The sequence below is a fragment of the Meriones unguiculatus genome, chromosome 1 (assembly GCF_030254825.1).
Source record: "Meriones unguiculatus strain TT.TT164.6M chromosome 1, Bangor_MerUng_6.1, whole genome shotgun sequence".
Classification (NCBI taxonomy): Eukaryota; Metazoa; Chordata; class Mammalia; order Rodentia; family Muridae; genus Meriones; species Meriones unguiculatus.
The window spans coordinates 6,113,940-6,253,215 of record NC_083349.1 but is presented as its reverse complement, the minus strand read 5'-3'; the positions used below and the strand labels follow the sequence as shown (position 1 = coordinate 6,253,215).

The 139,276-nt window shown below is 46.6% G+C and overlaps 2 protein-coding genes and 1 long non-coding RNA gene across 11 annotated transcripts; all 3 read left to right on the top strand.

Annotated features, from left to right (window-relative positions):
- The first annotated feature begins 26,416 nt into the window (after positions 1-26,416).
- Tial1 (TIA1 cytotoxic granule associated RNA binding protein like 1) lies at positions 26,417-44,665 on the top strand. 7 transcript variants are annotated; one of them, XM_021657898.2, is made up of 13 exons: positions 26,424-26,939; positions 29,332-29,394; positions 33,051-33,147; positions 37,859-38,008; positions 38,241-38,295; positions 38,430-38,517; positions 40,356-40,431; positions 41,303-41,411; positions 42,159-42,254; positions 42,368-42,452; positions 42,663-42,786; positions 43,122-43,261; positions 44,286-44,665. In XM_021657898.2, exons 3-13 carry the CDS (start codon positions 33,136-33,138, stop codon positions 44,410-44,412), a joined length of 1,062 nt encoding a protein of 353 aa, XP_021513573.1. In that variant the 5' UTR covers positions 26,424-26,939; positions 29,332-29,394; positions 33,051-33,135; the 3' UTR covers positions 44,413-44,665. The 7 variants fall into 7 exon arrangements, with proteins under 7 accessions (XP_021513576.1, XP_021513575.1, XP_021513571.1 ...); XM_021657899.2 differs by having other exon boundaries at positions 26,425-26,939; positions 37,910-38,008; XM_021657901.2 differs by lacking the exons at positions 29,332-29,394; positions 44,286-44,665 and adding an exon at positions 42,967-43,025 and having other exon boundaries at positions 26,417-26,939; positions 43,122-43,257.
- A 24,213-nt stretch (positions 44,666-68,878) lies between these two features.
- On the top strand, positions 68,879-107,066 carry Rgs10 (regulator of G protein signaling 10). 3 transcript variants are annotated; one of them, XM_021657889.2, is made up of 5 exons: positions 68,879-69,036; positions 82,151-82,269; positions 83,343-83,429; positions 95,816-95,959; positions 106,629-106,975. In XM_021657889.2, exons 1-5 carry the CDS (start codon positions 68,988-68,990, stop codon positions 106,773-106,775), a joined length of 546 nt encoding a protein of 181 aa, XP_021513564.1. In that variant the 5' UTR covers positions 68,879-68,987; the 3' UTR covers positions 106,776-106,975. The 3 variants fall into 3 exon arrangements, with proteins under 3 accessions (XP_021513564.1, XP_060236741.1, XP_021513565.1); XM_060380758.1 differs by lacking the exon at positions 68,879-69,036 and adding an exon at positions 70,174-70,294 and having other exon boundaries at positions 106,629-107,066; XM_021657890.2 differs by lacking the exon at positions 68,879-69,036 and adding an exon at positions 74,524-74,711.
- Positions 107,067-115,445: 8,379 nt separating this feature from the next.
- Positions 115,446-117,304, top strand: LOC132655766 (uncharacterized). Its single transcript, XR_009593592.1, has 2 exons — positions 115,446-115,591; positions 116,824-117,304. It is a non-coding gene; the product is annotated as an uncharacterized LOC132655766 (long non-coding RNA).
- The last annotated feature ends 21,972 nt before the right edge of the window (positions 117,305-139,276 follow it).

Sequence of the window (139,276 nt, the reverse complement as noted above, 5' to 3'; positions counted from 1 at the left end):
CACAAACCTATCCACTCCTGGTAAGGATTACGGAACCACGAGTGGCAATACCCTGGCTCGCTTTAAAAGGAGCCTGTGGGCTCCTCTTGTGGGCACCAGTTTGTAAAGTGGCTGACCCCCGGGTGCAGGATTCTTGCCAATTGCATATGTGAGTCGTGGTCTCCACGAGGTGATTACTGTGGAGATCAAACAGGTGCACAGGAGAAGCACGAGGTGTGAGCCTGACAGAAAACAAGCACCTGACATATTATGTCAATTGCTATGGCAGACACTCTGCCTCCAAAGAAGACTTTGAGTCTCTTTGCAGAAATGTTCTGTGCTCACAAGAAAATATATGCACATGTCTGTGATCTCAGCAACTGGGAGGTGGAGGCAGGAAGTAGGAGAAATTCAAGGTAACATTGTGAATCCAAGGCCAGCACGGGATATTCGACAAACAAACAACAAACAAACAAACAGCTGGGTGAGGAGGTGCATGCCTGCAATTCCAGTTTGAGGCCAGCCTGGTCTACAATCAAGTCCAGGACAGCCAATGCTACACAGAGAAACCCTGTCTAGGAAAACAAAACAAAACAAAACAAAAACAAAACCCAAAAAACAAACAAAACCAAAAATGAGCTTGGCAACATGTTCCTTGAATCCCAACACTTGGGACTGGCAGAGTTAGGCAGATCTCTGTGAATGTTAGGCCAGCCTGGCCTGTGTAGCAAGTTCCATGTAGGGAGACCTTGTCTCAGAAAGAGAAGGGGACGAGGAAGGAAGGAAATGTCGTGCACACATGCACAGAAGGGTTATCTTTTTTTTTTTAAGATTTATTATATATTCAATGTTCAGTCTTCATGTACACCTGCAGCCTAGAATAGGACACCAGATCTCATTGAAAATGGTTGTGAGCCATCACGAGGTTGCTGTGAATTGAACTCAGGACCTCTGAGCCATCTCTCCAGCCCCAGAGGGGTTATCTTTAATGCAATATCTTGAGTATGTTTCTATATGAATGAGTACTGATTTTCTTTTTTCATGGACAGCATTTCACTGAATGGGTGTACCATAATTTGTATGACCAAAGAGGAGATTTAATATACATAATGACTCAGAGATTTTCCTTTTGAAAAATGCATGCAGACCACCATTTGAATAATTTAAACACAGTTTTGACATCCGCAAATCCAATAAGGAACACAGCTGAGAGACAAACTGGGACCTCAGATAGAGAGCCAGAACAGACACCTCATGGGACAGGTTAAAAACAGCCCAAGTTACTATATTTATTCCAGATTAATTTGGAACAGAATGGAGCGTTATCAGAGGTGGTAATAGTTGTTTGTTCAAGCTTTTGACTACAATGTAAAAGGACTAGTGGTTTTTCTATTATATTTTCCATTTGGCTTCCCAGCACCTCAAATTCAATCAGTGTCCTGCTGTTCAGAGGTATTTTGAAATGTGCCAAATCTTAATTGAAGTGGAAATGCCTGGAACCAGAGTTAATCCTAGGAGCAACAGGGAATCCAATTTATGGAGGTGTGCTGTTGCTGGCTTTGCATTTCAACTCTTCTCGGCTCCTGGGGCCTGTTTACATTTTGACTGTAGCCTGGATGGCTGGGTGCTGGGCTGGGCAGGGTCAGACTTGCAGCTCTGGTGGTTCTGCTGGGCTTTGGCTCCCTTGGAAAGTTACAATGTGAGACAGCGTGTGTTACAAGATCGGTGGTCTAAGTCACTAAGATATAGCATGCCTTCCACCAAAGTGGAGTGTCCCCTGCTCCAGGCACTGAGCTGGGACAATAGGATGAGACTTGGTTTTCACTTTCACTTGGTTTTGACTCTATTTAGGGGTATCCATACAAAAAAGTAAATAAACAAGTAGACCTTTAAAAATCCTTGTTTTATTAAAAAATGTGTGTGTGTGTGTGTGTGTGTGTGTGAGACAGAGAGAGAGAGAGAGAGAGAGAGAGAGAGAGAGAGAGTTTGTGCCATGTATGCATGCATAGGTACATATACAGGCCAGAAGAGGGCATCAGATCTCCTGGAGCTGAAGTTCTAGGTGGTTATGAGCTGACTAACCAACCTGAGTGCTGGAGACTGATCCTGGGTCCTCCAGAAGAACAGCAAGCTCTCTTAACCTTTGAACCATCCCTCCAGCCCTAGACTTTAATTGCCTGATGAGAATCAGATCCCTTACAGGAGATGACAAAGTAACAGGCAAACCCTCACTACCAACATTAGAGGCCAGAAGAGAGAAAGCGGCAAGTTTAAACTACTGAAAGAAACTAAAGCACGAAGCAAAATTTTAAAGTGTTTTGTAACTGTCTTGTGGTCATTAACTGAAAACAAAAAAATATTTCTTTAAATCAAATACTAGGGAGGCAGGAGGTTTAGTGTGTGTGTGTGGGGGGTGGGTAACCAGTATAGTAATCACTGGTTTAGGGAAGAATCATTAATGGATTCTAAAACAATCAGCAAAATAGCATGGGAAAGAAGACATTGGAATGGACTCAAGTAATTCATTACCTCATAGATGACTTATGGATTTCAAAAGGTAAAAGATATTTGGTCAAGAGGGGAAACTGGTGGACAGCCATTTAAGTGACTGAACTTACATTAATAGTTCAACCTAACACTAGGTCGCTACCAATGTGATATACTAAGGAAATAACAGTCCCTTTGCCACGTTTGAATTACAAGTACACAAAAAGACAAAACCAAATCAAAGGCCCGAACCTTACAAAATTGCCCATGTAAAGGGATAAATACGATTGTAATAAAATTGGTATTTCGTTTAAAATTTTTTGTATGTATGGGTGCTTTGCCTGCTCCACCTGTGTGTCTGGGGCCCTTGGAGGTCAAAAGAGGGAATCCGATCCCCTGGAACTGGAGTTACAGATACTTGCGAGCCATCCTGTGGATGCTGAGAACTTAATCTGTGTCGTCTGTGCAAGAGCAGCAAGTGCTTTTAACTGCTGAGCCATCTCTCCAGCCCCAGTATTTCATAATTAGTTTTAGGACAACATGACCAATGATCATTAGATGTCCAAATATCCAAAAATTAGATTTCTGAAACCTATTCACATGGATTATGTATGAGGAGCATTTGAACTGCGGAATGTGTGTTATACATGATGGCAGTCCCTTAACATTGGCATTCTCTCTCTCACTCTCTCTGATACACATGTGTGCACATTTGTGTGTATGAGGGCAGGTACGGAAGCCGGAGTTTGACACTGGCGTGTCTTCGCTTCTCCACTCTGTTTTTTGAGATAAGGTCTCCTACTCCATGCAAAGCTTGCTTTTTTGGACTAGACTGGCTGGCCAGTGAGTGCCTAGGATCTGCTTGTCTCTGCCTGACAGCACAGGGGTTACAGACATGTGGGTGCTGGGATGGCCAAACTCAGGTCCTCATGCTTGCATAGCAAGAAATTTACCCACTGAGCCATCTCTCCAGTCAGTCCACGATTTGAATCCTAAATAAGAAACCTGTGAGTTCAGCTTTATGAAAGTTGCCTCATCTGTGAATTCACCCTAATGGAAGTGACCTTTTTCACCACTGTGATCAACACTTGACAGAAACAAGAAAGGAAGAATTTATTTTGGCTCAAAGTTCCAGAGGTCCCAAGAGGCCCATCCTGGTGGATACACTACAGCACAGCACAGCCATGATGGTCAGGAAGCAGAGAAGAAGGACAATACAAAAAGGGGCATTCCCCTACTTCCTCCAACTAGACTCTATCACTTTCCAAAAACACCATCATATTGCGGACCTCTCCATTATATACTCATGGCTCAGAACACTTATGGTGTAAGTGCCTCTGGAAACACCATCACAGAGAACACTAGAGATGTGTTCCGCTGGTCCAGGATTTCTCAGTCCTATCAACTTGATGAGGTCCACCATCGAACCTCTGGTTAAAGTACAAGCAAGAGAAGAAAGCATAGAGTGACAGAAATTAAGTGTGTATGATGTGCATGTAATTGGAGAGTTGACAAATATTTTTGTTTTGTTTTTGTTTTTCGGGACAGGGTTTCTCTGTGTAGTTTTGGCTGTCCTGGCCTGGACTCACTTTGTAGACCAGGCTGGCCTCGAACTCACAGAGAGCTGCCTGCCTCTGCCTCCTGAGTGCTGGGATTACAGTTGGGCACCAGCACTGCCTGGCTCACTTCATTATTGCTGACAATACCTATATAGTCTTTTTTCTTTTCTTTTTTTTTTTTTTTTTAAATCTTTCTTATGTAGGCAAAGGCTGGATTTCAGAGTCACACCATCTGGTTCTATGTGCTGCTGGGGATCAAATCTAGGATTTCATGGGCATGAGGTGTACTGGATACTTTTCTGTTGTTGTGAGAAGACATCCTAACCAAGGAAATTTATTATTTCATTTAATTTTTTTATTGATCCTTTGTGAATTTCACATTTCACACCCTGATCCCATTCATCTCTCTGTCCCTTCTTACACCCCCTCCACCCTTGGACTCTCCCCCACAAAAGAAAAAAAAGTAAAAAAATCTCATCATGGAAGCTGCAGTGTGTCACAGTTTGTGCCTTTTGCCCACACTTTTGTTACTTGCCAATGTTCATTGCAATGAGTTGTTGACCTGGTTTGAGGCCTCTGGCTTCTACTACACCATCAATTCTGGATCCTCACCCGGACTTCTCTGATATCCCATTGTAGCCCTGTGTCATGAAGATCCTGCAGCTTTGGATTTGCACGAATGGCCTCTTCATATGCTCCAGCAGTTCATAGATGGTATAGATGTTGGGGTGGGCCAGCTCAAAACCCTGGATCTGGGCCTCAATGGTAGCTGAGCTGGTCAGCCTGCTAGCTCTCCCATACCACCCAGAGCACACCCATACCACCAGAGTGAGCTCTCCAACACTGCCCTGGCTACCTCACCCAATGCTGTAGCTGGCAAGGGGCAGAGCCAGCTCTCCTGCTCTTATGCTCTTTGGGCGGGTTCACCCATACCCACACCAGCAGGGCGAGCTCTATAGTGCTGTCCACGTGAGGTACAGGACCTGCTCTCCCTTGCTGTAGCTGGTGAGGGCCAGGACAGCTCTCCTGCTCTCATGCCTTTGGGGCTGGCTTACCCAGAACCCCTGCAACTGGAGACAGCTTTACTGTTCTCTCCAGGTGAGGGGCTGGGACAGCTCTCCTGCTTTCATGATTCCAGGGCCAGCTTTTCCACCAATGCAGGTAGTGAGGGCTGGGGTCAGCTTTTCACAGCCCTCAAACATCAACATGGCCCCAGACTGCAGCCCAGATCTGGCATTTGGTGTTAACAGATGCCCTGCTGTTGTAGGGCTACAGACCTAGACATGGCCCTCAGTGGCAGCATGGGCCAGGACCTTACCATGGCTTTAGGTGGCATTACTGGCTACTCATATCAGGCTGTTCCTCACTACCCTTGAGTCTCCAGTTCTGCCTCTCTTCATTGTGATTACAGCCCTCTCCTTCTCCTTCTCTTCCATCTCTTCACCACTTACTCGCTCATCTTTGTGGTACCCAGGGCCACTGTGTGTCTGGGGTTGTCTCAGGAATGCAATGCCCTGCTTGTTCTGTGTGGCACCAGCAGAGGTCTACTGGGGTGTGGTCTGTCTGCATGAGCCATGTGGTGCCCGACTGGGGATTTCTTGGGTGTTGTCTGCCCCTCCAGGCCCTGTGGCACTGATCTGGGTGTAGTCTCAAGCTTGCTCCCTGCTGGGGCTTTACTGAACTGCAAAGCAACTTATTTTTTTTTAAAAAAAAAATATTTCTTTGGAGCTTACATTTCCAGAGGGTTAAAGTGAATGATGGCGGAACAGTGAAGGTGTGATGGCAAGAACAGCTGAGAACTCACCTGCTGGACAGGAAGCAAGGAGAGCACTGGGATGGCAAGGCCTCCAAGCACACCTCCGTGACACACCTCCTCCAGCAAGGCCACACCTCTTAATCTTTCCCAAACAGTTCAATCAACTGGAGACCAAGTGCTTAAATGTATGAGCCTACCGTTCTCATTCAAAGCACCACCTTCTACTCTCTGGTTCTCCCAGAGGCTTGTAGCCACATCATAATGCAAAAAGGTGTTTAACGCAACTTCAACAGTCCCTACAGTCTTCCAGTCTCAACTCTGTTAAAATGTCCAAAGTCTCTCCTGAGACTTAAGGCAGTCTCTTAACTGTAACCCCCTGTGTATCAAAATACAAATTACATACTTCTAACGTACATTGTGACAGACCGTATATTACTATTCCAAAAGGGAAGAGTGGAGGCACAGTGAGGAAATGCTGGTTCTAAGAAAGATGGAAATCTAACAGGGCAAACTTCAAATCCTGTAGCTAGCTCTGTGTCTAACAGGATGGTTTAGGGGACTCTGCCTGTTGGGAGTTGGTCTGGTGTTCTGTGTATACAAATGTTGAGTTCTGGGCCCTCAGATCTGGTTGCAAACCAGATGAGGATGAGTGCATTGTCCCATATTCTGAACAATGTTGGGTAAACTTTGCTCCAAATTACCTCTGATTGGTTAATAAAAAAAGCTGGACATGTTGTAGCCGGGCAGAAGAGAGGTAGGCAGAACTTCCATTCCTGGACTTGGGGTCTCAGGTAGCGACCACAAGTGTAGAGAAATAATAGAAAGAAGAAATAATAGAAAGAGAAAACGATAAAGAGAGTATGAGGAATTGGCCCGATGGACCAGAAACAGCCCAGACAGGATATATGGCAAGTAACTTGGGGCATGTGGCCAGGAAGTAGCCAGACTAGCTTAGAGAATTAATATGAAAGAACATCTGACCAGTGATTGAACTTGAAGCTTATTAATAAACATAATGGTCTAAACAATACATATAAATAATGTATTATATACACTAAATATAAAGATAAATAACAGTCTAAATTAATAAACACAATAGTTTCTGTGTCATTTATTTGGGAGCTAGAGTGGGTGATCAGAAAATATATAAATTACCTACTAAATTATAAATATATTACCTACTACATCTGCCTTCCCAGCTTTGCTGGCTGCAGAATAATTCTACCTCTTGGGCTTGTTCTGTTGTGCCCGAATCACGAGACCCCAAAAGACCATCACCAGGAGTCGAGTCCATTGCAAAACATACGAGGATTTTTTAATTACAAGCTACAGCTTGGGCTTACACACCCTCACCGCCGAAGCAGTGAGAGCTGAGAGCCTCATGCTCAGGTTAGTTGGGTGATTTAAAGATTCCAATCCCTCCCAGCGCGCCCAAAGCAGGGGGATTACAGCCTAGCAAGCATCTATTGATCGAAACACAAAAGGGGATGCTGCGTTTTGAATTGATTGGCTATAGGAAGGCCCCAGACCATTAATGGTCTGCCTTTCCCTTCCTAGGGGTAATAGGCTGGTTTCCTAGCAACTGTATCTCTAGTGGGCAGAAAAGAATGTGGTAAGGCTAGTTCTTCCCCTAGGGCATTAAGGCTAGTTCTTCCCTGAGGGTGGCTGGACATATGTCCACTTGACTGGCCTTAGTTCAGGCTTGTGCTTTAAACTTTAAAATAATAGCCACTGATTTTTAATCCTTTGGTCTCTCAGTTCCTCCTCCCTATGGCAGATTCTCCATGCCACTGGTGCCTCTAACCCCTTGGAGTTCCCCAATATAACCCTAATCCAGGCTTCACTTTCACAGTTTGACACAGGGCCTCTCAGGCCTCTTGCCCCTTCATGGCAGGGACTTCTCTGACATCAGTGACTTTCCTTAACCATGTAGGAAGAGTCCACGACATGTTTTACTGCTGTATCCCTCCTGACTCTAAAGCCAGTGCGACAGGAATGACACTGCCAAGTTTGACCGCCAACTTTGTGGTGCACCCTAGATCCCTTGAATCACATTTTCAGCAACTTTGATTTGTTCCTTTTTAGGAGCAGGAAGTCCCTTAGGCTTTTTGCTTTGCCTGGTTGGAGGCTAAGCGGGGTGGGTCCTGCCCTGAGGGCACCACTTCCTTTATTTGACTGAGCAAGGAGCACCAGGCCTAGCCTTCATCGCCTTATCCTTTCAACACAAGCCTTGGCTCCAACATTAAATTTCCTGGTGCTCTTTTCTCTTCACACTATATACTTCGTATTTCTTTTTGCCCCACTTGCTTTTTCACTGTAGACCTCCATAACAGCAATTACTAATCACCACAGGGAGTCAATATTAAGCTGTCTTGAAATATCTGCCACAGAAATTAGTTCATGGCTGTTAAATGCAGCCTCAGGAAAGTTTTTAGGAAGAAGGCAAAAAGCAGACACTTTCTTTGCCAAAATATTCCAAGAGAGGTTCTTAATCTAGTGGCTAATATCCTTCCCCCTTAAAACTGCTTGAGCTGGGTCACTGCTGTCCACATAGGTCTTAGCATGACTGTCTTCCAAGTTTCTGGTAGGATGGCTCATTAAGTTCTGCTTACAGCATCCAATGGCTTTTCTCATCCAAATTTCCAAAGTCTTCTACATTCCTGCAAAAAATTACCACATCATCAGGTTCTCGAGGAACCTGACTGACTCCATTTTGAAGGCAGGAACCATTATGCTGTAGCGTTAAAAATAACTTTCCAATTACTGTAAGAGCTGAGTTTCTGTTTTTAAGTCTCCCTGCCCCACCCCATGACTTTGATTTGTTTTTGAGAACACCCAAACTGTCCCTAGTCAGGGAAAATGTGTTGATGGCTGTTAGTTTTTTTTTTTTTTGTTAGTTTTGAGATTTTTCTGTACTTTCTTACTGCTCTATTGTCTCTGCTTTGCAAACTACTCATGATTTTGCTCCTTAAAAGGGCCCTAAGAAATGGGCTCTAAACTAGTAGAGAGAGAGAAGCCCTGGCCAGCTCTCAGGTACACCCCAATAAAAATCAAGCTTGCTTCAAATTTGGCTAGAAAAAAATGTGGTATAGTCTTATTCTGTCTGATGAGATTAACAGTTTAACACAGTAATAGCTCAGTTCCTGGTAACAACTTCTATATTAGTAATTTTTCTATTGCTGTGCTACGATATAATGACCAATGCAACTTACCGAAAAAGCAGTGACTTGGCTTTAAGTTCAGAGGGTTAGAGTCCATGATGATGAAGTGAAGGCATGGCATCAGAGCAGATGAGGTCTCACACCTTCAATAGGACACTAGAGGTGTTGGGAAGCTTTTGAGGCCTCAGAGCCCACTTCCTTGACATACCTCCTCCAACAAGACCAAGATTTCTAATCCTTCCCAAACAGTTCCACTAATTGGAGACCAAGTATTCAAACACAGGTGCCTTTGGAGGCACGCTCATTCGAATCACCATGCTCGGCAAGCACTCTACTGAGTTCCCTCCCAAGGTCTCTCTACATAGCCCAGACTGGTCTTGAACTCATGATCCTCCTGCCCCAGCTTGCCAAGAAGTGCAGTTATACTGGCCTTTGCTATCATACCCAACTTGTTAAATATACTGTCTAGGTTACTTTTTTATTGCTGTGAATAAAACACTAGGACCAAGACAATTTATAGAGGGGAGGATTTATCTCAGCTTAGATTCTAAAGAGATAAGAGTCCATGACCATCGTGGTAGGGAGCGTGGCGCAGGCAGGCAGCACGGTGCTGGAGCAACAGTGGAAGGCTCACATCTCAACCCACAAATAGGAAACAGGGAAACCTAACTTGAAACTTCAAAGCCCTACTCCCAGTGACATATTTCCTCCAGCATGGCCACACTTCCTAAGCCTTTCCAAACAGCCACCAACAGGAGTTCAAGTATTTAAACTGTGGGGGCCATTCTCATTCAAATCACCACACTCTTTAAAGGAGTGACAATTACACCTGTGTTTGTTTTGAGACATGCTCTCGTGCTATAGACCAGGCTGGCTTTGAAATCATTATATATCCCAGACTTGAATTCATGTTCTTTTAAACCTCAGCTTCCAACTGCTGTGATGTCAGGTCTCCCCCACAGCCAGTTAAGTTTGTTTTAGTGGAATTTTGCTGGGGTATCAGGAATGTCCACATGCTACCTTCGACCGGTTAGTTTTCCCTAGAGCTAGCTCTAAAACAGATAATCAGTATAAGGTGGTCAGAGAAGACAAAAGAAGTTTCAAAGGGTTGTTCATTGTTCTTTCCAAACAGGGAAAAGTGGGTGCCATGGGCTACACTGGCAGAAACCCGGATAAACACCAAGGACTATTGTTTATCTTCCATGTTGACTTGGGTCTCTGATTTCACCTTGAAGATAGGGAAGGGAAGTCCCTTTTTCCTCACTGTCAGCATCAGGGAGAATGTTGGCAAAGGGCAAGAACAAGGCAGCCCCTAGAGCCAAGTGTAGGGCCAGGTCTAGAGAGGAAAGGATGCAGGGAGAGACAAGGTGGTCCAGGGAGGGCACCGGCCTGCTCTCCAGTGTTCCCGCCAGGGGATGGAGATCTAAGGAAGACAACCATGTCGCTATCCCAAGTTCCTTTCACTTGGGAACCTCTGCTGTCCACTCCAGACAAACTGCCCTTTACCCGGCAGTGGGGATCAGATGCAACACGGTAATTCAGAGAAGGCCCCTGGGTTCTCTAAGGCAGCTCCAGGCTCTCGTATTAAAAATCAGCACTGTTCACCGGTCAATGCTTTTTTCTTTTTCCTTTCCTTCAAGTAGTCTGCTATCTCCCAGGATGACCCGCCTTTCCACCGGGACACCGCGCTGGCTTACCCCCTGGGTAGTGGAAAGTGGCTCCTCAGAAGCAGAGCTCCCCCTGCTGGTCCGTAAGAGGGAGCTTTCTGAACGATGTCATTCTTCCAGTGACATCAGACGCAAATAATTGCCATTGCTGGAGTTGATTAATAGTGTTGAAGGCTCATGCGTTAGTTGGAACCCTTATGCAGTTGGGACCTTTGGTGTACTTCTTAAGCTCTTTGTTTTCTTACCTTTACAGCGAGGAGACAGAAATTACAGGCCAACAGAGAACACGGGGAAATTTCTAAACATACGTTGGAGACATAGAAAAGTTGCATGGGCCTTTGACAGTAACAGAGAATAACTGTAGGAAGCACCTTCCATCTTTCTAGTAGAGAAGAGTGGATTATCAGAACTGCTGCCGTCATCAACTGCTGCATAACAACCATCCCCCAATCTTTTTCCTCTTTCTTTCTTTATTCTTTTCTTTTTTGTCTTTTTTCCTTTCTTTCTCTTTTGTCTTTCTTTGGTTTGTTCTTCTTTCTTTCTTTCTTTCTTTCTTTCTTTCTTTCTTTCTTTTTCTTTCTTTTTCTTTCTCTCTCTCTCTCTCTCTCTCTCTCTCTCTCTTCCTTCCTTCCTTCCTTCCTTTCCTTCCTTCCTTCCTTCTTTCTTTCTTTCTTTTTTTTTTTTCTTTCTTTCTTTATTGGGCAGAATTTCACTCTAGGTATAGCCCTTGCTGGCTTGGAACTCTCTGTGTAGACCAGGCTGACCTTGAATTTACAGAGATTGCCCTGCCTTTGTCTCCCAAGTGCTAGGATTAACCCCTGGCCTATTTTTCATTATCTTTAATTTTATATATATTTGTGTGTGTGTGTGTGTGTGTGTGTGTGTGTGTGTGTGTGGGCATGAGGGCAAGGTCCATGAAGGGCAGAGAGGCAGATCCCTTGGAGCTGGAGTTACAGGTAGTTGTGACCCACCTGACATGGGTGCTAGAAACCAAACTTGGGTCCTCTGTAAGATTACTATGTGCGCAGGGCACGCCCAGCATGGAAGGCAGAGGCAGGTGTATCTCTGTGAGTTTGAGGCCAGGCTGGTCTACAAAAAGAGATCCAGGACAGTCAGCGCTGTTACACAGAGTAAACCCTGTCTTGAAAAAAAAAAAACAAACTAAGCACCAAGGGGGGTGGGGGAAGAGCAGTATGTGCTTCTACCTATTGAACTGTCTCTCAAGGCCCCAGTTTCTTCACCTTCTTAAGATCTATTTTATGTGTGTGTGCATTTTGCCTGTGTGTATATGTGTGCACTCTGTGAATGCTTGACGCCCTCCCAGGCCAGAAGAAGGCTTCAGGTTTCTTTTTTTTTGGGGGGGGGTAGATAAGTATCTTTTATATTAATTACAGTTTATTCACTTTGTATCCCAGCTGCAGCCCCCTACCTCATTCCCTCCCCATCCCACCCTCCTTCCCTCATCTCCTCCCATGCCCCTCTCCAAGTCCACTGATAGCGGAGGTCCTCTTCCCCTACCATCTGACCCTAGCCTATGAGGTTTCATTAGGACTGGCTGCATTGTCTTCCTCTGTGGCCTGGCAAGGCTGCTCCCCCAGATTTCTTGAAACAGGAGTTACAACTATGAAATGCCATGTGGGTGTTGGGAACTAAATCCAGTCCTCCCTCTGTAAGGGTAGCAAGTACTCTTAATCCCTAAGCTATCTCTTCAGGCCCACCTAATTCTTTAAAATAACCACTTATTTAGTTTATTTTTTATTTTTAAAATTTTATTTATCATATCATCATCATCATCATTATTTGAGACAGGGTTTCTCTGTGTAGTCCTGGCTCTCCTGGGACTCCCCCTGTAGACCAGGCTGGCCTCTAATTCACAGAGATCCACCTGCCTCTGCCTCTCAAGCGCTGGGATCAAAGGCGTGCGCCAGCACTGGCAGCATTTATTTGGTGTTTGGAAACAGGTTCTCACTGTGTAGCCCCGCGCTGACAAAGGACTATGCAGACCATGCTACCCTGGAACGTCATCGAGCTCCTCCTGCCTCTGTCTCCGGAGTTTGGGGATTAAAGGCACAAACAACCATATCTGCCCTCCCCCCATTTATTTTTAAAGCAAATGAAACATAGATTTATTAAGGGAAAGTGAGGGAAACTTCCGATTACTGAAAGGGTTCTTAGGGAGAAATACCTGAATGTGTGCTTACTTTTTGTAGTTCTCTGAATACCCTAGGTATTTAATTTTTCTTTTATGTGTAAAATGTTTTGCCTAAATGTATTGCTTGAGCACCTGGTGCTCACAGAGGCCAGAAGAGGGCATTGAACCCCCTAGAACTGGAGTTACAGACAGTTGCCAGCTGCCATGTGGGTGCTAGGAATTGAACCCAGGCCCTCTGGAAGAGCAGCCAATCTGGCTCTATCTTCTTAATCCTCTCTGTGATATGTATTTGGCAAGAAAGTGTTTTCAGTCTCTATCAGGGTATCCAACATGCTGCCTGCAAGGTTGTTAGCACAGACATTTATTTTTAGTGACATTAAGTTGTCATCTGCGCAAAGTCCATGCGCTAGAATTGCGCAACCAAATAAATGAATAAAATCACACACACACACACACACACACATCATATAATGGCGACATACAGTGTCCACAGGTATAATAATGGCAAGACTATTCTGGGAGTAAACAATCATTTTCTGATTGCTTTGAGGCCTTCTCCATAGGAGGGAATACGCGGCTGGTACTATAAGCCTGGTTAAAAGCCCATGGCTGGCAGATCATAGCCCTAGAGGGGACCCTACTATTGTTGTGTTAAATAGACACGTTGTCATACTGCCTTGTAAATATTTTTGCTTATAAACACAGATTAGTGCTGCTCTCAGCCTTGATCAGAGATGCTTCTCCCACCAAATAGGGAGTAAGCAATTGGAGAACTCAAAGGTCCAAGTGCCGAGAATAAGTGACTTTTGAATGCTCGGCCTTTAACGGTACATCTATATTAATTCCCATAAGGCTCAAGGAAGAAACATTAGGAAGAGCGGGCAGAAAGAAGATCTGGAGGATGGAAGGAGCACTGTGAAATGCTGTCTTGTGAACATGACCTGTTCATTGTGTTCATGAACTCACAGGAGCCATGGTTACTTGCACAAGATCAAGCCATTCAATGATTCTAGCATGAATGGGGGAATACTCATGAGTTTCCACCTTAGCTGAGGAGACATTGGCAATTGATGGCTGCTGGGGGAGACAGAGTCACAGTCACTTACCTTGGATGGTGGTGACCACTTGTGGGTGGCCCTTGCATATTCAGGCAGCACTAATTAGACTTAGCAGGTTATAAAAGAGGAGGAGGAAGAGATGGAAGTGGGGGAGGACACATTTAGGGAGCCTGGGGGGAAGTGGAAAAACACAGGTGAGGGTGGAGCATACAATCAAAATACATTGTGTATGCGTGAGAGAAATTGTCAGAGAATAAATGCAAAATTAAAAAAATAATCTTATGCAGAAAATGTTCAATGTTTTAAGTAAGTTTATACTTTAGTGTTGGGCTCAAAGTTGCCATTAGATGCATACAGCCCCCAGGACACCCTGATAGGCTGTCTGTTCACTCTGCTGATTATTCCTTTGCTGTACAGCTCTATAATTTCATGTCATCCCATTTGTCGATTTTGGGAATTACATATTGTATGCTGGAGTAATTTTCTTAATTTATGTATTTCTGCATATGTTGTTATGGGTTCAAGAATAGCTGCATACTGACCAGACACCAGACTCAGACTGATGGAAATTTATTGAATGCTGAACCATTACCTAGACTGGAGAGCCAGACTATGATGCTGGTCTGTTTCTAAGGCAGTTTGTTTATATGAAAAACTGTAACAAGGTAGCCAGGTATAAAAAACAAAGGGGGGCAGCATTACATAATTTTGACTAGCTAAATATAATTTTGTTCCTAGTGTATTGTATTGTATCTAGGTAGCTAGAAAAAGCACTTTAAGCTGACTGTCTGGGATTTAGGGTAGGGGAGCTCTTGGGGGCTTTCCAGCTTTCTGGAAATATAAGGAATATAGCAGGATGTCGTAATCTTTAACTCAAGCAGAACATGCATTTATCATCTATTGTTTTAGTCTAAGCAGCAAGTGTTGAACTATTGGATTATATCCTGGTCTCAGGCATGTAGGCCTGAGAACTTGAACTTAATTTCACTTTATGATCAAAATGGAGAGTTGAAGGCAAAATGGCTTCTGATATGCTAAAGGCTACAGCAGGTGTTAACAGAGAAGCTATAGTTATGCTTAGAACTAAAGTAGGTCTCAACAGAGGGACTATAGAATTTAAGCAGGTTACAACAATGTATATATACTATGTGTATATCCTTGGAGGTCAGAAAAGATGATATAGATACCTTTCATGGAGGTGCCAAGAACTGAACCTGGGTCCTCTGCAAGGGCAGTAATCACTCCCAAGCACTAAACCATCTCTCCAGCCCCTACTGGAATCATCTTCAAAATGTCTTAGTTTATGGCTGTTGAACCCACCAGCAGAGTCTAATAGTACCTGAGTGCGGAGTGAGAATTGAAATAAAGTAGGTCACATGGAATCAGCTGGAGAGGACTGTAAGTAAGAACTGCAGCCGTGAGTTTATTCCACAATTCCTTTTTACAGGCAAAGCAAAACAAGTCACATCAATACAAAAAAGTTGTTCATGGAACTGCCAAACTTGTTTTCTTAAACCACTTTCCTGTAGCAGATACTGTTCAAAGTCACACAAACAAGTTTAAGGAACTTGGTGAAACATCCTGCTTATCTCTGTCTCAAAGTGAAGGCCAGGGTAAAAACATGTTTTTTGTTGAATATTCAATAACAAAGCAGCTTGAGAAGCAAGCAGCTCTCCACAGCCTATTTCTTAAAGTGTTCTGCTCCAGCAGTTTCAGAGTTTTAAGCCTTAGAGTAGGATCTTTGATCCATTTTGAACTGATTTGGTGTGTGCATGCGTGTGTGCAGGTTGAGAGATATGGATACAATTTTATTCTACATAGAGAATCCAGTTTTCTTGGCACTGTTAGGCCCAGCAGGGAGCCTAAGTACTGAGAAGCCTTGAAGGAGACTCCAAGGCTGGAATCGATGCAATGAAAAAGAGGTTTATTTACACCAGCACGCTGGGGCTAACTCTGCATTCAGACTAGAGTCAGCTGCGACTTACAGAAGTCTCGGGTTTTTAAAGGGGTAGACGAGGGGGTTACAGGTCTGACAGCATGCGAACTGATATAGGGTCTATTTGGGGCACCAGGTCCAGTCAGCTTTGTCCCAGATATCCGATCTCTTTTGATACTAGGCCATTGTTAAAGGTAGGAAAAGCAATTTGCTCATCCTGTGGTCTCTCTGAGAAGTGGGGCTACTGTACCTTTAGTCAAAAGTCAGGAGCTATTTGGGAGGGGAATTAGGACCATCTGGATCCGCTGCTAGACAATGTTATTTTCTTCTGCAACCAAGTGGAGGTCTTTGCTTATTTCCTTATCTCCATCTGTGCAGATGGCTAGGGTCAGGAGGGGCTGTTATGTTCTCCTGTTCTCTGGAAAAGTACTGGGAGACTTTAGTTTGACATGGGCCTATAATTTAAAAATATAGGTTATAAGGCTAGTCTGATTCTTTCAGCACCATTTGTTAAATAGGCTTTCTTTCCTTCTTGTTTTTAAAAAAACTTTGTCAAAATTAGGTGGCAGTAACAGTGCACGTTTCTGGGTCCTATATTCCACTAGTCTATGTGTCTGTTCTTGAGCTAGTACTGTCTTTTTTGTTTTGAGATCTCTGCATAGCTCTGGCTGTCCTGGAACTCACTATGTAGACCAGGGTTGGTGCTGCTTTTTATACTATTTTATTTTGGTTTCTTATTGCCTCTTTCTCCCTTCTCTACCCCAATCCCTTCCTGCAGGAGCCCACCAGTAGAGTCAAATGGTTCTTGAGTTGGGAGTGAGGATTGAAATTAATAAACCAACATACAACACATGGGACTTTTCTGAGAGGTTCTAGTGGAAGCTAGATGCCTTGCTTTATTCCAGACTCCTTTTAAGTCAGAGCAAAAGCACCTCAGCACAATGAATGAATTCACAAGGAAGTCAAGGAAAAGGTGTGACTTCGACAAGACCTGCTATCTCAAACAAAAGGAGACAGACTTGGTGACTTATCACTGACTCCAGTGAAGGCCAGGGTGAAAGCAGTCTTTCCACTGAGATCAAAGCAGCCTGGCAGACCAGTGGCTCCTAACACCTTCCAACACCCAGTACTGGGCAGGAGAGAAAGGTTAATGGGGATATGGCATAGTTCTCTTTGGCTACTTCCTGCTGGTTAGAGTTTCCTTAGGGCAAATCCAACCTTCAGTTCAGGATAGCTCTGGCTTTTTCTTGTCAAACTGCACCAACAGCAACCAGAAGCAGCAGGAAGGAAGCACTAGAAGCCTTCTTTCTCAGAGCTCTTCAACACCAGCATTTATTCTCTCTCCACAGTCCTTAGGCTTTAAACTATCTGCAGCTGGCAAAGAACTGCTCCCAGAGCCTTCGGGAGGCAAGGAGTTTGCTGCTGTGGACAATCTGAATTAATCTTATATCCTACACCTGGGATCAAAACAAAACCATCTTTACATCCACAATAGACCAGGTTGGCCTTGAACTCCGAGATCCTCCTGTTTCTGCCTGATGCCCCGCTTCTTCTGGGATTAACCCTGTGAGCCAACCACACCCAGCTGATTTTTTTATAACTATGGCTCTGTAGTATAATTTGAGATTGGATATTGTGGCACCCTGAGGACTATTCTTTGTGTCATGGATTGCTTTGACTATTTGGGGGTCTTTTGTGAGTCTATATGAATTTCAGGATTTTTTTTTTCCTAGTTCTGTCAAGAATGTCATTGGAATTTGGGTAGTTTTCACTGAATTTGTAGGATGCTCTCAGTTATATGAGCATTTCACAATATTAATTCTGCCAATCCAGGTGCATGGGACATACTTCCATTATTTAGTGTTTTGTTTCCTTTGTTTTTTCCTTCAGGGTCTTAATGTTTTTTCTTTTTCTTTCTTCTTCTTCTTTTTTTTTTTTTTGTTAAGGTCTTTTACTTTTTCGGTGAGGTTTAGTCTAAATATCTTTTTTTTTTTTTCTTAGCAAGTTTGTTAGTGGATATAGAAAAGACACCAGTTTTTGTATTCTGCCACTTTGTGGAAAGTGTTTATCAGACCCAGGAGTCTTCTGGCTTTCATTGTGTTTTTATTTCTAACATTTTAATTTTTTTTATGTCAATGTCTTTGCTAATATTTTCTTTTTTTCATTCATACTGCTCATTTTCTCACTTTCTTTTTCTCTCTTGGTTCTGGATTGAATCAATCCCCTCATCTTTATTCTCTTTCAGGTCATTGATCATACTTACCAGAACTCTCTAAAAATCTGTTTCTGAGTTGGGTATGGTGGTGCATGTCTTTAATCCCAGCACTCAGGGAGGCAGAGGCAGGTGGATTGATGTGAGTTTGAGGCCAACCTGGTCTACAAAGTCCAGGACAGCCAAGGCTACACAGAGAAACCCTATCTCAAAAAAACAACAAAAGTCTGTATCTGACATTTTATGTATTTCAGTATGTTTGATTTCAGTAGTTGAGGAGGCATGATCATTTGAAGAAGCCATGTCGCTTTGCTTTTTCATGTTTCTGACATGTCTGTGCTATCTGTATGTCTTTTGGTTTGGGTGGCTCCTTTTTTGTTGGTGGGTCTTATTATAAAGTAGTTTACCAGCCTGGAGGTGGTGGCACATGCTTTTAATCCCTGCACTTGAGAGGCAGAGGTGGGTGGATCTCTGTGAGTTTGAGGACAGCCTGGTTTACATAGCTTATTCCAGGACAACCAAGGCTACACAGAGACACCCTGTCTCAAAACAAAACAACAATAAAGCAGCTTATTCTTGAAGGCTCAACTCTCAAACCATCAGTGTGAGGAGAAAACAAACTTCTATAGCAGCAGCAACATGAAACCATATCAGATGGTTAGCTTTTTGCAGCTATTGTTGAAGCAGCAGACAAAATAAACCATGAAAGAGATTTTGATGCACTTTTCCATATTCAGAGGAAGATTATGTCTTTCTTTCTACAGAGCTGAAACAGAAGCACAATGCTCCATTTATGCCCATCCAAAAGGATGATAAAGTTCAACTTGTGCACTACAAAGGTCAGCAGTTTGGCAAAGTAGTCTGTCTTTACAGAAAGAAATACGTCATCTACACCGAACAAGCACAGTTAAAGAAGGCTAATGCACAACTGTCTATGGGATATTCATCCCAGCAATCCACTAGGCTAAAACTGGACAAAGCCTGTAAAAAGGTCCTGGAACAGAAAGTCAAATCTTACCAAATGTGGTTTGAGTAAGAACAGTGCTCATAGAGTTGTTTGAATACTTGCTCACCAGTTTGTGGAACTGTTTGGGGAGGATTAGGAGGTGTGGTCTTGTTGAAGGAGGTATGTCACTGGCCGTAGGCTTTGATTTTTCAAAGTCTATAGCATTCCCAGTTAGCTCTCTCTGCCTCATGCTTGTGGATCAAGGTTAAGTGTCCAGCTACTGTTCTAGCATGATGCCTGCATGCCTGTGGTCATGAACTCACCCACCCTTTGCAATGTAACCACAAAATAAACTCTTTCTTCTGGGCCTTGGTCATTGTGGAAGTAGAAAAGTAATTAAACTGGGTGTCATGGTGCATGCTTATAATCCCAGCACTCAGGGAGGCAGAGCCAGGCCGGCCTGGTCTACAAAGTGAGTCCAGAACAGCCAAGGCTACACAGAGAAACCATGTCTCAAAAAACAAAAGCAAAAACAAACAAACAAACAAAACAAGACCACTGTGGTGGTTTGAATAGTTATGGGCCCCATAGACTCATGTGTTTGAGTGCTTGACCCATGGGGAGTGGCACTATTAGGTGTGGCCTTGTTGGAGGAAATGTGTCATTGTGGGGCCAGACTTTGAGGTCTCCTATGCTCAAGCTCTGCCCAGTGTGGAATACAGTCTCTTCCTTGCTGCCTGCAGATGAAGATGTAGAATTCTTGGATATTTCTTCAGCACCATGTCTGCCTAGACACTGCCATGTTCCTTGCCATGATGACAATGGACTAAACTTCTGAGATTGTTCGCCAGACCCAATTAAATGTTTTCTTTTATAAGAGTTGCCATGCTCATGGTGTCTCTTCACAGCAATGGAAAACCTAACCAAGACAGACACCAAGTAGAGAAAAATGAACATAAGAAACAATTGAGAAGATACTGGAATAGAGTAGTAACCTTATATATGACTTTCATTAAAAACTAACTCTTCAAATGGCCTGGTGGTAGTGGCACACATCTTTAATTTCAGCACTTGGGAGGCAGAAGCAGACTGATCTCTGGGTTTGAGGCCAGCCTGGTCTACAGAGCAAGTTCCAGGACAGCCAGGGCTGTACAGTGAAACCCTGTCTCAAAAAACCAAACCAAACTACACCAAAACAAACCAAAAATTCTTCAGATGAAAACCAAGATATAACTAGACAGTGGTGCTGCATGCCTTTGATCCTAGCACTCTGGGAGGCATGGAAGTGGATTAAAACGGGTCTTTCTTTGGACTACTGGCTACTGAATAATGACACAGAGACTTATCATTAATTATTAAAGTTTGGAGCTTGGCTATCACTTTGGCTTGTCCCCAAATAGCTCTTTATATTAATCCTTATATTAATCTATATTCTGCCACGTGATCTGTTACCTCTCCTTTTCAGTCCTGGCACCTGTTTCTTCCTCATTGTCTGGCTGGTGACTCCATGGGCCTCTTATTCTTTCCCAGAGTTCTCCTCTGTGGGATGTCCTGTCTCCCTTTCCTGCCTTTGCTATAGGCCATTTTGCTCTTTACTAAACCAATCAGAAGATGTTGGAGGGAGTGTTTACAAAATATAGCCATAGGAATAACAATACAAAGTCCAGCCTGTAATCAGCTCTCTGCTGGTACAGAAATCAGCATTTGATTAATACAAAGTCAGTCTTTACACAGTGCATAAAAAGGCCAACCCAACAGTGGATCTTTGTGAGTTCAAGTCCAGTCTGGCCTACAGAACAAATTCTGGGAAAGCCAGGGTTACCCTAAGAAACTCTATCTTGAAAAAAACAAAAACAAAACCAAAACTGAGATATAGAGGTGTGTTTAAAATAAGCTCTATCCTGCTAATACAGCACCAGAGACTGAAAACAGTAAAATGACTATAAAATGAGCTAAGAGGTTACAAAGGATTTAGGGTAGGTATGGAAACAGTGAATGCGGTGATGAATGTTGTCAGCTTGTCAGAACTGGAACCTCATGGGAGACCAGTCTCTGAGCATGTCTGTGAGGGAGTTTCCTGACTGGGTGAATGAGCGTATAAGAACTGCCCTCACTGTAGGTGGTATGATGTTATGGGCTGAATTTCCTGACTGAGAAAAATGGAGAAGACAAGAGGAGCATCAACAAGCACCTCTCTCTGCTTTCTGTGGGCCCTGTGTGACTAGCCACTGTCCCTTCCTTCCTCACCATCGTGAACTGTTCCTCCTCAAACTGCAAGCCAACATCAACCCTTCCTTCCTTCCTTCCTTCCTTCCTTCCTTCCTTCCTTCCTTCCTCCCTCCCTCCCTCCCTTCCTTCCTTCCTTCCTTATGTAGCTGTTGTCAGGTAATTGACCACAGCAATGAGAAAAGAAATTATTTCAGCCAATGAATGAGGTAAAGGAAGGAGACATGGAAAGGAGTGAAATAAAGAAGAAACAAGGTTAAATATATGAAAGGAGAAAAAGTGAGTGGCAAATGTTATAGCCAAAACAAAAAGCAAACCAAAACCAACAAACAAAAAACAAAACCCCCAAAACAAACAAGACTTTAGAAAAAAAGTTTAAAAGGAACATAAAGGAAAAAAAATGAAAAAAATTCAAAGACAAAATTACATAAATGTAAAGGGGAATAAAAAATATAGAGGTATCAAACAAACAAAAAGATACAGCTGGAAGTGGTGGTGCACGGTTATACTCCCAGCACCTCAGCACCTTAGAGAGGCAGGCAGACCTTCATGACCTTGAAGGCAGTCAGGGTAGAGAGACCCTGTCTCAAAAACAAAAACAAATTAACAAATGATATAGTAACATCAAAATACTACCAAATACTGAGGGAGGAAACAGGGGTTCAATAAACACAACAAAAAAGAAACCATGGAGTCAGTCAGAGTTGCTCACATCTGTGAACTCAGCACATGGAATGGGGGTGGCAGGAGGAACAAGACCAGCATGGGCTTTGAGACAAAACAAAGGAAAAGAAAAACAAATTTTCCCCACTGGAGAGATGACTCAGTGGTTAAGAGCTCTTGCTATTCTTGCAGGGACCCAGGTTTCATTTTTAGCACACATAACAGCAGTTTACAGGTGTCTGCGACTCAGGTTCCAGGAGATTCAGCACCTTTTCTGGCCTCTGCAGACACCAGGCATGTACACAATGCACTTATATATATTCAGGTTAAAAAAAATAAAAACAAAACCCTTACAGATCAATTAAAAATAAGTATTTTAAGTGTAAAAATTTCACAAATATAAAAAAATGAATAAACAAAATCAGATGAATATATGAAGAAAATCACCAACATAAATAAAGCAAACAACTTAAGAACCCTGGTAATGTAGAAAAATCACAGAAAAAAAGAGAGGCATTAGGGAGGCTCGAGAGATGGCTCAGTGTTTAAGAGTGCTGTCTGCTCTTCCAAAGGACCCAGGTTCAATTCCCAGCAACCACATGGCAACTCACAACTGTCTGCAATACCAATTCCAAGGGATCTGACAATAATGCACATAAAATACAAAATAAATAATTTTTTTTAAAGAGACACTATAGTGGCCTCTTTCTAGGTCCTCAAAAATTGGAGACCAGGTTAAGTGGTTAAAAAGTACATACTGCTCTCTCAGAGGGCGGAAGTTTCAGTGTTAGCAGCCACGTCATTGGGCAGCTCTCAACTGCCTGTAACTTTAGCTTCAGGGGAGCTTCTGGCCTCCCTAGGAGTGGTGCACACGCACGCACGCATGCACACACTCAAGAGTATGCAGGGTGAGGAGGGGTTGTCAGTTGAACTTCGAGTCTGGTCTTCCGTATGGTTTATGGTGCTGCTAAATCTCTACCCAGACCTGTCTTCACAGTGGCTGTTTTCCTTTTTTTGTGCAACAGGATGTCTGCTGATCAAGTTTTACATTCTGTGCACCAGTTTTCTTGGGCTCCCATGGCTCTCCAAATCACACTGCTGGGATGACTAGGGTTTTAGCTGAGGGGTGTCTCCTAAGTGCGATGTGGGTATGAGAAGCAGCCATAGCACTGAGTGAGATTGGGACAGCTAGAGGCAGTCTTCATACTTTCAAGGCCCCCTGAATACTGATCACCCTGCTGGCCGGAGGGTTACAGCTATGAGTATCACAAACACTCCTTGGAACGTCAGCATTCTCAAGCACTAACAGGTAGGTGACTCTAGAATTTGACCCAACCATGTGTCTCAGACCCCAGTGATAATTTCTCCATTTTTCCAGCCTGAGAACACACTGTCACCTACATCCTTTGGTTTGTCAGTGACTGGCTCTCCTCTCACCACAACTGCATCCCTTCTCTGCATCCCCCTTTATCGGGAGGTTCTGATAGGTTAAACTGAGGCTCTGTGGATGCTTCCTGATCTCAGGCCCCCAGGTAGCTGTTTTTAAAAATAAATTCAGCTTGTTTCTGGCTGCTGCCCTCTGAGTCATACATCGTGACAAAATGAGATTTCTTTCTGCTGTTGAATTTTCCGCTGTGGTAATTACTGTCCCATCAAACCTAGATTTAAGACTTAAAAGGGTTGTGGGCTTGTCATGGGTGTAGGACTGCCTGGCCTTCATCTGCCTTACTTTTTGCTTCTATTTTGCCTCCCCATCCCTGCCAGGAAACTGTATGGCTGAGGCTGAGCTTGGCTTCTCTCTCTCTCTCTCTTTTTTCTTTCTCTCTCTCACACACACAAAGCATTTTTTTCCTTTTCTAATCACTCTTACTCTTATAGATTTCTGACGCTCTTCCTCTTTCTCCCTTTGGGACAGAATTTGTTTCTTATCAGACTCTCTCCTTCATAGGCTCACACAGAGGCAGCCTTCTCCCATTTTACCCATGCATCTCATGTAAGGTGTCAGGATGCAGCTAAGCAGCAGATGTACAAGCTACCCCAGAACTTCCTGTTGGCTGTCACTGACTTTTCTCTCCTCCAGTGAGACCCTGAGGACAGAGACAACATTAAGCAATGGAGGGCATGGGAGAGAGATGATGCACAGTAAGAGCACTTGCTGCTCTTGCACAGGCTTCTGGTTTGGTTCCCAGCACTCATGTGCAGCTCATAACCACTTTTACCTCCAGTTCCTGGGGCTCCCACATCCTTCTCTGACCTCTGGGGCATCAGCCACACGTGGTATACATACATGAAGGCATACATTCAAACACATTAAATAAATCTTTGAAAAAGAAAAGCTATGTGCCTAAATTGGTGGCAGGCTGCTTCTCTTCCACAGAAGACTGATTTGATTTTGTTCTCAGAGACAACGCTGTAGGTTTTGGGTGTGGTATTACCTTTTTTCATTGTTGTTGTTGGGACAAAATACCCACCAGATGCAAGAAGAGGGTATTCTGTCTCATAATTGGAGGATACAGTCCATCATGGCAGACAAAGCATTGTGGTGGGAGTGTGAGGCAGTGGTCACTTGAGTTGACAGTGGGGAAGCAGAGAGAGATGAATCTAAAAGATGATTTAAATATGCATGCACTTTTAAGGAGCATATGTATGTAGAACAAAACAAGAGAGCAAGAAATGGTAAAGACAGAATTTAGGATCATATAACTAAAGTAAAAGTCTGAGATAAATTAATATGTTATTACACTCCTAAAAATCACTAAAGTGTAACTAGAATAACATCAAAGATCCCCAGAACATGTGACCATTTTTAATATAAAGAAGTGGGGGTATTTCACATGTGTTAAAATTCTTGAAGTGGCCAAATTAATCATAAAGGGGAAGTGAAAAGATAGAAGAGTAGTCAGAAAAAGATGAAAGAATGGCCCCCCAAAAGAACGTACTGCCTCTGAAGATGGAGAAAGGTGCAAAGAGACAAATAATGTAGGCTACATACAGAAGTCAGAATAGGGGAAACAAAACAAAACAGTTTAGTAACACCATGATTTTAGCCCAGTTTCTCTTAACCCAACCCCCTTTTTGAGACAGGGTTGGCCTTGAAAACCTGATCTACTTCCTGAGAGCTATATTTGCAGACTCTTATGACTGGCTGAATTTGCCTTTCTGACCTCTAGGACTGTAAGATAATGCATGTTGGTTTCAATTCATGATTTGTTACAACAGCAACAAGAAATATACATTGGGCTAGGCATTGGCAGTAAATTGAATTATGGTTATGATTAATGTAGTTCTATACCCAGGTCTAACACCCCACCCTGGCCAGGGTTTCTCTGAAAGCCTTGGAACACAGTATGTCGACCAGGCTGGCCTTGAACTCACAGAGCTCCCACTGCCTCTGCCTCCCGAGATTCAACGCGTGCACCACCTCACCCAGATCCAATGTTTTTTAAAAAAGGATGAAACCTCGAAACCTCTGAGTGGCTCTTCACTGCCTGTCAGATGAAGTTCTGGCTAAGTCCGGTATATATACATACACACACACAATTTCCTTTTTCAAGACAGGGTTTCTTCGTGTAGCCTTAGCTGTCCTGGAACTCGTTCTGTAGACCAGGCTGGTGGCCTCGAAGTCGCAGATCCACCTGCCTCTGCCTCCTGAGTGCTGGGATTAAAGGCGTGGGCCACTGGCACCATTGACCGGCTTCCAGTAGATTTTTGACAAGATTCGATCTCTTCTCTAGTTCTAGCAACTCAAGATTAGCACTACATGTCCCCCAGTAAAAACCTCGGTCTATGCTTTTTGGCATGAGTCCGGTCTTTGAGCCTCCTCGCTGTTTTCACTGATGATTAGTTTTTGATAATTAGTTCTTGGTATCTTCCAGGCTGGCCTTAAATCCATTATCCTCCTGCTCGGCAGTACTGTGCGCCACCACGCGATTTTTTTCGGTTTTAACTAAGATTTTTTGAAAGAGCGGTCGAGGCACAGATCAGTTGCATGAAGGACTGCTCTTTCGACCCCTTGTCCACTAATCCGGTGAGATAATGGGTAGCGGTCTCTGTGGAACTTGTAAAGCAAATTACAATCGCTATACCTAGTCTAGAAAGCCCTGTCTTGTAGGAAAACACGCTCAAAGGCCAGCCCGATGTCCGCCACATCCCTCCCGGTCCGGTTCAGAGTCGTCTCTCTACTGCCCGTCGCGTGAGGCGGCGGTTGCTGAACACTGACTAGCAGTTCTGAGGGCACAGGCCGGCAAGAGCAGCTGGCTGGAGAACCACGCGGAGCCAGGACACCGCCAGATCCACAGTTGAAGAAACCGCTCTGGGGCTGGACGGAGGCGGAGCAGAAGCTCACACTGGACCAACAGAAGAGCCTTAAGATGCTAGGAGCGATCCTGGGGCGGGCCCCGGCGCGAGGCACTCTGGGATTTGTAGTTTACTTCCCGGACAGCTACTCTCTCATTACGGCCGCCCGCCTTTTTTCCCTCGCTCTCTCCGGGCACTCCGACTACTTTGTCGCGGCACGTCCTAAGTACGACTACATTTCCCAGAAATCTCTTCTTCGCGCTCCGGCAGGCGCCGGGCCTTCCTCAAACTACAGTTCCCAGAAGGCCACCGGAGAAGGGCTTCCCCCACTTTCCCGGGACCACAATTCCCGGAGACTTGACTTCGCGGCTTTTCTCTCTGTGTCGGGACTCTTTTGGAGCTGGCTAGGCCTCGGCCGGCCAGTAGGCCCGCAGCGACGACGTGGTCCGTAGTGTCCAGGCTCAGGGTGTACTCTTCGGCCGGGCTTTCTGTCCCTTCAGCCACTTTTGCCGGACAGGCCGTCGCAGCTTGCCTGAGCAGTGACCTGGCGGGCCGCGCCTGCGCCCTGCCGCGTTTCCTGCCTGGCTGGTGGTGGCGGCCATTTTGTTCATCCTCCTCCTCCTCCTGCTCCTCCCGGTTGGAGCGCAGTGTCCGGAGCGGGCTGGGGGGAGCGAACCTGAGAGCGAGGTTCAGTACCTTTTCCTCTGTCCCCAGCCGGCGCCCGGAGCCCCCCTCCCCTTCCTTCCCGCCCCCTCCCCTCCCCAGCCCTGCCCTCCCCCTTGTCCCGGGATCACTCCGTCGCACCCACCATGATGGAAGACGACGGACAGCCCCGGACTCTGTGAGTACCCGAGACTAGGGGTGCCAGGCACCGAGCGGCCCGGGCACTGCGGGATGCTGAGGGAGGGAGCAGGAGGCCGGGACCCGAAGCCCAGAGCCGGGCGTCGCGGTGGCGCGGCTGCGAAGTGCATTCCTCATCTGTCCCCTTTCCCAGAGAAGGAAGCCCTCCCTCCCCGAACACAGTCACTCTCTAGGGTCTAGGGCTGGTCTCGACCTTTTCCTCCCGATCCCTTCTTTGCACACCCTTCCTAGGCTGGGCTTGTGCACGGCTGAGGCTGTCAGGCTGGGGAGGGCTCCTGTCCCCCTGTGCTCTGGCGGACCCGGGCTGAGCCGGGAGCTGTGGGTCTCCACGGGGGCAGGGCTTGGCGGGGGGTGGGACCGCTGCTGCATCCTTTGGCGTGAACACTCGGGCTCTGTCCACGTCCTCAGCAGTCCACGTCCTCAGCCCCTTGTCGTTCCGAGCGCTTCTCCCCAGCCTGCCACTCTTTAACCAGAGGAGCCCCTTGTCTCTTTCTGCCGCACGTGCCCCGCGCTGTCAGAAACACCCGCCCAGCGCCCGCTGCTTTTGAAGTGCCAAAAAAGATTGCCTTTTGCCGCCGTGCATCACCTCTGTCCCTTGGATAACGAAGTTTACTTTGAGCGCCCACTACGCAAACTGACAACCAGTTAAAACTCCTTTCGCTCAGTTGGTGATGCCGCTTCCTAATCCGTTTGTGCGTCGGGACCATCAGAGTTCGATAAAAAGGATGTCTTCTCCCGCTATTTGATGCGTGTCTTTTGAGTGTTATTTTTCGCGGTCTAACTGTGGGGTTTTTTCACCTGAAGCCCAGTTTAATGAATGAATTGCATCTTCCAACCGCTTAATTGGCGTTTCCTTCCTTTCCCAATGCAGAGTGATGACTCAGCGTCTGTATTCCTTTTCAAATAGTGTGGCACTCTTTTTTTTTTCTTTTTTCTTCGTCTGAGTAATTTCCAATTCATTGTTTAAAGTGAGCACCTTGGGTTTTCCCAGCCTCTCCAGGCCTACTACTCCTGCTTGGAGTAAATACGCAGTCAGCCTGCTGCTTTGTCTCTCTTGCCTCACTCTGCCCGGTATTGATTGATATGGTGATCAGAGTCCACTTGGCTGGGTTAGCTTATGGGGAGGTACTTTTGGGGGAATGGACGACGGTGGATGGACACTCAGGACCTCTGACTAGCTTCTCAGAGCTTGATTCTTAGGACAGAAAATATATGTTCAGGAAGGCCCATATCTATATTCAGTGTTGATACAGATTTTTTTTTTTTTTTGAGCATTGTTTATACTTTCCATTCTTATTTCTCTTAACATCTTGCTTGGGGAATTTGAAAACATCCTAAACATATCATACCCCTGAATGAAAAATTTGGTAGTAAAATTGTGTGTGTGTGTGTGTGATTTTCCATTTCCCTCTTTCCAGAAAAAAAGATAATTGAGACAAAACTTGAAATTTGTTCTTTAACGTTTAAGCCAAGGCTTGATAATTAATAGTTAGCGGCGTGTACTGTGATAGAAGCACCTGGGAAAGCTAGACTTACGGCCCAGCAAGCATATTCAAGGAAGATGACAGTTACATTGTATCTAAAATATGTCATCATTGCATCATAATAGCTACTGGATAATTGGTAAATTCTCATGCCTCATTAACTGCTTCTATTTGTTCTTTAGAAGAGGTTTCCTGGCTTTTGTCTGTTACATAGTATGCCTTTTCTGTTTCTTTTATTCCTGTAATTGTCTTTGCATCCACTATCAGATCCCCTCTAGACCAGAGCTAAATTTTAATATTTCATACATTTACCATCTTGGATCTCTTGTCTTTTTTTCCTGAAACATTTCAGTTGTCTGTGTTTTGTTACCTAAAACTGTGATGTATACCTGTGAGTGAATAAATACCTTAAGCTCTGTTGTTCCTGTATGTCAGTTCATTATGTCTTCCTTTTCCCACTTTTCTCCATGGGAAGTGTTGGTGTTTTTGTTTTGTTTTTTAATATAAGGACTGTACTGCTTCCTAGCTCTTAACCCTTCGTGCACTTAGTTCACTCCTTGGAACATAAGAGGTCCTCAAATATTTTACAATTGTACTTTGTTTTTAAACGTTCTGATTGATTTAAATTATAGGCAGACGTCATACTTACTAAAGTTTGTTGATATATATATATATAAGTATAAACCTAATGTAAAGTCTTGACATTAAAGCAAATGTTTAATAGGATATGATTTTATTTGTGAAGAACCTATATTTTGAATTGTGATTTATGGATTAGGTTTCTCAAGTGGCTACCATGTTTTAAAACAATGTACTCTAAATAAAGTTTATCTTAACTTGTTTACTTTAAAATGCCTGTGTGTTACTAGTAAGGTTTTCTTCCTGCAGACACACACAAGCTAAGACATATGGTTCTATCTTCAGAAAAACAATATGGTGTTTATAGCCTAGGTAGGTCTTTAAATATTCATTATCTAAAGTATTACTAATTTATTTGATGGTATTTAAAGTGGTATAGAATTGCCTTGATGAGTCTAAAATCCTGTTTGTTATATAGTTGCCTTAAAGGTCTGTTTTCTGATGTTCCTCATTGTCAATTACATTTATTTTGGGTTGTTTTGTATTAGTGATCTAAAAAAGAAACCAGTGAGATCACAGTATGTGATACTGGTGTTTGAAGTGGACTAGCCTTGTGGGGACTGGCCTTGGGTCTTTGCAGCGCAGTGATTTGATTTGTGGTATCTGAATCCACAGTGTGACGTTAAATTATAACAGCCAATTGTAGTCTACTGTAGTCATCTATTTGGTGTACTAAAACCCTAGAAATTGTGGATCTAAGATAAAACTATGCTAGTTATTGCCATCCTTTAAGGCTGTTTATTCTTCCTTGGTACTCAGTAAAGAAGGAAGAAATAAGGCGTTGATTTAGACTGTGTTCTGAACCTCTGTGAACAAAGCAGAAGAAAACAATATAAAAGCTGCTCTTAGACCATTGATTTAGCTATATTGTGGCTATAATCAAGCTGGTTCAACTTAGTCATCGTTGTTTCTTTAAAGCGTGTGCAGGTCCATCCTTTAGAGGTCCCTGCTCAGGTTAGTTACCTTATAATATCATGCCTTTCTTCCATTTTGCCTCCTTCCAAAAACCAAGTAGTGACAACTTGGACAGACCTTTAGAAGGTTATTGAAGGGTTATTGTTGAAAAATCTCATTTTCTTTAGGAGCTTGTTAAGAATAATCAAAAAACTGCCCTTATGGAAATTTAGCCCCACTGTATTTTATATAAAGTACTGGTAATTTTGGCCTTGGGGGAGTTACTTTTCAGAGTGAGAGCACATTCAGTGGAAAAGCTGTCATTAGCTTTCTTCAAGGCACAATGTTCTTAATTTTTGCCCAGTTGGACATAGGAAATAGTTTACTGGCAATGTGAACTTCTTTCTGCTGTGAAACTGCCAAGTTTTCTAGTCTCCAGTTGACTCTAAGACCTACTGTTAGGGATAAAGGTATCATTTTCAGTTATTAATGCTTCAGATTCTACAGTTCCTGTTCTTAGAAGACAATAGACTGTAAGGTATGCATTTTCTTTATTTTTTTTCCCTGAGTTAAAAATCATTTTGGAATTTCCTAAATGTTTTCTGTTACTATAAGAATTTTAGCCATTTGTACATATTCCTCTAGTAGAAACTACATATTTAAAAACTTATAACTTTAGAATATACTTACTACTACTTAACTGCAGCAGAAGGTGAAGTATAGAAAATACTGTTTGGAGAGAAATATCAATTCAGTAAGCTACCAAAATCATGCTACTACATTCAGTTTTGAACCTTGTCTAAAATACCTTTGTTAGAATTATCCTGGGATGGATTATTTTTGATAGTGTAAAAGGCACAATATACTATAGTGGTTTTAGAAATATAAATTGTGCCTCTGTTAGATACATAAATTACAGAACCTTGAGTAGAAAAGTCAGTCTAAAATTTAGATAACTATAGGTGAAATTATGTGCTGAATTTTGTCCTTTTCATCTTGACAAATGAAGATGTCCTCTGAGTTATGGAATGCTTTGTATGTTTTTTAATTTTTAGTCTGCTGCTTTAGCAGTTAAATTTTCATGGAAGTATTTGAAAGATACCTTAGCATTGAACTTTTCTATAAATATTTCATGGCATTCTAAACCTAAGTGTTAACAGTTTTGATCTTTGACAGTGCTAGATACAATTTGATCGTTAACAGTACTAGAAGTCAATTCTAGCTATCAGTGTGTCTCCAGAACCTGGGAGTTCCTTGACTGATTAGAAATGGTTGACTTAGAGTGAAAGTCTTATTAAACAAAACCAGCTTTTATCGTGACTTAGCTGTGAAAAGTAACAGGCATTATTTTTCTTAAATGAATGTTTTTAAACAGTAACATAAGCTTATTTTTGTTACTGGCTAGCTTCACATTTAAAAATCACTGCTATTCTCTTGTTATTTTCCAGAAATGAGCAGACTAAACTGGCTAGATGAACAGTGTTAGAAAATCAAGATTTTCTTTACAAAGGTTACTCCATGGTTACAGCTCTGAAAGCCCCTAGAGTGAAAAGGGGCAAGCAGTTGTTTATACCTGGTTCATAATCCTTTAACTGTTTGCTCCTGCTGGGGAAAAAAATCACTGCATAGCCTACCGTGGGTCAGCTCCATGTCATTTATCAGGAAAAGGTGACATGCTAGAACTAAACCAGTTTGTCAGCTAGCTTATTTTTTATTTCAGTAGCACTGGACTTGTATTTCAGCCTTAGAACACGTATCCTGAGGTTATTGGTAACCATTGTGAAGTTCTTCATAAGCTGGGAAGCTGCTGCTCATTTTCTTTCTTTTTTTTTTTTTTATTTTTTTCATTTTTAATATGTGTGTGTGTGTTTGTGTGTGCGTGCCTGGCTGTATTACATGTTTATACATGTGGCCACACAGGTGTGGGAGGAAGCCAGAAGAAGATGTCTGATCTCCTGGAACTGGAGTTGCCCAGACCTGGGTGCTGGGAACTGAACTCTCTCCTCTGCAAGAACAGCAGACATGCTTCATGGCTGGGCCACCTCTCCATTCCCAGCTAAAATCTTTTAGGTTTTACTTAACCATAGCTTTCTGTTGCCCCTTTTCTTTTAGCATGTTATTTAACATGGTAACATGGCGACTGTTGCAAGACTTATTTTGGTCTTAGCACTGTCTCCTGATACTATATTATAGTTAGAAAAGTAAAATGGTTACTTCACAGAAGAAACTATGTCACATTTTATAAGTAATGTTTTGGTTTATGAAGTGGTACATGACAAATGTACATGTAAGGAGTTACTTGTTTGAGAACCAGAAAGACTGTTAGCAATTTATTGAGATAAATTAAACCCATAGTGTAAGATATAAACCCGAGCGTGTAAGACATTAACCAAGGTGGTCATCTCTTGGGGATAAGGTGGTGATTTTTCTTTTTTCTTGTTAAAAATTTTAATCAATTGGTCATTAAGGGAAAAAGCCTCAAACCTTTAAATATCTAGTCAAAAGTATTGTTTTGGGTTTATCTTGATTTTCTCTGAATTTCTAAAGAACTTTTGTTATCTACATAAAGATTGTCTTTTGTTGATCCTGATACTTTTTTCTAACAAGGAGGTTTAAATTATTCAATTCCCTTTTTCTTAAAAAAAGCAATAAAGATGTACCCTCAGTAATAGTCTACTTTAGCCAAGACTGAACCGACCCCAGCTCTCCTGCCCCGCCCACCCTCTGCTTTGCTAGAACAACTTGACTCCCACTCTCTTCTTTGTTCATGTAATTGTTTTGGTTGGCAGTGTTGAGATGAGCCCACTAACAAGTGCTGTCTAGTATTAGTTCATTATCAAGATGTTTCAATAGATCTGTATTTGTCATATTTGTGTTGTAAGTTATTTTGAAATAGAAAATATAGCTATTTTTATAGGGTTAGGCTTAACTGTTAAACATTTATTAAAGATAGGAACTTGAAATAAAAGATGACAAATTAAAAGAACATTAGAATTATAGCTAAAGAAAAATTGCTGATAATTGTTTTTTAATAATTGTTTTTTTGTTTTTCGTTTTGTTTTTTTTTCTCTCAGATATGTAGGTAACCTCTCCAGAGATGTGACAGAAGTTCTTATTCTTCAGTTATTCAGTCAGATCGGACCCTGTAAAAGCTGTAAAATGATAACAGAGGTAAGGTCTTCCTAGCTAGACATGCTGTCCATTAGCCTAATGTTGAACATTTTTAGATGATGCATGAGTTGACTAACACCATTTTAGTTTAAGCCTTAAATTACTCTGTTGGAGAGAGTTGTGCTTGTGGTGTGACTTAATGCATTGGTTTGGCCAATAAGCTAGGTGTAGAGTGGAGTCTAGTATGAGAAGGCAAGGAGCCTGCGCTGACAGTGCATAGTGCTTCATGATGTAGCTACCTTCAGGTGACTTTGCTTGTAAGCAGCCTATCTGAGAAAGAGGGTGCTATTTCATGTACTCTAAGTGCTGACAACTCCGTCTGCATTTCAAGTTCAGGAACTGGTATGTTTTGAAGTCAGCATTCGTTTATTATGTGCACAGTGGAGCGGCATGCATCTGGTGCATCTTTAGATAGTACTAAGGCCTAAACAACTTTCTGTAGATAGGAACTTAAACCATTATAATAGTTTTATTTGGGCTAGAGATGTGGCTCAGTGGTAGATCATGTGCTTGTAATATGGAAGGCCCTGGTTTCAACTCCTAGTACCAAAATAAAATCTAAAAGTTTTGTCTTATTGTCAAAGAAAAAAATTTTACTTTTGTCAGTTAAGACTCTAGTTGTACCCAGTGACCCATGTGTCACTCTTTCCTTCCTTTCTGTTTATCTATCAACCTCTCCCCTCCCCCCCTTTTGACTGTTGTAAACCAGATACTATGGTAAGTGCTAAGAGAGTTTCTATCCCCATGAGATTTACAGGCTGGTAGGAGACTGAAGTCAACACTCAATAGGATATAGTATATAAAAGCTAGGGGCAGCTTAAAGTTCAGTGGGGACATCAGGAGACTATCCATTGTGGTTTTGGGTCATGGGGAGTTTCTACTTTGGAGTCAGCATAGACTGAAACCTAAAGGATATCAGATGGTCTTCTGTAGTGGAGTCTGAGGAAGAAGATTCTATGAAGAGAAGAATGTTGATGGAGCCTGAGGTAAAAAAAAAAAAAAAAAAAAAAAAAAAGTGCTCCTGAAAAAGGAAAACTAGAGACTGGTTTCTGTTAGAACTGTGTTCAGTAGATGCATAGATGGAGTTTGAAGTGAAATTAGTCATGGAGATGCCAGTAGATGATGAGGCAAGAGTGTTTGGAGGGGCACAAACTGGGAAATTGTAAAAAGTCTGTGAAGAGCATTGGCTCTTCAGTCTTTTAATTGATGACAGCTAAGTTCAATTCTAGTGTATATTTTTCCTTCTTTTCATTCCTAACTTTGATGCTACATTTATTCTTTTATTAATGAAAAACATTCTTCCCATGGGCATTATTGAAGGCACTGTGAGCACAGTGGAGAAGCAAATGAAGCTCCAGATGAACAGAGATAGGAACCATGGAGAGAGTGACTGGGTAGAGAATGGTGCAGAGGCCACGTGTAAGGGAAGATGTCACCTCTTAGCCTAGAGTGCCAAGATGTGGGGAAGCAGAATAGCAGCCATGCCAGCCCGGTGAAGAGGGCGACTGGGGTCTAGGGGGTGGTGGCAGGGAAAGAGGATTCAGAATCACATAGGGCAGTGCGGGCCAGTGCAGAGTACGATTATAATGCCCAGTCATTGGAGAGCTTTAGGCAGGGAGAAGACAGTCTGATTTATATTTTTAAATATTGTGCTATGGGGAAAATAATTTGTAGAGGATTGTAGAGTACACGAGCAGGAGAAAAACAAGGTGGGTTTATTCTACTAGTCTATATAAGAGATGATGAATCTCTGGGTGTTAAGAGTGTATGTAAGGTCAGAGTTTTTATTTTGGAGGTAGGAGCAATAGGACTAGAATGTTATAGGAATCAGGGGAGACTTAAGATCCTTGTCAGTGCAATTGTGTGGGTGTTAACATGTTACTTGCTAAAATGGGAATGACTGAGAAAGGCACAGGATAGATGGGGGAGTTGTGGCAATCAAGAATTCTGTTTTGGCAGTATTAAATTTAAGATACACTTTAGCTATACAAATGGAAGTTATATGTAGGCAGTTGGATAAATGAGTTTGGAATTCTGGAGAGACCAGTGCTAAAGGACACAGTGATTTTTTTGAAGCTCTGGGACTATGTAAGATCACCTACAGAGAAAAGATAGAAGAGTGTAAATGGTATGAGGCCTAGAGCTTAGAACAACTCAGCATTCAAGAGTTCTGGTCAGAGTTAAGGAGGAATGACAACCTTCTGAAGCATGTTCCACATGGGGACACCAGCTATCTGGTGGCACCACCAGAAGAGAATATTTATCAGAGGGAGGATGGTTGTCAGCTATTTTGAATTGTGTGGAAGAACAGAAAAGAGATCAGGTTGCAGAGAGGTCACTGGTCAGTTTGTGCAGTTTCAGAGTCTGGGTTGGGTGATGGTAATGGCTTTGAATGACTTCAGGAATGCAGAGGTTGGAGAAAGGAAAGAGAACATTTTTGGGACATGTTTGATAAATATTTTAAAAATCTTGTGTATGCAGACATTTGAAGAGTAAAAACTCTTTACAACATGTCTTATAACTAGATTTGAACTTGTAAGTAGTTTAAAAATTTATTTTTCTGTTTTGACATTTATGTCATCTAGTAATGGTGACCAGACTTACTAAGGTAAGGACTCAACTGCTTAGTGTCACTTGGCAGTTGTGTAGATAAGTTTCTTAAGGACATAGACACTAGGAAGGAATATCTAACAGATGGCCCTGGCCAGCCTGGAACTGCTATGTAGACTAGACTGGCTTCAGCCTTGAACTCACTTGAGATCCACTTGCCTCTGCCTCTCCACTACAGGGATTAAATGTGTGATCCACCAAACCTGGCCCAGATTGTTTTATTTTTTGTGGTCTGCCAAGTCTTCAGTGAATGTGTCTGGTAAATATTCAGTCTTTCACAGGAGAAAGCTTGGTGTTTTATTTGGAGTCTTCCATTTCTTTTCTCTTCCCTCTTTCTTATGGTTATGATAATAGGATCTTGTATGAGAACCTATAGCTTTCTTTTCATTGTTAATGATCCCATTCTTCACCCTTCAAGGCTTCTGGTTGCAATGTCTTATTTGGGATTTTCTACAAAAGTTTTCTGGGATGAAAAACTGTTGTTGTTGAAAAGATAGTTATTTTATCTGGGATTTTTAATTCCTAGTAAGTTTACATAGAGCATAATAGATCATGTATTACTCTCTTAGGACATTTTTCATTAAATAGTTCCTGAATGTTTTTAACATATCAGGAATATGCTTGTACAGTCAAGCTGCTCGACAGTATAGGTTTCAGTTTTTGTTTTTTAATTTCTTTTTAGGTAGCACTAATTTGTTAGCATTCTTATTAGCTGTGTATTTGCTAACTCATGAAGTTTTTATCTTGCTGTTTTGTGATATAAATTTGTAGCTTTGTCCTGGGGTTACTTAATATTTATTTATTTATTTACTTGGTTTTAAGATTCTAGACAGCAAACCCATGCTCTGTCAGGTGCTCAGCAGTTGCTCTGCCACTGAGCTGTTCCCAGCATGTGCTAGAATACGTGAATACATTTTAAGCAAGTATATTTTAGGTCACTAGTATATTTGACGTTGGAAGACAAATTCATACTCTCTAGTATATTAGACTTTTTTTTAAAGGTACTTTCTTTCGTAGGTATACATAATGTAGATCATACATGATCTGCTTCTGTTTCTGAAGTGCTAGAATTACAGGTGTGTGTAATCATGCCTAGCTATCATGCCTGTTTTGAAAGATGGAAGATTCATTTCAGTAACTAGTTACAAATTTTCAATGTTTCTACTTTTTTTCCTTGCCTTTTTTAGAAAAGGAACACATTATATCCAGTCTCAGTAACAATACAAAATGCTGTAAATTGTAACTACCACCCTAGTTTTGATCGGAGGTAAAATGGACTCATTTTTATATGTGGTTTGTTTTTTGAGACGAGGTCTCTAACCCTGGTTGTCCTATAACGTCCCATAACTATGTACGCCCGGTTGGCCTATTCACAGATCTGCCTGCCTCTGCCTCCTAAGGGGTAGGATTAAAGGTTTGTGCTACCATGCCCAACTACATTTTTCTATTTTTTCCTTATAAGCCTGTAACATAGTATATGAAGGATTGTAATGCATACGTAGAAATCAGTCTTTTAAAATGTTAATAATGTTGGAGCTTGGTGGTGGTGGTGGTGCATGCCTTTAATCCCAGCATTTGGGGGCAGAGTCCGGCAGCTCTCTTGAGTTCAAGGCCAGTCCGTTCTACATAATGATTTCCAGGGCAGCCAGTGCTACACAGACAAACCCTGTCTTGAAAAAAAATTGTTGAAAGAAAAGAGCAATGATTAGGAACAGTCCTCACCTGGTACAGTGCAGCGTGCCTGTAATCTTAGCACTCTGGAGGCAGAGGCAGACGGATCTCTGAATTCAAGGCCAGCCTGCTCTGCAAAGTGAGTCCAGGCCAGTCAGAGCTACACAGAGAAACCCTGTGTAGGGAGGACAATCCTCACTAAATCTGAGGTAGAGGGTAAGGGCTAATAAACAATTCTGTTTTATTAAACATACTTCACTAGTCTTCTAATTTAATACCCGCAGTCATGATTTGTTACTGTTTGTATGGCTCTGTTGAACACAACAGTACTCTGAGTAAGTCTTAAGTGTTAGGCTTTCATAAACTTATGCAGTCTCATCTTGTGCATTCCTAGCTGTCAGTAATGTTTTTTCCTGGATTTTCTTCTCAGCAACCCGATAGCAGAAGGGTCAACTCTTCTGTTGGATTTTCTGTTTTGCAGCATACAAGCAATGACCCATATTGCTTTGTGGAATTTTATGAACACAGAGATGCAGCTGCTGCATTAGCTGCTATGAATGGGAGAAAAATTTTGGGAAAGGTAAGATAATGGGATGGTGACATCCAGTGAATGTGTATGTTTGCATGCCAAATCAGTCTGTATTTTTTCTTAGCAATATTTAAAATAGACAGTCGGCTACTGAGTGGTCTCTGTTCAGCCTAGTGCCTTTACACAAATAATCCAACTTGATAGATGATTTATTAAGTGGTAAGTGTTAATAGTTCATAATGGCATGCCTAATAATTGTATTAAATATAATCTTTGTTTTTAGGAGGTCAAAGTAAACTGGGCAACAACACCAAGTAGCCAGAAAAAAGATACTTCCAGTAAGTACTCCTGCTGCGCTTTACTGTGGAGTGTGGCGTTACCCTGGCAGCATTACCAGCTTCCCTCAGGATTTTTCCTCCGTTAGTGTTGCCTGACTTCTTAAGTATTTGATTACCAAATGCTTTGATTTCAGATCACTTCCATGTGTTTGTTGGAGATTTGAGTCCAGAAATTACAACTGAAGATATCAAATCAGCATTTGCCCCCTTTGGTAAAATATCGTAAGTATCATAATCAGTATCAGACTCGGTAGTGATAGGCAAAACTATATAATTAACTGGTATTAGAATCAAGGTTTTATTTCTCTTAGTGTGTTTTTCTTTGGTCTTTACTTTTCTTTTGGTTTGTTTTGTTTTGAGTAGATGTTGTTGCAAATGTTGATGTCATTTCAATGTTTGGGGTCTTGTTTTCAGATAACATCGTGTTTAATATGTTTAAAATTTTTAAGTGATTCTGTTTTACATTTAAAGCAAATATTTAGATGGTAAAACTAGCTTTTTGTCAAATGTTTTCAAATCTTGATGGTTAAGAATATTGGGTTAATGAAAACTAAATGTGATTTATATTGTGTATTAAACTTTTATTGAGTGAATTTATAAGTGGGGGGAATCTAGGCAAATCCTTGAGTATATTATCATTAACTTGGAAATGTTTATGTTTAAATGTAATGATTAATATGTATTGATATTTAGCTTTGAGAAAACGTAATATTATTGTAATATTAAAATGTTTTTGTGTGTAGATAATAAATGGGGTTAATTTGACTTTTGTTAATGATACTTGATTCTGCTAGTGAGGGGTTGACTTTTGAAAATATATATGTTCAAATTTTGTTATTTGATTAAATATATTGAAAAATATATTTAAGTTGCAAGTTCTATAAAATGTCATAATTTATCTTTGATTAAGATGAATTTATTACATATTTGTCAATTCAAATTAAATGTATGACAACGGAAATGTTTTAAGAACAACAACTTTCTATTAACCTTTACATAACTTGTTGTTCTATAGATTTAATTTATTTGTAAGAAAGTTTTAATTATTAATTTTCTATTTTGATATTTGCTTTGCTTTTTAATCTAAATGTGGTAAGTAGTACTGTTATAAAATTAGTGTAAAATGATACAGGTTGCTGTTTTTGATCTTTATTTATACCTGAGACCTGCAGTTTTTCTACAGTCCAAGTCACAATTAAAAGTAATAGCATTCTGGTTATTTTGCAGAATTGCTCATAAGAATGGACAGGATCTTGAAGGCTAACTGCAAGGAACTGTGCACACTGGAACTCAGTTGTAGATTTTTTTTCTCATTTCTATTTATTCTTATTATACATTATTTATATATACATACTTTAGTATTTACATTTTAACATTCTATATTCAGTGGAGTTCTATATTTCCAATCATTTTAACTTACTCACTAAAATTTCTGTGTAAATTTGTTGTTTTCGTACTGGTGTGCTTAGCGTTGTTGTTAGTTTTTTATTCTCCTTTCTTAAATTTCTGAAAATGTCAATTTTTCAAAATTTACAGCTGCCCAAACTCCAAAATGATGATAGAGAATTGACCAAGAAAAATAAAGAAATCTGTTAACAGGCCATGTATGCCTTTTTAATTCCTATTTTTTCCTCTTTTTCAATTTTTTAATATTTCATATATTTTATATCACTAGGCAAAAGACATTTAACTATTTAGATATTGCATGGTAAAGTAGTTAGCATTGTTACAGTAATTTATAGAATCAGTAAATCTTAGAGGACACTAGCAAATAGAGTATTAGAAAAGGAAACTGTTCCTATTAATCTTCAGATTTTAGTATCTAGTTAGAAAGAACAGATTGTATGATTAGGTTGCATGTTTATTACATGTTTTTGTCCTACTGCTTTTTTCTAACAGGTAAAGAAGCATTAGGGAGAGTTCAGGGATGGCTGTAGTTAATTAGGGCTAACTGGAGTTTATTTTTAAAATGCTCACAAATACAGTGTGTGTGGTTCCTTTTAGTTTTTATTTTGAGGGTGACTTTTACTTCCCTCATTTAGCTGTGCTTCTTTTCACAGGGATGCCCGGGTAGTTAAAGATATGGCAACTGGAAAGTCCAAAGGCTATGGTTTTGTATCTTTTTATAACAAACTGGTACGTCCTTTCAGTTGACTCAATTAAAAAAAAAAATCTTCAATTCTGGATTTAGATGCTTCCTTAAAATTAATGATTGAAACTTAATGTGCTTGGTTGTTTACTTAGAAATACAACTTTTATATAATTTCTTGATATATATACTAATATATTAGTAATAGAAAACAATTCTTCCAGCTGGGCGGTGGTGGTGCACACCTTTAATCCCAGCACTTGGGAGGCAGAGGCAGGGGGCTCTTTGTGAGTCTGAGGCCAGCCTGGTCTACAGAGCGAGTGCAGGACAGCAAGGACTACACAGAGAAACCCTGTCTCAAAAAACAAAAACTTCTTTCATTAACTTGAAAATATCTAGAAAAGGCTGGAGTGATAACACAATGAAGGGAACATTATTAAAGTCCATTATTAAAGTGCATTGGTGAAGGCAGAATGAATTAGAAATAAAGCCTAAGACTAGGAGAAGCAGACCAATATGAGAACTATGTTCATTTTAACCAGGAAAATTTCTATTTTAATCATTTCACCAAAACTGTATTTTAAAACAAATAGTATGCTAGCCTTTTTACATTTCCTTCAGTAACTCTACATTACAAAGCAATTATAAAATTAAGGAACTGAAAATGACCATGTGAGATTTCTTTTTACACATTTGTGTGTATTTGAGAAAAATGATTTTTGGGTGATCAGTGGTATTATGGGTTTTTATATTAGTGAAACATAATTTTTTAACTCAAATGTTATATTAGTATTTTGAAACGCATAAGTAAAACTGAGCTTTTCTGGTTCAAATTGCTTTGTTGGTAACATCTTTTTCACTGGTGTTTAGTGGACTCACAAGCAATGACATGCAGCGCCATCTTTTTTCTCTCTATAGGATGCAGAAAATGCAATTGTGCATATGGGGGGTCAGTGGTTGGGAGGTCGACAAATCAGAACCAATTGGGCCACACGTAAACCACCTGCCCCTAAAAGCACACAAGAAAGTAAGTTACATCTGTATATATGTTGCAAGTATAGATTGTGATCATAGCATGTAGCATTATGTCTTAAATTTTTATTATTTAGGTTGAATTTACCTTGAATTTCATTGTTTGAGCTTTAAAATAAGTATCTCTTAGGCTGAGAACCAACTGGTTTATTTGTAGATGAGATTTATATTTAAAGCTAAGGCTGTAGCTGAACTGGTAGAATCCGTGTGCTTGCCTGACATGCATGAGGCTCCTGGGTTTGGTCCTTAGCATCATATAAACCAGGTGTGGTAGTTCATAGCTATAATTCCAGCACCTGGGGAATAGAGGCAGAAACAGAAGTTCAAAGTCCCCAAGTATCATAGTGAATTAGAACCTACTTTGGGATCCTCAAGACTCTTGTCCCAATCTTTTAAGTCATAACATTGAGAGGAAAAAAAAAATTTGTTCCTGGGTTATATCATAACAGTATGTTATAGGAGTGCATGCCTTTAATTCCATTATTTGGAAGCAGAGTCGAGCTTAGTCCACATAGTTCCAAGATAGCCAGGCCTACATAGAGAGATCCTGTCTCAAAAAGCAAACAAAATTTAAAGTGGTATAGAAGAATAAAAGATTGTGTATGTGTGTGGTGCTGGGAATTGAACTCTGGCACCTTGTACATGCTAGGCAAATGTTCTACCACTGAGCTATAACTTTAGCTCAAAAAGCAGTTCTGTAATACTGTATAACAATGCAAGTTTCATATTTTTCTACATATAGCCAACACTAAGCAGTTGAGATTTGAAGATGTAGTAAACCAGTCAAGTCCCAAAAACTGTACTGTGTACTGTGGAGGAATTGCTTCGGGGCTCACAGGTACAGTTTGATTTCCTACTTTGCCTTCTCTGTTGGTATTTGAGCACTGTTAGTATAAATTTCGTGGTTAGCATGAGCTTTAAGTATTTCTTTGTATATTTTTGTTTGTATAGATCAGCTTATGAGACAAACGTTTTCACCATTTGGACAAATTATGGAAATAAGAGTTTTTCCAGAGAAGGGCTATTCATTTGTCAGGTAATGCTCAAGCTATGATACCATTATTATTCTTACATTGCTTCATTCCTTTCACTTACATTGTTGGATCCTTACAAGATGTCAGTTTGCCTACACAATATAAAATTTAAGAAAAATGCCAACTGAAAGGTGTCAACTAATGAGTTCTTGTATTATGTGCTCCAGTTCTTAAAGATTGAAGGCAAAAACCTCACTGTTTTCTCCTCCTAGATTTTCAACTCACGAAAGTGCAGCCCACGCCATTGTTTCTGTGAATGGTACTACAATTGAAGGACATGTGGTTAAATGCTATTGGGGTAAAGAATCTCCTGATATGACTAAAAACTTCCAACAGGTAATTCCATTTTTCTTAGCACCTCTTAAGGTTTCCATCTTACAGACCTACCTAGGAGCTTTGGAAATTGTAAAATAAACAGTAAAATAAAGCATATAGCTGCTTTCAGTTGATTGTGTAAAATGCTATTTCAAAATTGTTTTGCGGTATTAACTGAATCTTAATACTTTCTTTTCGCAGGTGTCACCACCCCAATAAACTTAGACAATGATAAATAACAGAGTCCTATTCACATAAGGGTGCTTACTTAGTTTTTCTCTTCCTTGTCTCCCACTCTTTCTTCAAATACGGTGTTTTGTTCTTGTTCCCTAAAACAGTCATTTGCTTTCTCCTAGGTTGACTACAGTCAGTGGGGCCAGTGGAGCCAAGTGTATGGAAACCCACAACAGTATGGGCAGTATATGGCAAACGGGTGGCAAGTACCTCCCTATGGAGTATATGGGCAGCCGTGGAACCAACAAGGATTTGGAGTAGAGTGAGTTGTTTTGGGTTTTCCATTGTAGAAACAGATGAGCTCCTGTCAAAAGAGAAATATGTGCTCTCCTAGGGGATTGAAATGATGTATGGTAAGGCATTTGAGTTATAGATGTTACAGTAACAAATCTCAGGAAATGGGTTTATAATGCTCTTAATTACAGAGATGGGAGTGCAGTGTGACCTCTCTGTAAGCCGCCAGTAGAATTTGACTCAAAAGATCTTTGTCTGGATATGTTTAGAAACATGATGTTTTTATGTTTGGCCTATTTAAGACACCTTCGGAACTTACATGACATAGAGCAGTTTGCTTTTTGTGATGTTGGTAGAATGGATTTGTTGCTTCACTTTTTCTTCTAGGCTGAGCTAGACCTTTATTTTCACAGATTTATTGAGAATACTGCTAGAATCAAGGGCTGTAACAAGAATGCTACCTGCTTAGTCTCATTTATTTTTATTTTTGTAAGACAGTGTTTCACTTTAGCCCAGAGTGGCCTAGATCTTACTATGTGACCCAGGCTGACCTCAGACTTAGCCTTACAACATTCTTGTCCCAACCTCCAGGTACTGGGATTACAAATAGGAGGCTACACCTGGCTCTCTTGTTACGATTATTAGTTCAGTTTGGCCTCACAGTCAAACTCACAAAGATCCACCTGTTTCTGCCTCCCAAGTGCTGGGGTTAAAGGTGTGCGCCATCATGCCTGGTCCTCAGTTATTTCTTTTTTAAAATCAGCTTTCATGTAGTCTGCAGATTGGAGGTAAGTTACGATTACCTTAAGAAAGCTGTGCTGGGTTGTAGGGCAGTGCATCATCTAAATGAGGCCCTTGTCTTGATCCCCAGCACAGCAACAAAGAAAAAGCCAGTGAAAAGCAGCTTTTAAGATGGTAGTATATGTGTTCTGTTCATTGTAGATTTGTGATTTATCTCTGCGTTCTGTGATTTGACTGTGCCAGATTTTGTATAATTGTGTAGATTATCTTTTTCTTGTGTTTGCTTAATATTTTTCCCTCTTTCTTCCAAGTCAATCACCTTCTGCTGCTTGGATGGGTGGATTTGGTGCTCAGCCTCCTCAAGGACAAGCTCCTCCCCCTGTAATACCTCCTCCGAACCAAGCTGGCTATGGAATGGCAAGTTTCCCAACACAGTGAGCTGGGACTCTGAACACACTTGTAACTCACCATAGGCTGCAATCTCCTGTGACACTCTGAAGACATGAAAAGTAAACATCGGAAAATGAAAATATTTATTTTAAAAATTGAAATGTTTGGAACCTTTAGCACAGCTTTGCTTGGTGAAGGACACATGTCTTCTAGTTCTGCCTTTTTAAGTTTTTGTTCATGATGGATATGAACATGATTTTTCTTTGTGTACAAAAACATAAAATAAAGTCAATAAAGACAATTCTGACTATAAATTTTGATATAATAGGAGAAATGGGTAATACATTTTGATTCTTAGACACTATTCCGTTTTTATCTTGCTGTCCAGTATTTTAACTCACTGTGTTTTTAAAAGAGCAAAAAAGGGAGTTATCGTGAAAAACTGAGCATCACATCAGTTCGTCCTGAATTCTGATACTCCCCTCCCATCCCTTGAGGTGGATCACATTGAAGTCAGCAGGAAAAGTGTGATTTCAGAAGAAGTACATACTGTGTGAATCGCTGTGGAAGAAATACTTACTTTTCTATGGTAAAGACAATGAAGCCAGACTCCGAAAGCTTGCAGCCTGAGTAAGGAGCAGCATCGTAGGAGCCCTGAGCGAACGTGGGTGGTCCACACTAAGACATATTTTTAAAACTTTAAAAGTGTTGGTTATCAAAAATGTAGTATATTACATTTCATTTTGGGGGAAAATTCCAAGTATGGTGTTTATATTAAAGTCAGACAGTCATACTTGTGCTTTTACATGGAGTTTAAATGGTAAACGTTGTAAATATTGAATAACTACAGTGTTTCAAAAGCATGCTTCAACATAGAAGTAGCAGCAATGTGATTATTCGAGGTGACAAGTAACACTGCAGTGAGTGCAGTGGCCAGTAGCAATGTTTAACACTGGCGTTTTCACGGTTGGCCATGTAAAATTAAAACAACACAGATGACTACACAGAAGAAGCCTTAACTTAATTTCGTACAAATCTTAGATGCATTAGTATATTCTAAATTGTAAGTCCAAGTTAGATTTTTGTTTTGTTTTGATTTTTCTTTTTTTTTTTTTTTTTTTTTTTTGCTGCTTTATTTAGTATGCTAGTACCTTGATTTAAAACCCAATGAAGTAATTTCAGGGTTCCTATAAGTTGTATAGCACAATTTTTTTTTTTTTAAATCTTGGGATGTTTTTAAAAATGATATATTTTGCCCAAGATTTTTTTTTAACAAGATTGCTAAAATATCTTACAACTTGATGTACCAATTTATAATTGGATATTCAATTTGAGTTGTACACAAAGTTGTGGCTTTTATTCCTAATTTGTTCTTTTTCCTTGTGGGGAGTGTGTGGGTTACAGGCCTGAAGAGGCCTGCGTTGTATGTGTGCAGTTTGTAATTGCATCCGTTGGGAAGATGTGGGAGCTCAGGCGTGCTTCCACGGCATTTCAGTCTGTGTGGATACAGTCTGCCTCATATTTCTAAAAAACGGGAATGTGAAATAGATAAAATCCTCTATGTTTCAATTGTGACAGCTAGGAGATACAAATGTTTTAGTAGTGTGTTATTCCTGTTGGCCTGTGTATGCATAAGAGCGAACAACCCTAACCTAACTGTTCCGAGGTAAGATGGGTAAGGTGCAGCTGGCGCCCACACTAGGCGGTTGAGGTCTAAAGATTAAGATAATGTGGTTTTTATATATTGGTGACCACAAAAATTCTGCTGTTCATTTTCTACTTTTCTTCACTTAGAAATACAGCCAAATGTAGTCAGCATAAAAATGTACAGGGTCTGAAGTTTTTTGTTTTTGTTTTTGGTTTTTTTTTTAGCCAAAATCTTTACCTACGTTAGGTGGGTTTGTTTTATTTTTTGTTGTTGTTGTTGTTGTTTTTTTTTGATTTTTATAAACTACAATGACTCTGTGCTTATGACTAAATATATATACCCCCTGTTTCTTTTGGTCATATTTTAGGGGGAATGTTTTTGGAAAAGTTACTTTATATTTTTAAAGAAGAAAACAAAAAGCTATCCTCTGCCTTTGAGTTAAGATTTTTATTAAACTTTGTGAAACTCGAACAACCTAAAGACATCTTAAGTTGGTAAATTGATAAACTTATTAAATTAAAGTTTCAGTTTGCCTTTTTTTTCCTCTGCCAGTAAATTAAGTGGCTTAATGAGATAACTAATGGCTAACTCGAGCTGTAGTCTTTTCTGTTGTATATTCTATGATTTAATAAAATTATCCAGATTAGTTACATTGCCATAGTAAGCACATGACTGACATGTCTTTTGTCTTAGTTTGGATGAGAAGATTTTTTGATAAGTCAGTCACAGTCATTTCACAGCAAATAGTTTAAGATAGAAAGGGACATGTCCAAATGAAGCGCGCCATTTTACGAACGATGATGGTCAGGCTAATAGGGTTTCAGACTGTCCTACTTAATGCAGATTGGAGTTTGTGCCCTCGGTCCACTTAAGCTTAAGAACTTGTTGCCTTTTCTTTCCTGTGTTCACTAAGAACAGCAGAGAGACTCTTTGGCATGCAAGGAAATGTCTCTTCATAGTTTCTCGAGGTTTTTCTTGGTGTGTTTCTGCCTGCCGTCGTCTGCTTGAGCCCTTTCCTACTAGCAGCTCCTCGGTGCCAGTCCGTCTGATCTCTATGTCTGCCGGCAGTGAGAGGCCAACTAAAGCCAAAGCTGTAAACCACAGTGGAAGTAAGTCTTTCAATAAAGACTAGACTCTGCAAGTGGCGCTTTCTTATTGTTGTTTATTGTGTCGCTGTTCCAGGCTCCACGCAATAAAGCAGTCTGGCTTTATCAGCAAGGAATAAGACGTCCCTATAGTTTGAGGACTTGGGTTCATTGTGTTAATTAAAACTCAAGTTCTGGTATAGAGGGACAGGAATTTGTATCCATGGGGTCAGTAAGATTAAGTGAAGTTGTCTGCCAAGCCTGAGCTTTCAGTTCTGTTCCCAAGAAACTACATGGTGGAAGTTAGCAACTAACTCCTCTCTGTGCACACTGTTGTGTATGTATAGGCTCACACTTTATTATTATTATTATTATTATTATTATTATTATTATTATTTGAGAAAGGGTCCTTCTATGTAGTCCTGGCTGTCCTGGAGCTCATTATGTAGACCAGGCAGTCCTTTAACTCAAATCCTCTAGTCTCTGCTTCTCAAGCGCTGGGATTAAGGGTATACATTATCACACCTAGCAAGTAAATGTAATACAGCTTTTAAAAGGGATATGTTGTTTTATAGTAAAACTTCATTATTTTGAATCTTATAAACTTATTTTTACCATATCTAGGTGGTAAAAATATCTTTGATATTATCTTTGATAAAAGATTATTCAGAAACAGATGTTAGGAAGTATATATAGCCAGTCTTCCAGGTGCCCCCAAATTAAACCCTCACTTGTATTTATGGTGTATGTTGCAAAGATGCCAAACCTCTTAGCTTTTTGCAGTTTTTAAAAAGCCTTTACTTCACTGGCTAGGATTCTGTACCCCTGTCATCTCAGCTTTCCAGACACTGGGCAGGATGTCCGTTTCCAGACTATAGCAGGAACCTTGCCTTAACACCCTTGCCTAAGGAAAGTCCTTATGTCATCCAGTGGAGTATCTGTTTAAGAGCCAGCTGGTGGTGGAGCACGCTTTTAATCCCAGCACTTGGAGGCAGAGACAAGCAGATCTCTCTTGAGTTTGAGGCCAGTCTGGTCTACAGAGTGAGTTCTAGGACAGCCAGGATAACAGGGAAACTGTCTCAAAAAAAACAAAAACGAAAGAAAGTTCTTTTATGCTTAGTAAAGTAGTACCCTATTAATATAGGTAAAGATTGATGACTAGTCTCTTTTGGGGGCTAGGTTGCTGTGTGCTAGGGATGAAACCCTGGACCTTAAGCATGTTAAGTAAATGCTCTTCTGTGAAGCTACATGCCTAGGAGACCTGCTCCTTTTGGGGGAAGAGCACTTGAACCGGGATCTTGCTCTTTGGCAGAGACAGGCATTGAACTCATGGTCCTGCTTTAGCTCCCCGGTGCTGGGATAACAAGGGTGTGCCATCATACCACACAGTGTTTAAAGCCTTGCTGAGAGGAAATTTGGTTCCTGATTTCTATTGAAATTGGGCTTACTTGAAAGACTAGAACTAGGCTAGATACTTTTAATTCTTAGGGTACTTTGCAAATACCTCTGGTAAGGCAAAATTGACTAAGAACCTAAATATATAAGAAAATTTAGAGATTAGGGTTAGGAGTAGAGGGAACACACTAATATATAATTATAAATACGTGTATATGAAGGGGGAAAGCTGGGGAGATGGCTCAGTTGGTAAGTGCTCTGCAAACATGAAGGGTTGCTTCCTAGCCGCAGAGACAGGCTGATTCTGCGAGCTCACTGCTCAGCCAGTCCATCTGAAATGAAGTGTTCAGGTTACACGGGGAGACCGTCAGAAAAAGGTGGCTGGCTGCTGAGATGCCCCACTGCTGGGTGCCATCAAGCCTGACGGCCTGCGCTCCATCCCAGGCACTCTTACGGAAGAACTGACTTGTTCAAGCTCTCTTCTGATCTCTTACGTGTGCATCCACCAGTTACACAGACACAATGCTAAGTAAATGCATTTTAAAATCAGGTCGAGAAGCTGGGCAGAGGCAAGCTCTGAGTTAGAGGCCAGGCCTGGTCTACAAAGTGAGTTCAGGACAGCCAAGGCTACAAGATCTCGGAAAAAAAAAAAAAACAAAAAACAAATAATAGTATTATAAAGTTAAAAAATTGAATGAAATGAGGAAGCTATTGAGGAAAGCATCCAGTGTTAACCTACCACTTGCCGGCACAGATGAGATGAACACAGCTTTACACACGTACGGGAATATTCTCCACAATGTGGGGAGGCATCAGTTACTGAAAGCAATTGCTTCTTTATAGAGTTAGACCTTAATGGAGAGATAATGCATATACGTTTTGGCGTAGTTTTAAGCAGTATGTTACAACTAACAGATAGGTATCTGTTAGTGATTTCCTTAATGAATTCAAACCCAGGATGTATCTTAAGCGATTAACTTCAATTTGCACCATTTTTATTCATTTTGTTTAACTGGTCTTGCTATGTTGTGTGACTTTGGTATCCAACCCAAATCCCATAGTCAGCACGCAGGTTAGGATGGCTATGAATGTAAAGAGAGGCCTTCTGTAAAATTTCTGGTCATCAAGTGGCACTGTAGAATTGGGTCTTAACATGGTATTATAAGTTTAGTTAAAATGTGAGGTTCTTTTGTTAATAACGAGTTCTTGAGCATGAGCTTTGTGGACTAGCATCATGCCACTGTGCCAGGATGACAGCCTTGACAGGCTGGCTTTGTACTCCTGGGCTGCCGTGACCTTCCTGCCTCAACCCCTGCACAGCTCTAGGCACATGCCTGGCACTTTGTTTTTGATAAACACACTAACGAGTATTGTGCTGAGACATTCTGTAAAAGTGACCTATATTTAATGTCTCCCTTTTGGTTTTGTGCCAGGGTTTAAGCCTGGGGATCTGCTGTTGCTGAGCGTGTCCTGAGCTATACCCTCGCGGCACTCTACTCTTTACTCACCTTGTTTCTTTTAAATGGTATGTGTATGAATGTTTGCCAGCATACATGTCTGTACACCAAATGAGTGCCTGATGACTACAGAGGCTAGAGGAGATGGCCTGAAACTGAAGTTTCAGATGGTTGTAAGCCACATCATACGGGGACCATGGGAAGAGAACCTAGTTCCTCTGGAAAAGCAGCCAGGGCTGCAGTGCTGCTGAGCTAGCTCTCTAGTGCCCTTTTTTCTTTTATTGAATTAGGGTATTGTTAGGATGCCCAGACTGCCTTCCAACTACTGGGCTCAAGGAATCTTCCTGTACAGCCTCTAGAATAGCTAGGACTGCAGGTTTATACCACAGGCTGGTTTCACATATGATGTTTTGAAGTTGCGTAGAAATTTTGCAAAACAAAGCTAGTGCATTCGGGTAGCTGTTGAGGACAGTCGGGCAGTCCTGTACTGCCATTAGAGTAATGGCTTTTGGTTAAGGTCCAGTCATTGAACTTGAGGCTGACCTCCGCTTGCCTGTGGACCTCACTTTGACTTCATTCTTTCCACTGAGAGGCCTTCTGTAAAATTTCTGGTCATCAAGTGGCACTGTAGAATTGGGTCATTTTAAAGGTAAACTGGGTTTTAGTATATATAGCCAGCAGATACCATAACGCTGCCATCCTCACCCTTCCTCCCCATCCCCAATTTTAAAGAAATTAAATTTCCAGCAAACAGAAATTCAAACTTATTTAGGCAAAATGGCAAGAAGTAAGTAACTATGCAATATTGCACTGATAAACTATGTGCACATTCCGGACTTTCATATTCAATAAACTAATTAAAAACTAAAGGTAAGCCAGCTGGAGAGATGGCCTAGTGGTTACAAACGCCAGCCACTCAAATTTGATTCTCAGCAGCCACAGATAGCTCACAGCCTTCTGTAAATCCAGTTCCAAGGGATCTAAAGCCCTGTTCTGGCTTCTTCAGGTACCAGGCACACACATGGTTCACATATACACATGCAGGCAAACCATCCATACACATACAAAATAATAATAAGCCCCTAAGGTTAGGGTTGAGGAGATGGCTTAGTCCATAAACTTCCTTGTAAGCAATAAAGAACTGTCTGTGTTCAGTTCCTAGAACCCATGAAAAGGTTGGATATGGAAAACTGGTGATCCACGTGCTGAGATGGGAAGACAGAGGCTTGGGGTTCCTTGACCAATCAGCCTAGCCCAATCTGGGAGCCCCAACTCCCAGCGAGAAACCCTGTCTCAAAAAATGAAGAGGGCAGCATCTGAGGAACAACACTTGAATTTGACCTCTGGCCTCTGTATGCAAGCACACACTCATGCATACAAGTTAAATTCCTTTTTGTTTTTAAAGTAAAATGGGTTTAGTGGCTAAGAGATTGCGCTTGCAGAGGATCTGGGTTTGATTATGGAGGTTTACAACCATCCATAACTCGTTACAGGGTATCTGATAACCCTGTAGTGGAAGTTTTGTTATGTTATGCAAATAAGTGTTTGTTTTAATCCCGAGTGTGGGATTTTCGTTCATCCACAGCTGATAATTGCCCTGCCTTCGGGGTTGGGGTGGGGGAGGCATGGTCTTTACCAGCTGGTAATAGCCTGCCTGGTGCGGCATGGGGAGGCATGTGGCCTAGGGCTCTGAGGAATATAAATATAAGAGCCCAGAAAGAGAAGGTGTGGCAGTTTGGAGAGACACAGGAGAGACGCTTTCTGGCGCATTGACTTGGAGGAGACAAGGAGACTGCTTGCTGCATTTGCTGTTATCCTGACCGTGGGAGGTTGGTATTGACCCAAAAGAACCCATCGACCCTAAACAGCCAGGAGAGGTAATAGGATCTGCACCCCCTCTCCCCACTAACCTTCTCTCTTTTACCTAGGATTAAAGGGTTGGTGGAAGGGAAGTAGAGGCATAACTAGCCCAAGTAAAATAGAGTTTAAAAACGAACACAACAATGCCCTCTTCTGACCTCCGCAGGCACCAAACATGGACATAATGCACATACATAACATAGAGGCAAAACAGACAAAAAATATAAACCCACACGTGCTGGTGAGATGCCTCGGCTAACCACTCACAATCCCACAGCGGAAGGACAAACTGACTCCTGGAAGTTGTCTTCTGACTACACACTATGACACGTACAGGCCACACTTCACACTGACAATTTTAAGATGCATAGGAGCTGAAGCCCCCTCCACTTAATCTCAGCTTGCTCCCCTTTAAAGCAAGGAGGGAACTTGAAAGGCACTTGAACTGTGCTTGGCTAGGCACTAGCATGGCACAGTTTATGCCATGCCAGCTTGGCTGTTGATGGGCAACGTGTCCCTGGTTTAAGGGTATCCATGCTATCAAGAGGAGCAGGGCTTGGGCATGGTGATCTGTGCTTATAATCTCAGCAAGAAGCAGGAGAATCACGAGTTTGAAGCCATCCTGGTCTACATAGCAAGTTTTAGTGCGACTAGGGCTAGAGTGCAAGTTCTTGGTTCCCCCGGCACCCCGAAAGCCAATATATGGCCCTACTATCTCCAGTTTCTATGAAGATATGTTAATATTTAGCAAAGTGGATTCTATGTGTGTGTTAGGCAAATGTTACTGCTGCAACGGAAGGAAGGTCTTTTTAAATTCTGTATCTAATGTGTTATACCCAGGGACAGAGTTTTTACTTTTTGTTTTTGTTTTGTTTTGTTTAAGAATGACCTCATTCCCTGTTTCGGTTGAATGTATCAGTCTTCTTCCCTGAGAAGGAGCATCCAGAAGCAGAGCAACAGATTGTTTGTTTGTTTGTTTGTTTGTTTTGAGACCAGGCTGGCCTTGAACTCACAGAGCACTTTTTAAGAAAAGTTATGTGTGTGGGTTTTTTTCCCTGCATGTATGCCTATGTACCACGCATGCTTGATGCTCAGAGAGGCAAAAAAAGGGTGTCAGATCTGGGCCTGGAGCTACACGAGCTACTATGCGGGTGCTGGGAATGGAGCCCAGTTCTTCTGCAAGAGCAGCACCTTTACCTGATGAGCCATTTCACTGGCCAAACACAATATTTTTGCTAATAGCTCAATGTACTCCCTGCCCACCACCCCAACCTTGTGTTTTTGGTTATGTTACCTCTAACCCTTCATATGACAATGAGGCTGTAATATTTTATGTAGATATAGGAAATTCAGTCTTTCCACTGTCGGGTCATTTCATTTTTTATAGCCCTTGCAACAACTGCTCCGTGTATCTGTGTAATTCCTTGCTTGAGGATGCTCCTCAGAGCCTGGCTTCCTCTACGGTGCTGCCAGTGGGGCTTGGGCTGGGCTGGGATTGCCAGAAGGGAAGGCAGCCTTGATGTACAGCCCTTTGTCTCCAGGTCACTCCTTGAGTGTGCACTTGAGTGAGTGCTGGTTTTGCAACCTTGCCTCACTGATTTGGGAGTCTCCGTCAGGTTCTTAGTAACAAGAATAAATAAAGGATTATAAGAGAAGTGGAAATCTAACCTTAATAAAAGAATTTAAAATAATACAAAAATTTCGTATTCTGGGAACAGTGATCTAATAAACTACATTTTTAAATGTAGATGGGAGAGAAAAGGAGAGAAGCAAAGGGAGAAGAGGGAGAGGGAGAAGGAGAGAGAGAGAAAGAGAGAGAGACTGAAGGAAAGCCTGTGCAAATACTAGGACATAAGGGAGAGCACATTGGTTCTCTCCTGCCACCTTGTGGGATTCAGAAATTGAGCTCATCAGGACTGCACCAGTACCTCTGCCTCCTAAGCCACTCACTGGCCTGACTATACTTAATTACAAATGTGAACGTGCGGAAAAGGGACAAACGCCATGATATACATATGGAGTTCTGAGGACAGCTTTAGGGAGTCAGTTCTCTCCTCCCACCTTGTGGGCCCTGGGTATAGAATTCAGGTTGACTGGTTTGGTAGCTTTTGTCTTTACCCACTGAGTCATCTTGATGCACACCCCCCCCCCCGCCACCTCACTATTTCATACTTGAAACTTTTTTGTATTTTTCCATTCTTTATCTACCTTTCTATAACATACACTGACAATTTCACTGTGGGTATTAACGTGGATCATTTTAATCAGATGCCAAGGGTGGCGGCTCACACCTATAATCACAGTACTCAGGGAGCTCTGGCAAGAGGATTACCCACAAGATCAGTGTGGGCTACAGAGTGTGTCCACACCAGCCTGAGTGGCAGACGGAAACCCTGTCTCAGAACAATGACTTTAATCAAAGTACTAGCAAGACTGCGGAAAACTGGAATTCTTGTTAGCTGTTAGCCGGATGTAAAATAGGAGAGCCACTATGGATGGAAGCCGGGAGGCTTCTCAAAACTGTGAAATAGAATTGCCATGTGACCTGAAATCTACATCTGCCTGTATACCCAAAAGAACTAAAAGCAGGTTTTCAGAGATTTGCATGTCTCAGTTTGTAGCAACACTATTCATAATTGCCAGAGGCGGAAGAGCCTAAATGTTCACACACAGATGAATGGAAAACAAAATGGGGTCTATACCACGAAATGGAATATTGCTCAGCCTTGAATTGAAATTAAATTGGATGGATATGCACGTGTAATCCCAGGGCTCAGGAGGCTAAGACAAGAGGGGCCTTAACTTGGCCTGGGCTACATACATATTGAGACCCTGTCTTATGAAAGTGGAAAAGGAAGGAAAAGAAGACATGAAAGCAAAGAGTGGAGGGAGGGAATGATGCCCGTACTTCTCCGGCGTAGAGAGACCATGAAGACAGCTTGCTAAGTGAAGTAAGCTGGAGACAAAATGATTTTGTTTACATTATTAAGGATGTCAAGTTTAAAATACCCAAATTAGAGTGTCAGAGGAGAAAGGGAGGGGGCGAAGCTAGTTAACAGATAGAAAGAATCTCAGACTGGAGACGGGATAGAAGATTCTGGAGAGGTCCTTTGCAGGGTGCTGCAATGTTCAACACGTCTGAACTGAACACCTGAAAATAGGTGGAGTGTGGGATTTGATATGTGTTTAATTTTTTTCACTGAATTTTATATGGATGGGTGTTTTGCCTGCATGTATGCCTGGGCATCACATGTGTGCCTGGTACCCTCAGAGGTCAGAGGAGTGTCAGAGCCCCTGGAACTGGAATTACAGACCATTGTGAGCTACTATGCAGAGGATGGGAATCGAACCCGAGTTGTCTGAAAGAGCATCCAGTGCTCTTAACCACTAAGCCATCTCTCCAGCCCCGAGAGAAGCTTCTTTTTGCAGTGGGTGCCTGGTTAATGCAGAGATTCATAAAACTGCAGAGAATAAGTCTCAGTTGAGTGCTCAGCCCCAGAGAGAATATATCAACTCCCTCGAGGCTAAGGAAACATTGTTGAAGCGAGAGTGGACTGAGGGTGAAAAGCCGGAGGATGAGGAGGCTTCCTGTGAGGTGCTGTCTCCTGCACATGACGGGTCTGCTCCACGGTCAACTCTCAGTGGTTACCTGCACGGCGGCACAAGACTGGATTCACTGACATTCCATCCTGGCTGGAGAGAAGATCCCTCCTTGACAGTTAATGGTTGCGGGGAGGAATATACTCTGGTGTAGCCGACATGCTCCAGGAAATACCTCCCAGCCTTGCGCATACTAGCAGGCCTAATTAACACGATGTACAATGGATCACATACACAGGTATAGACACGAAAATATGTGCTTGGTGGTGGTAGAGCATTTGTCAGGAAGAAGGGTTTCAGCAGGAGAGAGAGAGAGATGAGAGAGGGTAACAGGTGGTGAAAATGTCCCAAACCCATTATACAAATGTATGAAATTGCTAAATGGGGCCAAAAAAAAAAAAAAAAAAAGGGGAAAAAAAAAAGGCAGAAAGAAAAAGAAAGAAAAAAAAAAGAATCCAGCTAACTATTAGCCTACTAATGGGTTGCCTTTTGCCTCAAATTGCTATGAGGTAATTTAAATCTGCTGGTATCTAAAGCCTAATGGCATAAAAATATATCTGCAGAAATGATCTCAGTCGTTCCGTTGGGCTCTAAATGCCTGCAGGACAAAGCGGATACAGTCTTTATCCCCCTGCTGCCCCAAGTGACAGCTCCTGCTGGAGCAGAAGTAAGGGGAACTCTTACAGCCACTGTAAGAGTGAAACTTGTACAGCCACTGTGGAAATCAGGGTCATAGCTCCTCAGGAAGATGGGAATCAATCGACCTCAAGATGCAACTACACCGCTCCTGGCCATATCCCCAACGGACACTTCATCCTACCCAGAGACACCAGCTCAGCTCAGCTCACTGCAGTGCTATTTATAATAGCCAAAATTTGCAAGCAGCCTAGATGTCCCTCAACAGAAAGATGCATAAAGAAAACAGGCTGCATTTACACAACGGAATATTACTCAGCTGTTAAAAAGTGAAATTGTGAAGTTTGCAGGTAAATGAATGCAACTAGGAAAAAGATCATCCTGAATGAGGTATCTAAGATCCAGATAGACAAATATGGTATACATTTACTTGTATGTGGATATGAGCTGTTAAGTCAGTGATGACCAAGCTGTAGTTCATAGAATCACAGAGTTTAGGCACTGGGAGTGTGTGTGTGGGGTGACGACAGATCTTAGGAAAGGGAAATAAAATAGATAGTTATGGATGAATGGAGGGGCGCTGAAATGGGAGGACCAAGAACAGAAGGGGAGGGAAGAGGACGATGAGGGAGAGAATGGGGAGAGACAGCTAAAATTAAGGAACATTTTAGGGGTAGTTGGAAACCTAATACAGTAGATGCGTCCTAAAAATATACATATATGAAGGTGATCTAGATGAAATCACCAAATAATGGGGGAGACAGAGCCCCAACTGGCCGTCTCTTGTCACCAAACGAAACTTTTAGTACCAGGACTGGTTACGTCTAATTGGGTTGTTGGCCAAAAGGGTCCCACGGGAATCTCCAAACAATCCAGGCTGTTGCCAGGACAATAGTTTACTTTCCACAAACTGACCACACAGCCTTATTGATGATAACACCCACACAACTCACTGAACAAAGAGAAGTTGATTTGAGTTTGAGGCTGGCCTCAAACTCAGAGAAATTCACCTGCCTTCATTTCCCAGAGTGTTGGGATTAAAGACCATGTCAGGCCAGTTTAGTGTTTTGATGGGATTCCTGAATGCACAAACAAGTTTCTGGTGCCTTCTCTTGGGCTCTTTTCCTTCTGTTTGTTTTGTCTAATTTCAATGTTGGGCTTGTGCACCATACCTACAGGGAAACTGGCACAGAGCTGCTGAGAAGGAACGTGCTCAAATCTTGGAAATCTCAGACTTGAAATTTAAAATCTTATCTTGAGACTAGACAAAGCTCTCTCCTGTTTCCGTGGCTGCCTCAGGAGTACGTGACACAATCCCCGGGTGGTCACGGGTGGTCAGTCACATGAGTGTGTCACCTGTTACCTTTCCCCTGTAAATAGAGCATTGCCATTGTTGTAAGTGTTGCCCTCACTTTTAAACTCTCTTTTATTTGGGGTTCTGTAAAGCCTCTCCCTTCCAACCTTAAGTAGGAGAGAGAAGGTTACCGGGAGAGGGGGAGCAGACCCCTTTACTTCGCCCAGCTGTTTGGGGTCAAGGGGTTCTTTTACAGCTCTACGCCAATCTCCGTTAACAGCAGAAGCAGCCAGCAGTCTCCTCCAAGCTGCTGCGTCCGGAAGCGCTCCTCTCCATCTGTCTGCTCCAAACTGCCACATCTTCTGTCTCTGGTCTCTGCAAACTGCTACGCGCCACACACCAATGCACACCACACTGTCTCTTTCTGGGCTCTTGTATTTATATCCTCAGAGCTCTAAACCATGCCCCTCTCCGCTCCCCACGAGGCAGGCCATTACCAGCTGTCAAAGGTCACGCCCCCAAGGAGACAAACATCAGCTGTGGACAAACTAAAGCCTAAACTAAAATCCCTCACTTGGGATTAAAACAAAAAACATATTTACATATCTGAGTCTACAAAGAAACCAAAACTTTCATTACACCTAAGTCCCAGCCATCGAGACACGTTTATTTTCCACACCCCTCCGAGCCTCCCCCCTGGCCAAGGTTTTTAAGTCCCTGCTTCACATGAAGTGAAGAGCGAGCATCATCTATGTAGACTGGCTGTTTATTCAGAGCTGTAACACTGAGGGGAAGGACTTCCCTTCTCCCTGAAGAATTCATCGCTGGACTCCTGGACTCAACCTCTGGCCAGGCAGTCGCCATAGAATCACCTCGGTCACCACTGGAGCCAGCTGATGCCTGTTCCTGAAGCATCATCCTCGCCTGGGCCCAGCAGATTCCAGGTTTCCCGGGAGACTTGTAACCACAATGTGTTTTTGTTTTCTTTTCTTTTCTTTTATTATTATCCCTTAGAAGCCTATTTGTTTTCTAATGAGATACCAAAAGGGAGTGATCCAGGTAGGGGAGGGGGTGGAGGGGAACTGGGGGGAGTAGGAGGGAAACTGTAATCACAATATTTTATGTGAGGAAAAAAAAATCTATTTTTAATACAAGGAAAAAAAAGGCAGGAAGCAAACAACATAAAATAGTTTTAGGAAGTCCCTGAAACTGACCAGATTCACTAGGCTCCTCTAGATGAATGTGTATTGCATTTCCCTCAGAAGAGTCCCCACTATGGTTCTCACACTGGCACACTGGCCCAGATCCTCCCACACTGCTTTCTCTGTGTTAGCTCACATCTTATTCTGTTCATGGTCACCAAAGAGCTTTTGGCAGTTTCCAAAAGCCAGTAAGAGCCATAAAATACTTTTCCAGAAACACTCCTGGGCCTGATGCCTTTCGACGGAGAAGCTTCTGAGAAACCCAGGGGTTGTGTAGCCCAGGAGACCCTTACCCGCTTTGTGGTAGCCAAGGCATTCAAAGGCTGTTGTGTGAAGACAGTGTTTAAAATCACACTTCCCACAGTGCCACCACTTAAAAAGACTAGAGTCAATAGTACTGGTGCCATCACCAAGTCTTGCTGTGGACGAGGCAAGTGATATCAGTAGAATTTTAAAAACTGATTTTTATTTTTAGTGAAATGACATATGCATACTATTGTTGCAATCTGCTATTTGAGACAAAACTGCAGCCATATTTGCATTCAGCATTCATTTTAAGATGAAATTAAGTTCAAAATTTTAAACTTTTCACCTCTGCTTCCCGGAAGCGGACCCTGCCAGAGGGTTGAGCTGACCTTATATTTTACTATGATTCAACAGTGTTCTAACTCGTGCTTTATTATCTAATCACTTGGCTACGGTCTGGTTGCACCCCTCTTATCTACACACCTGGCGGCACTTTGGATGTTCTCTAGAAGACCCTAAGCCCTGCCTCACTTTCCTCACGTAGGACCAATCAGCGTAAAGGTTGGCTGATAATACTTTGTCTAATTAGCCAAAATGTGTTTCTGCCCTCCCAGTATCCTTTGCATTTGGTTCTTTCTATAAAAAGCCTGCTGTGAGAACTTGTAGATGTCACAGGCTCCAGAGTCCTTACTGTGGCCCTGATCCATCAGCTTGGAAAAGGTGTTCCAGTGAGCCACCCATATCTAAGACTAGAGCAGCTTGTGCAGCTATTCTTATACTAGAACTATAACAGGGTGAAAAACCAGTCTCCACCAGTAGTGTTTGAAACATGCCGCTTTCTTCCCCATCTTCGGGACTTTCTCTTCAAGGCCAGCAGCTTTTATCTTTTGGCCATTTCTTATGATTTACTTAGCAGGTACACAACAGAAAACAGTGACTCACTCTCTCCCAGAACCCATTGGTAGCCAACATTTCAGGGGAGGGGACATTCTATTTCAGTTGACAAGTAGTGTTCCATTATGGACATATGCTAGGATTTTTCCTTCCAGTCAACAGTTGATGGCCATTTGGTGTTTCCAATTAGAGCTATTTCAAATAAAGCAGCTGTGGACATTTTGTATTCAGTTTTTATGTACACTTCTATTAAAAATTTTTATTATATTTTTATTTTGTGAGTGTGCATGTTTATGAACAGTGTGTGGAGGTCTGAGGACAACTTTCAGGAGCTGGTTCCCTTCTTTCACCCTATGGAACCTGGGGATTGAACTCAGGTCATTAGGCTCGGCAGCCATCTTGAGCCAGCTTGCTGGCCACATGCTTCCGTTTTTCTGTGGAATGTTTGGATTATACAATAGACACGTATTTAATTGTCTTTAGTAAAGATACAATTTTAAAACTAAAAAGGTTTATTTAGTATATGAGTTCTCTATCTGCATGTGTGCCTGCATGCCAGAAGAGGGCATCAGATCCCATTGTAGACAGCTGTGAGCCACCATGTGGTTCCTGGGAGTTGGACTCAGGGCCTCTGGAGGAGCAGCCGGTGCTCGTAAGTGCTAAGCCGTCTCTCCAGCCCCAATTCCTGGCCTCAAACTCATTGTAGCTGAGGATAAACTTGAACTTCTGATCCTCTTGCTTCTACTCGCTGAGTGCCTGGATGTCTGCCACTCACATGGTGCTGGAGGATGAACCAGAGCCCTGTGCATGGCGGCAATCCGCACCAAATGAGCTGCATCCCATCCTTCAGTGTTTCAGCCAGATTCTTGTTAGATAGCCCAGGCTGGTCCAGAACTCCTGCCCCTCCAGCCTCTGCCTGGCATGCTGGCGTGACAGGCATGCTCATCCACCAGCTGCCATATGTTGAACTGTTTTGTCGTCATGGTAGTGCTTACCTATTTATACGTTTGTACATATATGTAACAATAACAAAGAAAAAGAGGCCATGAGCTTGAGAAGGAGCGGGGTCGGGGGACATGGAAGGGGTTAGAGGGAGGAAAGGGAAGGGGGAAATGACATAATACATAATTATATTTTAATTAAAAATAAGTTTAAAAAACAAAGTAGAAAGGGGCCATGAGAGGAGAAGAAGATTCCCTTTTATTACAGTTTTTTCATACAATATATTTCTATCATACCCCTTATCTCCCAGACGCTGTAAGTTATTCTGTGTTGGAAAGGGGCACTCACTATATGACAGGTGGGAGGAATGGAGGAAGAGGAGGCCTGAGAGGATTTGTTTGCCTGCTTCCTTAGAGACAGGGTCTCATGTAGCTCAGGCTGGCCTCAAACTCAGTCTGTAGCCAAGGATTACCTTTAACTTCTGGTCTCCCTGCCTTCACTTTTCCAGTGCTAGGATTAGACATGCACCGTCAAATCTATCTTATGTAACATAGGGACTCGAACCCAGGACTTCACATATCCTTGGCAAGCAGTCTACCAACCAAACTACACCTTTAGCCCTGGCTCTGCTATTTGAAACATGACTTGTGGGGGTCTGGATGGGAAGGTGAGAGAGGGACAGGACCTGTCCAGATGGCACCGAGCTGTACTCATACAGGGAAGAGTGCTCTGGATACAAAGCAGTGGGCACTGGGCACAGGCAGGGTCCACGTGGTGGCATCTGGTCCTGAGGAGGGTGAACTCCACCAGGAGCCTCGCAGTTCTCTGTGTGGCCAAAGACTTCCTCTCAGGGTGAATGAGACACTCCACAGAGATGGACAGTCCTGCGTGCTGGCTCACAATGAATCACAGTGAAGAGGAAGCAGACTGGGAAGAAGAGCATCATCTGGGAGGAAGTGGTGGCTAGGATGGAATGGATGAGCAAGCAGTGTCGGATTCTGTGTTTTAAAAGACACAGGGTGGGAACCGTGGCTGGCAGATACTCGTCCGAGCAGCTGATGGGGTACCGTTGCCTCTAACGGGGACAGAGCAGGTGTGGGTAGGGAGAGTTTGTTCTAGAAACATTGCCTCTGAAACGTCTTACCTGACTGCCTGAGGAGAAGTGGAGGAGGTGAGCAGGGCTGAGCACGACAGCACGAGAGCCCAGCATCTGGAAAGCACACTCCATATGAACTCTGGGTAACAACGGCATGTCAGTGCAGGCTCCACCACAGGATCACAGATGTCTCCATGGTGTGGGAGGCCTGGCATGGCGAGACTGCCCACGTGCAGGCCTGAGAGGATAGGAAAGCTCTGTTTAATTTTGCTGTAAACCTAAAAAATCTCCACAAAATAAACTTGATTTTTCTTTTTTAAAGAAAATGTTATTCAGAGCCATGAAACTCGATGGAATAGCAAAGAGAATACAAGAGCCAGCTGTGAGGACCAGGGATGCGGTAGACCATTGCCAAAGGGGGATAGGTGACCGTGGGACAGCGAATGATGTAAAGGCGAGGAGGTCAGGCAATGGGGGTCAGAGGAAGGGACTGGCTGTGGACTGGGGTCAAGTGATACAGATGGGCGCTGGCTGCGCATCTTCCTGGGCAGTAGAGATGGACAATGGACTAGAGAGGGCTAGGAGGCTAGGAGGAGAGGGACCAGGCACAGGGAGGGAGGCTCAGGTCCTGTGAGGTATTTTGCTGAAAGTCGCTATGATGAAATGGGGCGATAGAATAAATGGAGAAGTGAGGAGATTTTTAACACTGCTTTTAAGACATGTTTCTCTATGTAGCCGGGCTGCTCTCAAGCTCAGGATTCCCTTGCCTCAGCACCCCTGTTGCTTGGGACTAGAGACAGACACCATCACCACTTTAGGGACAGAAGCTTAACTTATCATTTACGTTTTTCCTTAAAAAAAAAAAAAAAACAAAACATTTAATTGGGAGACTAGAAAGATGGCTCAGTGGTTAAGAGTATATACAGCCCAAATTCAGTCCCCAGCACCCACACCGGGTGGCTCACAAGTGCTCATAATTCCAGCTGTAGGCGATTCAACTTCCTCTTCTGGCATCCTGGGCACCCACATTCATGTGCACGCACCTATAGGAGGTGCATACGTATAGCTGGAAATCGCACCCCGTGATCTCCAGCTTTCATTTTCCTCATGCTCCAGACCCCTCAAACCCACCATTCTCCTTGGTGGCTCTAGGAGTGCAGCCGCTGCAGACCCCTTCTGCTCTGTGGACTCATGGCATTTATCTTTCTGCATCTGGCCTGTTTCACTCAGTACAATGTCCTTCAAGTTCCCCCAGTTTGTCAGAAATAGCAGGATTTCCTCCTTTTCTTTTTAGGACTGTTTTGATTTTGAGAATGGAGAAACACAAGCCTGGTTACAAACTGACAGAATTAATCAGCCTTTCTATTTATTTATTTATTTATTTATTTATTTATTTATTTATTTTCTTGACAGAGGGTATCTCACTGCAGCCAAGCCTAGAACTCACACTGTAGTCCAGGTTAGCCTCAAACTCCTGGTAACCGTCCTACTTTTACCTCTCTGATACAGGGATAATAGACGCAGGCCGCCGTGCCCTGCTAACCTACCTGTTTAGCTGAAACGCTATAAAGAACCTTCATCTTTTCCTCCAAGGCGGCAATGTAGCACGAGGAGGGGCTCTCGACACATTCATTAGCTGAAAATAGCCAAACCAGGTTCAGCTGCTGTCTGGGTTTAAGCTTCCTGATCTGCAGCCCGAGTCACTGACCTCCCAGGATCTCTGAGCTTTGGCATGCCAGGAACGTGTGGTGCCATGTTCAAGAGAGATCAAAGCCGGGAACGGCAGACCCTCTCTGCCTGGTCCTTCCATGGGAAATGGAGAGTTTTAAGAAGGAAAAAAAGCCCCAATGCTGTAAAAATGATAACTGTGAAGAAGAGGGTAATGATAGGAGCATGAACAAAGTATTGCATTACATAATTTCTATATAATACATTATTTTGAATACTCACTAAAATTAAACTAAAAAAACCAATCTTACATATTTGTAGCATTAAACGCAAATGAAGCTTTCAGCTAGGTTCTGCTTTCTAGTTCTCTGGTTTAAAAAGGGAATCTCAGCACTCAGGAGCCAGAGGCAGATGGATCTCTGTGAGTTCAAGGCCAGCCTGGTCTACATAGTGAGTCCCAGGCTAGTCAGGGCTACACAGAGAGACCCTGTCTCAAAAATAAAAAGTATAGAAACTGAAGGCATTTTTCAAAATAGTAGTATATAATAATGAAAATATAAATCACTCTGAATTACATTATCCAAAGATAAATTCTAGTAACATTCAGTGTGGTTAACTGCTAGTTAACATAAATATTGGCCTCTCCCTCTCACAGTGCTGAGGGCCCACTCTACCAACTGAGCTATATCCTCAGTTAGGCTTATCAAACTTTCATCTTACTCATTCATTCATTCTATACATATATACATAGTATACGTACTTATTGTATGATCGTGTACGTGCCACAGCATGCGTGTGGAGGCAGGCCCGACTTTACCAACTGAACTATGTCCCCAGCCGGGACATATCAAGGTTTTATTTTATTTAATCAATCAATCAATCAATCAATCAATCAAATAATCAGTCAATTAATTAATTGTGTGTGTGCATGGTCAGTTTGCAGGAGTCAGCTCTCGTCTTGCACTGAGTGGGCCCAGGGGACCCTGTTTTTCCGAGATGGTCTTGTGAAAAGTCTGCTCACCCAACGCCAGCTGAGCGTCATCTGGTCCTCTTTGTGGTGGGTGGTGTTCTTTCAGGCAAGGTCTCACGCCGTCCAGGCTGACCTCAGACTCACCGTGTGGTCAGGAGTGACCTTGAATCTCCGATGTCCTGCCCCCACTTCCTGAGTGTCAGGATTAGAGCCACCCGCTACCACAGCCAGTTTATGTGCCGCTGGGGGTGGAGCCCAGGGAATCCTGCATGCTAGGCGAGTGCTCTGCCAGCCTAGTCGTGTTCCCTGCTGGCGCATGGTCTTTTACAACCGTTAAGTAGTCTACCATAGGAATACGTTATAGCTCCGTCATCTTCCGAGTGGGCTTTTCCCTACCATAAATACCACTGGGAAGAGCTATGCAGTGATACATGTAATAATTGCACTGATTATTCTTTTTACTTTTTTGGCAAAAATGACTGGTTGTCAAATTATTCACTGGCTCAATGGATATAAACACTCCAAAGACTCCCATGCATAATGCCAAATAGCATCTTACGATGCCTGCCTCCTTGACTATTTTTGACTATTTGGAAGGGCTTGCTTGCCCCTTATATCTTGAAAGAATTACTATTAGTAATTATACCTTTGCACATCACACTGTTAATACCGGGTCGACTTCCTATAATTAACAAAGAAAACCCAGGGCTGCGGACTGTCTCAGGAAGTGCTTGCCTGACAGGTTCAGGGCTCTGGGCTTCATCCCCAGCACCACACATAAGCAAAGCAAACACCCCCCACCCTCTCCACTGTGTGGAGGCTGACCGACATTTACCTCTTATGGAAACAGCCTGCAATGGGAGTACGGGTGATTTGGATTCCAGTGATTTCTCTGTGCGCCTACACGTGCCAGGCACCACGCCAGGTGCTTTTTTTGTTTATTACTGCTGCAACCACACCTTCGGAATGTAGGTGTTCTGTCCCACGAGGCTGTGATACACTGAGGCCATAGTGCTGGTTAGTCTGCAAGATCAAGACTAGTACCGGGTTGCCTGACTAGGAGCCTAGCATTGACCTATTTGCATATTTAACCCTACATCAAAGGGCTTATCATATATCTGATATATATGCATGTGTATATACTATAACGTGTATAATATATGTATGTATGATATATGTATGTATGCCATAAGATGAAGACAATTACTCACGGCTTACTAGTTTTCTTTCTTTCTTTCTATGACTGAGTTTCATATAGCGTAGGCTGGCTTTAAACCCACTATATAGTTAAGGCGCACCTTAAATTTCTGATCCTCCTGCCTCCTACTCCTGAGAGCTGGTGTTACAAGTGTACACCATCATGCCCTGTTCTGTTTAGAGCTGGAGAACAAACCCACAGCTTGGTGCTTGCCTGGCAACTGAACTCCATCTCCAGCCAGGCTTACCAGGTTTATTACACTTATTTATTTGTTTAGATATTTTTACCTTATGTGTGAGAGTGTTTTCCTTGAATGCATGTATGTATATGCCACTTGCATACCTGTTAGATCCCCTGGAACTGGGGTTACAGAGGGTTGTGAGTAACCATAAAGGCCCTGGAATCAAATCCACGTCCTCTGCAAGAGCAACAGGTGCTCTAATCACTGAGCCATCCCACCACTCTGCACATTTACTCATTTTGTGTACGTAAGTGTATAAGAGTGTACATATTGGATGGGTGTGGTGACACATGCCTTCAATCTCAGCTCTAGGAAGGCAGAGGCAGGTGGATCTCTGTAAATTTCAGGGCTAGCCTGGTCCACCTAGTGAGTTCTGGGACAGCCAGGGCTGCAGAGCGTGTTCGTGTCCCGGTGTGACTGTGGGGGTCAGAGGGTAATGTGTAGAGTTGGTTCTCTCCTCCCACCTGAGCCATCTCACCCATCCTGACCAAAGCTTTAGAATTCTTGGGTAGCATAAGCCACACTGACCTATAAAGCTCATTTCTCTGAAATCCCCATCTACCCAAAGAACGCCAGGGCCGTGGCTTCTTGTCTGCTGCAATAGCTGGTCCTTGATCTAAAAGTAAAGCAGCTGAGGGGAGGAATGGGGCACGACCTATTTGCCTTCTTGGTAATCAGCTGCCATCAAGTCTTTTGAAGGCTTCAGTGAGAGGAACCACAGAGTGGCTTGGGGTGGCTTGGAGGAGTGACCTCTTGGAGGCTGAGTGTCTTCAGTTGGGATGGAGACTGCCAGGTAGGTACCCTTAAGGTTTGTGTGTGTTCAGTGGGCTGGTGAGCCTGCTCTGACAACTTGAGGTGTTTTACTTTTCTTTCTTTCCTTCTTTCTTTCTTGCTTGCTTTCTGTCTTTCGTTCTTTCCATCTTTCTTTCTTTCTTTCTTTCTTTCTTTCTTTCTTTCTTTCTTTCTTTCTTTCTGTGTTTTGTTTGCTAGTTTTAATTTCTTTTGAGTCAGGGTCCTGGAACTCTCTGTAGGCTAATCTGGCCTCAAACTCGCAGAGATCCACCAGCCTCTGCCTCCTTAAGTACTGAGAATAAAGGTGAGCACCACCTTGCGCCTTTTACTTTTATTCTTGGTCTGCATACGACGTGTGAACACTGGCTCTTGGCTCTTTGGACACTACGTACATGTGTGTTTTGTCTGCAGGTATGTATGTGTAACATGTGTTTCTGCTGCTTGCAAAAGTCGGAGGAGGACATCAGGTCCCCTGGAACTGGAATTATAGATGGTTGTGAGCTGCCACGTGGGTTCTGGGAATCGAACTCGGGTCCTCTGCAAGAACAAGTGCTCTTAACCACTAAGCCACCTCTTCAGCCACAGGTAGCAATTTCATGAGTCAAACAGAAAAGAAAACCAAACCGTTCACTAACTCTTAACCCCAGGTCCTTTGACAAGCTCACAGGATGGAGAAATGGATCTAGAGCTGTTTACTTTCTCTGTTATTTCCCATTGTCCAGGAAGCTTGGAGCTCTCAGCTCAGGAGGGCCTCAGAGCTATGCTAGGCCACACCAGGCTTGCTGAGGGCATGGGTGTGGGTGTGGGGGATCTGGTTGAGTGCTGGGATTGGCTGCCTAGCTCTAACTTCCACTCCATTGTGCTAGGGTCTCCTCCTTTCCTATGTTAGCTTAGGTGTGTTTGTGATCAGCCTCTGGGGAACTTTCAGTGGAGGTGGACAGGGAGAATTCTGTTGCTGTGCTCGGAAGGCATCTCGCTGGGATGTTTCAACTATTTTCTCTCCCCCCCCCTCCCTCTCCTTCCTTCCTTTTCTATTCTCTACATAGCCCTGGCTGTCCTAGAAATTGTTATGTAGACCAGGCTGTCTTCTAATTCAAAGAACCCTCCTGCTTCTGCCTCCGGAGTGCTGGGACTGCTGGGATCAAAGTCTGTCCCTTTTCGTGCTTGTCTACAACCCAAGAGCCACTTAAATGGCCGGGGTGGGCCACCAGCAGCTGGAAACATTCATAAAGCCCCAGCTGGAAACCAGGCTCTCTTGATGGTGTTCACCTGCAAGCCACAGCAGAAGACGGCTGCCGCTTCAAGGGACGGAACATCCTCTTTGGGTAGCACAAAGAGCCGTGTTTGGAAATGATGGAGTGGGGACGGGTAGGGAGAGAGCTGGAGAATAACCACAGAGGGACAGAGCTGAGGTGGCGTTGGGACTGCAGGGTGGACAAAAAGGGAGGAAAATAGAGCAAAATGGGCAGCTCAGAATAGAAGATATAAAGGAAAGTGCCAACTAGTGAAAATCCCGAGAAAGAACGCGCGGGGGGGTGTGTTGGGGGGCGACTGGGGAACGGTTTAGAAAAATAGCAATTAGCACAGCTAAAAATAAAGACCAATTTCGAGACAAAGCCAGATCCACAAGGAGAAAAATAAAACTCGCCAGAAAGACAATTCCTTGCAAACCAAAATGCTCAAGAAAACGCGGCTAACGACACCCCCCTCCCCTCTTGGGCTGTTCTGTAGAAGAAATGAGAAACTAGATGGGCGTTGAGCAGGTGACAGACACCAGGAGAGGAGCGACGAGCCGAGCCGGGCGCTGGATTCCGGCAGTGGAGCGCAAAGGTCCTCCCGAGACTGCACCCAAGTGTCGTCCAAGTTAAAAATGTGCCGGCGCGCTCCGCTCGGCTCTGGAGCCGCAGAGGCTCGGCAGCGTTCTGCGAGGTCTGTCCCCGAGCCTCGAAGCCGGGGCACTGGCGTGGCGGGGGCCGGACCGGGTGCCCACTAGCCGTGGCTTGGCTCCCGACCCTGGCGACGCCTCCCAGGCATCCGCGGCGGGAGCAGGCCGCGCGCCCACGGAGTCGGGTGGACCCGGGGGCGATCTGGGAGGTGACTCGGGCCTGGCAGGGACACAGGACGCTGCGCGCCTCCCAGGCCGCGAGGGGAGGGACCGGGCTGCGCGCGGGAGCCGAGGGTCAGCCGGGGCCACCGCGCCCTGCCCCGCGCGGGGAGCCGGGGGCCGGAGCCGGTGCCCACGGGCGCGGGTGGCAGGGGAGAGGGGAGCGCGGCGGGGAGGAGGCGGCGGGCGGGGCCTGGAGGGGCGGTGTCGCGCGGGCTCCTCCTCCTCCTCCCTGCCCTCTCCGGGCTCAGCCGCCGCGCCGCCCGGCTGCTCCGTCCTCTGGGCGCCCGCGGCGATGTTCACCCGCGCCGTGAGCCGGCTGAGCAGGAAGCGGCCGCCGTCTGGTAAGCGGCCGCGCGCGCCGGGGAGCGGGAAGGGCCGGGTCGCGGGGTCCCCTGGCGCGGCACGGCGGGGCCGCCCGGACAGCAGGCGCGCTCCTCCCCGCTCGCTCCGTCCCAGCCGCGGCGGGAGCGCAGAGCCGGGGAGCCGCCCGAGGAGGAAGTTGGGCTTGCCGCGGGAGCCACGGCAGCCCTCTCTCTAGAGGAGGTCTGGGAGCCGCGCGAGACACCCAACAGCCCCACGTTCCGAGGCGGCGTGGGAGCCGGGCTCCCCTCCTGCGTGCAGCCTCCTCCGCTGGCCAAACGGGAAGGATGCTTCGCTGGACCTCGGCATCCCCCGGGCGGCGCGGCCCCGCGGCGCCAAAAAGTGGTGTCCCGAGGTGGCTGCACAGGAGGGCGGGGGAGGGACTTGTGTGACAGGGCGGAGGGGTCGCTCTGTCTTTCCCCCCCGAACCAGCCCGACACACAGTTTGGGGAAACTTGGCAAGACAAAGAACCCACGGTGCGGAAACGGTGGTGTGGATCGTGTCATCCTTTTTGTGGCCAGCCGTGTTGACACCTTCTGTGCCTTCCCTCTTGTCTTCGCCCTTAGGACAGCCGCGTCGGAGGGACGGGGCTTCTGAAGCCCGCGTGCTGGGTAACCTGCTCCCGCTCTTGATGGGTCTCTTAAACGTTGGCTTGTTTGCTTGACTGTGGGTTCGGGGTTCACAGGCTCGCTTTCCTGTCGCGGGGAGGTTCGCTTCGCGTTAGCCGGTTTCCTCTTCACCTAAACATCAAAAGCGGTTAAGTGACTGCAATCATTCAGAGACCCGGTCCCACAGCCGCCACTCACCAGCTGTGCAACTTCTTTGTTGCTGAGGAGAGATGTGCAAAGTGTAGCTTTAAGTGCCTAATTGGCGCCTGCCCTCCACCCATCAACCCATGCAAATCATTTCATTAAATATTGAAGACGACCCCACTAAAGTCAGATTCCAGGGAGTTATTGTAAAGAGTTTGCACTGTTGCCTGCTACGCATTAGAGCCCTCCATTAGTGTTACCCAGGCGGCCGGATGCCTTCTGAGGGCTGATGGCTGACTCCAGCCGCTCGGTCAGATGCTCGGCACTGGAGTTAAACTTCTGACTCCAGCCTCGACTCTGCTGCTCCGCAACACTGAATAATGGATGGCCTTGGACCTTTCTGTGCCTCGGGGCTGTGCTGGTGCTGGGTCGGTGTGGCTTGCAACAGCCAGTTGCTAAATGTTCGGGGCACCTCGGAACTGGTTGGTAAGCCATCGGTCGCCTGAAATTAACCGTGGGGGTGGGGGTGGGTACACGTCAACATGTCAGCTGTGATGAGCCTCTGTACGGTGGGTTTCAGAGAGCTGTGGACCTAGCTACGTACCTGTGTTATTGTTGTTGTTTTTTAAAAAATTACATTTCTCACGTGTGTGTATGTGTGCGGGCGGGAGCGCGCATGCCACAGCTTGTGGAAATCAGTTCTCTTCTGCCGTGAAGGTCCCGGGAATCAAACTCAGGCTCTCGGGCTCGTGTACAAGCATCCTTACCCACAGAACCCTGCTGCTGGCCCTTAACCACAGGCTTTAATTTTGATAAATATGTGCTCACTTTACTAACAGTAGGGTCAGCAGTTACCAGCCCCAGGTGCCATGCCAGATCCGCGGTGGAGGTGCGGGAGTTACTGAATTCCTCTGCTTTCTCTCTCTTCGAATGTAGAGGAGTTGTGGCTGGTCCTGCATAGGCTGCCTGTCACTTGGAGTTGTTTGGCCCGAATCGAATGTAATACAGACAGAAACCACGGAACCATCACAGACACGTGGGTTTAGGATGCTTTTGCGGGTGGCCAGGTTGCTTTCCCAGACTGAAGGGCAGTTTTACAAATATTAGTGCCGTGCCTCTGTTCCAGGGCAACAGACTAACCCTGATGAAGTCTGCCCACACCGCTGATAGAAAGGCCACAAGTTAAACAGAGGGGTTGGTGTTGGTTGTCTGGAATGCAAGAGCCCAGGTTCTTTCAGTGGGTATAAGGTCTTCCAGCCTCGTGAAAGGACACGAGCCCCCCGACAGTTTGGTCACTGTCATCACCACCCAACGGCAAGAGGAGCCAAACGGGAAAGGAGGGAGGGTGAGGGCCTCTTACAGAGATAGCCGGCAGCAGGCAAGCCAACCGAAGGGCAGCTGAGGATTTGGGGGAGGGGACTTTGATTATTTTTTCCTTGTGGTGCTAGAGGTGTGCCCAAGGCCCTGCATGTGTAGGTCTGCTGGAGAGTGACATCCCCACCTGAACCTCACTTTTCAAGGGCTGGATGCATGCATCCCTTTAAGAGCCTGAGCTTGTAGCTGACTGTCTCGGCAGAGCATTCTCTGTGAGGCCGAAAGAGCCGAGTCTCATCAGAGATTATAGGCTGAGAGCTGTAAGCTCCGCCTGTTTCTAAGGTTCGTAGTTAGAGGGTCTTTGTTGGAGGCTCTATGTTCTGCCTACCCAGGTAGGGAAAGTGGGTGCTTGACCAAAGTCAGACCCCAGTTCAGTCTTGGGGAGCCGAGGGGAGCAGGAACAGCCAGCTTCATTTTACCAAGTGGTTCTGCTGAAGTGTGAGGACTCCTCAGAGGATCCTGTCCCTACCCACAACCTGCTGATAACTGGCAAGATCCTACCTCAGAACCAACGAAAAAGCCACACCCCTGGTCTTGCCCTATAGCCAGACCATTGTCAAAGAAGTTCTTTTTACATTGTCCTATTAAATCCTGGGAACAGTTTCAGAGTTATTGCTGGTCTTAAGTGTTTATTTAAAGGTGACAGTCTGCACAGAAATGTAACATGTGGTTTTTTGAGACAGGGTTTCTCTCTGTAGCCTTGGCTTTCCTGGAACTCACTCTGTAGATCAGGCTGACCCCAAACTCATAGAAATCTGCCTGCCTCTGCTTCCAAAGTGCTGGGATTAAAGGCATGTGCCATCACCACGTGGCATGCATTTCTTTTTTAAAACAAATCTGCGGTCTTGGCAGTTGGAGAAACTTTCTTTTGTAGAAACTCATGGCTGGGCCTGGGGGTTGGGAGAGAGCGAGGCAAGCCTGCAAGTGTGGAAGGGCCAGGATGAGATGGTCCTTTTGTCCGGATAACGTCAGCCCAGCCTGCTTGGGTTGGGAAGAGCAGCCTGCGGAGGACATGGGTGGACAGGAGGTATGGTGCTGCTTCAGTAGCTTTGTCTTTGCTCTTTTTTCCTCAGGGCAGTAGACTTACATGCTCAGGCAGGGTCTACGTTGGTCGTTTCCTAGAGCTTTCACGGGAAGCCAGGCACTTCCCTCCCTGAGCTGACTGATCCCCTTGGTCCCCTCATTCTGGGTTCTGAGAACTTGTTGTTTAGATGCTACTAAATATATTCTGGTCACTTCTGCTTCCCCCAGATATCTGTCCACTGCAGCAGCCTGGGGGCAGCAGTGAGACAAGAGGGGCCTCAGGCCGGCAATGGCAGTGGCCCCTTGCTAAGAGCTGTCAGGAGGCATCCACCTCGTGAAACAATCCGTGCAGACTTCCAGGGACAATTTTCTCTTTGGATCTGACTCTCTTCTCTTGAGGGCCAGGCCTAGTGCTCAGGGTGGCCTTGCTGCCTCTGCATCTGGTCCATCCCTTTTTTCCTGCCCATTTTCCTGCCCTCATCCTGCCTGCAGGGGTACTGGGTATTCCTACCTCCTTCCTACACCTCTGCAGGTGTCCTTTCTCTGCACCTGGCAGTAGCTTGTCTCAGAAGGAGGGAAATTGGATCCCCTGGGTGGGAACTGCTTCAGGGCTACTTATTTCCAAAGAAGCAGACAAGATAACCTGTGTTGGACCCTACCCCGGGGCTACCTGCACACACATCTACTCAACCACCTTGTTAGATATTTAGTGAGCAAATAGAGAGGTGACAGTTTCTCCCACGTCCTTTCCCTCCCATCCGGAAAATCCTGCTCTTATTTTCTCAGTTCAGGAAATTTTCTCAATTTAGTCCCAGAGTAAATCTGGGACTGAAAGTCAGGGCTTTCGTTTCTGGCATCTTTTCCTCCCCCTTCCTCCCAGCCATCCTGAGATGACAGAGGCCCACCCCGTCTCCTGCATCCTGTTGCTTGCTTCCATTCACCTCTGTGTGCCTTATTTCCTTGTTGGGTTACTGTACATTCTCGGTGATTCTTACCTGTTTTCAGTAGTTCTTTCTCTCTCTCTCTCTCTCTCTCTCTCTCTCTCTCTCTCTCTCTCTCTCCTTTCAGGGCCTCTGACTCCTTGATCAGTGCTCAGCTTAGCTCATTCCTCGGAAAGTATCGGTCATTATAAGCTATATTCCGGAGTCCCAGATGTGAGGTTGACCCCTGAGGAACCCATCGCCTTTGTTCTTAGGAAATGTGTGGCCCGGAGCCTGGAGAGGGCACAGTTGGTGAAGTGCTGCTTATTCAACATTAGGACCTGGGCTGGACCCCCAGAACCCTGAGGGTGGTGCCTGCTTGTAATCCCAGCACTGGAGAACTGGAGACCCACGGGCCTCCACGTCTAGCCCATTTAGTGCTTCCAGGCCGGTGAGGGACTCTATTAAAAGGCCAGGTGGACAGTGCCTGAGGAGCGACACCTGAGGCTTCCTGCACACGCACACACAGGAACAGACACAGAAAGAAAATATGTGGGCTGGGGCTGATAGTGTAGCTCAAGGAAGAGAGTGCTTATCTAGCAGGCACAACACGCTGAATTCAATCCCCAGGATGACATAAAACTGGCCATGGTGGACTTTTAGCACCAGAGAGGAAGGAGCATCAGAAATTCAAGAGCATTAGCTACACAGCAAGTCAAGGCCGATTGGAGCTGTATGATGACCCTTCTCAACACACACATACGCCACACACAGACACAAAACCTAAAACAAGTAAAAAAAACAAAAAACAAAACAAAACAAAAAAAAAACCCACACAAGAACAACCCCCCCCCAAAAAAAACAACCAAAAAACTACCACCACTAACAACAACAAAACCAAGCAAGCAAGCAGCAAGCAAGCAGGAAAATAAATGTTACGGGCTAATTCATGAATGATGGTGAACTTGGGAGGCTGAGGCGGGGGCTTGCTGGAAATTTGAGACCAGCCAGAGCGCCATAGGAAGACCTTGCCTTAAAATCATCTCTCCTTCACACATAAACGAGGCCTGACTGATTCTGACAAACGATTTTTACAGGGTTTGGGATTAACCTAGAGCCTTATGTGTGCTGGGTAAGTGTTCTTCCACTGGGCCACACCCCTAGCCCAGAAGTCCCTCATCTTGAGGTGAAGTAGAGACGGGGAAGGAGTGTGGGGGAGGAAAGGTACATTTATGCGTAAGTGTCAAGCCCTGTTCTTGGAGACAAGGAAAGCCAATGACAGGGGCTTGGGGCCGTTGTCATTTTTCAGGGCTGTAGTGGCCATTGTTGTTTTTCTGGGCCTCTGGCTGCCCAGGAGGGCATAAACAGCAGTCTGGCATCCTGATTTCCTTCCCTCTAGTTAATGCTGGAAACTGTGGCCATCTGCTGTTTAGTCCACCCAAAAGAGGATGTTGAGGATAGTTTTTTCTTTGGACCCCGGGGGCGGCCGGGAGCCCTGGGCCCCTGTCTTTCTCCTACAAGGCGGATCTGAGAAGGCAGCTGGACTTGGGTCTGCTGGATCTTCTAGGTGGAGCAGAGCATGGAATGTAAGGACTACCCCCCACCCCTGACCCTTCAGAGCATGTTCTCGGCTTGCTGGGGGATGGAGCAGGGCCTGGGGGGGGCGGTATGCCGAGACAGGCACGCCGGTGGCCTCTGAGAGTCTGCTGTGCTCACTGGCACGCTTGGAGTCCTGAGCTCTCTGATTAAAACACCACGATGCATGTTCTGAGTTGTGCCACCCTCTGAGGCCTGTTTTCTTGTACTTGTCTTAGGTGCCAGTTCTGAGAAGGATTGTTTAAAAAAAACTTTTAAACTTCATCATTATTACTATTTTATTTTATTTTATTTTTATTTTTATTTTTGCCAACTGCAGAGCATTTCCATGTGCTCAGCTGGGGCCTTGTCAGACAGACGTAAGGTAGTCCTCAAGGGCTAAATACTGAGTGATAAATAGGTAAACTGATATTTAGATACAGAATTTCCATGACCCAGTTTTCTGTGGAGCCTTAAGTAGATCACCAGCTAAAACAAACAGATTCTCTGTTTCTATGTTGGGATGTAACTTAAAAAAAAAAAAAAGTAGTATGCTTGATGTGGTCTAGGTGATACGAACTTTCTGAATAAGTTTTGTGGCCATAGCTTTCCCTTGAAACTTCATGCGAAGGAGAGTAGTTGTTTTTCTTCCGTTCTTGTCCCTCCTCCCTTTTACACATTTTATGGGCTGGGGTCTTATGGAGCTTACGCTGGGCTTGGGACTTTGCTAGGTAGCCGACGAGGCTAGCCCATCTTTTGTACCTCCCAACCTTGTAGAGACTGGATTACAGATGGGAGAGGATTACACTGTGCTGGAAGGAGAGGGCTTGAGAGGAAGGTGGGGTGCTCTGTCTGGCAGCTTTGGAATTTAGGGCTAACATCTCTGCCTTTTCCTGGATGTGAATGTGTCCTTTGTCTCCGTCAACGCGCGGTGAGTTTATGGGTACTTAAGAGCTGAGCCCACGAGGATGTAAGTGACCCCGCTTGCTGTTGAGGAAGTTGAATGTTGAGAGCTTATTAAAATATTATTTGGATTGGGGAAATGGTCTGTGCAGGGTCCTTGCACGGCTCTCACTACAGAGTAATAGCAGAAATCTAAGCTGCAAGTGTTCAGGTCTGATGGCTGCTCATATGCCTTTTGAGTATGGATTTCTAGGGAATTCCTGTCTGGAGAAAGTCTCGATTAGCTGTGACATCATAGCTACTATAAATAATGGATTACAAAATGGAATCGCAGGCAACAGGCCCCGGCCATCTGCATGACAATGCCGCGTGCACCTTCCAAGACAGGCTTTCACTAAAGTCAGAAACCACACGGAACAGCACAAAAGGAAATGAAACTGTCTGTCCATTCTGCCTGTGTGCTAGGAGCTTCTGGTCAAGTCCTACAGGGCTCCTGACCCCGGCTTCCCCAGTATGGACCTGACCCCAAGTCTCTGGCTTTACCCACACTGTAATTGCTTCCCCCCTCCCCCCTCCTCTCTCTCCAGGATCTTATCAAATAGCTCTGGCTAAACTCTCTGTATAGACCAGGCTGGCCTTGAACTCAGAGATATGCCTGCCTCTGCCTCCCAAACTCTGGGACTAAAGGTGCACCCTGCTGTTGTTAGCCTCTTCAAAGTTGCTCCTCTCAGGCCTCTCAATGTAAAAATGAGCAGAAATGAAAATTAAACAGCAACGGAGCCTTGTGGGAAAGAGCAGGTGCAGTGCCCTGGTGCCAGATTGCTTTGCCTGCGGACCGAGATTTCCATCTCCCAGCTAGGTGACCCTTGCATGTCTCACATCTCGGCTTCCTCACCTGTAAAAGGGGGATGCTATAAATGTCACACGAGAGTGCTTCCAGCCCACATGAAAGTGTGGAGAGCAACCTCACACCTGGCAAACAACTTGTAAGTGGTTTTGTTATCAGCTAAAGATAAATTTACTGAAAAATTGGAGCTAGGCATGCAAAAAGTTTTTCTTTTTCTTTCCTTTTTTTTTTTTTAAGATCTGAAAAGATCTAGGAGCGAGTAAAAAGGAAAAACAAAACAAAATGAAACAAACAAACAAACAAAAAAACAGTTAAGCAATAAGAGAGCCCCCTTTCTTCATTGTAACTCTGAAGTAAAAAAGCAGAATATAAAAAGACAAAGTTGAGACAAACTAATATTAGTGCCAATCCCTTCTTATCGCCTTAGAAGTTAATCTAAAAGCTGCTGGAAAAGCATACTTAATGTGTTTTTCCCCCACCTGGGCGTTTGAGGTCTGCTTTCTCGCCATCTAAGATGGAAACTTGCCAATGAAAAGGTTGAGCAGGCTGAGGAGCTCGGGAGTCCGTGCTTGCCCTGAGAGTGAAGGACCTGTGTCTGATCCCCAGGCCCAGGCAGGAAAAGCCAGCTTAGTTTGTGATTGTAGAGGGTGGGGAGTGGCTGAGAAAGGCACCAGGGATTGACCTCCGGCACATGCCTGCACGTGCACACATGCACATACACATACACACATGAACACACATGTGCACACTCATGTACCCACTCATAGGAGTGAAAGAGTATGTGAATTTGGGGGATTCCAGCATTGGGTTTGGGCAGCTGTGAAATCTTGGTGTTGCTTTATTTTTTTAATTCATTTTTTATTGATGCTTTATATTTTTTTATGCTTTTATTGTCATTGTTAGTATTAGTCATGGTAGTATTTTGAGCAGGTTCCATAGAGGGGACCTATATAGTCCTGCCTGGTCAGGAGCTCCGCACGTGGATGAGCCTGGCCTTGAACTTGCAGGGGTCTTCCTGCAGCTGCCTCCAAGTGTGGGGTTACAAATGTGTGCCACCATGCTTTTAAGTTCAGAAGTGAGCCCGCTTGCTACTGATGAAAGTTGTTCCTTCTCGTCTATGTTACGAGGTGAAATGTCATGTCTAAAGTGATAGCATAGTATCCCTTAGTCTATATAAACAGTAGCTTAAGTCTTCTGAGCAGGAGACACTGTGTCATGAAAGTGCTGTGAATCCTTCCAGGGCGATGCCAGGTGGAGCAGGCTGTTGATCCATTTCACAGGAGCCAGAGATGGTGGCTTGCTATGACCCGGCTACAGTTTAAATATGTCTCAAAGCTCCTGTGTTGAAACAGTTTCTGTTGTGAGGTATTAGGAAGATGGAAGAAACATTTTCCCGAAATGCTGTTTAGAGCTGGGACCTTTGGGAGCTGAGTCAATGAACCAAAACAAACCTTTTGCTTTATAAAGTAGACTGCCTCAGGTATGTTGTTATAGATTGAAAACAGACAAAATATAGATGTCATTAAGTGAGTTATGTGTACAGATGTTGCTCCAGTAAGATCTGTTTGTTGTAACAGACTTGAAAGTCAGGCTGGTCTGATGGCGTGGACCTGTAACCCCACCTCCTCAGGAGGCTGAGGCAGGATGATTGCCAAGCTCAATACCAACCTGGGCTACAGAGCTAGTTCAAGGACAGCCTGGGCAACCTTTTCTCAGAATGCAGAAGGGAGGGGGAGGTGGAGACGGAGGTGGCAGATAAGAACACATCTTAGCGGTAGAGTTTGTGCAAGGACCTGGAGTCAACCCCGGTATTGAAAAACAAACAGCAAAGGCCCTTAAAGTCAACCTAAAGTCTTGGAAAAGATCCAAACCAATATCCAAGGAGAGTGAAAACACGTGACAGGAGCTGGTAGAAGAACCCTGTGGGACCCTTACAGTGGCAGAAATGGACAGAAGAGAAGGCTTTCTTTTAATTAAGAGAACTGAAGTCCGAAAGAGGGCTCAGCAGCTTAAGGGTAGCTCACAACCACCTGGAACTCCATCTCTGACACCCTCTTCTGGCCTCCTCAGACCCTGCACTCACTTGTACAACCCCCCTTCCCATACATACATGATTAAAACACACACACACACACACACACACCAGTAACCAGGGCTTTTGATTATTTCTCTGAATCACACACTGTTATTGTTATTTTCTGATTAGACATGTCACCCAGGACAAGCCATTTTCTGAGACTTTTGCTTTCTGTTCTAAGGAGGCAGTGTAGATAGTGGATCTGGAGTCGGATAACTTTGTGTGTGTGTGCGCGCACTGTGCACATACGTTCTGTGTATGTGTGGGTGTGCATATTCATGAGCACAGCACATTTGTGGAAGCCAGAGATTGATGTCAGGTGTCTTTCTCAATCATTTCCACCTTGTTATTTTGGGACATGGCTTTTCCCTGAACCTGAGAGTCTGTGCTTCAGCTAGACGGCCTTGTCAGTGAACCCCAGGAATCCTCTTGTCTCTGCCCCCTCAACACTGGGATTACCTAGTTAATCCTGCTGCTCCTGGCTTTGCATGTGGGTGCTAGGAATGGAGCTCAGGTACCACAGGGGCCCATCTTACTTTCTGTTCGACGGAAAGCTGCCACAAAGAGTTATCCACAGGTTTGTCTAGCTCCGGCGGTAAAAGGGCTGGCTGGTTTGCATTTCCCCAGAAGGGGAGCCAGCTCTCAAGTGCCTGAACGAAACCAAGGACGTGCATTTATTTGCCATAGATCAGGGTAGTGGAACCCCTAGCATGGTATGGTTGCTTATTTAAAGAGTGCCAAGAATTTTGGAGTCCTTTCAGACCACGGCTGAAACATGGAGCAGAGCCTGTGGCTGCCTGAGGTAGTTCCTAGAACAGTGCACTTGTGTCCTGGTGTTTATTTACTTAAGAGGATCTGCTGGGGCAGGGGAGAAAAAAGGTCAAACTGTTCTGGAGGCAGAGGACAGGAGGTAAGTTAGCGGGATGCGTGGCGGAAGGAGCCCTGCTCCAGGGATCTCTTGTAACGATGATTTAAAAATCTGATATGTGGAGAGGAACTTTGATATGTGGGGATTGATGGTCCGTGATAGATAAGGAGCCAGGAACTCACTTCTTAGCCACGAGCTGGAGACTCACTGTGGAAGGGCCAGCAGGGTCATTCGGTAAGTTGTTCCAGGGAATTTGCTTTGATGAGAGGAATGGCACCTATAATTTCTTACATACTACCTCACTGCTGAGCACGAACACTGCACCTAGGTTTAGGATGCTCTTCGGTCTCACAGAAATGCAGGAAATTGACCCCCGGAAAATTTAGATGTTTAGGCATGAATCTGAGTGTGGAGGTAAAGACAGGCAATGCCAACCATTAGACCTTGGACAGCCTAAGGCAGAAGACTGAGTGCTAAGTCAGCACAGGCTACATAGTGAGACCCTCTCTCAAAAAAAAGCAAGCAAAACGAAGGCTAGGATGAGTTGTTTTACCCCCTAAAAGGACATTGCTGTCAACTGTTAAGTCTATTATTGTGTGTGTGTGTGTGCATGCTAGAGTGTGCAGGCGTGCTTGTGTGTGTGCCTATGTTTTGAAGCCAATAGACAACTTCAAGGGTGGTTCCTTAGTAGCTGTTTTTGGAGACAGGGTATCTCAGTGGCCTAGAGCTAGACTCACACGTGGTATAGGGACTAGAACTCGGGTCCTTCCATTTGTGCAGAAGGGACTTCTCCAACTAAGCCAGCTCCTCAGGCCCACATTTGGTAAAAATATATGGCCGACTAGCTATTTTCAGTAATCAATATGAGAATTTTTTTCAATCATGCTTTAAAAATGGCTTGCTTTGTTCGTCTCTTAATTGAAAGCTTATTTTCTCCTAGATTCAAACCTTTTTTTTTTTTTTTTAATAGAACCTTGTCTCTAGTGTTTGGGACAAAAAAGTCAATAGTGGAAAAAAGAGCTAGCTGTGAATACAGTTCCCTTGGCAGGTCATTTCTTTGCGGAAACGGAAGAAAGGGCCTGACGCAGTGTGCTGCCAGCTCTCTGGTAGACGCCCTATTTTTGTCTTCCGATGGACACGTGATAATTGTACATACTTGTTCGATGTGGTGGGGGTGTTTACATTAAGGATTACTGTATATAAGGATTAAATGTATATAAGCATGGGGTCAGGGTAGCTGGCATAGCTTCCACTTCAGATTCTTCTCATTTCTTTGCATTGGGGACATGCAAAATCCCCTTGCCTGCTGTGGAGAAATTCAGTTTGTGCTTCTGTCCTGAGGGCTTAGATAACCCCCCGGGGCCTCCACTCAGATGAACACATGGATTTTACCCAGGACCTTGTAGCGCAAACCAGTCAAGCTGGGTTTCAGCCCAACCCAGTGACAGGCCTGGTTCTCAGATGGACCCAGGCCTGTAGATGTGTTTCGGGCCTCACGTCCCCTTTCAGCCAAGTCGCCCTAGTGTGATAGTGCCAGACCCGCTGTCCCCTGTTCTTTGGTAAAGAGGGTGTCAAGTGTCAAGCCTGTTGATGTAAGATAGTTTATGCAGTCACCCATGTGTCCCGTGTGCCATTGGGTTAGGGGACAGCCTCAGGGTCAGTGACATTCAATTCTGTCACCCACCCACCCATCCATCCGCCTGTCTGTCCGTCCGTCCGTCCATCCATCCATAGGCAGGGTTTCATGATTCACAGGCTGGCTTTGAACTCACTGTGTAGCCACGGATGACTGAACTCCTGATCTTTCTACCTCCCAAGTGCTAGGCCCCAGGCAGGTGCTACCATGGCTGCTTTTGGGCAGTGCTTCGGATGGACCCAGGGCTCTGTGTGCGCTAGGCAAGCACTCACACAACTGAGCCGCATCCCTGGCTCTAGATATGACATATTTAAAAACAAAATAAAACTAATGCAGAACACCTCCACAACAAACCAAACTATAGAAGTTTAAATAAAAACTGGGTAGGCAACAGTATGGTGCCAAACCACATCGGAGGACCAGAGGAAAGGGAAGATGGAGCCCACTGACGCTGTCTATGTAAAATGTTGGCATTTGCTTGCCCTGCACCCTATTCCGGGACTCAGGAAAGAACCCAGAGCTCTGTTCATGCGAGGCATGAACATCCCTCACACACATCCCTAGCCCCATTGTGACATCTTTGTACATTAATTTGGAATTTTTAAAAGCTTATCACACGAGGACATCTACCTTGATGCCTGCATATCTGCCCAACTCTTGGTGTGCTAGTTCTTGTCCCAGCCCTGCTTTGCACATCTCCTATGTGCCAAACGGCCGAAGATGCTGTGCTACAGGAGCTTTCAGATCCATGAGGTCAACATAACTGTGCGAAGGGGGAGGGAAAGAGGCGATGCTGAGTCAGTGGTCCACAGGAGGTGGGGTTGAGAGAGACTCAAGGGCCAGTGGACGAATTGGGACATGATAGAAATGGCAAGTCCCTCACTTTTCTTTTTCTGTTTTTGGTCTGAACCTCATTTTTTTGGTTTGTTTGTTTGTTTATTTTGTTTTGTTTTTGTCTAAATAGTGGGGGGGGAGAATGAGTGTTGTGACAGGCCCGAGCACATGTTTGTTTGGTTCGATGATGGTGAGGACCTTGCAGAGTGACGGTAATTTCCCCATGTGCAGTGGGCATGGGGCAGAGCCTTTGGGTGGTGACACTGTGTGACCTGTGTTTTGTAGACATCCATGACGGAGATGGGAGCTCAAGCAGCAGCCACCAAGGCCTCAAGAGCACAGCCAAGTGGGCGGCCTCCTTGGAGAATCTTCTGGAAGACCCTGAGGGCGTGAAGAGATTTAGGGTTTGCCTTTTCATTGTTCACTAGAATTGATGCACTAGAAAAGATTTGGACGCGTGTGTGGTGGGGATGGAGGGTGGAGACGCAGGGACCAGGACAATGTTTGACACTGTCTGTCTCAGCTGGGGAACTGCTGATCTGTCATGACCACCTGGGACTTCCACGAAGGGATGCGCAGCCCGTCTCTGGTTTTCCTGTAGTTAGCGGGGAGGAGGTTGGGGTGACGGAGAGTGGGGAGCGTGCTCCATCCGAGCGGGGTCCCGACGAAGGGTTTCCAGGACTGGGAGGACGATCTGGGTCTCTCTGGTGTGATGGTTTGCTCACTCCAGTCTTAGCCCCTCTCTGGATGCACCACTCCCGGTGAGAGAGGAGGTACCTGACAAGGTGACTGTGGGGAGGATCTCCTAAAGGAGAGCTGGTAGACTAGGTAGGGGAGGCCACCAAGAGGTAGCTTTGCCTGCCACTGTGACTGCTGCCGCCCATGGGGATTCCAGGCCTGACCCTTGGCAACTTGGCTTTTTAAGAAATGGGCCAAGATGTTGCTGATCGCCACAGAGCTCCTGGGGTGGGGAGTAAAACTGTGAGCATTGTCTAGATGCCAGTGAGGTCTGAAGGCAGCTGCAGGGGCTGACCATGTGCTCACTCCTCACCAGCAGGAAAGCACACCTCCAACTTAAAATGGGCTCCATTGCTGCGATTTGGACAGGCTTAATACGTTTTCTTTCCTTTTGTTTAAAAAAAAAGGGGGGGGCCTGGCTTTGGAGGAATGCACTTTGTTTAAACAGTGTCTGGAAGGAGCCGATATATCTTAGGCTTTAATTTACTTTTTGGTAATTTATTGTCAGCTTAGAAATGCGAGTAGATTCCACACTTCATTTTTATTCCGTCCTGCAATGTCAAAACCATTAAGGTGAAATGCGTAAGAAATTCTCGCTTCAACATTAAACAAGTTCTTTGTCTTTCCGGGTGGAGTTTTTTCAAGGGATGATTAAACCAGGCCCCTTGGTCCACTTTTGCTAAGTCATCTTCTAAAGGAAACTAACTCATGCTTTCTCAACGTCCCTTTTTATCTATAGGAATTTTTGAAAAAGGAATTCAGTGAAGAAAATGTCTTGTTTTGGCTGGCGTGTGAGGATTTCAAGAAAATGGAGGACAAGACGCAGGTACGTCTCTGTCATCTGCTTTCTTGACGAGTCTTTCCTCTCGTCACACAGTCACAGACACCTGTTGCGTAGATTTGGGAATTGCCCAGACTGTCCTCACTTGTACCAGAGTTGAAGGAAGATTGCAATTTTCAATAGGTTGTGCTAATCAAATACTAATAATTTCTTTAGGGAGGGAAAGTTAGCCATTTCTAAAGAGAGCTGTTCAAGCAGGCCATTATTCAAAGCAAACGTAACAGTTTTCATTTATAGTTTGTTACTGTGTCGACTGTTTTCTTCATAAGTCAGTCATGAGGGTGTCTCCCCGGGGTGACATCAGCGTTGTCAGATGTGAGCCACGCATTTAGCAAGTGTAGCCGTGAGAGCACACTGTTTGTCAGACAGACCGCCAGTCACTGAACCTGTGACCCCCCACTAGCTGACGGGCATTCCGTGTAGGGGGCTTGTGACGTCTTCTTCTCCCAGAGGTGTTTGTGCTTTGCTGAAGGTGGCCTTCTGTCCCCGTGCAGCCACTGAAGGAGAGGTGTGAGACAGGTGGGCTGGGTGAGTTTCTGTTATTACCGCTTTGTCTTTCTAACGGGCTTCCGAAGACCGTGAGCCCTGTGAAGCAGCGTAGGTTCTGGGCAGGGCCGCTGGAAGTGGGTGGATGGGACCAGCAGAGGTTCTGTTTCCAGCACCTGCACTGCCCGCTGAGGGCCCTGAGGCCTGGGTCTTCTGTGCTCTGCGTCTGTCTTCAGCTCGCTGCCAGGAGTGCTCCAGGCCTTGGCTTCCCTACCCTTGTACTTCCGTTCCTGGAACCTGGGGGCCCCTCTTCCCACAGAGCCTTCTCCCACGACTAGACATTTGTGTCCAGTCCTTTTAGTGCTGGGGATGTAATGTAGGGTGTGGTCCATGTCTCAGGCACGCACCTTACCTCTGAGACTTGTGCCCAGCCTTCGTTGTACTGTCTTTTGAGACAGGGTCTCACTAAGTTGTCCAGGTTGGCCTTGAACTCACTCCCAACAGGCCACTAAATCTTAGTAGCTGGGGTTATAGGCATGTGCCTGTAATTCTAAAATGACACCATCTAATTTGTCAATATTAGAACTAATTTTAGTTTATAACTTTGTTGTCTTTAGTTATTGTTCTATTGCTGTGAAGAGGCACTATGACCAATGCAACTTTTTATCTATTTTTTCTTCTTATTCTTTTTTTTTTCAATCTATTCATTATATATCCCACTTGAAGAGCCCTTCCTCAACTCCTCCCAGTCCCACCTTCCCTCCCTCTTCCACCGTATCCCCTTCCCGATGTCCACTGAAGGGGGAGTTCTCCTCCTCTGGACCAATGCAACTTATAAAAGAAGAAAAGCATTTATCTGGGGACCCATTTGCAGTTTCAGAGGGTTAGTATATGATCATCATGGAGAGAAGCATGATGGCATGCATAGAGCTGATCAGTAGCTGAGGGTTTACATCCTGATTCACAGGCAGAAGACACACACAATATGCACTCAACACACACATAAACACACACACACACACAGAACATGAATGAATATGAGACTGATACTGGCATAGGCTTTTGAATCCCCTGGTGACCACTTCCTTCAACAAGGCCACACCTCCTAATCCTTCCCAAACAGTTCACCAGCTGGGAACCAGTCATTCAAATAGATGAGCCTGGGGGGGGGGGTGAGCGGGGAGGGGCGGGCACTGTTATTCAAGCTGCCACACTTGCCCTCTAACCAGAGCATGTGCCCAGACAGATGTGTCTTGTAGGCTGCCAGGTTTGGAATCTCCAGGACCATCAGCCATTAAATGTTTGCAGAGAGCAGCCTGGAAAATGCACCTCCCTGCTCACTTTCAAGGCTCCGTCCCTTGGAACGGGCAAGAAGTGATTCCGAGATGGGTTTCTCTGGCTTGAGTCTACCAGGCTAGCCCAGCCTCCTGGGACTGATTGTGGCTTTTGTGTCTTTCTGCCGTTTTCTTCCCAGAGCATCCTGGATGGAGAAGGGACTTAGCGGGCTAGTGGGAAGTTGCACCAGCACGGGACAGGTGGGATTCAGGGTTGAGGCCCCCTGGGAAGAAGTGCACACCATTCTCCTGGGTCCCCGGCATTGGAGGCAGGCCTGGGAGAAGCTCTGCTGCATTTGTGCGTCTGGTGTGGCCAGCATCACACCATAACCATCTAGCTCAGAGTCAGGTGACCATGCAAAGGTCCTTCATCTGCTCTGTTCTTTGAAGGTCAGGGTTGTGGGAGATCCACAAGAGAACAAATCTATCCTTGTGGCCCAGACAGGAAGTGGAAGTCCTGGGCAGAGCTGAGCTTAAACAGTTAAACACCCAGCCATCCTCCTGCACCACTCCTGCCCTGTATGTGTCTGTTCTTGTGGCGTGCCCAGTCCATGCAGAGCGCCTGCTCAGGGCCAGGCACTGTGAGAAGCCCCAGAGACACCCACCTCCTGGGCAAACCCGATGAGCTTCTTCAGAGTACAGCGCTCTGCCAGGGTGATGCGTGTAGACTTGGGAAGTGTAAGCCGAAGGACACTCTGGTGGTGGAGGTCACCGGGTCTACTGGGAAGTGAGCGGTAGCCTGAAACCTGCAGTGGTGCCTGGGGAAAGGGAACCAGTGATTCTAGAAGCAGGAACAGCACATTGGAAGACCAGCCTGGTGACAAGAGTGGGGGTGGGAGGGTCCTGTTTGCCAGAGGCTGCTGGGATGTGCAGGTGTAGCCAAACCTGGGAATGTGGGTGCTGTGGCAAGGAGGGGACCTTGTGCCATGGTCCTGGGAAGTCCCTGTAGGACCTTAATATTGTATGTTGGGTGGCTCTGCCCTGTTACATCCTGTGGAAATCTAGGACCAGTAGGTCTTCTCTTCACCCCCATGCCCAACACCTGCCACACGCCTTCTCAAAGGCATGTGTCCCTAAGTCTGGGACACACCCGGCAGTACAATGAATGCTGCGTGGATTCCCCATTCTGCCCAAGGATCAAAGAGGTTTGCCTCAAACTTTTCTCTGAAACACCACAAGCCAGTCCTCTGTCTTATGCATTTCTGTCAGCACTCTTACCTCCCAAGCTCCCACAGAACAGCTCACCAAGCTTTGAACACTCAGAGACTTTTATAGCCCAAAGTTCCAAAGTTTTTCTACAGTCTTCTTCGAAACTACATGGTCAGGCATGCCACAGGAACACCTCACTGCTGGTTCCAGCTTTTGGCCCGTTAGGGGTACTGTAGCTTTGATGAGAGAAAAGCAACGTGGAAAGGAAAGGCCTTATCTTGCTCACACTTCCACATCATACTCCACCATTGAAGGAAGTCAGGACAGGAACTCAAACAGGGTGGGAACCTGGAGGCAGAGGCCAGAAGGAGTTCCAAGGAGTGCACTGCGCTGGCCTTCTCGTCATGGCTTGCTCAGCCTGCTTTCTTATAGTACCCAGGCCCACCAGCCTGGGAGTTGCAGCACCCATAATGAATGGGCTGGGCCCTCCCACATCAAGCTCTAATTCAGAAAACGAAGGGTTGTCTTCAGTCCAGTCTAATGGAAGCACTTCACCAGTGGAGTCTCTGTCCTCTCAGAGGACCGTAGCCCATGTCAAGTGGACATAAAACTAGCCCGCACAGTGCCGCTGGGAAGGGTGAAGCCATTGGTGCTGCTGGCATGTTTGGGTCTTGGCCTGAGCCCCAGCACTGAGCTTTCACACTGCCACCACGCACCACGCAGGCGTGTAATTTGAGAGGTCAGCTGCCAAATGTTGCATCAGCATGCCGAGGCAACCTCGGGGCCCACGGGCTCAACTCGGTCCCGCCTCTGGGGAGGTAAACCTAGGCGGTCGGCTCTGAGTTACTAGTTTCCAGAGGCGGAGGAGGAGGAGGCAGGCCTTGCAGAAGGCATCTAACTGAATTTCACAATCAGACTTACCACATCTGCCCCAGAGGGAGCGTGGGAGGCTTTATCTCTATCTTCAGTCAATTGAGGCAGCTGTGAGCGCAACACAAATCAGGCTTTCAAACCTCTGCTAGTTTAAGGACAATTTTGTTGATTTGCTTCGCTTTCTTTCTTTCTCTCTCTCTCTCTCTCTCTTTCCTTCTCTTTGTATGTATGTTGTATGTGTGTACATGTTTTGTGTATGTGTGCAATGAGCACATGCGCGTGGGTGCTCGTGTCCATGTGTAGACATGCCTGTGGAGGCCTGAGACTGATGTCAAGGCATTATCCTCCACCACTCATCCACTTTAGCCTCTGAGACAGGGTATCTCAGGCAAACCCAGAGCGTGTTCACATGGCTGGTCTCCCTCAACAGCCTGCACCGTCTCCTCTTTCCCTGAAACTGTAGGTAAAGCTATCGTGCCTAAGTTCGAAGATCCAAATTCTGGTGCTCAGCGTGTAGCAATGGCTCCTTAAGCCTCTCCTTACTGAATATCTCGCACTCACTGACTCTGGCCTCTATAATGTACTTCTCCGGAATCTTTTGTAGTTTGTCTTTCTGTCTCTTATGCTCATGAGTCCAGGCATCTTTGTCTTTCTTCCTCTCCGTAGTATGCAAACACCTAGATCCTTGTCAGGCACACTATGTATTTTTCCCCCCCTGTGGGATGAATGGAGCCCTCCAGTCAGGCTGGACCCTCACCTTGCCCTGAAACCCTGGCCATAACATTGGGCTTGAAAGATAAGCATGTGTTCTAGCCTGCTTGGGCTTTCACTCTTAGAAGCCCCAAAGCATAGAGCAGGCTAGAGTCTTGATTGTCTTCCACTGAGACCTGTCGGGCTACTGGGCAAAGCAGGGACATGGCTTAGGAAGGTCCAACATTGCACGTATCAAGGGAATGGTGGGGACATTGGGAATCTGGGAAAATGACACCCCTCACTTTCCTGTCCTCTGGTTCTCTTTGTTTCTTGTATCTTCATTGCATCTGTACTCAGCAACTTCCATTTCTCTGTGGTTTAAAACCGTTCTTTCTCTCATGTGCCTCTTTTAAATGAGTTAGCATGTGATGTATTTGTAGCTTTTAGGATAATTCCCCAATTATACTTTATAAAACCACAGAGACGAGCTGGAGAGATGTTTCGGGGGTTCAGAGCTCAGTCTGCTCTTCCAGGGGAACCATGTTTGGTTTTCAGCACTCACGTCAGGCAGCTCATGTAACTCCAGTTACAGGGATTTGATGTCTCTGGCCTCTGTGGGCACCCCCACAAATGTGCGCCCCCCCCATATACAGATAATTACAAATAAAAATAAATCTTTCAAAAAAAATTCCAGGGAAAGTGCCAACAAATCTTTATTTTTTGGCTAACCCCGACTTCATTCATTCATTCATTCATTCATTCATTCATTCATCTACTCATTCATTAGTCAGCTCCTGAGCCCCTTTACTGTGTGGCAAGGATTGAAAAGGACGTGGCCGCTTGTACAGATCTATGAAGACCACATCAAGAATGGGGTGTTCACAGCTCTGAGAGAGCTTTGTGCCAGCATTTAAACATGATGGTCTCTGTATTTCAATAGTATTTCAAAGCTTAGAGTTAGGAGGGTCTATGGTACTGAATTTCATTTTATTTTTTTGGTATATTTTGCTTAATACTACAATGTGAACTCATAACTAGGTCAGTCTATTTGGGGGGTGAGTTTTAAAAAGGGGTTTTAAAAGAATTTCAAATGTTCCTTAAAAGAAGTTTGTTCTCTCTGAGTGAATGGATTGCACAGGAAGGACACACTGACTTCACCCCCAGCACCCTCCACAACTCAGGTGCCGTCTGCTTTGGTTCCTGTCTTTCTCACACAGCCAAAGGAGTGAAATTTTAATCCACTTACACCTCGGAATGGCAGGGTCCACACTGAACCTTGGTGTGATCTTGGCCTCTGTGCTCACTGTCGGATGCCTCTCCCTTCGTGAGCTGCAGGGTGGAATTTCGGGGTGGAGGCTGGTGGAACGCAGTCAGCGCCTTACTAACGCATCAGCTCCTCCTCTTCCCTCCTTCCCTCCACTCTTCCACTGGAGACAGGATCTTGTGTGATGGGGTGGATGGCGAGCACGTGGGGTTGAGGAGGATGCCGGGTATCCAGCTCTCTCCTTCTCCCCTCTCCTCCCCTCGTTCCCTTGAAATAAGGTCTCTTACTGAGCCCGGAGCCCACCATCCTCCAGCTAAGCTGGCTGGAGAGCAAGGCCCAACGATCTTCCTGCTCTATTGCCCATGCTAGCTTTGAACCCTTGGCCTCAAGTGATCCTCCTTCCTATAAGTGCCTGCAGCCATGGCCAGCTCTGCTTTTGTTTGTTTGTTTATTTCCTGTGATGGTCCCTTTCCCCTGAGTTGAACTCTTAATTGTAATTTTTTCTTTCCTCCATTTTCATCTCTTTGGGATCCTACTGTTCTTTTTCTTTTTTTTTTTTTTAACGATTCCAACTTCATGTTTAGATGCCCCCTTTGGACTTTCCCTGCCTTTGTGTTGTTTTCTGCAGACAGGTGCCTTTCAGTCCCTTCCTAGCAGACTGCAAGCTCATTGTGTTTAGAAACTGGACACGTTTCCATCCAGCTGGCTGGGAAGGCTTTGCTGGGGGTCTGTGTTCGGAGCTCAGCTTGACCTCTTTATTCATATCCGCAGCCCGGCTCCCCCCAGCCCCTTGCTCTCATTCCCCTGGAGCCTCCCTCAATCAATTTATTTTATTTTTATTTTTGGAGCTGAGGACCCAGGCACCCTACCACCGAGCTAAACCCCAAACCCAGTCTTTAAAATTATTTTTATCAGATTTATCCATTTCACTTTACATGTGAACGTTTTGCGTCCACACATGTGCCGAGTGTGTGCTTCACGCCTGTGGAGGCCGGAGGAGGGCGTCAGATCTTCCTAGCTGCTGGAGTTCCGGATGGGGCGGAGCCTGGGAGAACAACACGTGCTCTTAACTGCTGAGACATCTTTTAGGAGTGGCTCCTAAAAGATATATATATTTTTCTTTTATGTGTGTGAACGTGTGTCTGCGTGTATGTTTGTGCTCAGTGTGCATGCCTGGTGTGCAGGGAAGCTGAGAGAGGATGTCACATCCCTGGAACAGGCCTGAAAATTTGTTATGAGATTCCGCATAGGGTTAAGTTTTTACTTTTATTTATATATGTGGGTTTTGTGTCTGTATGAGTATATGCTCTCATATACTCTGTGTGTGTGTGTATGTGTGTGTGTGGGTGGGTGTGTTGCTGTGGCTGTGGAGGCCAGAAGTGGGCATTGAATCCCTGGCATTAGAGTTACAAGTGCTTGTGAGCTGCCTAACATGGGTGCTGGGATCCAGACTCTGGTCCTCTGAAGGGCAGGAACAGGAAACATTCTTTTTTTTTTTTTTTTTTTTTTTTGTGGTTGTGGTTAGTGGGGTACAGGGGCTTGAGAATGTCTCAGCATGTAGCCCTGGCTGTCCTGGAACTCACTTTGTAGGCCAGGCTGGCCCTTGAACTCACAGAGATCTGCCTCCTCTGTCTCCCAAGTGCTGGGATTAAAGGTGTGTGCCACCAAGCCTGGCTATCAGGAAACACCCTTAACTGCAGAACTGTCTTATGAAAAAGTATTTTACTTTAGTGTGTTTGTTGGTGTGTGAATGCAGATGGAGATGTACAGTTACTTCAGCACATGTGTGGAAATCAGAGGACAAGTTTTGGACCCCCCCCCCCCAGCTGCTCAGGGTTGGGGTAGGTGCTGAGAACATGGCTTCCTTCTGTTGTCTGCCCAGACTCCCACCCTTTCTGGGCTTGTCTATTCCGCCCCTCTCCAGGTTTGTCCCTCGTGCTGTGGCCCCTCTGTTCCTACTCCTATTGCTCTCCTTTCTGTGGGCTAATTCTCTAAAAGTTTCTTGTATCATTTAAGACTTTTAAAGTTACGTTTATTTCAGCACAATGTGAAGGTCAGAGGATAACTTGTGTTCTCCATCCACTATGGGGGTCCTGGGGTGGGGTGGGGGAGTAAAACCCAGGTCACCAGCCTTGGTAACAAGTGCCTTTACCTGTGGAGCTCTCTCACCGTCCCCCTCACTTTGTTGTATGTCCCTGCACCCTTCTCTTTATGAAACAAAGATGAATGAAGTCTCATCCACAATGGTGTCGTGTTTTAATGTGCTCTTCCTGGGTCTACCTCTGGTAGAGAAGCAGGATGGAGAGGAGTTGGCTGATGGGAGAGGCATGCAGCCGATCACATGAAGAGGCGTCACAGGGCCCTTCCTAGAGGAGAGGTGCTCTGGCTAGGAGGTGACCTTCCCTTCTCTTGGTGTCTCTGGGACACCTACCCATGTTGCCAGCAGTCAGTTGGTTCAGGGGGCAATGGCTTGGGAGACTGTTGGGCTGCATGATGGAGTGGAGCGTGTAGTTGCAGCAACCACGGCAGGACTCAAATCTAGGGAGGGCTAGGAGGGCGCAGGGCCTGGTGTGAGAGAAAGACAGAATCTGAGACTCCTGAGAGAACAGGGTCTTCTGGTGAGGGAGCAGGGACAAGGAGGAAGGAAGGCATGGTGCCGGGGACTGGAGCCAGAGGTACTCAGAGACCCCTGGAGGGGCTTAGCAACCAGAAGCAGCCAGGAGTCCCCAGGCAACATGGCCTGAGATGGCAGGATTCAGCTGGGAAGGGGGAGGGGAGAGTGGGTAGGAGGAGCTCCCAGTGGACTCTTCTCTCCAGATGTGTCTTAAAAGTTGGGAATGAGGAGGCTGTTTGCCATGGGGAGATGAAGCAAATGCTTCTGTGGTTGCAGGGCATCAGCATGTGCCCCGAGCAGGGGAGAAGAGGCCGCCCCGCACCCTCCTGAGTGCCGGACAGCTGATTGCTTTGCCGTTCTGAGCAGATGGGTGTCTGAGAATGAATGTGCTTCTCTTAAACCTGCACTGGTTGGGAGCAGGCTCTCAGCGCTGACTTCCTACCCTGTGTTGGAGCAAACCAGGCGGTGTAGTCCCCAAAGGAAAGGCCCTGACCTGTGTCTAGAAGGAGCTCACCGAGGTGTCAGAGACTAGACACGACAAGCTTTCTCAGGGAAGGAGAAGCTGTGGTGTGGGCGGTGGCTGGAAGCGTCTCTTAGCGCCTTCGCACACCTAGAGCTGACTCCACCAAGGGAGCCATTCTGTTCTGCTTCCTACAGCAGCTAGAGCAGGGTTAACAAAAGTCTGGAAAAATCTACCAGAATAGCTCAAGTGACCAGTTCTTCTTTTTGGTTCAGTGTTCTCAGCCAGGGCACCAGGCCTTCCCGTGACTGGCCTGTGGTCAGCAGTCTCAGGGTTTCCCTTTTCGATCACACTTCCTATCCTAGTCCAGATAAACTCTGCCGCTCACTCATTCCTCTGCGCTCACTGGGTCAGCGCAGCAACAGAAATCATCTTGTTCTCAGAGGCTGGCGAGGGTCAGCTGCTTCAGACGGTTGGCTGAGAGCCAGGTTTGGACACCTGTAGCCCTGGCACCTGCTTCCTTTACCCCGGGCCACCTGCCCCCATATTGGAGTCTCAAGCTGCTTGCATGCCTCCTTTTCAGAACCACCCGAGAGATCCTGACTTCATGTGGGCCATGTGTGTTGCACGCATGCATGGCAGAGCATTTGTGTGCCTAGTGCGGATGTCTTGGGGAGGGGAGGCCTGCAGACTTTTGCATGCAGTTTGCTCATCTGGCCAACTGAAGTTCTACTTTCATGAAGTTACTTTAAAACAGGAAGTGGGTTTCCAAAAATGTTCCCTTCTGACAGAATGGGGTTGGTGGGAGAGGCTCATGGCTCCGTGGACCCAGTGGGTCTTTGAGAGACATGAATTTCCAAACTGCTGCTGTGGGCCCCATGATGGTCCCCAGACCTAAGCTAGGAATAGTCATATTTATCTTAAGAGGCTCCCACGTCTTTGAGTTTGACATTAATTAATTGCCCCTGTAGTCAGAAAGAAAAGACACAGGGCTTTGAGGGCTGACCCCCCACTGGGCACTGTTCCTGTTTCAGCAGAGAGATAGTCAGGCCTCCGCCTCATGGGGTCTTTTGCTTTCTAGTCTCTGGCATGAAACAAGCTCATTTTCTTCTATTTTGAAGCCCCGATAATTGAAAACTTCCAGGGATTTTCTATAAGACCAGAAGTTTTCAGAGGCGGGTGTTCGCTCAGTCAAGCTCTGCAGGCACCATCGGAGGCTGGCAGCCTCCCTGGGGGGAAGGTGTTTTCTTAGGGACTCCTGACCTCCCCATCTCCTCCACAAACCACAGGCTGTGTGCTGCATGTCAAAGGTGTCTCTCCGTTGCCTTGCACTGTGGGGTCAGCCCGGGCCTGGGACCTAGGTTCACACAGGAGCTATCTCTGCTGCAGGGGGGTGGGAGGAGCTATCTCTGCTGCAGGGGGGTGGGCGCGCGGACAAGTCTCCATCCTCTTCAGGAAAAGGAAGGCTCAAGGGAAGCTCTCGTGGAGAGTGCCGAATCAGCAGCCCTGCCCACGGCAACTTTGAAGACAGTTGGCTCCTGTCTGTCAGGGAAGGTCACAGACCTGTCACGATTCTCAGTGGCTCCTGGCAGCAGGGCATGGCACAGTTCTGCCACAGTTCTCAGTGCAATGACAGAAGAGCTGAGTGAGCCTCTTGCCAGCCTTGTCTCCAGGATACCTCCATGCCTTCCAGTGGGCCTGCGCTGGGGACTTCTGGGCGTACAGTGATTGGTCTCTGCATTACTTACACTTAAGGTGTGGTCACTTGGAGAACTTCCTCGTCTGGAAGACTGATAAGCCGTCTCTCCAGGAGAGCTCAGTGTTGCCTCTGGGACCTGAGTGGGATTGAAGTTTGGAGTCAGACAGTCTTGGTGTTGACTGCTTTGGCCCTGGTTCTCACCCGGAAGCCAGCATTGACAGGAGAAAAGGCCAAGAGGTTAAGGGAAGGGAAACAGGCCTAATGTGTCCACAGCACAGCAGGCGCTGCTGGTGGTACGTGCGTGTATGTGGTTTCGCCGGACTTCATGTCCTGGCGAAACACACATAATAAAACTGTGTTTATTTGGTGTATTCCCAGTGCCATGCAGACACTGCCACTGGACCCCAGATCCTTTCAACACTCCCAGGAAAATTCCCGTACCTATCATGCCTGTTACGGGTGGTTGGACTCTGATCCACGTTTTTCTAGGTTCTTAGTCAAGGAATTGCAATGAAGGTGCACAGGGATTGCAGAGTAGCGAGGGGACTATTGAACAGCAGAGTCCTAGTACGACTCAAAAGAAATGTGCTATCAAGAGTGACAACAGAGGCTGGGCTTGGTGGCACACACCTGTAATCCCAGCACTCAGGGAGGCCGAGGCAGGCAGATCGCTGTGAGTTTGAGGCTGCCCTGGTCTACAAAGCAAGTCCAGGATAGCCAAGACGGAGAAACTCAACAACAAACTAAAAACAAACCAATGAAAAAACCAAAATAAATGATAGCACATGAGTGGTACCGTATCCCAGGACCCCAGGTTATTGCCTGGGGTGACTTTGATGGGGTCCTGAGGAAAGAGTGGTTGCTGTGCCATGGATGAGTCTATTTTGACTGACATGTTCGAGATATAACTTCTACTGTGCGTATGTCCCTTCCTGTGATGCAGCTGATTTGAATCATATGCACGCTCAGCTGTACGGAGATACGAGATGGTAAATAGAGAGATTCTCCCTAAAAATTCGCTTAAGGACAGTTTGCCTTCTTGCTCATCCACCCGAAACTGCCTCAGGGCAGACTGGCTCCTCCAGGTGTACCTGGTTGTGTCTGGAGTGTGACTGAATGGGAGCAGGAATATATTTGTGGTTGTTAAGGGAGGGAGAGGGTCATCCCATTGTTTGGAGTGGGCTGTCCGTGTTGCTCTCGGCAGGTCCCAGGTCTCTAGCTGCACTGTTGGGAGGGGCTTCCTGTGCGCATCCCAAACTGAGAAGTCCCGGGTTGCTACACTGTTCCTTGTGCTCGCCCACCTCCCCTTCATTCCTTCAACAGTCTCAAGCAACCACTAATCTTTGTTTCTGGGCATCTGCGCGTTCTAGGCGTTTTCCATGAACAACATGATACCGTGTGCAGCCTCTCGGGTCTGGTTTCCTTCATGTAGCTTAACAGTTCCAAGGTTCACTCAGGCTGGAGCTTTGACCCATGAGTTTCATTCCACCTCAGGGTCAAGTAACATTTCCATGAGCTCTGAATTTGGAGGGTTCACAGGCTGAGCCCGGCTCATGCCGGAATGCCATTTTCATTGTTTCTGAGTGATGAGGGTAGCAAATTTGTTTCGGGAGACTCGGCCTCAGATGTATCGTTAGGTATGGGGTAGGCTGCTGTGGGCCTTCTCAGGGAGCTTGGCTCCGGAGGCAGCGATAGCGCCCAGCTTAAGCTCCTCCAGCGCTGGCTGGAGGGTGGAGCTGGTTTCAGGCCAGGAAAGGCTGTGCTGGTGGATAACAGTCCGGCTCCTCTGTCTCCTCCAGATGCAGGAAAAGGCCAAAGAGATCTACATGACCTTCCTGTCCAACAAGGCCTCTTCTCAAGTCAACGTGGAGGGGCAGTCTCGGCTCAGTGAAAAGATTCTGGAACAACCACACCCTCTGATGTTCCAGAAGCTCCAGGACCAGGTAATGTGACCTCCTTGCCCGGGCCTTGATCTGAAAAGCTATCTATGTTCACTCCAGGCCTGCGAGAATTCTTCGGGGAAATGCCACATTCCCCAGGAAAGACCTCATCCTGCCGTGCCGGCCTGAGTGGCGAAGGCTGGGAGCCCCAGGTTCTGAATTTGGATTATGTTGACTTGTTCTCTCTGCACCATTTGAATCACAGCATTTCTCAGCCATTTCCACCCAGATGGGATGAGAGGCTGGGTCTGTCTGAGGGATGCAGGTTACGGAAACGTGGCAGTCATTAAAAGGAGGGACAGTTAGGGAGGCCTGGAAATGGTGTCGGGGATTCTAAGTCTGTTTTTGTACAGATGACCAAACAACTCCCTTACCGCCGTGGCCCACAGCTGTAAATTTATAACGTGGCCTCTCAGTGATAATGACAAAGTAAAAATTCTGAAGCACATTCCACTTAGAAGCAGAAGAGGTAAGTTTAAAAGTGGGCGTATTAAAGCGGTAAACCTGAAGTTTTCTGGCAGAATTTCTTATGAGGAATATTCAGTAAATGTCACTAGAGGAAAAGGATGTGACCTGAAATTCAAACCTGGATTTATAAACTTGTGTGCGCATCTGTACTCCGCTGTAAAATGTGAGATCCACTCTGGGTGAAGCTCGCAGCTCTGCTGGGAAGGCAGTTTCAGACTAAGGGACCCATACTGAAGAACTAACATGGAGCAGCTGTTGAGGGGAGAGAGAAAGGATTCTGGAAACAACCACGAGGATTCAGATCAGCAGGGAACCTGGAACTGGTTTTTGTACAGATATCCAAACGCCGTCCTCACGGCCTGTCCCGAGGAAGGCACTCACAGAGAGGCCCTCCAGCTTGGAGAAGCCAGTCGCGTGAAGGATGGCGTGTTACCAGCCACTGATGGTGGGTCCCACTCCCGGAGTTGACTGTTCAGAACTGGAGGTCAGACGTGGCGTGGGACCGCTTCCTCAGGTTCTCAGGGAAGGCTGGGTTTGCAGGTCTGAGGCTGCACTCTGTGGAGACGGTGCCCTGTGTGCTGGCTGAGCGTTTGCTTTCGGGGCAGGGCCTTTTGGTCACCTGGTGCATAGATCCTAGAGCAGTGGTTCTCAACCTGTGGGTCGAGACCCCCCTTCCGGGGAGGAGTCTCATGTCAGATACCCTGCATACCAGGTGCTTATGTTACTATTCATAACAGTAGCGAAATGACACTTATGAAGTAGCAATGAAGTACTACGAGAAGCACACGAGAAGCTGTATTAAGGGTCACAGCTCTAGGAAGTCTGAGAACCGCTGGGCTGGAGGACGCCGGGTGTTCAAGATGCTTCATTTTCACTCATCTGAGAGAAAACAAACAAACACGCAGGCAGAAGGACTCTGAGAGCAGTTTCCAACTGACGTGGTGGCGAGTGTAGAGCCCACGTAAATTCTGAACAGAGGTTGGGTATTGAGGGAACTCTGTTTGCGTCCCTGGGGAGACGTGTCAAGGGCCTTCTGTGGAAGCGGCTTTGAGCAGCGGGCATAGATTTGGGAGGGAGAGGAAGAAAGGGAAAGGCAGGTTTTGTGACTGTGACCACATGGGAGCATCTGCCTCTTCTGGCCCCCGGGATCTGCGGAAAGCCTCCCTTGGATGCTTTACCGCACAGCCGGCGTTGAGCGCCCGGTCAGCTGCTAGGTTCTGGGCTATCTGCAGTGCTCGTGCCCACTGCTGCTGAGCCGTCCTGGGAGCTGTGCCTCACTCGGCATGGGCTCTCATCTCTGCTCTCACCTAGTCGTCTCCTCATTTTGTTACCCACAGCACCAAGGCTCAGGGAGCTGTTGTGGCTCCTCAGTTAACGTCGCCAGAGAAACCGTGGCCCCTCTGTATCCCTCCCAGCCTTCACCCATCTTCCAGCTCAAGGACAGCCCTCTTCTTGCAACAGAGGGAGGACAGGGGTCATGTGAACACAGGTCAGAGAGAGGACAGAGGTCGTGTGAACACAGGTCGTGGCTTTGTGGGGTCACAGAGACCAAGGTGGCGATGAGGTGAGGGAGCCTGGTAGAACTCCACACAGTGGCCTGTGCTCAGTGCCCCAACTCCCCAGAGCTACTGTGACTTACACATGGCTCAGGCAAGTGTCTGCTGGGGAGGCTGGCTGGCACAGAGAGGAGACACATCAGGAAGGATGATGGTTTTTTTTGGGGGGTGGGGTGGGGGTGGGAGGTGACAATATAGTTGTTATTCTGAGATACAGTCTGGCCTCGAGCTCTGACTCCATTCCTCTGTCTCCCAAATGCTGAGGCTGCCAGTGTGTGCCGTCACACCTGGGTAAGGGACAAAAGTTTTAAAGATTTTTTTTTTTTAAGTCTACCTGATAGGAAAAGGCATTCGGAAACTAAAATATACAGAAGGGGCACTCCCTCATGATTTCACCCGGAGATAGCCACCAAGCAACATTCCATCTCTAGGTGCCCATCTTTCATGTTCTATAAATAACACATGTGACCCACACTCGTCACCAGTGCGGTTCTGAGTTTGACTGTAAAGGAAGTGCTTTTATATCCTGTTGTGAAGCACTGTTTATGAGAGAGGGAGACAGAGACAGAGAGAGAGAGAGGTGGGTGGAGGAGGAGAAGTGCAGCCACGCCATCCCTCGCTGTCCCTGGAGACTGGTTGCAGGAGCCCTTCTGATACACACACACATGGCTGAAGATCTCCCTAATCAAGCAGTGCTAGAGGGTGTGTAACCTACACGTCTTCGCACAGGTTTAAATCCTCCGTGGGTGACTTTATCTCACGGAGCACCGTGTCTGTGCTTACACTGTGTTTCTTAGGGATTGTGGCAGGAAAGAAAAGCTCCGTATACATTCAGGTTCTGTTTTCCTGTGAATGCAGCACGGCCTACTCGTGCAATGTCGGCTGGTTTACAGAGGCGGGGGAAGTGGAGAAGGCACCTGGGTTTTGCTTCGTGTTGGAAACCTCTGTCCGTCAGGGGCCTAGAGACAAAGGGACAGCATCGCCTGCACTCTCTGCTCCTACAAAACTTCTATGCAAACCCTGCAACCATTTCCCCCCCCCCCAAGACAGGGTTTCTCTGGGTAGCCTTGGCTGTCCTGGGCTTGATTTGTAGACCAGGCTGGTCTCAAACTCACACTGATCTGCCTGTCTCTGTCTCCCCGAGTGCTGGGACTGCAGGTGTGTGCCGCCCCCCAGCCTCTGTTGTCACTCTTGACAGCGCATTTCTTTTGAGCTGTACTAGGGTTCTGCTGGGATTATAGGCGTGTGCCGCTCCGCCCGGCTGGACCCTGCGTTCTTAAGTGAAGGAGGTTAAATTAAAGAGAGAAGTGACGGAGGCCTCACGATTTTTAAAAAGTTTTTATTTACTTATTTTTGGTGTGTGTGTGTTTGTGTGTGTGTGTGTGTGTATGTGTGTATGTGTGTATCTGTGTATGTGTTGCATGTAGAGGCCAGAAATCAACATTGAGTGTCTTCCTCAGTTGCTTCCCGCTTTAGTTTTTAACAGAGTCTCATTGGCCTAGAGCTCATGGGTTTGAGTAGGCTGGTGGCCATCTTCACTTCTCTAGTGCTGGGATTACAGACACGTGTCACCATGCCAAACATTTGTGTGGGTGCTGGGAACTCAGGTCCTCACGCTTGTATGGCAGTCATTCTGTTGACTGAGCCATCTTCCCAGTTCTGAGTCCAAGGTCTCACTGAGCCCTAGCTCCCCATGACCGACCGCCACGTGGCTTGAGGTGGGCCTACCTGACTAGGCTGCTTTCAGCCATCGTCACAATGTGGCCTTGTTCTGCTAGGGGAAGCCAGTGGTCAGCATGGCTTTTGTGGGACACAGCTGGAAAGCACAACCAACATCCTTGAGCTCAGATTAGATGGCCCCACAACCCGACACCCTTTAAAGAGCCCCTTAGGCTCTTCACTGCTAACTCTTGGTTCACACAGGCTCTAACAGGTTCTTTAGAGCAGATCTGAAGTGAAGCACTACCAGGGGCTGAAGGCAGAAAGCAATGCCTGACAACCGGGGAGGAGGCAGACAACGGTTCTGAAAATTAACCACAGCACAGTGATCTGGGGCTGGGACATGTGGGAGCCATGTTCCCACACACCGCAGTATGGGTGACTTGACTGCTGAGCTAACAGCACTCACAAGGCGACAAGTGAAAGCCAGCTACGGTCAGTATAGTGTGTGAAGAATGCACTGTGTGTGTTAGTGAGCATTTTAGCAAAAGTAAGAGGAATTAGGGGCTTCTCACTCTTATCTGGGAAAGTCCCCCGTGGAATAAGGGGAGAGGCGATTTCCTGATTTAATGTATAAGTTTGGCTTGTCTGTATGCCGACTGGTGACTCATCAGGAGGGGTTGAGGTTGGACTCTTGGGCATCGTAGTCTGGAGCTGGAGGCTGAGCTGCACAGGAAGCAATAAGGAAGGCAGAAGCAGGAAGGAAGGTGGCTCCCTTGCAGTCACTTGGTTTCTTCAGTGAGTATGCTAAGAGCTGTTTGTGCTTCAAGGACACCAGCCCCTGCCCGTCCACAAAGACAAGGATAAATGCTAAGAAGGAAACACAACAGCCACAGAACAGCTTAGAACATCTGGGAGGGGCTCCTGGGGGATCTCTTGGTTCCCGTAGAGGCCAGAGCCCTGAAAGACAGCAAACCTGGGAGACAGGGTGTCCCAGAGAGGACAGTGTAAAGGCTCCGAGGCAGGTGCTGGCTGTGTGCTGTGAAGGTCGCTGTCTCCACTCAGTGTCTGAGCAAGGGGTGCGAACGCTTGTTAGATCCTGGGGCTATGGTGCCAGTTTAACTGAAGGATTTTTCACATTTAGCTTTTTTTTTTTGTTTTTGTTTTTTGAGGCAAGGTCTCTCTGTGTAGCCCTGGCTATCCTGGAACTCACTCAGGCTGGCCTCAAACTCAGAGATCTGCCTGCCTGTACTTCCCGAGTGCTGGGATTACAGCTGTGGGCCTCTGCTGCCCGGCTGAAATTTAGCTTTTTATCAAGTGGGCCAATTGATCTAGTAGGTGTGATCTCGGAAGCTGGGCCCCTTGGCCCTGATGCCCAGCCCTGGCTATCCTGGCCTTCCCTCGATGGGCTAGAGAGGGCAGGTAACTCAATACTGAGCTGCCTGTATTACTACAGAGTCAGCTGTTGGCCTTGGCTTCCTAACCATGGCTTATAATTGCTCCTTGGCCTGATGGCCAGCCCTCCTCTCCCGTCACTTCCTGGATGTTGATCACTATGTGGTAGATTGGAGGAGACACATTGGGCATCTGGGTGAGGCAGGGACCCTGCACCGGAAGGCAGGGCACAGGGCACAGTTCCACAGGCACAGGACGCACCATCGCTCCTTCCTCCCAGTCTGCATCAGGGGATCCCAGGCAACGGGCTAAACAGTTTATCATGCCGGCTTGCAGGTATGGGGCCTTGCTAAGCCACATCTGTTCTGAGAGGGGTGGGAGAGGCAGGAAGCAGCCCCATGCCTACTCAAAGATTTTCTGCTTTTGCCGCCCGTTGGAGACAATCATCTTCTTATGCTTTAAGAGGCCTTCCTGGCCGCTGCAGCCTCTTCCTCACTCTGGCCCAGTTGTTTCCATTTTCTCCTCTTCCCTAGGATTCCGACCATGCTGTCCAGTCCCGGGTCAGTTTGCCTGTGAGAGGCCTGGTTTTATGGAACCAGCTAAGGGCCTGGGGCAGCTAGTTGAGACTCACTAGCACCTTGACCTTGAACTGCAGGCCTCCAGAACCACGGGGCTCACACCTGTGCTTCCGTTCTAGCAGTTTCCTAGCCCGTCAGTCTCACGTCTTCAAACAGCAAAATCTTCTTAAAATAACTTATTTAACTTTATGTGCATTGGTGTGAAGGTGTCAGATCCCTTAGAATTGGGAGGTATAGACAGTTGGGAGCTGCCATGTGCGTGCTGGGAATTGAACCCGGGTCCTTTGGAAGAGCAACCGGTGCTCTTAACCACTGAGCCATCTCTCCAGCCCCAGCAAAATCTTCTTGCATAGTCAGGAGACTCGGAACCTGAAATCGGTGGGGAGGGTCTAGAAGAGGAACTTGCCGTAGACCCAGCTCTGATCTGTTTGTCTTCCTTGGGATCCGTGGGCTATGACCGTGTCACCCGTCACTGCTGTCAGATGGCTTCCTTCTTTCTAGGTCTCTGCATGTCTTACCCTCTTTGGAGAAACATACTAGTCTTTGGATCGGGGTCCCCCTACCCTCTAGGGTGATCCCAGCTTGATAGATCAGCAGGTGTATGTTTAAATAAAGCCATGTTTTGAGGTTCTAGGTGGATATGTGTTTTGAAGACACTATCCAGCGTGCTGCTAACCTTTATGACTGTTCCTTTCCCTCTAACATATTTGAGATCACTGTTTAAAACTCAGTACATTTTTGAAATTAAATATTCAATCATTTGATGCTTATGGGCAAGTTTCCATGTTTAACTCTGAAAGTCTCTCTCTCTCTCTCTCTCTCTCTCTCTCTCTCTCTCTCTCTCTCCTGTAGTGAAAGCCTGATCTGGAGCATGCCTGTGTGTCCCAGGCTGGTGTTGAACTTTTGATCTTCCTGCCTCTCCATTCCAAGTGCTACCCATCATGTAGACTTTTTTGTTTTTAAACATTTATTTATTTATTTAGGCTCAGGGAGCACAAGCGCTGTGGTGCATGCATTAGAGTCAGAACAGCTTGCAGGAGTTGGTTCTCTTCTCCTAGCATGTGGGTTCCAGGGAGCGAACATGTCATCAGCTCACTGGGCTTGGGTGGCGAGTCTCTGTACCATCTGAAACGTCTCGCTGGCTCCCAGACCTCGTTTTCAATGAGTGCATAGCGTTCTGTCACCTGGGTGGTGAGGTGTGTGGGACAGAGAGCTGGCCTGCCAGGCTTGGCCTCCCTTCTGCCTCTTGCTCTCAGCTAGGGGCTGGGTTGTGCCTCCTGTCCCTGCCCCACTGCAGGTGTTGAGATTGTAACTCACAGCCCTCCAGAATGTGGCTGCATCTGGAGACGGGAGCTTAGAAAGGATAATTAAGTTAAATAAGGCCATGCGGGTGGGCCCTGATCCAAAGGGACAAGCAGTTTCTTTGTTTGTTTTGTTTGTAAGTGGTGTGTGTGCCTGTGTGTGTGCCTGTGTGTGTGTGTGTGTGTGTATGTGTATGTGTGTGTGTGTGTGTGCATGTTAACGTGCATGTGGAGGTCAGAGAACAACTTTGAGTCGTTGTTTCTCTCCTTCCATGTTCACATGAATTGTGGAAATCAGACTCTGGTTACCTGGCAAGTGCCCTCACCTGCTGGGCCATCTTGCTGGCCTCTGGTGTGTGTTCTTATAAGACGGATAAGGGGATGACCATATGACACAGAAGTCGGCCTGCTGGTAGCTTGACCTTGGATCCTGGCCGCGGGAACTATGAGGGAAAGTCGTCTTTGGTTCTGTTATTCCAGACAGAGCTGAGTAGCTCTCACCATCCAGCGGAGCACTAGCCTTGAGGCCTGCTTTCCTCCTCCGGGAAACCACAGCCTCCAGGGCCTTGTGATAGTTTCGTGGGAGAATGCTCATTCGGATGCCTGGAGTGTGTGGTCACAGACCTCTCAGCAATGTTGGTCCTCCTCGCCTGAGTGTCTGCTGAACACATGGGAAACACATGCTAGGCCCCTTCATGGCCATTTGCCCTGTGAGAGGCTGTGGTCGGTAGCTTGCAGAGGATCTGTAGTCAGCTGCGTGCTCGCTGTCACCCTGTTGCGCATCACTCCTGAGGGACTCTGTGGTGGAGACGCCTGGGGCCACACACGCTTATGCCAGGAGGCCTTGCCTGTGGCAGTGGGGAGCTGGCCTCTGGATCCCGTGCAGAGCTACAGGGTGTGACCTCTGTCCTCTGACCTTCCTGCTAGGCCTGCTGCCCACAGCTGCTTCCTAGTCCCTCCAGCACCTAGAGGTGATGGGTGCCAGACATCTGGAAACCATAGCCTGAGGAGTTGTGGCTGGCTGGGCATTTCACACCTGCCCACCACAGGGAACTGGCCCCGTGTCCTTGTTAATAGGTTGTGGCAGAGCCAGCGAGATAAAGGGCACACAAACCGGAGTTTGGCCCTTGGATCCTGTGGTGGAAGAAGAGAACCAGTTCCCAAAAGTTGTCCTCTGACATAAGTACATGTGTGTCCATACTCACATTCCTCCCCCCAGGGTACCCCAATAAGACAAATGCTTTTTAAAATATTCATTTATTTAATAATTTCATGTGTGTGAGTATTTGGCCTGCATGTGTGTATGTCTAGATACCGTGTCATGCCTGGTGTTCCAGTGTCCCCAGGAGTCAGAAGGAAGCATCTGCTTCCCTGGAACTGGAGTTAGAGGTGGTAATTCCAGTGTGAGTTACCATGTGGGTCCTGGGAATCAAACCTGGACCCTCTGCAGGAGCAACAAATGCTTTTAGTTGCTGAGCCATCTCTCTGGCCCATAAATACTTAAAAAAAAAAAGTAAACTAGTCCCATCCAAGAGCTGAGCTGGCAGAGGAAAGCAGAGCCGCTGGGGCTCTGGAGCACCATCTCCAAGAGAAGCAGCAGTCTCCTGCCTCCGCTTACCCTGGATACCCCCAGTACTCCCCTCTCTTCTCCCTGAGGTGTGAGCCTCAAAGTCACAAAGAGCAAACAGGATACTCCTCTCCCCCCACATAGACTTCAGATGAGAGGCCTACCCTTGCTACTGGTGCTGGTGGGGTTTGCTAGGGACCCAGGGAAGTGATGGGGATGGGGGGGCTGCATGGCCAGGCACCTGGGGAAGCGCCCGGGTTACAAGACTGCATGCCAGGGAAGGTCTTCCTTCATAGAGATGGCTCCAGTAGTCAAACCTGGAGCATTTATTCTGGATTCTGAGCCAGGTGGGCACATGTAAGATCCCCTTGGGGGTTCATGTACTTGAAGGGCTGTAGGATGACCAGGTTATCTGCTTAGCACATTTGTGGGAAGCCTAGAGAGGAGAGTGGGGTCTCTTATCCCCAGCCTCCTCACCCTGCTGCTACTGATTTTTTTCTTTCTTTTTTTTTTTTTTTAATTTCTGGGATGTTATATTTTCTTAAAAAGTGGTTTGTACAAATGTCAGCAAGTTATACTCACCTCTGAGATTACAAAATTGATACAAAAGAGGTGAGTACTCCTAAGCTTGGGTGAGATGGGAGAGGCCCCAGGGGAATGGAAGGCACAGGTTTGAACAGTTTCTGAACAGCTCAATGTGCTGGATGTTTCCTGGGTTTGGTCTCTGCCAAATGGGTGGTTTGGTTCTCCTGCAGCCCTCGTGGGAACACAGAGGTGAAAGATGGAAGATTCCCATCCTTTCTGGAGGAGCTGACCATCTCCCAAGCAGATGTCCTGAGGCCTGAGGCCCTGTGTGTATTGGGAGAAAGTAGTTTTAAAAGATGTCAGGATTTTACCACCCACTTGACAACCCTGCCCACCGTGAGTGGCATTTTGGAATTTTTCACCCAGCCAGACATGAGCTCGTGCTGTATCAGCAGGCAAGCTGGTGTGTGCCTTGTGGCTCTTTAATCTGAATGAAAGACACAGAGGCAGAGATGGTGATATAGAGAGGCAGGAGGCTTCTGTGTCCAGACAGCCCTTGCAAGAGCCTGTGTGGTGCTGGCAGGTGCAGTGCTCTTTAGTGCCAAGACCTCACTGGGCATCCTCCTCAGCCGGAAGCACCTCACAGTCACTCATTTCTAGAGATCTCGGCCTGCCTGGCTGCGCAGGGATCTGCCCTGCTGCTTGCTTCCGTTCTTTGCGTCTGGGACCTGGTCCTGTGGCCTCTCCTAGTGGAGACTGCGTGTGTTCTCTCTTCTGCCTTGGATACGCTCTCCTTGTCTCTTGGCGTCATCATAGGGCTGAGGTCTCCAAAGCCGACTTACTGGCTCTTATTTTGTTTGTTTGTCTTTGTTTTTGTTTTTCGAGACAGGGTTTCTCTGTGTAGCCTTGGCTGTCCTGGACTCGCTTTGTAGACCAGGCTGGCCTTGAACTCACAGAGATCCGCCTGACTGGGTCAGGCTTTTTAAAAGTTGGTTTTTGTTTTTGTTTTCTGAGACAAGGTTTCTTAGCTCAGGCTGAACTCACGCTCACTGTGTAGCTCAGGCTGAACTTGAACTTCTGAGGGCTGGAGTTACAGGCATGTGCCACCCCACCCAGCCAGAGAAGATTCTTAACAGGCCAGTCAAGGCAACGGTATCACTCAGGCTGCATGCATCTGTACTTCCATGGAAGACAAAGATGCATTTGAGCACGTGAATCTCTAATCTACAGAGTCCACTGAGATTATTTCACACAATGACCCAAACTGCCCAGTAAGTGTGCCTTGTCCCACACGGCCCTCCCCCATCATTGTGCTCCTCCTTCTTGCTGTTATTATCTGTGTGTGCTTTGTGTATCAGTGTGAGCATGTGCATGGCAAGGCGCATGTGCGGGGGTCAGAAAGAGGACACCTTGCGGAAATCAGTTCTCTCTCTTTCTACTGTGGGTCCCGGGGATGGAACTCAGGTCAGCACTTTTACTTGCTGAGCCATCTCACGGGTCCTACACTAGTGTGGCGTGTGTGTGCGTGTATGTGTGTGTGTGTGTGTGTGTGTGTGTGTGTGTATGATAGTCTTTGGCCCATTCTTTGATGGTAGCCATCAGAATCTTCTCTTTCCTGTTTAGATCTTCAATCTCATGAAGTATGACAGCTACAGCCGTTTCCTGAAGTCTGACTTGTTTTTGAAGCACAAGCGGACCGAGGAAGAGGAAGAGGAGCCTCCTGACGCTCAAACCGCAGCTAAGCGCGCTTCCAGAATTTACAACACATGAGCCTCCGAGAGCTGAGGCCTGCCTTCGCCCCGTGGAGCAGAGGGGTGGACTCGGACCTGTGCAGGGTGTCATTGCTTTGCCATATTTGAGGACTGAAGTGTGCAAGACCTTCCCTGGGGATGTGTGTACTTTATTAACTGTTTGACCAGTAACTTTTGCATGTCGGCTAATCTTCCATTAAAAACAAAAGTAGCTTTGAAGTTTTAGTTCACAAAACAAATGCAATTCCTCCAACACTGGATGCTCAGAGCATTTAAATTTGATTAAACTTCCCATGAGGCCACAGGTAAAGCCTTTAGCCACTTTTACTTGGTAAGCCTTCGCCCTGCCCTTCGGGCCTGGGCTGTGTATGTCCACAGATCCTCCTCCTCCAAAGCACAAGTTGGTCTGACAAACACAGGGTGGTGGATATTGTTTGCTGATTGCTTTTGGGGTTGTATAGTTCTCGAGAGAAGTTCAGTGCTGTCCGAAGAAAATCTCTGACTCTGGGGTGTTCAAAGGGCTGTTCTTTCTCTCGTGGGGATCCCAGTCCCTTAATGCATGACATTTCACATAACACACGTTAAAGACTGTCTCCACAGAAACACTGTCTCAGCCAGGGCAGAAACCGAAGAGAAATGGTCCGTTGGTGGTGGCTGCTCCCAGTGGTGTCTGGTGGGACCTCAGCACAAGACACATGGGAAGGATGGTGTGGATGGGATGTCCTTTCCCTTCGCTGCCTTCCTCCTTCTGTGAACTCTGGCTTGAGATTCCAGTGAGGGGAAAGAAGTGCTGTCTACATAAGTTCAAGTTCAAGGCTAGCCTGGTCTACTTATAAAGGAGCCGATGCAGCTGGGCAGAGAGGCTGGGAATGACCTGTGGGTTCTAGCCACCCTAGGTCACTTCTCTTACAGTGGAGTCCATGGGGTTCCCAGAGTCAGGCTCGGCTCTAGCTCTCATTTATACCCACAAAACAATAGGCCTCTGCTGCTGCTTGGCCTCCTGACTCAAGCTCTATCATTTGCAAAATCCCCTGCTATTGAGGAGGCTATGGGACTTGTCACTTCAACCAGGACACTTGAGAGACAAGGTGCCATAAATTTTAAAGTGATAATAGCCAGGCGTGTTGTAATCCCAGCTCTTGGGAGGCAGAGGAAGGTAGATCTCAGTGAGTTTAAGGTCAGCCTGGCCTACATATAAAGTTCAGGCTAGCCATGGATACGTAGAGAGAACCTGTCTCGCAAACCAATCAAGAGCTGGAGCGATAGCTTGGTTTAGAGCATTTGCTGCTCTTCCAAAGGACCTAGGTGCAGTTCCCAACATCCACAAGGTAGCTCATAACTCCAGTTGCAAGCAATCCAGTGCCCTCTTCTGGCCTCTGTGGGAACTGCAAGCATGTGATGCACCTAAATCCTTGAGGGTAAAACACTCATACCCATACAATAAAACAAATCTTTAAAAAGAAAAAAAAAAGTATTAAAAAAAAAAAAAACCCAAAAGAATTATAGCGGCCTGGTGTCTCTGACAAACCATTAACGGTGATGCCCTGAGGATGACCCTCTGGTAAACTTGTCCTATCTGGGCTCCTTGTTCGCTTGCTGCTTCCTGTCCTTTCCTCTTGGTCCTGGAGGAGGGATGGCCTTTGGGGAGATGCTCCCTGATGAAGATGGAGCAGCCACTGGGCATCTGCTGGCAACTGCAAACCCAGGACGTTGCACACCCCTTGGGCACATGCCTCCTGTGGGTGTCTTCTCTCTGCCTCTCTGGAGCCTGGAACTGGATGGTGATACCATAATGACACCCAAGGACACTGTTACCAGAGCCACATTCTCACTGCAAGCAGGGTAAAGAAGTGCATTTTAAAGAGTGAAGGCTAACAGCGCAGGTCCTCCGACTCCTTTGCTTGTGGCCAGGGGGATGTAGGTGGACCCTCTGCATCACTGCAGATCCATCAGAAAGCCCACCACGGGGAGGGACCAGAGTAGCTGGAGGCCTCCCTCTGACTTTTCCATTTACACCACTGGTTCAGAGACTATTTTAGAAGACACTAAATTGGATAAAAGGAATAACCAAAAAGAACCCATAGACTGATCATATGAAGAAAAGTACCTTCCCTCATTCCTCTCTCCTTACTTCTTGACCACTAAGAATTTACACCAAACTTAGGTACATACAGAATTTGGTACCCGAGGAAGTGATTGCAATGAGAGTAAAATATAGATCCATGGAGCCAAATAAATGCTTCTATCCTTTTATCCTATATCCACCCGCTCATCCATCATCTGTCAACATCTGTCTATCCACTCACCATCATCCCTCATCCTCATCATTCACTCTCCCAGCCTTCATTTATCCATCCATCATCCGTCTCCTCGCTCACCCATCCACCCATCATCTGACCGTCCATCCATCCATTGATTAGTATTTACACTAGGCCAGTAGCACACTGGGGATTGTTAGATGCCAAGGTTGAAGCGGATGGGGGGGGGGGACAGGTAGATAAACAACCGTGACAATTCACACACCATTGATGTCTATAGATGTAGTTCTTATTAAGGCCTAGAGAGGCCAAAAAGCCAGAAGGCAGTTACTAGTGAAGAGATTTGGTTGCTTGAAGTTCCTGTGAGGAGGGACACATAGGCATGGCGGATGCCCAAAACTGCCACCAGGAGGCAGAATGAGGGGGTCATGGAATGAGCCTTCGTCGTCATTTCCTGAGTAAGGCAAGCAAGGCCAGGGTGTTTGGGATTGGCCAATCTGCACATTTTTACTAGGCTCTTGAAAATGACTGTGCCCAGTTCTCTTGTACCTGGCTGTGGGGCAGCGCGGGTGTGGACAGCGGCCCAGAGTGAGGGAGCGTAAGGATGGTTTGGTATAGTTGGCGTGCTCTAGCATGGTTGCTGTGTGTATGAAGCCTACAACCCGGTTGCTTATGGCCTACAGATTGACTAGCTCTGGGAGGAGCAGCCTCCTCGGGGTTAGCAAGGTCCCGGATGTCACAGCAGCAGAATAAAAAGATAGTCTTAGAATAACGATCTCCAGAGATCAGCACTCAGCCTGTGGGCCATGGGTGCGTTCTGCTGTCTTTGCTTGGGCATCTTTTTCAGTCTTGTGACCATGATGCCTCGGGCAGAGAATAGCATCATCCCCTGCAGCCCACAGGCTCTCCTATTTCCTGTTGCTTTGTCTCAGGCCACTCACGTGGCCTGCTCATTCCCAGTGTGCACTCTCATCTCCATTTCCCACCTGCAGAGAGCACAGCCCAGGGGACATTTTTCTCTGACTTTATGGTCGCTCATTCCTCTTCCCTAGCCACTCCACTGCCCTGCCTGGTTCCTGCCTCCCAGCACGTGGGACCCAGGAATTGAGCTCAGATGGTGAGCACCCTTCCTGTGGAGCCACCTCACACTCCTGTTGTTCCTTCTCCATCGCAGACTCCTCTCTAATGGTGCGAGGAACCATGGGATCTTCTTTCTCTTAGCCATTTTCCCAAAGAGATTTAGGGTGAGAACATCAGGTAGAGTGGCAAATACTCACAAATCCATGCTTGTGAGGGGCAGGATCTGGGGATGCATCCACCCCTGTCTTCTGACCTGGCTCTTTTTTGTCCGGTCCCCTCACTGGGCAGAACCTTTGCACGACTAGCCTGGGGTGAATGCTGGCCTTCTAGCAAACATGCTCATTTCTCACCCATCAGATATGTAATAAGCACCTTCTACATACACCCTGGGCCAAATAGTGGCTACTGGGACAACGCCATAGGAGAAGAGGGCTGAGTTAATCCTGTCTTCAGGGAGGCGGCTGGTCAGGTGATGATGCTCCTGGATCCAAAGGGGGTCTGGTGGAATGTGAATGGCCGATTGTGCTCAGCCCTGAAGCTCACAGGTTTGTATTGGGGGTGCTAAGCAGAGCTGCAAAGCTGAGGGTGGACGATGGCGGGTGAGCACTGTTCTTCCGGGAGTGAGCCTTCGGCTTCAGCCTCAGACGAGGAGCTAAGCTGACGGGACGGGGATGCGCATCCTGTCATGTGTCGCAGAGTTAGAAGCTGATTAATTGACAGCCAGCTCCCAGGCCCCACTCTGCCACACGGGGGGTGGGGGGACACGACACTTTGTTTATACGCTTTACAAACTATCAGGCGAGCCCAGAGCACAGTCTGGAATCACATCCTCTGCTATTTACTTTCATTTTGTCTGCAGATGTTCATTAGTTTAAGTGCTCCACGGTCTTGCACCATTAGCTTTCAGGGGTTTCATTTTTAATTGTCTTTCCGCACAAGGTTTGTTTGGTAGAAGGCAGTGAATATGAAGAGGCTAATGGCTAGCAAGGGCACAAGGAAACCTTGAATGCTGAAGCGAGCCCTAATCCTCGAGCAGGCACTGTGACCCCTCACAGGATTCCCACCCACACTGCGAGCCCAAAGTCACGGTGTAAGAGGTGGGTTCCTCTTGTAGGAGCACCTGGATGAGGGCCTTGCAGGTGTGCCTGTCCTGGGGGGTGGACTGGAGAGGTGGTCCCAGCGCTGCAGCCTCCTAGAAAGGTGGCCATTTTCAAATTCTCTTAAAAGCCAAAGAATAAAGGCAGCTGGGCAATCCCTCATTTCGCATTGAGATATGTCGCTAAGCCATCTTGCATTTTCTTTTCCTTTTCTGGTGTGTGTCACTGTGCTCATGTGTGCACGTATGTGTGGAGCTGTGCATGCAGTAGAGGTCAGAATTCAACTCTGTCCCCAGTGCTCCCCACCTTGCGAGTTTTTGTCCTTACCTCCCTAGCTCTACGGTTCCAGGTGCACCCACCATGTCTGGCATGTATGTGGATTCTGAGGATCTGAACTCAGGTCTTGCTCATACAGCAAGCACTTTGCCTTCCCCCCAGCCCAAGCCTTCTAAGATTCCTCTTCAAGATCTACTGTGCTTCCATCTCCACTGCCATAGTCCTGAGCAAGCAACCTTGTTCCTCACCAGTGGCTGCTTTAGCTTCCCCCAAACTCCTCATTTTGCCCAGCATCTGTTAGAAGCACAGACTTGGCCAGATGTGCTCACTCTGCTTAATTCCTCTCTGTGTTTCTCCTCCTCCTCTTCCTCCTTCTTCTCTTCCTCTACCTTCTCCTCCTTTTTATCCTTCTCCTCCTCCTCCTCCTCCTCTTCTTCCTTCTTCTCTTTCTCCACCTTCTCCTCCTTCTCCTTTTCCTCCACCCTTTCCTCCTCCACCTTCTTCTCCTCCTCCTTCTCCTTCTCTTCTTCCTTCTTCTTTTCCTCTACCTTCTCCTCTTTGACATTCTCCTCCTCCTTCTCCTCAGAATGAAAATTCAGGCCACAACTACGGCTTTGGGGCTGCAAGGCCAAGATCTGAATCCAGCTGGACCTTACCCCTGTAATCCCCCAGGCTCACCCTTCTCGGCCTGTTTGACCTTGTGCCAGATCTGTAAGCAGGCACCATGCTACTTTTTGGCAGCCTTTGCATGGCATCCTCCTCAGCCTAGGGTAACCTCCTCCTGACCTTGGAGGCCCCTACCTTCCCATGTACCAAGCCTCAGACGGATAGCTACCTCTTGTTTTGAAGACCCTTGAATTGCCCCCTCTCTTTGGGCCTCTCCTGGCTTCTTTTTACTTTGCCAGTTTTGTCTCCCTAGGAGCAGGGACCAGGTCTGTTCCTAGTAAACACATTGGCCAGCTCAGTGGTGCCTAGCTGCTGAGAAGCCACACTGAAGATGCTCCAGAAATGCTCCCTGAGTTGAGTGTGTGAGTGCAGGAAGGGCGTGGATCTGAAAGTTTCAATCAGTCTCATTCATAACCCATGCCATTGGCGTAACAATGGAGATTAGAGGGTCAGAGGATCACACCCTTACTTTCTCCTCTCACCTCACAGGCAGGTGTGAGTCTCCTGGGCTCTGTGGGGAACTTCAGGGTTGCTGAAACCATCACAGGTCACTAGCGCTGTACTCAGGACCACCAGAACCAGAATTAGGTGTTCTGTTCATTTTGTTTTTCAAGACAGGGCTTCTTTGCGTAGCCTTTGTAGACCAGGCTAGCCTCAAACTCACAGTTTGCCTCTGCCTCCCAGCATGCTGGGATTACAGGCGTATGCCACCGCACCCGGCTCAGAATTAGGTCTTCTAGACAAGGTAGTTCAAGACCTTTCCCTGCACCAAACTGGGCCAGCTTCCAGCAAAGCTTGGAGCAAAGCTTGGCCTATTTTGTTTAGAAAATATGTCCCTAGATGTGGAAAATATGATCCCTAGAACTCACCTCAAAAAGCCAGGTGGCAATGCACACTTGTAATGGTAATGCTGGGGAGATGGTGACGTGAATTTCTGGGGCTCACTGGACAGCTGGCCCCAGCCTACTTGGTGAATTCCAAGCCAGTGAAGGACCCTATGAAAAAATGGTGGACAGCACCTGAAGAATGACCCTGAACACTGACCTCTGGCCTCCACGCACATTCGCATACTTGTACGCACACGAAAAAGAAAATGTATCCTGTTTCTCCAGAAGGCTGTAGGACGCCCAGTCTTTGTTCTGTCTTCCTTTTGATCTTCAGGACACACCGAGGGGTCCTGGCCCCTGCCTGGGGAGGAGCCAGTGCTCCTTCAAGAAGTCTGATTTCATGTTTACAACCATTTTTTTTCTCTAGTGCTTTATGGTGAATGCCTTCTCATGCCAATAAACAAAATTATGCACCATTCACCCCAAAGTCTTGTTTGGAGATTAGACAGAAGATAAATGTTTCCCTTGTGCTAATTCTAGCTCAGTTTATATGACTGTTTTGCAACGTAGGCAAACTGTTTTCTTCTTATTTAAGCATCGAAGCTCTGTTTTTTAAACTGTTATGGCATACAGATCGCTTCAGAGTAACAGATGTCTGCTTGATAGAGTTGTTTCCCAGCAAAATAACTGACTGTTTTATGGTCTCCGGAGGAAGGGTGGCCGTGCAAATGTGTGTCTGTGGCCCACTTGTCACCCTCTCATCCTCTTAAGATCGGGAGAACAAATCCAGTGCCCCAGGCTGCCTCCTGACTATCTGCACTTACAGATGGAGACAGACAACAGAGGCAAGACTCTGCTATCACAGGAGGGGCATCACGTCCCTTCCTCTCGGAGGAAGGACATCCCTTCAGTTTCCTAGGTGAGCAAGGTCATGACACTGAGACACCAAATCCATGTGTACTCTTACTAAGTTTGCAAGTTTCTCCAGAATCTTAGTAGATACTCTATCATCATTACCGTCATCATTACCGTCATCATTATGGGCACCATCATTAGCACCATCAACCACCACCACCACCACCACCGCCATCATCATCATCATCATCATCATCACCATGATTGCTGATGCCATCATCCCGTTAACACTGAGAATTCTGGCTCATTCACACTGTGTTTTGTCACCCGAATTCTAGCCCAGCTCTATCACTTTCCAGCTGTGCGGTCTGGGATAAGTCACACCTCCTTTTAACCCTACTGGCTTTCTCCTCAGACAGTGATACCGTGGGTGACTATGTACTTTAGTCTATTTAGGTTCCTATAACAACGCACCCTAAGCTGCGTAACTTACAAACAACAGAAGCTCAAGATCAAGGCATTGGCAGGTATAACAGCTCACAGTGGGATAGCTTCCGTATACAGGATGCCTCCCTACTGTGTTTCCTCATGCTGATGGGAGCAAGCACATGCCCTCAGGCCCCTTTTGTAAGGACACCAACGCCATTCTTCGATCATAACCCTCTAGACTTAAGTTGCCTCCCGTGGGACTCCCTCTTGATCAGATCACATTGGGGACGAGGTTCCAACACCTGACTTTTGGAGGGAAACAAAGGTTCAGACGCCAGCACCACATACGATACATAGGAGGGTACATGTCATGTGCAAGGCATGGTGCCTGGTACACAGGGGGTTAATAAATAGTAGCGTGCCGGGGAGTCATGCAGCTCCGGAGGCTGTCTGGTCTGTCTGAGGCCACTCAGGGAAGGACAGAGGTTCCTGGTCCGAGTCCTAGACTGGGCCTCTTTTCACTGTTTCCTGCCCAGTTCTGACACATGCTATTCCGGGGTTGTTTGAGCAGCCACAGGAAGCACCCCAGGGCCACAGCTTGGCCTGCGTGTCATCCAAATGATTAGTGTCCTAACCAAGTACATCTTGAGAGCAGGATCTGCGAAGGCCTCCAGGACAGCCAGCCAAGGAGCAGCTAGGAAAGAGAGCACGAGGGCCAGTGGCAGAGTCCGCAGCAGCTGGGACATAGCTCAGCTCACCGTAGGCTGAAGGCAAGAGAGTTCCAGGGGAAGTAGCTAGGGAGGTCGGAGCTGAACGATCCCGGACAGCGTGCATCTGAAGGAGGGAGAGGGGCCCTGGGTTCTCCGTGCCATCTGGAGCTGGCTCAGTTGGTAAAGCATGAGGACCTGAGCCAGGCCCCGGCACCCACAGGAAAGAGCAGCTGTGAGCTACGGCGGTTCACACCTGCAATCCCAGTGCTGTGGAGGCGGAGACAGGATGGATCCCCGGGGCTTGCTGGGCAGCCAGTTAGCGAGGTCCAGTGAGGGAACCTGTCTCAAAACATACGGCGGCGAGTGATAGAGGACACCTGACATTGCTCTCCGGCCTCCACATGACCAGTTAGTTGTACACACGATCAGGTATGGAGGGGGGGAGGGGGGGGAGGTCGCAGGATGCTCCTGCAGTTCACAGCTCTACCTCACTGGGGCGATAGTGAGCCACGGAGCGGAAACCACTTGACTTCTGGCGGAGGAAGTTTTTGCTGAGCGAGGACCCTCCCAGGCTCTGGTCACCATCCTGGATGGATTCTTTAACACCGGAGGGTTCCCTGAGAAGCCCCTTATCCAGGTCTGGTTGTGAGGCTCTTGTACTAATCTCCAGAGACCTGCCGTGTCCGTGGCAGGTGACCAGGGCCATTGACTTGGCAAGCAGATGTGGGTGGCAAAGGCCAGAAGATGAACAGCTCTGTCTCTCCTGGGCCCTAGCTCCAGGGCTGCCCGAGGCCGCCGGAGCAGGAACTTCCTGGTGTGCTGGGATTTCCCTCCACTCTTGTTTTTCCTTTGATTTCATCCCCTGCTCTGCCTCTGCCGCCCTCAAGAGACCCCACAAATTCCCAAGAGGCTATCAGTGGGATAATTATGTGCTGTTTTTTGTTTGTTTGTTTGTTTAATGTGCGGGATTTTCTTGTTCTTTTTGGTACTGGCTTTTACCTATGTAGCCCAGGCCTCTCTTGAACTCAGTAGGTTAGCCCAGGCTGACCTTGAACTCTGACAGTCCTCTTACTTCAGTCTCCCGAATGCTGAGATTACAAGCACACGTCACCATAGCCAACAGAGTATCATTGCTCAGCGCAAGTTTCCTGCTTAAAAGAACTGCAGGGTTTTTATTTTATCTTATTTCACAATAAACTGCCGGGCCTCAAAGCTACATTAACAGAGATCAAGAAATGACTGGCCGGGTACACAGGAGCTTAAAGGTTTAAAGTGGTGGAGATATTTAGGCTTTTCTCTTACCCATTACTCGACTTGAAAAGTAAACACTTAAATCTTCATCTTGGGCCACAGAGATGACTCAGCAAGTATAGGTGCTTGCCACCACGCCTGATGACCTGAGTTGAACCCCCACGTCCACGAATGCACCTCAGCCTGCCAACAGCCCCACATACAGAACATAGGTGCACACATAATAAATAAAGCATTCAAAAGTTAAATCCTCACTTTCTGCCTTGGATGTTCCTTCTAGTGACTATTGTTATTATTTCTTAAAGTTCAGAGACAAGAGGCCAAAGTTTAAGTCTGTCTACTCCTGCTGGCTGGGGTAATTTTATTGAATAGATGAAAAATCTAAACAAACAAACAAACAAACAAACAAAACCCAAAAAACTTTTCGAACCTCAGAAGCAGATTGACATCACCGGCTAATTTCCTGTTTCATATCCTTTTTTTAAAAAAATTATTATTAGAGCAGTTTAATTATACAGACTAATGGGTTTTAGTTGTGTAGACGAGTAGATTTCATTGTGACAGTTTTCAGACATAAATGTAATGTGCTTTTTGTGTTGTGCTTCTTTTTAATTACAGCAACATGAAAATCCAATTTTTCAACGATATGACTCCGTCTAAAGGAATGCAGGGCTAACGCCAGTGAAGGAATGGGCTTGCCAGTGAGACTGGGAGAGAGAGAGAACAGCAGCAGGCAAAGAGCCGGCTTCCTTCGTCCACGTCTTTTATGTAGGCTGCCAGCAGAAGGTGTGGCCCAGATTAAACGTGGCTGGCCCCACCTCGAAAAGATGCATCCCCAAATATCCGGATTAAAAGTGGGTCTTCCCACTTCAAACGATTTAAATAAAGAAAAAGAATCCCTCTCTGGTATACCCAACTGCTTGGGTTTTAGTTAATTCCAGATGTAGCCAAGTTGACGACCAAGACCAGCCCAGCACAGACCCACTGCCTCTTTCTCCGTCAGGAGCCCCATGCTCAAGTCCTGGTCCCTTCCTGTAAACATACCATTACACAGAAGTCTTGTGAAAAAAGAAGAGGCCATTAAATGTCAAGGCAAACATCTGTGATGTCGCTCTCTCAGAGGTGAATACGTGTGTGTGTGTGTGTGTGTGTGTGTAGGGGGTTGGTGAAGAGGTTGCTGGGTCTCTTCCTCAGTCGCTTTCAGTGAACCTTGCTTTGCAGTGAACCAGGGTCTCTCCTGTCTCCTCTTCCCAGGGCTCGGATTTTGCATATGTGTCACTGTGCCCAACCCGTATGTGGTTTCTAGGGATTAAACACAGGCTTTTCTGGTTGCATGGAAAGCGTTTTTACCCACTGAGTCACTTTCCCAGCCCCCAATCCTTGATCTTTAAATTCACTTCGCCTTTCATGCATCATGTGCTAACACAGACAATCCCTCTCAGTCTGCTCTGACAGGACTGACTGGGGAAGAAAACTGGAAAAGACCTGGGACAAAGCCTGCTCCCCATCAGCCAGCAGGGGCCGCAGCAGCTGGTTTGTCCCCGCTAACTTGCTCTCTGGAATGTTTTCTGGCTGAGACACTCTGGGAGAGCCACTGAGCTCTGGCTGGGCTGCCGGAGTTGGAGGAGCCCAGTCCTTGATTTCTTCCTGCAGCCAAGGATAGGGCAGCCATAGTGGTACAGCTCAGTGGTAGTGCACTCTTGTCCCATGCTGTAGGCTTAGGCTCAGTCCCCAGTACGGAGTGTCTGGGGGATGTGTGTCTATCAGAGCTGACTTAAGTTGCGGTGGAACTAACAGTGTTCTAGGGACATGAAGAGAGCTGTCACTTTGTGACACCCCCCCCACTTCCTCCAACTCCCATGCTTAACGAGGCCATTTTTGCCAAATCTCACTAGGTAGGAAGAATTTGAGGCTCTTTTTCAACTAAAATACCCGCACTTCTTTGGTGAATTATTAAAATTCTAAGTTGTAATGTTGGAGCGTTTCTGGTTTTACCATTCCTTAATAATAATTTCGCTGTAATAATAATAATGATCTGTTTGTATTAAGTCTTCCTCCCCACCCACCCACACACGCATTTGCAATGAAACTCAAAGCATCTGGTGAGGCCTGTGGAGCAGCCGCCTCCTCCAGCTGGCATAGATGTGAAGCAGAGCGCTGCTTCATGTCCCCGGGTGGTGTGTGACAGCAGAGCTGTGTTCCGGGCCGGTGTGTGACCCTGCTGACCTCGTGCCCTGGGCTGCAAAGAGGCTGTTGAAGTGTGATCAAGCTTAAATGCCTTGCTCTTCATAAAGCATGATGGGGATCCTTTTTTCTCCATCTCCTTGGTCCTCCGCAGTGCCCACTGGGCATAGGGTGAAAGATGGGAAAGATTAGGGAGGGGGCAAGTATCATTCCACTTCGTTTACCTGGGAGGAAGTCAAATGCTTTCAGATCAGTCTGAAGAGGGCAGTGTCCCAGCTGCCCAGAGCATCCACGCAGGGCTGGGTCACCACCTGTCAGTCAGCCCAAAGGCTCCAGACCTCACCTGAGCCTGGGCAAGCAGGCCCACAAGCTCCTCCCACTCTGAGAGCTGGCTTATGTTTTGGAAGATGCTTTCAAGAAAGACAGACGCTCAGGTTGTAGCTCAGTGTGTGCGTTTACCTCGCTCACACAAGGCCCTGTGTTTGAGCTTTAGCCAGGTACAGACCAGGCATTCGGTGCATGTTTGTGATCCTTGTACTTGGTTGGGGGGAGTATAAGCAGGAGGATCAGGGGCCAAGATCAGCCTCACCTACATGTTATATTTGTTAGGAAACGTGCGCCTGTGAAGATTACACGGCGGGTTCACAAATCACACCACGAGATCGGTTCCACGTGGGTGGTTTATTAGGGGAAGGGAGAAGGGGGTCGCAGAGAGAGAAAGAGAGAGAGAGAGAGAGAGAAGAGTGTAAGATCTTATGTTAACGTAAGCTACATAAACCCTGTTTGAAAAGGGTGTGGGGTGGGCTAGAGAGATGGGTCCACAGTTAAGAGCACTGGCTGCTCTTCCAGAGAATCAAGATTCCGGTTTCAGCACCCACGTGGTGGCTCACAGGCATCTGTAAGTCCATTCCCAGGAGATCCAGTACCCTCTCTGGCCTCTGCAGACATCCGGCATGTGTGTGGTGCACAGCCATACACGTGCAAGCAAAACACCCATACACACAACATTAAATAATAGATGTTTTAAAAGATAGACACCCAAACCTTTGTTTTCACGCGAAGAAAAATGAAAGAATGAAAGAAGGTGGGAAACTGAAGAACAAAGGGGGGAAAAAACCCAAATGGCCTGATTTACTTCAGTCCTGGCCCAACTTTTTAGCCTGGGCTCTGGAGAGCTTTTGATGCACTGCCTAGAACAATTGAAGGGGATAACGAATATCAACTAGTTCCCTGGTTATCATCAGCCTTGGGAGGCCCCCATCGCTAGCTTCTCTACCTGCCTGGCTATGGTGGGAAGATTCTATCTGACCCAGAAAGGCCAAGCTCAGCTCCGCTGCACAGGAGGTCAGAGAAAAAGATGGTAGAAGTGGCTGGAGATACGGCTTAGGGATTCAGAGGCTACTGTTCTGGCAGAGGACTGGAGTCTGTTCTTCAGCATCCACAGAGACTCATAACTGCAGCGACTCCAGCTCCAGGGGACCTGATGCCCACACACACTCACCAGACAGGCACATAAATAAAAGTAATAAGGCAAATCTTCTTAAAGGCAGCGGGAGACGTCAGGGAGTCTGCCTGGGTGAGGGTTGTAGTGAAAGAGAAACAGGGCTGCTAATGACTTCCCAGAACTTGGTATTTGGCTTTTCTCGGGGACGGGGGACTATGCTTGATCAACGTCAGGGCCCTGGGTTTCCTGGCGGTTAGGCAGAGGTGCGCGCACACTGCGGCGGAGTGTGCGCGGCCGCACTGTCTCGTTCGGTTAACTTGTCCCTCGCGTGGTGGGCTGCCCTGAGAACCCCTCCCTGCAACCCCAAATACTGCCTGTCTATCTCCTTCGAGGCCCCCTGCAAGCCCCGACGGAGACCAGCACACAGGGATCTGTACTAGCCCGCTGAGCGGACGGGCGAAGAAGCCCCGCGGGAGAAGCGTCAGAACCCGCAGTGTCTGTGCTTCCTCTTCCCGACCTGGCAGCTGGCGCTCCTCCCATCATGCCCTGCTGCAGAGCTGGGACCACTGGACTCCGTCCTCTAGCATTTGGTTTGGCTTTCGCTGTCCTCAGAGAAACTCTCAAGTAACTTTGGAACTCGTGCTGAATGTCAGTCTTTTTTAACCCTCCCCACCCCCCGTGCTTCCATTTGCTCGTTGCAGTTTTCAAAGCTCCATTGAATTGTTTGTGAAAATGAGTGATGGTACATCTGCCAAAGAATGGTGTGGGTGGTGGCATCCTGCTATCTATTCTGCACACACAAAGAAATGATGCTGTTAATTACATCTGTCCCGTCCTTACATACCCGTCTGTCTGCCTCAGTGTGGTCGCTGTTGATGGTGTTCCAGGCTCAGATGTGAGGGAGGAGGGCAAGGCAGCCAGGGCTTTATTCTTTCCATAGTGCGAACACCAAGCTGAAGAAGGGTGTTGTTATGACTTTCTGCTTTCAACTTTGTGCCGGAGGAAGGGAAGAAGGGTGGACTAGGGTGCCTCTAGGAAGCGAGCAGCGGGGCAGAAGGCAGCCTGAACTGCAATCAAAAAGCTTCTATGCTTTCATTTGCAGCCACTTCAAAGGATGGATTTGGGAAAATTACAGGTGAAATTCTGGAGTGTTGGGGGTGTAGATGAAAAAACAAAACATCAAACTAGCTTGGAAGCTCATCTGAAAGAGACTGAGCCAAAGATTACCCCTCAAGCAAGAACCCCTGTGTGGGCCCAAGTTAGTCAGAGTGGTGGAACAGGATGAAAAGAGGCAGAATGTGTGGGGTTTTGTTGTTGTTGTTGTTTTGTTTTGTTACGAGACAACCTTGTAGGGAGCCTCAGTAAAGGCTCACCTTGTGTCCCAGAATTCCGTGTGGAATCAGAGTGGGAAACGGCGTTCTCTGGGTGATCTTATGAGCTGAAATGGAAGGAAAGGCTGTTCTACTGTGCCGGTTTTGGTCAAGTTCAGGCTGTGGAAACCATAGGTTCTTTTGGGGAGGTAAAGGGCATGGCCTTGCCAGATGAAAACAAAAACAACCAAAACCATCCTTATGTGGACTCTGAGGAGATGCTCCTAGAGAGAAGCGCTTCAAAGAACACCTCAAGGAGGTGGCTGCTGATTCATGCTGAATCATGACTCCTGTTGCTGTCTGTCACTGCTGTTGTTTGCTGGACAAAGCATGGAATATCCCCAAGGAACTAAGTCTAAAAAGGTCTACACCCCCTGTCCCTACTAACCTTCTTTCTCTTCTCCCTACGGTCATTGGTTTGAAGGGAGGTAGAGGCGTTTATGAACCCCCCCCCAAAAAAAAAAGTAGGTTTTGAAAAATCAAAGTCTATAAACCACACTTCTATTGAATAGTTCATCATCAAAAATAGTGAGGTCAGGAACTCAAGTGGGGCAGGAACCTGGAGGCAGAAGCTGCTGCAGAGCCATTGAAGATGCTGCTTACTGGCTTGCTCCCCATGCCTGCTCAGCCTGCTTTCTTATAGAACCCAGGACGGACAGCCCAGGGATGACACCACCCACAATGGGCTGGGTCCTCCCCCATCAATCACTAATTGGGAAAATGCTCTTCAGCTGGATCGTGTAGAGGCATTTTCTCAGTTGAGGGTCCCTCCTCTCTGATGAGTCTAGATTGTGTCGAGTTGACATAAAACTAGCCTGTACAGATAGCATGTACGGTGTTATTTTAATTTTCTTGTATGTATTGGGACTTATTTTGTGTCCAAGTATGTGGTCAGTTTTGGAGAAAGTTCCATGAGGTGCTGAGGAGAACGTATGTTATTTTGTGTTTGGGTGAAATGTTAGATCCATTTGATTTATGACCTCAGTTAGCTCCAGCATCTCTCTGCTCAGTTCTTGTCTGGAGGACTTGGATATTGCCAAGAGTGGAATATTGAAGCAACCCACCATTTCTGTATGATAGTCAATGTGTGATTTTAGCTGTAGTAGTGTTTTTTTTTTGTTTTTTTTTTGTTTTTTTTATGTACTTGTATTTTCATGACACCTTGTATTCGGTGCATAGATGATTATATAATGTCCGTTTCTACCCTTTCTTATTAGTTTTGGTTTGAAGTTTATTTTGTCAGATATTAAAATGGCTATGCTAGCTTGCTTCTGAGGTCCATTTAATTGGAAAATCTTTTTCCTGCTCTTTTACCCTGAGGCGATGGCTGTCCTTGATGTTGAGGTGTGTTTCTAGGACGCTGCAGAAGGATGATCCTGTTTTCCACCCATCCTATTAGTCTGTCTTTCTGTTGCGGGGGGATTGAGACCATTGACATTGAGTGTTATCTATGAGCAGTCCTGTCATTCTGTTGTGCTCATGACTGTTTGTAGTGAAGAGGCAGGGATGGCGGCTCGGCACTTCCCCCGACCCAGCCTCCTGTCTACCTGGGCAGAGTAGTGTAATGAACTCTGTGGAACCCTGGTGGGAAGGACCATAGGATCTGAGTTTGCCCCTCAGACCCTGTCAGGAGGGGTGGCAGCTTCTGTCGGCCCCGGGAGGTTGGCTGGGGCAATGGGCTTTCTTCCTCCTGCACCCCTGTGTCTCTGATGGGGCTCTCCATGTTGGAGCCATTCTTCTCCCTCGTCCCTCCATGTTCTCTCCGAAGTCAGCAGTATGTGCCGGTTGATTGATTGGTCAGGGCTGCAGTTCAGCAATTCTGCCTTCAGCTCAGGGAAGACCGTTCCTCAGTTATAGAGGAATTCCCCACTCCAGAGCGCATGCTGGGAGACAGGAGCCTCAAACCTTCACTCCCTACTGTGTGCTCTGGGAAAACACTGACACAGGGCCTCACTCTCCTCACTCCCTCTTTACCAAAAAGGATACAAAGATGGCTGGGAGACCAGGTCCTTGGGGCCCGTAGGCTTGGGTGCCTGGAATCCCATGTGCTCATGGAGTGCTCAAGGGGTCACCAGGTAGAGCTCTGAAGGCCCACGTGGTCTGCTCGCAGCCACACCGTAACTAAGAGGTCTTGGGCTCTGGACTGAAACTCGCCCTTTGCTGGCAACCCCTTATGAAAGCTGGGCAGCGCTCTCTACAGAGCCTGCCTCTGTGTGGGAGGCTGATCAGGAGGCGGGTACTGCTGCCTCCTGGCCTTGAGGCCTTTGACACCTTTGTCCATGTGGCTGGGACTCTTCTGAAACTATCTTGTAAACGGGATGGCTTGGCCAGCGTTCTGATGGTTGTGTGATAGCAGTCCCGGGTGTGGCCACTGTAAGGGGCAGATCTGGGTGGGTTGAGAGAAGGTTAACTGAGAGGCCACTGCAGCCAGTATGAGCACCTTTCTTCAGGCAACAGTCACACGCAGCCTCTGATGCAGTGGTACCGTGATGCAGTGAATGCAACGTGAGAGGTTCAGAGCAGCATGAAAGAAGCTGTTATCACTGGGAATCACCTCCAAGATGGAGCCACATTCATTCATGAATGCTAAAACTACCTGCGGGGGGGGGTAGGGAAGTTTTGGGGACTGGAGAGATAGCTCAGTGGTTAAGAGCACTGTCTGCTCTTCCAAAGGACCTGGGTTCAATTCCCAGCACCCACAAGGCAGCTTACAACTGTCTGTAATACCAATTCCAAGGGATCTGACACCGTCACCCTAGTGCACATAAAATACAATTAAATAAATTATATAAAAACTAAAAAGGGAACTTTTGGGTACTAGAGTTATTAAAATAATGCCAATAGCCACAAATACCCTTCTAATGGAGAACATTTACTTGGAATCTCTTATAGGAATGATGTCTTGATGGACAGGGAAATGCCCAGCATATTCTTTTGCAGGGTAAGGATACTTCTTTCCTACAGTAAGCTAGTTTGCCACATGTTAAATAATTGGCCTGGGCTGAGGTTTTTCAGTTTAGGCCAGAGGAGAGACCTCATGTGTCTGTGAAAGATCTGGCCTGCACATCTGTGAGCTTCAACAGCTGGGTGGCTGGTTATATAAACAGGTATGGTAGGCAGCCCAGAGGTGAGGCTTCCCAGTTGTGGTCTGGAGGAAGACATGATATGGTTTCCAAACACTCATACTGCCTTTCCATAGTAAAATCTACAGAGACAGACTGACCTATCTCAGGGTTTGGGTTATGAAGATGGGAGACTCCTTGGAAGGGAATGAGACAGCCAGAAAAGCCAGCACACAGCAGCCTAAGAGACAACTCCAGTGTTGCTTGGATTGGCTTTTTCTCTTTCTCAGAACTTCCAGAAGCCACCACCATCCCCTTTGTCAGGACACAGGGACCTGACTACAGGAGGCTGACATGCTTGCCATGGGTTGAGGTCAGCAGTGAATGGGATGTGGAGCCCATGTTTCCAGTCTTTCAAGAAAAGACAGGGTACAGAAGAAAACAATGGATTTCAGCAGTGAGAGGAGGTTCCTTGAAGAGGCATGGAAACTTCTCTGTCTTAGCATCCTTAAGGGCTGACCTCAGCTCCAAGGCAGGTTCCCATCTTACTTGTGTCTCTAATGCAAAGACGTGTTATGCGCATGATCTCAGAACTCATTGCCAACACCATGGGGCACTTGGGCTACCTGTCTGTGTCTGTGTGACAGGCCTCTTGCTGCCTACCCTCCCAGAGAGCATTTCAGGGCACTGGCCTTGTGGCTGTAGCCAGGCTCAGTCCTTAGGCAGACGATGGGTCCTGCAACCCAGTGGCTCCTGTTGAAGAATGAGTGAAACTGTAGACACCACCTTCCTGGAAGGTGAGGATCAGGCAGGCCTCCTTCATGCTCTGGAGTGATATCCAGGAGTCTCCCTGCTAAAAGGACATTTGCAAGACAGGATGGGGACAGCCTTGTCTATTGCAGAGGCCTGTCTCTGGATCAGCAAAAACAGAAGATTCTCACTACAACCAGTGGACATTTGGTGAGAAAGATGCCATACTTGAAGCAAGAAAGGCTCTTCTGCAAAAAAAAAATTCAAATACACAACAGAGTGTCATTCATCCACTGCCCACAGATGCCTTCTCCTGGACAGGTGAATGCACAGAGAGTTTGTTTTCATTTAAAATTTTAGAAGCCAAGTGTTGGCTTAGCTGGACCACAACCTGTAACCTTCGAAGACTGGAGGAGAGCCGGTTTTCATGCACTGTTCTCTTGTTATGAAGCTGTGAGTGGGCCAAAAGAAACTGAAGGACTGAGGGGGTCACATGACCGTCCCTACCTCCCTTGGACACTCAGGTACTCATCGATGCACAAGCCTATGTCAGGACCACATGGATGGGGACACATGGCAGACAGACTTGTCTTTTCTTTTTGACTCCCTCGGGGGTTCTCTGCTGCAAACAGACAACTCCTTGATTTTGAGGCTGAAGGAGGAAGTGCTTCCTAACAGCTACCCACTGGACAACGGCTAAATGGCTGTGGGTAGGGAAGAAGGAGCAAGTGTGCAGGCAGGAGGCCAGGTTGTATGTGATGGGGATGGAGGCCATCCCAGGAGGAAGAAGCATCAGCGAGAGCCTGAAGATCTTCAAGTGCCGAGTGTCCTTCTCCCCAGCAGAACCTGGACACTGCCATTGCCTTTGCTGCATGTTCAGCCCAAGAAAAGAGTGGAATCAGCCTGCGGGGCCGGGCTCCACATCAGTCCTGCATGTTGGGACCTTTGAGCGAAATGATTCAGAATTGCCGGTCCCAAAGGCTAGGCCCCTTTCTAGCAATGAGCCCTGGGATCCTGGAAAAGTTTGGTAAGCTTGAAATCAAAGATCTAGAAATTTCTGGGAGTCTCTAGACAGGCTCAGGGGGATGGAGAGATGGCTCAGAGGTTAAAAGCACTGGCTGTTCTTCCAAAGGTCCCGAGTTTAATTTCCACAACCACATGGTGGCTCACAACCATTTATAATGATATCTGGTGCCCTCTTTTGGCAAGGAGACACACATGCAGGCAGAATACAGTATATTTAAAAAAAAAAATCTTAAAAAAAAAATTGACAGGCTCAGGCCCCATAGCTCTCAGGTTCTTCAGAAAAGCATGCTTGGGATAATCCATCCCCACAGGCCCGGTTCTCACATGCAGATGTAAAGATGCGGGTTCCATAGCAACCACACAGGAGGCTGAGGCAGGAGGATTTTCAGTTTGAGACCAGCCTGGACTGCATAGTGAAGTCATCACCAAATAGTGTGGGGTGTGGGCCAGGAATCTGCATTTTAACAGGGGCAGACTCAGGTACACCTGGATTATCCCATGAAAAACCCTGGTAGTTGGTGGCTGTGATGGCTATTTCTGGTATCAACTTGACTACATCTGTCTGGAAAATATGTCCATTCTATGAGTTCTGTTCCAGGGAACCCTGACTAGCACAGTGGCTGAGACCAGCTTTGAGGTAAAATCATGCTCAGGGCCTCAGCTGCCTAGGGAAGTGGCAAGACAAGCTGTTTCCCTGTCCTGGTGAGGAGGCGAGGACAGATCTGCTCACTGTCACCTCCTGGGACTTCAGGGGCTGGACAGCAGCTCCCCAGCACTGGACAGTTAAGTACACTGAGCCTTCCAGGGGTGGCTCATGCCGGAGACTTTTAGATGCTCAATTAGAAGCTGCCTCTTTCCTGAGGGAAGTGACAATGAGTTTGTCTTATACTTCACTAGTGCCTGGGTTTCTCCTTAGGCATTCCATTTGCCTGGGATAATAACTTCCATCAGGTCGCATGGGCCAGCAAATCTGTGAGGTCCTATGATGGTGTCATGCTCTGGTGGCCACTTTAGTGCCCAGCCAGGTCCTATGGAAAGCTCCCTCATCTATGTAGGCTTAGAAGTGGTCACTTAAGATGGACCCTGACTCTCATTTCTCCATGGTCTCATGGTTTGGGACACTTGGGACCCATGACAAGTCCTTACCTTCAGTACACAGCTTCTAAAAATAATACATAATAGAGGCCCCCAAATTCAACAGAAATCTCTTGGAAACCAGTGGCTTTAGCAAGCTGAGGGGCTCTTCAGCCTGGTGGGGCATTGTCATGCAGAGGGTGACCAACAGTCTCTTTTTGTTCAGGGCATAAGATTGCAGTGCGGGAGCCAGTCCTGGATGCTAGGAGCACCGATGGCCAGAGCTGACCCCTTCCATCCACTACCCCATGACCTGGAGGCTCTTTGTCCAGTTCTACCAGCACCTCTCTGGAGGATGTCTCTGCTACCTCACCTTCCCCTCCAGCCTCCTGCTCTGTCCCTGTGGCTCTTAGTTCCACTTTTATTTAAGGGGTGTTTGCTGACACTTGGATTCTTCAGGCTGAGACTTCCATGATAGAAATAATCCTGAGTCCTATTCACCAAGTGTCCCCTGGGGCCTGGCACAGAGCCTGGAGCCTGTGGAGAGATTGAGAAATACATCCTGTGTCATGCATGATCTCATCCCGTCACCATAGCAACAGATAGCCCAAAGGCCAGAAGGACGGTTCTGGTCCTTTGACAAACCCCAGACTGGGTGCCCAACTCATGTGCATCACTGGGCACTGACAAAGAAACCACTGCTGTGTCCTTGCTGTCCCAGACAGAGCATGGCCATTCCATAGCTCTCGACAAACTTAAAAACAACTGGACAATGAACTCCCAGGCCGTGGCCTCTGCTGTAACGCAAGGGCTCTCCACCCAGCTGCATCTTACAATCACCTGAAGTGTGAAAAATTTGAAGCCTGGGTATAAGATTAGTACTTCCTCTCTATGTGTGTGTGCCTGTGTGTTAGTGTGTGTCTCACTCTGTGTGTGTGTGTGTGTGTGTGTGTGAGAGAGAGAGAGAGAGAGAGAGAGAGTATAGGGGCCAAGGGACAATTTTGGGTGTCATCTCCAGGAACGCCATCCACCCCCTTTGAGACAGGGCCTCTTATTGGCTTGGTGCTCCTATTTAGGTGAGACTGGCTGGCATGGGAGCCACAGGGATCCTCCTGAGTTTACCTTCTCTGTGCAGGGATTACAAGCACACACCAACACACCCAGCGTCCTGTGGGTGCTGGGTTTCAAACTTAGGTGCTCGTGTTAGCAATACAAGCACTTTACTACGGGCTGAGCTATCTCCCGGTCTGCTCTCCTCCCTTTTGGAGACAGGGTCTCCTGCAGTCCAGGCTTGCCTTCCAGATACACTACACAGCTGAGGATAACCGTGAATTTCTGGTCTTCTGCTTCCACATCCTAAGTGCTGGTGTTGCAGGTGCCATAACACCTGGTTTCACGGTGCTGGAGACCAAACCCAGGACTCCATGCATGCCAGGAAAGCATTCCACTGATTGAGCAGCCTGGCCCAGGATCGATACTTTCCTTTCTCCCTACATAATTCCAAATGGGCGGCCAATTTTGAGAGCCATTGTTACGACCACCGTTCCCTGCAGCCCTGGAGCGACTTCCTCTCAGGTGGAGTTTGCAGAACTTCCTAACTCAATCTTCCCAGCGTCAGAAAACGTTCCCCAGTTAGCCCCATGATGTGACTTCTCTGATGGGTGATGGTGGACACTGTTGAGAACCAGCAGGAAGTCCCAGCTCCCCGCCTCTGCTGCTGCCTCCTATCCTGATGATGAGGGAACCTCCACCTACGGGAGGGTGCCAAAGATGCAGGGACCTTTCCTCGCTTCCTCGGTGCTGTGTCGTAGAAATCTCTGCTCTGTATTAATTGCTTTGGTGTCAACATCCCTGGGGCTGGTCTCCTGCGGGCTCCCATTCTTCAGTGGCTGGGCAGAGGGCTGGGAAGCCATCTGTATCACACCTGCCAGCTTTCATGAGCTGTGACAAGGCAGTCCCCATGCCCCATGTTTGTGCAGCTTCCACAGTAATTGCTTGGCTCCAATCCCCCAGGCCCTGCCAGCAGTTATCAATCTGCCTGGACTTTGAAAGTGCAGAGGCACGAACAGGCCTTGCTGGATGACGTTCTTTTGGGCCTCTGGCTGTGAGCTTGGGCTAGACAGACCCAGTGGGGCATCTTCAAGTAGAATCTTGATTTAACCAGACAGTAGATGTTCAGTCCAGCTGGATTGCATGTGGCGGTCGTCAGTGCTCATGACAGATTTCCGGTTAGGTCTCATTCCACCCTTCAACGTCTGGCAGGTTTGGGAAGGGGAGGTGTCTTGGGCTTCGTCGTCAGATGAGGAAACTGAAGGTTTGTGGGGACCTGCCCAGGGTCCCCGTACCTGGGAGAGTACTCGAGTCTCTGGAAAACCAATGTGGGATGCCAGAGCTCATGCCTCACCTTTGGTATCCCAGGAGGAAAACAGGATTAGCTGATTTAGGTACAACAGGGGTAGTTAGCAAGCATGGCTGGGGGCGAGGGCTGTGGAGCTTCTTGTAGCCATGGTGGATACTCATCCCTGGAATGACGCCTCCAGGCATTTAAAGTGCACGAAGAAGGGGTGCCATTTGACCTCAGCAACCCCTCTCTCCCGGCAGCCTCGCCTCTGTTCTGAGCCTTTGGTGATTGCTGTGACAGGAAGTCCCATGAGGCCAGACAGTTGGGCCTTTCCATCTGCCCAGAAGCCAGACGGGCAAAGAAATATCTATTCTGTAGCTCCTCCAAGTGTCCCTCCTCTAGCCTCCCCCATGTTACCTCCTGGAACTCACAGTCTGAAGGGGATGTCTCCCCACACAGAAGAATGGAGGCAGCAGCCCCACAAGCACTGGGTCACACCTTCAGCCACCTCAGCCAATCAGATTAGTGGTTTCCCGTTTCTTTTTATTTCATTTTAAAAGTTTTACTCATCATTATGTGTGGGAGCGTGTCATAGCATGCGTGTGGAGGGTGGAGGACAGCTCCGTGGAGTTGATGTGTCCCTCTGCCTTACACTCAGGTTCCAGGAACTGATCCCAGGCCGCCAGGCTTGGGTGAGAAATGCTTTGCCTGAGGACCCACCTCTCCAGCCCGGGGCTCCTTCTGCACATAGGGAACTGGGTTGTGCTAACTCATCCCAAGAAACACAAAAGATGCAGTTGTCAAGCCTGCCATCTCGGATCCAGAGCCGACAGTGCTGGCAGATGGGTAACATCAGCAAGGGTGAAAAGGGAGAAGCAGGGCTGGCTTGCTCATCAGCTCGTGCCCAGCAGGAATGACAGCCAGTCAAGACTTCTGCTCTCCACAAGGAGCACCAGGAAGCCAGGTTTTTTTTTTTTTTTTTTTTGTCTTCATTTGAAAAGTTTGGCTATTAACTCAACATTTGTCTGCTTCTAAGGTACTGTATACAGCTGGAATAAAACACCTGTATATAGCATCTTAGGAACTATATTACCATAGAAACTATGTTACCAATTTGCAAGCATGCTTCCAGGTGCAAGCTAGCCGGACAGAAGGTGTGGATGGGGTGGGAGAGGGCAGAGGTGGTTCCCACCGGGAGGTGGAGGGCTGTAGGTGAGCTGGAATGACTGAGAGACTCAGATGCCTGGAGGGGAAGGAGAGGGAGGGGGGGACTGTCCAGAGACGGGCTCAGTGTGTGTGTGTCGTGTGTCAGGGGACAGCTAACGATGGTACAGGTCTGGACCTCAGGATTAGATCTGGGGATCAAGGAGGTTAGATGTGTGACCTTCTGGACCTCAAGGAGCAAAGCTGCCAAGACTGCCGGAGACCAGCTTCCTTGCTGTTTGTGTGGCTGCCTCCTTGTTGCTCACAGGTCATGGTCTAACTGGTTAGAGGAGTCAGGGCAGGTGGTCAGATTGAGATGCTGTGGGTGAGGAGGTTCGGACCACAGCCCCCAAGAGAAGACTCAGCAAGGCTTGGGGCTTCTGGTAGTTCTTCCATGAGGGTCCAAGCATTTCACACTTGGCAACCACAGGCCTGAGCATCTGGCTGCCTTTCCCTTAGTGGCCACAAGACGGCAGCAGAGGGACAGCAGTTTCCATGGTTGTAGCAAATGTTCTCGATCAAAGGTCCTGGGTAGGTTTAGGGCGGGGTAGAAATGGGGGTCCTCTTTGTCTTATTATCTCAGCATGTCCACGTCCTGTTGATGTCTCTTAAGATGCTGACTTAAGATGATGTGCCCAGATCTTAAGCTCCCCAAAGACCACCAGGAGCTGGACCACGCCTGCAAGAGCAAAGAGCTTTATTCGGGCTTAAGCTTGGTCTCTCCGTCGTCAACCTCAATGCAGTCAATCAGAGAAGAGAGCCCCAAGCAGCTGCATGGCAGGGTTTTTATCTGGGGTTTGAGCTAGAACTTGGAATTCCCAGCTTAGCAGTTTGATGGGATGACATTCAGCAAGGGCAAGCTTGTTACAAAGCTGACTAACATAACTAGCATTGAGTGAGCTCTCTGTAGACCTCAGGAAAGTTAGGTGGGTGGGCTGCCCAGCACAGATGCCACACCGTGAGATAAGCTACCTTCCCATTCTTGTGGTTACCTCCAGGCCGTTCCTTGGGCAGGGAATTTTATGGTTTTCTTACTCCTGGAATTGGTGACCTATGGCCTGGGGACTGAAGACTTTTGGGGGAGGGGGTCAGGCCTAATCCTTTCAAAGACGGTGATACTCTTAGTCATGGCTGTGATGCCCTGTTCTATAGGCTTGTCGCATGGCACGCATGGCTGACCATGGGCGGCATACTCAGGTGTGGTCAGCAGCCGTCTCTCCACACCCCTGATACAGCTCCAGGTCCTTCCTGCAGTGGCTCTATGGCACAGAGGTGAAGCTGGTCTGGTGGGGCGAGGGGAGGCGGCAGGAGAGAGGTCGCCCCCCGGGATGGGTGCAGAGGTGGAAGAGGATGGATTCCTTTCCGGCTGGGCTGCTCATCTGCTGCTCCAGGTACAGCGGTGCTCCAAGAGGAAGCGGTGTACGGCCTTGCACAGGTGTGGAGCTGGGCGCTCAGACCCTTCCTGCTTCCACGTGGAGGTGGACAGCTGGAGACAAGCTGCCTGCGGTGAGGCTTGGCAGCCCGGGGGCCGGAGGTGGCTGACTCCATACACTGTCACAGGGAGGGCACCGCTGCGGGCAGGGCTGCTTCACCCTGTCCCCAGTGTCTCTACAGTGACAGGACTCATTGCCCTCCCAGGGAAGACACTGGACTTCCTAGTGGAAACTGGGTAGGGAAGCTGCTTAGAGCCAGAAGCGCACGGCGATGCGACCGAGGGTTGTCAACACTGGCATCTAGATGGAGGCTCCAGTTCAGCACCAGCAGTTCTGTTAGGGTAATGAATGGCATCTATGAGGAGTGGTTCAAGCACCAGATCCTGGCAGCTTCTCCAAATGAGACAGATGCTTCATACCCATCCTGCTTACTAAACAGCCTTGCTGCTTTTTGTTTTTTACATGGGCTTCTTTTGATGGACTAACAATTCCAAATAAGGGCAAAACCTCTCATCTCAAGAAACCAGCGGCTGTGGGTTGGATATGACAGCTTTCTAAGACCACTGGCCAGAACCAGAGCCAGAGTGCAGGGCAAGGATCAGGACAATGAGGAAAACTGAGACTCTGGGCTGCCCCACCCCTACTTCCCTTAAGTGACAGACAAGGCAATCATCAGGGGGGTTCTTTGTTTTGTTTACATTTTTTAAAAAGATTTATTTATTATGTATACAGTATTCTGCCTGCTTGAGATTCCATTATAGAAGGTTGGGAACCACCATATGGTTCCTGGGAATTGAACTCAGGACCTCTGGGAGAGCTCTTAACCTCTGAGCCATCTCTCCAGCTTTGTTTTTAACCCTTATGGGAAAACAGAAACTGACAGGCTGGTATTTGGGGGTGGAAACTCTCAGGAACACTCTTTCTTGTTTCTAAAATCCTCTTGACATCCTAAAATAATCTCTGCCCAGAGATTCATGCACAGTCATCAATGGTGGTACCCGGGATGTATTGAGAGAAAGACCAGCCAGGTAGAGAAATGTCCAGCCACCCTCGGAGAGGAACTAGCCTTACCGCATTCTTTTCCTGCCCACTAGAGACACAGTTGCTAGGAAACAGGCCCAGATGGCCAGGCCAGAACCGTTTATGACCTTGGCACCTAAAGTAAACCAAGCATTTCAAGAGCCAATTTCCCTTACCCAACGCCAAGGCATGGGGATCATGGTGATTGAGGATCATTGCTGGGTACCTGGTGATCTAACTTGGTTGCACACACCGGCAGTGTCCCATGTGGTGTTCCTGGTGTCACCCTTTACCCTTTAAGAGCTTCCCGCACAGCTATTTAGATAGATGATGGTGGGAATCAACTTGCTACAGCCATTAGAGTCTGCCAGGTTCCCTGAGAAATGTGATGTGACTGGGTAAACACCGGCCCCTTCCCTTGAACAAACACATAAGGAAATGTTCGCTCAGAATGCAGGAGGGGAGGCAGAAGATGCGGCTCAGCGATCGAGAACACTTACGGTTCTTCTAGGGGACTACAACGAATGAAGAAAAAAAGAAATAAAAAAGGAAAGGACATGGCTGCTCCTGGGTATGGTGGAGGAGAAAGTTTACTGTGGATAAGAGGATGACCATAAGCAGACAGGGACATCTGCAAGACTCTAGAGTGGACATGACCCTGACTGAGCTGGGCCACGTGGAGAGAGGAAAAGTACAAGGGAGAGGAAGGAGAAGGGAACCTGGTGCAACTTCCCAGAGGGCAAAGGCAAAAAAGGGGTGGGTAGCCAAAATGGGTGGATTATACAGGGAAGGACCACCCTGCCCCAGGGTTGGAAAGTTCAGGGTAGGTGGTGCAACCCCCCCCCCCCCCCCCGTGACAGGTAGGAACTGAGGGATGCTGGGAGAACCTGGTGGCCAGATTGACTTTGATATGTTAAATAGCCACATCAACCATTTGTCTTGTAACGGCAGGTTCAATGCAACTGCAAGAGAGCTTTATTACGAGAGAGATCGAACTCGGGACCCAAGTCTCACTGACGTAGCAGTAAGAGAATGGGACCCTGATCTCTGAGTGAACAGGATTTTTAAAGAGAAAGTCTATGAGCAGGGGGTTTCCATGGCAGCAAGCAGGGGTGGGGGGACACAAGCCTTGGCGTTACAGAGTTGGGTGAAGTTTAGCAGGGCGAGTGACCTTTTCTGAGGCACATAATCACAATGGCTAAGGCATAGAATCACAATGGCTATTTTTCTAAACCACATCTGAAACACTGGGGAGAAATTTCCCACCCGATTTTCAACTGATTCCCATTGATTATTGCCAGGGAGATTGTCTCTATTTTCTATGAAGCTTTTATTCTGTATTATTTTCTGGAGGCTGTTGCTAGGAGAAAACTTTGTTTTCTGCCAGGTGTACATTCTGTGATAGTTCCTGGTACCTGAATTCAGCTCCCAGTCAAGATGGCTCCTCATTTCAAAATGCAGTTATGCTTAGGCTATCTATACCCAGGCTAACTTAAACTCTTCAGTCCCAGGGTTTGAGACAACAGAATTTGGTCGCCATCACTCACATCAAAGTCCTTCACAAACACCTGAAATCCTAGCTCCAAGGAATACATCGCACTATTCAGCAGGCAGTACACCCACTCATACAAACCCGTAACCATCCACATGAGCTAAAAAACAAAAATACAATCTTTTTAAAACAGCTGGAAGGGCACAGAGCTTTTCGAAGGGCACGGTGCTTTGTGGACAGCTGTGGAAACAACATGAAGCCCTGCTGCCTGTGAGAAGCTTTCTCCCTGGAGGCACTGGGAAGAGGATTTGATTGGAACCACTTAATCTCCTCAGGTAGAACCAGGGGTGCATTAAAGCCGTGGCTGCTAAGCCCTTTCTGTAGCCTTCTTGCCTGAGCTCTCTGCCTATGGCAGCCGACCCTGCATTTGAACGTGGTCTAATGTCACGTACACGGATGGGTCACCTCCAACTCAGGGTAGACCTGTTGTTCCTGAGAAGAGAACCCTGCTAGGTGCCCTCACTTACAGGGCTAAAGGATCAGCCCCAGGGAAATGTGGAGGAGGCCACTGTCCACCGGCCTTGGACATTGCCATATATCCTGTCCCATCCCATCCTGAACCTGCTCTAACATCACCCTCCATGGCTCAGAAAGGATTTGAACGGAGGGGTTACTCTTGGCTGAGATCTGACTGGAAAGAGTGGTCTGTCTGGTCCCCTCCCCCACGTCCTAGGGGGTCACTTGGATGTGACCTCCTCCCTTGGGGCTCTGCAAGTGTGGAGACCGAGACACTATGAAGTATGTCAGCAGAGGTGAGGGAGAAGCCTAGGGGGACCAGGCTAGAGACAGACGGGAAGAAAAGACCAGCATGTGCCGACATCTGGGAGGACTTCCAGGAAGATGGTGTCAGAGACAGAGCAGAACCTAGCCTGAGGCTTCTCGCTTTTGTCCTTCTTTCCTGCGACACCTGCTCTATGACCCTGAGCTTCAACGTGCCAACTGGGAGCACGGCCATTGCAATGCTTAGGCATGATGCTGGTGTCCAGTCATTCAGGATGTAGGCACCACAGGCCTTGGGATGTGGAGAGGAGACGATTAGGGTAGCAGTATGCTTGTATACCAGAGTTCAGAGGATCCCAAAGCATGCTGGTAAAAAGGCGGATCTTGAGTGAGTGAATGCTTGGGTGATGGCTGAGAGAGTGAATGCGGAAGGCTGCGATCTCCCCCCATCCCCGTGTCCTGGGCACAGCATTGCGTTCCAGAGTCCTGCCTGAGGTGTCACAGGGCCTTCAGTGATTAACATTTGGGAGTTTTGGGAATTGAGGCAGGCTGAGAAAAACAACAGGGGGCCAGAGAGGGAGGCAGGGGTCTATCCTGGGCTATGGCCACCAGCTGGAGTTTCACAAAGCTCAGTCCAGGTAACATGTGTGGATGGTCCCCACACCCATAGTCTCTGCTGACCATTATACACCCACTCTTGGTGGCGACGGAGAGATGAACCCAAAGGCCAAGGCCTACAGTCGAGCATTTGCCCCTGAGGTGGCGAAACTCAGCCACCTAGAACTGCTTCCCAAGGAGGAGAAAGCACAGGATACCAAACAGGGCCAGCCTTCTGCCCTACGGAGCACACCAGAAATGGTCACATTAGATCATTTCCATCCTAGCGGTGTGGCCTTTACTGTAACAGTGAAACAAAAGAATGATCAACGATCAGTTTGGAAGGGAGTCCTGAGCAGTTTAATGTGAGCGCTGGGCCTCTAGAGAGCCAGAGTATTTACAGGATAAAGAGGGAGTGCTCAGTGAAGGCCTGAGGCTGCTCCATGAGACCAGTCTAGACACTGCCGACATCGTAAAAGGATGGTGGACAGGGGCAGAGTCACCAGCCTGTAGGGGACATCCTAAGGCAATGCCACTGATAGGCTCAGCGGTGGCACCTGGGCATTGTCTCCCTCTGTACCGAGTGACAGAAAGCAGGACAACTTTTTTCACATCTGAGAAGGCCTGGATGTCTCCGGCTCTCATAACCAAAGCTTTGTCTTTGCATCAAATTCTCTTGTTTAAAGAAGTCAGAGTGGAAAGGAGATCAGGTGCACAGTCGGGTTTCTTTGGGTCCTCCAAATCCTCTACCCCATTTCTCCTCAGTGGTCATCACTGGCCCTCTGCCACTCTCTGAGCCATTTGAAAATACACACGTCCTGCAGGTAGGGTGGGGTGCTCAGGGACAGCTCTCCAAGGAAGGTCCGTTGGGACTCACTCTTCAACCCACCTTGTCACAGATGGAAAAACAGAGAATAGACTCCTAGTGTCCCAACTTTGCCTTGTAGTAGAGGTAAGGGGCATCTGAGTGGGCTGTGGACCTGAGCCTCATGAGCTTTGGTCCAGTTCCACGGGAAAGAAACAGCTTTGACATCATGAACTCCATTCAAAACCAGCTTGTCTGCATTTTATATGTCCAGCTAAGGTTTCACTGTGTAGCCTAGGCTGTCCTGGAACTCTCTATGTAGGCTGCTCTGGCCTTGAACTCACAGAGCTCTGCCTGCCTCTGCCTCCTAAGTGCTGGGATTAAAGGTGTGAGTCGCCAGCACCCAGCCTTAGAATTCTCTCTCAGAAGGCCTCTCGTCAATTCCTACCAACCATTTAACCTTGGACTTGACATCATATCCCCCAAGGAGTTTTCATATACCCCACAATTCTTGCTGCCTTCAAGACCAAGATATGAACCTTTTGGGAGCTGTTCCTTGATTACCCTTCAAGATCTGCTTCCTGTTTCTGGCTTTTCTTGGAATGCCCTGGCCGTTTTCTGGGTGGGCTCAGGACTTCCAGCTACTGGGCCTTTGCTTGTTCCCATGGACAGAACCTCTCTCATCCATTGTGGTATCCATGATCCAAGAGAGGCTTCAAGACTCACTTCCCCCTTCCCCCACGAAACCCCCCCCCCCCCACAAACTCTGAGAAGCTAATGGCCTTCCACCTAATGGCCTTCCTCCTGGCTGCTATGTAATGAACACCTTACTGCATGTAAGACGGAGGCGCTGTCCAGAGCTGATCTTCTCTAACCCTCTCGAGGCAAGTTTCCCTGTTGCTGTCTTTAATTTACAGATGTAGAAATAGCTCAGAAGTTAGGTGACTTGCTCAAGGTCACACACCTGAGATTTAAACATTTTTAGTGCTGGAGAGATGACACAGCGGTTAAGAGCATTGACAGCATTTCTAAGGGACCAGAGTTCAATTCCCAGCGCCCATATAGCAACTCACAACTGTCCGTAACTCCTGTTCCAAGGGATCTGACATACATGCAGTCAAACACGAACACACATAAAATAAAAATAAATAGATTAAAAAAAATGAGTTTTAAACCCTGGCAAATTAGCCAGAGAGTCCCATCCTTTAGCAGCGGTATGGTACCAAGGATATCAAACCTCTTCCTAGGTGGCATGCATGAATGTGACTTTGGTCTTGAAGAGAAAGCCCTGCTAGCTGACCCAGGGGGGCTGAGAAAGGAAGCGCAGTTGATCATAACGTTTAGACGAATGCTGCTTCTATGGTGCTGTCACGTGCAGCGTGTGCACGAAAATGCACATGCTCACACAAACAGACGCTCACATAGGCACAGAAGCTAATGGCCAACATGTGTTTTGCTTCAACATTCGGAAGCGCCCCCCCCGCAGGAGCTGAGCACTGTAAGCGAAGCAGTGGTTCTGCCAGTGGACAAAAGGTCAGCCCGGGACGCATCTGCTTTATCTCCAGATGCAAGCACTTAGGTCCTAATGATGTGTATATTTTCATATGTGGGCAGCTGACATTCCCCATGTCAACGCTTTGCAATTTCCCAATATGCAGAGTCAGCTCTTAGGAAAAGTGGAGCACCAGAGGCAAGGTTCTGGAAGAGGGGGATCCCCAGGGTTTCCCTTTCTTCTAAACAAAAGGACTTCCTTGCCCTGTTGGACCAGGATGATGGCAGCTGTTTCTTGGGGACCCTCATTTCTCCTTGGAGAGAAAAACAAGGGATGGACACTCCCATGACAATATCCTGGCTTCCCCTTGACCCTTCATGAGGGGATTTCACCGGACATTAGGATTGGGGGCAGGAGCGGCAGGCAATCGGGTACCCAGCAGAAGCCAGGACTGAGTATGGCTACGAGAGTTAGGGAGAAGGGCTGGCCTGACAGTTGTTGGCCCTAAGCCAAGGCCTTCTGTGTGGGTTCTTCTATCCATTTATACTTCTGCTGCTCTATGGAAGGATGCTGTGATGTGGGGTTCATGGATTCTAGGCCATAGATGCGTAGTATGGTGAGCCTTGGAGAGTTGGGAGAAAGCAGCTTGGTGTTTCATTTCTGTCTCCCAAAATGGAGTTTTCTATAAGAGACCAAATATTCAGGAAGTGGTGGATGTGACACTTGAGTGCGGGGCCACTTCCATCCCAAACCTGCAGTCTCTCCACTCTGCCTCTAAGATGAATAGATGGGACTCAGCAAACAGGAATTTCTCAATATGCTTGTTGAATAAGTGTGTATGCACATATGTGTTTGCTTATTGTGGAGAATGCTTGCCTAGCAACCACAAAGTCCTGTTTGACATGCCTGACTCCACATCTTTTTTTAAAAGAATTTCCTGTTTAGACACTAGCTCTGTCTTTATGGAGTCATCTGCTCTACCTCTGCCTCAGTGACAA

Coding starts and splice junctions, on each gene's coding strand:
- Tial1 (XM_021657896.2), top strand. CDS start 26,908: ATGATGGAAGACGACGGACAGCCCCGGACTCT. Junction 42,255..42,367: donor AATTGCTTCGGGGCTCACAG/GTACAGTTTGAT, acceptor TTGTTTGTATAG/ATCAGCTTATGAGACAAACG. Junction 42,453..42,662: donor AAGGGCTATTCATTTGTCAG/GTAATGCTCAAG, acceptor TTCTCCTCCTAG/ATTTTCAACTCACGAAAGTG.
- Rgs10 (XM_060380758.1), top strand. CDS start 70,189: ATGGATGGCCTTGGACCTTTCTGTGCCTCGGGGCTGTGCTGGTGCTGG. Junction 82,270..83,342: donor AGGGCGTGAAGAGATTTAGG/GTTTGCCTTTTC, acceptor TTTTATCTATAG/GAATTTTTGAAAAAGGAATT. Junction 95,960..106,628: donor TCCAGAAGCTCCAGGACCAG/GTAATGTGACCT, acceptor TTTCCTGTTTAG/ATCTTCAATCTCATGAAGTA.